This window comes from Pempheris klunzingeri, chromosome 14 (genome assembly GCF_042242105.1).
Source record: "Pempheris klunzingeri isolate RE-2024b chromosome 14, fPemKlu1.hap1, whole genome shotgun sequence".
NCBI classification, from domain to species: Eukaryota; Metazoa; Chordata; class Actinopteri; order Acropomatiformes; family Pempheridae; genus Pempheris; species Pempheris klunzingeri.
Window position 1 is genome coordinate 21,326,049 of NC_092025.1, and position 114,350 is coordinate 21,440,398.

At 41.0% G+C, this 114,350-nt stretch overlaps 7 protein-coding genes across 7 annotated transcripts; 3 read left to right on the forward strand and 4 right to left on the reverse strand.

Moving 5' to 3' along the window:
* Positions 1–894: 894 nt before the first annotated feature.
* On the reverse strand, positions 895–8,548 carry rabgef1 (RAB guanine nucleotide exchange factor (GEF) 1). The gene is made up of 9 exons (XM_070843297.1): positions 8,489–8,548; positions 6,626–6,817; positions 6,295–6,509; positions 5,849–6,015; positions 5,665–5,746; positions 5,413–5,545; positions 5,039–5,130; positions 3,642–3,898; positions 895–3,052 (listed from the first exon to the last, which is right to left on the reverse strand). Exons 2-9 carry the CDS (start codon positions 6,802–6,804, stop codon positions 2,636–2,638), a joined length of 1,542 nt encoding a protein of 513 aa, XP_070699398.1. The 5' UTR covers positions 6,805–6,817; positions 8,489–8,548; the 3' UTR covers positions 895–2,635.
* A 1,616-nt stretch (positions 8,549–10,164) lies between these two features.
* On the forward strand, positions 10,165–13,097 carry LOC139213410 (uncharacterized). The gene is made up of 3 exons (XM_070844089.1): positions 10,165–10,479; positions 11,372–11,674; positions 12,402–13,097. Exons 1-3 carry the CDS (start codon positions 10,165–10,167, stop codon positions 13,095–13,097), a joined length of 1,314 nt encoding a protein of 437 aa, XP_070700190.1.
* Positions 13,098–14,299: 1,202 nt separating this feature from the next.
* Positions 14,300–44,025, forward strand: ttc3 (tetratricopeptide repeat domain 3). The gene is made up of 46 exons (XM_070844206.1): positions 14,300–14,366; positions 16,093–16,172; positions 16,258–16,309; positions 16,729–16,888; positions 16,980–17,061; positions 17,644–17,697; positions 18,045–18,177; positions 18,399–18,484; positions 18,847–18,941; positions 19,836–19,898; positions 20,408–20,462; positions 21,373–21,535; positions 23,193–23,223; positions 23,335–23,440; positions 24,268–24,298; positions 25,540–25,600; positions 26,526–26,619; positions 26,929–27,081; positions 27,814–27,894; positions 28,241–28,350; positions 28,436–28,562; positions 28,904–29,026; positions 29,137–29,238; positions 29,391–29,483; positions 29,594–29,658; positions 30,148–30,284; positions 30,496–30,816; positions 31,487–31,759; positions 31,850–31,893; positions 32,486–32,536; positions 32,629–32,705; positions 32,801–32,956; positions 33,781–34,399; positions 34,501–34,569; positions 35,763–35,912; positions 35,998–36,137; positions 36,649–36,717; positions 36,802–36,898; positions 37,801–37,904; positions 38,073–38,157; positions 38,707–38,808; positions 38,956–39,146; positions 39,476–39,590; positions 41,151–41,267; positions 42,149–42,241; positions 43,757–44,025. Exons 2-46 carry the CDS (start codon positions 16,104–16,106, stop codon positions 43,865–43,867), a joined length of 5,310 nt encoding a protein of 1,769 aa, XP_070700307.1. The 5' UTR covers positions 14,300–14,366; positions 16,093–16,103; the 3' UTR covers positions 43,868–44,025.
* vps26c (VPS26 endosomal protein sorting factor C) lies at positions 41,971–51,147 on the reverse strand. Its single transcript, XM_070844208.1, has 8 exons — positions 51,028–51,147; positions 49,437–49,580; positions 48,338–48,487; positions 48,066–48,146; positions 47,210–47,284; positions 46,169–46,319; positions 45,928–46,080; positions 41,971–45,439 (listed from the first exon to the last, which is right to left on the reverse strand). Exons 1-8 carry the CDS (start codon positions 51,082–51,084, stop codon positions 45,357–45,359), a joined length of 894 nt encoding a protein of 297 aa, XP_070700309.1. The 5' UTR covers positions 51,085–51,147; the 3' UTR covers positions 41,971–45,356.
* A 1,875-nt stretch (positions 51,148–53,022) lies between these two features.
* Positions 53,023–55,199, reverse strand: kcnj15 (potassium inwardly rectifying channel subfamily J member 15). Its single transcript, XM_070844207.1, has 2 exons — positions 54,953–55,199; positions 53,023–54,357 (listed from the first exon to the last, which is right to left on the reverse strand). The coding sequence occupies exon 2, from the start codon at positions 54,308–54,310 to the stop codon at positions 53,288–53,290; it is 1,023 nt and encodes a 340-aa protein (XP_070700308.1). The 5' UTR covers positions 54,311–54,357; positions 54,953–55,199; the 3' UTR covers positions 53,023–53,287.
* Positions 55,200–58,073: 2,874 nt separating this feature from the next.
* smg8 (SMG8 nonsense mediated mRNA decay factor) lies at positions 58,074–64,874 on the reverse strand. Its single transcript, XM_070843610.1, has 5 exons — positions 64,248–64,874; positions 62,673–63,576; positions 62,124–62,269; positions 60,434–61,318; positions 58,074–58,286 (listed from the first exon to the last, which is right to left on the reverse strand). Exons 1-5 carry the CDS (start codon positions 64,872–64,874, stop codon positions 58,074–58,076), a joined length of 2,775 nt encoding a protein of 924 aa, XP_070699711.1.
* Positions 64,875–67,373: 2,499 nt separating this feature from the next.
* Positions 67,374–103,634, forward strand: ppm1e (protein phosphatase, Mg2+/Mn2+ dependent, 1E). Its single transcript, XM_070844090.1, has 7 exons — positions 67,374–67,555; positions 95,733–95,881; positions 99,134–99,333; positions 100,305–100,493; positions 100,789–100,932; positions 101,776–101,869; positions 102,700–103,634. The coding sequence occupies exons 1-7, from the start codon at positions 67,374–67,376 to the stop codon at positions 103,632–103,634; spliced, it is 1,893 nt and encodes a 630-aa protein (XP_070700191.1).
* Positions 103,635–114,350: the final 10,716 nt, after the last annotated feature.

A 114,350-nucleotide genomic window follows, 5' to 3' on the forward strand; every position in this document is an offset into this window, starting at 1 on the left:
GTATAAACAGTTTATTTATCTTGTATTGTGTACATACTGTATGATGGCAATGTTAGAAGAAACACATACATCTCAATGGATGCAAACTCTAGTTGAAACCAATGATAATTCCTCCCCCTGAATGATAAATGTTTGTTTAAGGTAGAACTACATGTCTACAATATACGTCCTCTAGAAGCCATGACTTGCTGTTTCGCAGTTCTGTGACTTCAGACAATGGCCCTTTAAAACTGCATTTCGTCACTTTTGCACATTGGAGGCCTCTGCTGGAGAAAGACAGTTGAGCTTTGAGTCTCCAGGAATCCCTCACGTCACCTAACAGTATCAAAAATGAATAAACAATAAATTACATAATATGTTTTTGATGAAGCATTTTTTTTCACTCTTCACATAATTATGTTAAATTAGTCGTTGAACGGTGGATGAAGTGCTGAGATCCTTTACTTAAGTAAAAGAACTAATACTACAGTGTAAAAATACTTAATTACAGTAATTTATTTGTCTTTATTTCTGTATTTTGCCACTTGTGACCCACAAAACATCATCACCCTTGGAAACACACTGGTAACACATAATACATGTACATTCTTTCAAATAAGATTTGAAGTTACACTTTTCAAATATTTTTTTCACTGAAAAGACAACCTGCGACATTAGTTTATCCTAATAAAGAGACTTTTTTTTCTCATCTCCCACGTTTTCTTCGTGTTTCCTGTCAATTAACTACTGCGCAGCTGCAGTTTAAAAGAAATTGCTGCAGCATGCTATGCAGCCATGCTAACCAGTCGCCAGTCCAATCATATGATCAATATATAACGATACACAATTCAATTATATGAGAGTTTATCATGGTTTTGACTTTATTATTTCAAAACAGGAACGCAATGGTCTTTCAGATAACGTCATATAGATTAGATCAAAAAATCAATCTAACAACTGACATTAAAGCACCAAATTAGCTAAGAGAATTATCGGGATCATTTTACTCGCTATCATCGTCTTAATCTGGATTAGTTAAAACCACTAAAAACACTGGTTCACTCTGCAGTTAAGTAAATATGGTAAACAAACCAAAAAAAACCCCAAAATACTGAAGCCAATGAATGAACACACACAAAAAGTAAAGTAAAGTAAAATCAGTAGTAGGTCAGCAGTGTTTCAACAGGCAACCAGACAACACCAAGCTGTTTTTACAGCTACTGTTATACAGTACGTCAGAAAAAGACAAAATAAATCATTCTTTAAAATACATTATACATACTACATATAGTATGTAGAGGTGAAGTCGGCCAAAATACAGTGAATTCTAAAAACACAGTACAAACTTAAAGGACCTCTTCAAGTTAGTTTGATGACAGTGTATGTTTGATTCTTGACAATAACGAGAAAACGTGATCTTGTCAGATTACAGCTCCGTAAAAGACACATCAACAGCTTTAGATTAAAAAAACAAATAGTAAACACAGCAAAAACAAATTGATAATTTTGCAAAACAGGAAGACAAACACATCACTTAAATACAGAAGTTCATACCGGTTATTTCTTTGTGCCAAACCTTTGATCACCTTAACGACCCGCTTTGACTAACAGTACCGCAACGTCTGTGCAAAAATATAAGTTAAATATAAAAACACATGAAAGCCACCTGTAAAGTGAAATGTATTAGAAGGCAGTCATAGCTTAATTTTCTGTCTTTTATAAAGACGTTAGCATTTTAACATTAGCAAGGTGTGGAAAAGCTTAATGCTAACATTAAAAGTTAATCAGCTAACATGCTGTTTAAGATTAGCTCATTTCATATGATGATTCTGTGCATGATAATAAAGTCGCCACACTGATTGATCAAACTAACACAAGTAGCACAAATATTAGCTTCTAAAACAGGCTAGCATCACCTGCGCTTCACGTAACGTTTAGCTAGTTGTATTCATGAATCTAATTTAGCAAAATGTTTCAGTCAAATATATCATACTGCAGGAAAGCATAGCTAGCTAGTTTTTATCTGACAATATATACAGTGGGACTTTTCTCACGCTTGTTGGTAAATTATGGTAGCTAGCTAGCGAGTGACATCTAATATGCTAGCAGGCCGGGAACTAGCTGCTATCGTCAGTCACAAAATCTTTCTATTTTCTATTTACTGTGTAACTTTAGCTTGGTCGCTAATGGGACAATAAGTTGACGCAGTTTATCAAAGAAACATATTCGTACCATCGACTCTATAAAGTGTCTAAAACATGACTTTTGTGTGAGTTTAAACTCCAACAGAGAGGTTTTTAATAAAAGTAGTGTAAAACAAACTAATGAGCCAAATTAGCTTCCTCCTCTTTGGACTCTCTGGCTCTACGTTCCCTTAATAGTCAGCATCATTCAGAGCGAATTTGCATGTAAAAGTTCACCAAAGTAAACACTGATATGAGACATTTGTACCAATTTCCCTTGAAACCGTGAACAAATCCACTGATTGCTGCGATTCCATTGAAATTATCTGACTTTGCTGTTTTAAAGACTGGCGTTAAAGGTGCAGAAGAAACTCAGTAAGATGAAGCTCCAAACTATTCAGGAGATTAGAGCATGTGGGATGTTACTGGAGTGCTCTGGCTGTATGTGATACGCTTTTCCTCCCTTTGCAGACTCACCCTGCAAACACCTGAGGCGTGAGGGGTGGGGGCAGGTTGTCATTGTCCATGTTGGCGTCAATGGCAGAAACTGTGCGCGGAAGTATCTCCAGAGGGTATTTCTCCCGGATGTCGTTCACTTCCCGCTGCACGCCCTCTGGCCAGGACTTGAGCTCGGCCTGCAGGCTCTGAGCAGCCTCCATCAGCGTCTCCTGCCGGCTGCTGAGGCCCGACAGCAGCTCCAGGTTGTGATTGAGCTGAGCCAGGACGGGGTTGGTGGCCGGCACGCCGGGTGCCGGGCCAGTTTGGGGCCAGTCGCCCTCTGAGCTGTTGAACCGTGGTGAGGCTTGGCCGGACATGTAGCGCTCAAATTCCTCTGGGGAAAGGTTGAGAGACTGAGCATCCAACTTCTCAATAAAAGCTGCTGCACAGCACTAAAAAAAGAGCAGAAGCACAAATCTGTTAAAATAATTCCTTGAAAACAGGGAAGCTGCCCAAATTCTGCCGACCAGCACCTCCAAAGCTCACTATTTAGCACATTATACCTTATTTGTTTAATCAAACAAAAATCAAGTGTCAAAAAAACAAAGACAATTTTTTTTGGCTGGTAAAAATTAAATAGTAAATTCCTGGACACATTTTCTTATTTCAAATTCCCTGAAAACTCCACATCTTCTTCACTTGAAGTATTTGTCAATAACAAATAATATTCCTGATTAAATAAGCAATAATCACAGATTTAAATAAACATTTTACATATAAACAATCAAAAATTCTGCAGAAGTATGTGATGCCACCTCTCTCATGTGAAATAATCTGACATTAACTGTTTAAACTTTGTCGTAAAATCCCATTACTCATTGTAAGATTATACGTTTTCAGGCTGACGGAGTGAGTGTTTATCACTGTAGGTAAATATTGGTTGATGCATTTAAATATTACAGCTAAAGTTAACCTGTGGAGGGACAACCAAGAAGCCTCAAAGTGGCTCTAAAGTTGGAGAAGATAGAAGAAAAACCAGACCAGGTTGGTGAAGTAGTATCCGTCCTCGCCGGTCATCAGCCTGCTGGGGTTGCAGAAGCGGGTGATGTACTGGATGTTGGACTGAAGTCGTGGAGGATTAGCCTTGAGCACGATGTAAATGAGCGCAGGGAGAAAGTCGTCAGCTGAGGCCGGCTCATTCTTGGTGATCCTAATAGCGCTGAAGATGTGTTTACTGCAGCGTGTGATGCACCCAAGTTTGTCCCGAGGAACCCTCTTCGAGTCCATCTCAATGATATCTGCGACAGACAAACAGTCAGGGGCTGAAAGGACCAACTTATCCCATTATCATCTTTTTTTAAGTGCCAGAAATTCACTTGTTCCAGCAGCTCAAATTTAAATATTTACTGGTTTCCTTTGAAGGCTTTGACAGTAAATTAAATATCTTTGAGTTTCAGACTGTGAGTCAGCAAAACAGGGAATCTGACGATGTTAATTTTGGCTCTCAGAAACTATGACAGTGATTTTTCTCTTACTTTTAATATTTCTACAATATACAGTTAATAGAACTGAAGACCAATTGGTGGATTAATTGGTAATGAAATTACTGGCTTCCCTCTCATGGTATCTAGCCATGCGGATATTTTAGTTTTAGTTTTATCTTGTTATCTGTCTCTGAGATTTCTGCTTCCACCCCAGTAGTGGGGTGTGTGTGAGACATTGTGCTGCACTTTGTTCTGCTCTAAAGTTATTAACAGTCAGTGAAGTCTCCATTTACCATTTACAGATGATCCAGCACTTAAAGAACACTTTATATTCACCGTGCAGCGTCTGTCCTGACCACTTACACACCAGGAAGTGACTCAGTCTCCCCAATTTAAATGTAAGTTTAGTTACCTTTATTTTTTAATTTGTAGGTTTGTTTTTCTCCTTTATTATCAATATATTTGTATCGTTAAAAGGAAGAGAGAAGTGTTTTCATTTCAGCCGACTGGAGGAATGTGTCGATGTCTTGTTTGACTGGCAGCAGCTGGCAGGCTGAGCACCGGCAGGGGAACGAGAGACAAAGGGAACAAACCTTCGCTGTGGCTTTGCTACCCAAGTGACACTTGCAGGTACATTTACATGCAGTTTAATGTGCTCCAGCTAAGCAGATAATTAGCTAGCTGGCCTGCAAACTGATGTTAGCAATGCACTTCCCCCCGGGGAATGATTGTTTGGTGGCTTGTTCAATAAGCTAAGGTGCAGGACAAGACGTGTGTTCATGTTTGTAAGTTAGATAAGCATTAAAAGATAAGATTGCATTGACAGCAATGTGAGTCGTAGTTCAAAGTCCGTGGCTCTTGTGTTCAGTAGTAGTTCGGTAGGAGAATTTAAAAGATTTGCTTTACAGAGCAGATTAGCAGAAAAACACGCTGCAGGTTCAAGCACTCACTGACCTGTTATCGCTTTGACCACATTCTCAGAGACTTCAGGGATTTCTTCATCCATAGACACACAGAGCATCTGGATGGTCACCCAGTGTAAGGCTCTGCAACACATATTATGTAACGTACACTTCTTTTGTTAGTCTCTTTTCCCCACTGGGAGACAAGAACACATCAGCTGTAACTGTGCAGTTATATGTAAAGAAAACACTGGTAAAAAAGTCTATTGTGTAATCACTCACGCTTCCACTAACCACAAAACTACAACCAGCAAACTCCGGTTGTAAACAAAATGTAATTGTATCCAGTCTGAATACATGTATTGTTCCACTTCATATTGTTACTATAGAAGCATCGCTGCCTGTTTTGAATGCAGGGAGGCCCACCTTATCCTCGTCTGTGTGGCCAGGTCCTTCTTCTCATCATCAGTGGTTTCTGGACAGAACACGCTCTTATACAGACGAGTCATTATGTACTTTTCCACCTGGTCCATCACCTGCTCCACCGAGTCTGAAGAGCCTGGCGAGCAAAGATTCATCAGACTATTGTTAGTTAGAGATATATTAATATAGTGACACCTAAAATCCTGCTTGTGCTGCTATGAAGTGGTTTCTACACTCTCAGGATAGTTGTTGAACCTTTAAAGTGGCTCATCAGGCGGTCAGCCATGCCCTGGTAGAAATCCTGAACGCACTCCGTCAGCTCGTCAGCACTCAGGTCCTGGCAAGACGCATCATACCAGAATATTAATCAGGTCATGAAAGCACAACATCTGTCGTTATAAAGACAATTATTATTATACCACTTGATGAAAAATCAGACCTTCTTGCTCGACATGTTCATAATGAAGGCTCGGCACTGCTTGTGGATCTCCCGGCCGGGTTTCTGGAGGTTTTTCAAGAAGTCCACAAAATCCTTGGACACTTGGTCGGTGTCGAAGCTGGCGTGGCGGCTAATGGACGGGCTGGGCGTCTTGCCCTCTGGGGTTTCTGTTGAGGAAGAACCACATTTAGAAAAAGTTATATTTTGGCTCCATCCCTCTGTTTTGTTCTTTAGTTCTTTATTGTCATATACTGTTAAGACTCCAGCAGTTTCATGATTAATTCTGCTTAATGATTGCTATTTGTCCACTTAAAAAGACATATGCTTAATAACTTATCTGCTATTAATCCTCCTGATTTTATTCTTGCTTTGACCAGTTTTATTTTTGTTTTAACAAACATGGATAAAATATTTCAGGCTGCTGTATGTGGCTCTAAACGTCGTACCTTTCTTGGGAGCGGTGCGGGATGAAGGGCTGAAGAACTTCTTAACGGTGGTCACTTTCCGTGTCTTCTCGTTGGTCTTCTTCTCCTCAAACTTGGAGAAGGGCCCTAGCGAGGCGTGTCCCGGGTGTGGTTGTGGTGGAGCTGCGGACTGGGAGTGGGGCTGCGTCTGCGCTCCGTGACTGCTGGCATACGCTGCCTCCTCCTCTCGCTGCAACCTGGAGCCAAAGACATTTGACAGAACACCAGCAATCAGTGGGGAATTATACCGAACGCAGCGGAGAGGTACCCAGGCAGCGAAGGTGTGTGGTGTCTTTGCCGCAGAAGGCCTCACTTTTCTGCCAGCGCCCAGTCGTCCTGGATCTGTTTCTGCCGCACGCGCTGGTACTCCTCCCGCCAGCACTTGGAGCACAGGCCCTGCCATGCTGCGTTGCCATAGTAACCACATCCCTTTTTGCACAGCAGGTCCGATTGGTCCACATGTATACCCCGTCGCTCCGTCCGCTGACTCATGATGCCGGACAACCTGGAAAAATTTATTCATCACTTATGGATTCATTTGTGTATTTGTATGCGCTGCTGTACTCGTCTCCACGCTGCTGCCTGCTACATATCTAAGTTATTACGCTTAATACGCCCTAATGCATGTCGATCAGGTACTAGACACACAGTCCCCATGTGAATTCTCATATATCTGCTGGAGATGAAACTACGGTTTGCAAACACGTTAGTCAGAGAAACTTTATCAGCAGGTAGTTAAAGGGGCACTCGACGTGAGTTTCAGGACATTGTTTCGCTGTCAGGCTGTTACTGTTGGGAATATTTGTCTAATTTCAATGTGTTCTTATCATTTTACATTATTGTTATTGCTGTCGTACGTAGCAATGTGGTAAAAAAGACTGAATAGCATTCCAGGAAGTGTTTTGAAATCAGTTGAGTGCTTAATGTAGTAAAACTATACATTAAAATAGAGCCACGTTTTAGGTTATTACCCAGCAAGTGTGCAAATAATCAACATACATCAAACTTAGGTAATATCACTACTAAACTACTACTACTGTGATGAAGGAAGTATTCAGATCCTTTACTTTAGTAGAAGTACCAATATCACAGTGTAAAAATACTCTGGTATAAGTAAAAAATATGTTATAATCAGTCAAATGTACTCTGCATCAATACACTGATTGTTTGGTTTGTACAAATTCTGTAAATAGTGAGAAATGCCGACCCAGAGCCCAAAATGGCTCCTTCACAACGCTCGTTCTGTCCAACCAACAGTCCAAACCTCTACATTATTAAAAATGCATTCAAATGATGAAATATGTGAAATAAATGCAGAAAATCTGAAACCATGAAATGTTTCATTCAATTTAACAAAGCTTCATAGTCTATAAACTCTTTATAATCGTGTATAATTTCACCTCAGCGTTAATCTGTTCATTTCATGGTCTTTGCTGCACCTTACTGCTCCCCACTTTATACTTATTTTATCATATCTAACTTGTTTAAATGTCCAGTATTTGTACATTTGGTTTTTGCACCTTAATGATAATCTGTACTTTTATATTTTCTTTACATTAGCGGTCTTTCCTACTTTAAACTGCAGCTGCTGCATGTCAGTTCCCCTCAGGCTGACTAAAGTAATATCTTATCTTATCTTGCATGTGTGTTGTGCAAAAGTCTGACTTAATAAAGTAACTACTGCTGTCAGATGAATGCAGAAGGTAAAAGTACCTCAAATGTTGTACTTAAGTGCAGTATTTTAGTAAATGCATTCCTCTGGGGCCTTGATCGGGATGCAGAGCAGGTTACAGGTGTGTTAGGTATGGGTAAGGTGTGATAGCCTCCAGATCAGCTCCTTATAGAGTATCAATGAACCAGATTCTTACTCCTCATGTTGTGCTGTGTTGATGGTGGCGGAGAGCCCTGCTTAGCCTGAATCTCCCTTTCACTTAAGGTGTGGTTGACTGTGAAGGTCATGCGGCATAATTCAAGCACTTTTTACACTTTATGAACCGTGCAGGGAGTCGTCCTGCCCTGTGTGGAGGCATCTGGCCCTCACAAACCATCACTAATTCCGGGTTTTTCCTTTAATCAGGCACACGTCAGTACGTTAGCACATGAAATAGATGCTCAGTCTTCTCCTTTGGGTTTGACTTAAACATCCACATGTCTACGGCGCTGCTTTGGTACTCACCTATTCTTATTTTCACGGATCAGACCTCCTCCTCCTCCTCCTCTTCCTCTTCTTCTCCTTCGGCTGTGCTTTGTGAGAGGACGAGGCGCACAAGGTCCGGACAACAACGTAGTCGTGACGACAACACGGAAGTCCAACGACCGATTGATTACACGGTGGTTACAAAGGTGTGTTTTGATTTATCATCTCAAAGTGGGACTTGGATTGTTGTTCGGATGAATCGATTTAATCGCGTGTGTTTGCTGCTCCAAACCTTCAAATCTACTTACTTCCGCATTGGCGGCTAATTTTCAAGGAGTAGTTCGTGACGTAACGTAGCAATGTGTCACATGACCAAGAACGAAAACTATCAGACATTTTATTTCCTGATAAATTATCTGTAATCTATAATTTATTGATTTGAAGAGTTGCTGCTGCACTTTAAGACATGGTGTTTCGTTGTTAGGCACATTTTGACTGCTTTAGTGCTCATTTATGTTTTGTAATTGATCTAATAAGCCTAAATGTGGTAAAAAAAAAAATGTATTCAAGTATTGCACTGTACTCTTCTCATGCTATTTTGTACTTCACTACTGCAATTACAAGGTTGCTCTGGCAGTGATTTTTGTTTACATTTTCGCCTTTTGTTCTTCTTCTAAGCTGACAAAACATCAGCAAAAAACTCTGAATTATTGATTTTACATGGGACACACACTTCAAATAAGTCCTGCACTTTCAACCTTTGGCAGGAGAGATAAAAAAAAAAAAAAAAAGAGCGGAGTATGACAAAGAAGACATGACCAATAAATTCACGTTTCACGTCTGTGGGTCAACTTGATGAGATTTTAAGCCTGTAACAGCTAAAAGAGGCTGTACATGAATTAAAGGCGGGTCTGCGACTTGTTTCAGGAGCATGTTTTGTTATACTGATTACAATTCTCATTACAGCCCAACAGAAATCAATAAATAGAAACAAAAACAACAAAAATCTGGTGTCTGAGGCTGTCAAAGGGCTGTAATAAACTTATTCAGTCATTTCACTCGGAACAAATGAAATGGTTTGTGATAAGAGCAGCAAACAAACACATGTTAAAGGTCCCACATTCTGCTAATTGTCAAGCTCATACTTGTTTTTGGAGTTTATGTGGTTTAATGTTCACAAATCATTATTTTTCAGAACAATCCCCGAGCTTTGTTCTCGTCTTCAACGTGCATCAGGGAGCTGGTTGGCGTTTGTGAGTAAACAAAAAAAAAACAATGGTGGACAGCGAGGTGGATTCTGGAGGTTTGTAGTGGACGGGGACAGTCGGCCTGCAGAAGCATGGATGGATGAAGAGAACTGGATACAACGTTGGAGGAGGGGCTCCGTTCATTCTTGTGAAAGTAGCTCAGTGGTGCATGAAGCCAAAAAAGTTCCTGGACGTAACTCCACTAACTTGATTGGGGATAAAATGATTAAAAAGTTAATTTTGCATAATATGGGACCTTTAACTTTAGCTGTTATGTGCTTGTGTGTGTGTGTAATCCTTGTTTCATTTGAGTAAATGGGTCACGGGTCTGTCTATGTGCTGTTCATGCTGATAATTTTGTTCTGACTGGGGTAAATAAACACACAGAGGGTCAAAAACACAGATAAGCAGCAGACCTGCTGCACACACACCATCACACACCGCTCAGGCAGAACGACAGCCGAAGCCATGATCCTGATGGGTCGCACTTTGTGTCTTCCTTCTCAGACCACCGTCCAGGAGCTGTTCTCCGTGGCCCGGGACGCCAGCATCGTCCCTGATATCTCCTTGGATCCCGTCCTCACCACCTTCCTGTCGCTGGACTCCTCTGCGGCCCTGCAGCATCAGTACGCCTTCCTCCAGAGGAGCATGAGCAGCGAGCAGCGGGGTGCGTTCAGACTCCACTTGACCGGAGAGCTGGGGGGCAGCAGCAGGGTCACCTGTGGGGGTGTAGGGGTCGTTGCTCTGGCTCTGTCCATGCTTTTTGACCAGGTCGCCCAACAAGTAGGTGAAACATTTGGGTGTGGTCTCCTCCTTTGTCTGTATGGTGTTGTTAAATACTAAATCCTCTGCAGGGTGTTGGCGAATCTCTTGACGATTATTGGATGGATTGCCACGAAATGTGGTCGAGACAATAATGATCCCCAACAGATTGATCAGAGTTTAGTGTTTTTTTTATTAATGTTTATTTTGTTTTTCATGTTTGTTAAATTAAGATTTAAGTTCAGAATTATATAAATAAAATGCTTTTTCACACCTACTTTTAGTTTTTAGGGTTGTTTTAGAGGACTATTGATCACCCTGATTCTTCTAGCGCCACCAGCAGATTAACTTGTGTGGTTGTGAACTCGCTGAACTTGAACTCAGTCGACCGACTGATGCAGACGTTTGTGGTGAACTGCGTTAATCCCTTAACTTTACATCTAGCACCATCATGTCAATGTGTCCAATACTTTTACCAAATACCTGCAAAATTATTGACATTCCCATCAGCCTCGGCTGTTATTTGAGGTAAAACTAAACTTAAACTAAGATGGTAAAGGTGATTAGCATTATAGCTGTTAGCATTTAGCTCTTTAACATCTCTATGTCAAAGTACAGCCTCACGGAGCAGCTAGTTCTTTCTGCTCTTGCTCTTCCTAAAGCACATTTCTCATTATTTCATCTTGATCATCCACCCAGTTATGTAGGACATCTGTTGTACAGGAGACAGACTAACACATTCATTGTACTGGCACAGTTGATGTATAATTTAACACCAAAGCTTGCTGCTAAAATCTCTCACAGGTTTGGTTTCACAGGCTTGACTCTCCAGCCACTGGGTCTTTCTATTCTATAACAGAGCGAGACACTGCAAAAAGAACTGACACACAGAAATGTCCTGTTGTCCCTCCAGGTCCGAGCACAAGGATCAGCAGATGGGGACATGCCGGCTCAAAGATCCCAGGCTAAGAGGATTTTTGGTATCAGCAGCTCTTCCAGAATCGGCTGGATTATCCACAGGTACCTCCGCCTGATCCCGGGCATCGCCAACAACCAGGAGATGATGGCTGAGACGACAGAGCTCTACGACAACCTGCTGAAACTTGAGCTGATTGATCATTATGAGAGGATGACCACGAAGAAGAGGATGAGTACGGTGTCCATGCAGCAGTGGCTGGCAGGAGCCGCAGTTCACCTACACATCAGAATTCACCAGGTCAGGACAGACAAAGAAACCAAACAAAGTGCACGTTTTCATGTCTGCTGCAGTTTAAATATCTGCTCTGTGGAGGCCCTGAGAGGCCAGTGAGAAAAAAATGATCCATTTTCTAGATCTGATCTAAATAGTTTGACTTCAGAACAGGTTGCCAGGACAAGTTTCTGTTTTTGTTTTAGGTATATTTATTAAACGCAGCCAGTCCTATTTAAAATAGAGAATTACAACAACAAATACTCTGAAAAGTGAGCCTAGAAAATGTTTTTTCCTGCAAAAGGGTTAGAATAAATGCACAAAATATTTTTTGTCAGCTTTCATAGATTGAAAAGAGGAAGAGATAATTCAGATCCGTCACAACACACCACAGTCACAACACCAAGACTAACAACCCCCACGTCTGCGAAGTTAGAATGAATGTTTTTGTCAATGGAGTCTGGTGGCTTTTAACTACAAAAAGGAAAATGTCTCTGTAAGAATCCTCTCCATAATGTCATCAGACACTCAAAATAACAATCTGATCCTGACAGCAGCAAAACAGCCCCTTTTAAAATCACTTCAGCTACCCTTTAAGGTTTGGGAAAGACTGGTAGTGAATGAAAGGGCAAATATTAACTGCAGGCATGTGATGGGAGCAAACTCTACACTCATCCACACACACTTCCTGCATTGCTGACACTGGATATAAATCATGAGCTGCTGAATCATCCAATTATTCTTGTTCCACCAGGCTCGTCTGAAGTCTGTGCCGGTAGGATCTATTGAGTCACTGCTTCTGTCTTATAAGTCCGGGTTCAGTCACCTGGTTCGGGGCTACACAGCCTATCTGCACAGACACATTCAGGAGACTGGAGCTCCGGGACCAGGAGAACCCAGAACCAGGACCGCCACTGGACCAGGACAAAATAACACATTTAGAATAACCAACCAGACCTGCTCAAGCAATTGCCTTTTTAATGCAAGCCTGGTTAGTCCGAGTAACTCAACTGATAAGTTTAATGACACTGCAGCACCTAATTCAACTGCTGATATTAGAAGAAGTAAAACAAATGGATCCAGTGAGGACTTTGGACTTAATGTGTCAAAAGAAAGCAATAAATCCACTGTAGGTGTGATTAACAGAGAGTCACTCAGTGATTCTGCTGGATCTGGCAGAGATGAGGAAGACGGCCTTCTGGGTCTGTTGGTTATCGAGCCGTTGAGGAACGTGAGCCACAAGGTGCAGCATCACCCCTGTGAGTCTCCAGCCATACAACAAGCTCTGGTGACTCGTATTATCAACGCTCAGGACCTGGAGCGCAACAGAAACTTCTTCACGTACCCCGAGAAAGCTTTCTACAGCCTGCTGAGGCAGAGGGACGACTTCGCGCTACTGAGGAGAAACTCTGCTGCCCTAATGAGATATAACAGAACTGGTACTCTGTAAATACAGAAAATACCTGATAAACATTCATATATTCATTCAGTTAATTTGCCCTTGCTGTAATATGAGCCTTTTTGTTACGTTAATACAAATAAATCATTTGCAGAGAACATTTATCTTGGATAATAGAAGGATTTCTTTAAAAGACAACTATTCATGTAAACATATCCCTCTTAAAATGTAAAAATATAGTGGTAGAGTCCTCTAGTGGTAAAACACTGTAACAGTCACAGGTACACACACACACACACACACACACACACACACACACACACAGTAGATCAGTTGTCAGGTATGGATCTTCACTATGTCTTAAACATACCAATATTATAGTGTAGAATAGTGTTCTTCAGTAAAATAATAAAAGTATTATCACAATCAGAGTTTGCAGAATGGCCCATTGCATAAAGGTGAAGCTAATTTCAGCTGCTTTAGATGTTTAATACATAATAATACATTATAATTTAATAACACCTTGGACTTATTTTACTATAGTGTTCATTGTCAGGATTTGTTTGTTGTTTTATTTGAATCTGCAAAGTAACGTGTGATCAATGTTGTTAGATAAATGTAATGGAGTAAAAACTACAACACTGGCCTCCAAATGTAGCATCCTTTTCCTCTTGTGTACTGCTGTGGTTGAAAACAAGCGTTCACACAACAGTCCAGCCTTTGAGTTCACTCACATGGTCGTTTCCAGGTTGTGTGAGAACACAAACAATGTTTTCACCATATTAGTATTTGACGATATAGAATAAACATGATATAATATAGAATAAACATACTTCCTAACATAATATTCTGTTTATTATATTAATTTACTCTACATATAGAGCTTTATATACGTTTATGTTATTTCTTTATACATGTATTCTTTTATAACAGTGCTCCCAGCAGAACAATCTTGAATGTTTTGCTACTTTATGCATATTTTGTTATACTTTTGCAGCCCACTTCTACTTAGGCACGATTTAAAGTGCAGGATTTTTACTTATAGACTTGTTTTACTGTGATATCACTACTTCTACTCATGGAAATCACCTGAATGTTTCACCCACCGCTGCTGAAATGAAGATCATGTGAATTTAAGCCAGCAGGTGACTGACTGACCGCGGGGGGCGCTGTCCGCCTGCAGCCTGCCGTATTTTTTTAGTAGAAGAAGAACGATTGTTTGGTGACACGCGGCGCTGCGTGCCTCCGCCTCAGTTTTAACTTCCGCAAACTAACATGAGCAGGACGAGCCAACGCTACTGTTAGGATATTTATCACAAGGTAAGACTTCTCCCACACTAATCCACTTTTCATCTGTTTTCCAGCTGTTAACATTCAGATACGTTGAGCTGCAGGTTTGTTTCACGGTTGGCAGCGTTGCGCTAAAAGTAGGAAGAAAAGTGTCGTAGCGTCAACTAATAGCCATTAAAACACTTCACGTTGTGATAAAACATCTGAAATAACGATAAACTTCCACCACACGACATTTTGGTGTCGTTTTCCACGCATGTAAGCGAACTATTCGTGTGATTTTAATTGCGCTAACATACGTAGCTGGGCTAGCAAAAAGGCTAACAAGCTAACATCCTAGTGAAAAAGGGGCGTTAGCTAAATTCCCCGAGAGATTTTCTCCTCACCAACTCCTCTAAGTACCCAGTTTAATTTCGTTTTGTAGAAGAAACCTCAAACGGGTTTACTCCAACAATAACTCGCGGTGTTGCTGCACTGTTTGCAGTCACGCTTCTTCATAATGTCCTCGACTTTTGGAGAAAATGTAGTTAAATATCATTAGTAACATGTTGGCTAACGTTAGCTCTCTCGATCCTTCCAGGGTGACTGATGCCACTGAGACGCAGCCAAACTAGTTTAGTATCTTTCTCTGTAACCACACCCACATGTAGTAGGACAATAGGTATCGTCAAGTATCAGGAACACCAGACAATTATCCGAATTATTAGGTTAATTGTGCATGTATTTTATTCATTGTTGCTCAAACAGGCATCAGTACATTATAATAGTAGTTAATTACAACATAGCTGAGAGGAAGATTGCCTCAGCTGAGAAAACAACTTAGATTAGGAAGCTAAAAGAAATGACCTACGTGGAGGAAATGCGTGTTATAAAAGTGTAAGAGAGGGGTTTATTGTTTGGAATACATTTCAAGGAAGTGAGGTGTTTTTCTGTTTCCTCTGTAATCATCACCATGTGTTTGGCATCACATTTGCCTATCAAATAAATTCATCCTAGGGAAATCACTTTGTAGGTTACCAGCATTTACCTGAAAACTGGGCAGTAATAAAATATCTTGGTCTTTGTCAGACTTTGTAAAGGTAATTGGAGATGATATAGTTTATTGCACACACATCAATGTAAGATACACTCTCACACACACATGTATTGTTTTCTGCTTTGTCATTATACTGTGTGAGGAAGGTGTGTTCAGACCCGTTTTGATAACACTGCGGCAGATTATGTGTGGATTATGGTGCATGAAAAACAGCCAGATACAGACGGGAATGTGTCGACAAATTAACGGAAAAACCTAAATGAAGTGTCTTAGAGTGGAGTCGGGCCACCACGAGCCTCCAGAACAGCCTCAGTGCTCCTTTCCAAATCTGTGTAACTCCATCTGCTCCATGTCTCCACTGTATATCCCCTCATTATACATTCAACCATTATTTAATAAAGTAGACTCACTGAGAGACCTGAGTGCAGCAGATAGAAATAAAAACATCACTAAATAGTTTTGAAGGTGAAAGGTTATGTTCTATCATTTCGGTCTCATGGAGATGTTGGTGGAGAGTGTTGACTTTTCAAATTAAAGCGCATTAAACCGCTGCATTACAATAACACCGTGACAGTGTTTGCTGAACAGGTTTTAAGTTTCTGCACATCCAGGGTCACAGGAGGACATTTGTTAAAGTCAACAGCCGGCACATTCAAAGCCACTGCGCTACAGCACGTTTTGTAAAATGCATTTGAATAATTTTTGCAAATTTTCTTACAGACTTGGACAAAATGTCGGATTTGGACTCTGATTCTGACTACAGTGTTGACTGGGAGGAAGTCAGATATCGGATGGGTGGTGTGAGTTATTTACCATGAATCAAAATAAGAGCCATGTTTTTTTTATTTCTGCACATCACTGATAAGCTGTTTTTATTTCCCTCAGAGGCTTCTGGCATATCAGGGAAATGACACAATAGTCGCCCTCCGTCCATCAGGTAAGGGACATTTAATACACCAAGAAAATCAGAGAATTGTGTGTGTCTAATTTAAAACAAATAAAACGTGTTTATACACCAAACCAGCATTGATTCATATTAATATTCACGGCTGTTTTATGGAATACAGCAGTAGAATAAAGGGAAATTGTTATCAGACGTGACTAGATCACACATCACTATCCAGTAATATTTGTACCTGTATTTTAATGGTCAAAAATAGATAAATAAATGCTGTGAAATTCAATAATCAAATTTTACTTATTGAAACACAAAAGAGAAAATAATGGGTTTAAAATGGAGCATCTCTAGCTGGCTGTTACTCGCCATTTGGTTGCAATATTTTCAAAACTGTGAGGTTAAATCCTCTGTGCTGCTCTCAGGTGTGTGAATCTAAGAGGATTTCTTTGTGTTTTTAGACGAGGTTTTCGAACGATGGTGTCGTATCTCCATGAACACCAGAAGAGAAGCTGGACAGCGGATGAAAATTTGTGCCTTCTGGCTTCCCATTCTGCTGCAGCGCGAAGACACCAACATCACGGCCAGCTGGGCTTTACAGATAGGTCTGATAGACTCAAGGTAAGTATTTTATGACGGGGATCTGAGCGTCTTTTAATTTCAGTCTTCAGTGTTTAGACCATTAAAGGGTTTTGTTACTCCCTCCTTCTAGTTGCAGCGGCGACATAAGTCTGAAGCAGCTGCACAGGATAGAAACACTGGAAGCAATCCTCAGAGCCTTGGAGAAAGGAACTGTGAGTTGACGTCTTTAGTAGTTCAGTTCAAAAGTGCTTTTAACCATGGAAGGAGGAACTTAAGTAGGACCTTGGGTATTTACAAAATAGCAGCCTTTGTTTGGGTTTCCACTACGTCTGAAACACACGATGACACAAGTCGTCCTGTTTAGTTTTATTCACTGTTGGGCAAAGTATATAACACAATACCACTTTGTTGTAAACGCTGTTACTTACGTTGACTGTAGCTTAATTTAGAAGCCGTAGAGTTTATTTGTGTTCAGAATGTGGCTGACGTTTTGCTCAATAATCAGATAAATCATTTAGGCTATATACGTAAATTTGAACTTTAAAAAATGTTTTTAATGAACCAAATAAAGCAAAGATTTTTTTTTGTTGCTACAATCAGTTAATACAAGGATCAGTAAAGATACTGTAGTTGAAGCAGAATTATCTTTCCTCTCACATAAATAATGTCAGGGTTTTAGGTATAATAATGCACGAAAACACACAGTGAGAGTATGCAGCTTATCTCAGATGTATAACACTCTATTTATTTTTTTTGCTTTTTGATCTAAATGTCCTGTTTGTTCTCTGTTGCAGACGAAAAAGGAACAAACAAAGCATGTTTTCTGGATAAGTAACATGTTTAACTTGGTAAGTGATTGCTAGCTAGCGCGTGTACTGTCTATTATCTAAACAAAACGTATATCTCCTCCTCGGCTGCTCTTATTTTGAAACATTAGACCAGATGAGCCAGTAGTGTCCATCAGTCGATCGATAGTTGTTCCCAAGTGCTTGAAGTATCAGGAGAGAAAACTTCCCTAGAAACTTCCAGTGTTCCTCCATCTATAAAAATGTTAAGTAATTTAAAAAAAGTGAACAAGTGAATCGTTTTTCCAAGCAACAAAACTTCATGAATAAACATCATCATGTCAATGAGTCAGCAGAGTTAGCTGATCACCTGAGTGTGATTATTATTTATTTATTTTCTGTACCTCTAGCGTTCCCCAGAGGTTTTGGAGGATGCCTTACACTGGTTGGAGCGAACAGGAGAACCTGCTATTCGCCATCGCGTCCTGCAGATCGGCCACGTGCACGCGTGCTTCACAGCCCTGCACCTCATCTTCACAGAGTGTAAGATACACTCACACTGCGTTTCACACACACTGCTGACAAGCTACCCTGACTGGCTTGGGTAGTTAGTGTCCATTTTATTTTATAAACTCTCAAATGGCAAAATTTCAAATATATTACAGCACAGAAACACTCGAGCAGTGTTTGATGAGCTGTGCAAACACTGAAGCCTGTTGAACTTGTGTATTGACAGTTAAAACACACTCCTTTTTCTTTTTCAGTTGCTAAGTTTATTCAGGATATGGGCAACAACCTGGAGAGGACTATGAAGTCGCTGATGGCTCAACCATTGGACTATTATATAGAGGTGAGACACAACAACACGATCTACAGGCCGTCTCTGATATGATGTTTGATCAAACAGGCGCTCATGTGATGTTTATCTGTTAAGTGCAGCTCACCAGTCGCCACATTCTCCAACAATAGGTTACTGTAGGATGCATGTAAAGATTATTTTTGTCACTGATTAATCTGACGGCTTTTTCTTGGTTAATCATTTGTTCTATAAAACATTAGGAAGGAGTGAAAAATGTCTATCACAATATCCTGGAGCACAAGGTGGCTTAGTCCAGATAGTAAAGATTATCAAACAAGTGTCCATATTTTGGATAAAAACTGGCAGCCCTTAAGTCTGCTACCCCCTAAATGTTCTTCTTGTTTCCCTTCCAGAAAAGCGAAGAAATGAAGAAGAAAGGCAATGAGAACTTTAAAAAGGAGCAGTATGACGACGCTGTGAAGTTTTATTCCAAAGCCATCAAATATTAGTAAGTCATTTTCTAATGTTATCTTAAATAGTCATGAAACTTTAATCTGAAATGTTCTAAATGTGTTATTTTAACTGTTGTAACTCTGGGTTTAAATTCATTGTAAGGATAAAAAGTTTTGGAATTGGTCCAGTAGATCACCTCAGCTAGCAGCTGCGAAACAGGCTGATTTTTATTCTAAGCGTCTGACAACATTATGGAAAGGATCCCTACAGAGACAGACCTGGAAGATCCTTTTGGTTTAACCACAAACAGCCATTATATTGCACTTTTCAAGGCCACCAGACTCCATTGACAAAAACAGTAATTTAACCTAACAGAACACAGGAGCTGCTGGTATTCTGCTGCCTTGATCGGTTAGTTTGTTTGTCTTATTGTATCACTTAAGTCTTTTAAAGGGTTAGCTGGATCTGACACAATATTTGTGTAACGTGCAACAACATAAACAAACTAAATCATTGAAGCAGCAACCCTATTTTCTGGTAGGTAAAATTTGTGTTTTTGTGAATGGAGTCTGGTGTGTTTACAGAGAGCAATATAACGTCTGGTTAAACAAAAAGGATGTTACAGGTCTAGGGATCCTTTGCATTATGTTGTCAGACACTTTGAATAACAATCTGAGCCTGTCAGCAGCAAAACAATCTTCTGCACCAATCCCAAAACTTTTTGTATCATTTGGACACTAAAATATGTAAAAACAAGGCCCCAGTTTAAAATATAGTAGATCAGTTTATTGAGTTTGCATGTAATAATTTACTGTAATGAAAGTTTGGACATTAACTGCACAAAGACAGAATCCATTGCTGAGTTATTTATATTAGATTGCATCAGTTTATTAATAAATTGATAAATCTCTGTACTTTTGTAACTGAAGTTCATTTCCTCTTCACCCAGCCCTGACAACCACATCATTTATGGAAACAGAGCCCTGTGCTATATCCGATGTAAAAAATTCCTGTAAGTACCACTTATCTCTGATGTGAGTTCAATATTTGTATGTATTGTAATTAGCTGTGACGATTTAAAAAGCATCACCACAGAACTTAAGATACAATAGAGAGAGGAAGAGAGCTAACGTTGACCTTTTTATGCAGCTTCAGTAACCTTTCACTTCTTGGAAATGAATACCAGGAAGTCAGAGTATGAAATTAACCTGTTGGGTGTTGCCTGAAGATAGAGCTGAGTTTGTATTCAGATGAAACACAAAAAGAAACTGAAGCTGATGTGCCTCTGCCCACTATTGTTATAGGAGTATAACTGCAGGAGATAAACAGCTCACACACAATGAAATCAGGCAAATTCAGTGGACGTTACCCTGATTCAACTACATCATGGTTTATTCTCCAAGTCTGTTTTTGTGCGATAGGAGTGTTTTTAGTCACGATTAGCACGAAGGACTGATTCTGAGTCCCACACAAGGTTTAAGAAATGCTCCAAACTATAACATGAACTTTTGGTTTTCACAGAAAAGCAGCCGGTGATGGAAAACGTGCCACTCTGATAAAACCACTCTGGGCAAAGGTAATTATCTCTTTTATGGTACTGCTAGAAGTTGGGGATGTTACAAAGAAAAACCCTGACAAGAAAATCTCCCTTCAAAGTAAATTTGAGCAATTCCACATATGCCAAGTTGATGCATACATGAGTCAGTTACTTTGACTATAGCCCTATTATCAGTTTCCACTATAGACACATGTAAATATCTGAGCCCAATCTACATTAGGAGATATTCAGCATTAAAGTTCTGATTATTTCTTTTTTTGTAGTGGGGTTGTATGAGCGACTTATCCACAGTGGGTATATTTCCTACATTGATGGCGGTCAAGATGCCCCCAGTTTGGAGAAGCAGGCAGGAGTCCCAAGGCAGAAAAACATATTTTAGCCACCTAAAAAAAATCTATTTATTTAAGCGAATGCTGTTTTTAGAACAGTTTCAAGGCTTTATCTTGCCGTCAGACATCCCTTTATGACGGGAAACTGCAGCTCTTACATCCGTCTGTGCTGTCCTCCAAGCCGCCAAACTCCATTGACAAAATTTGTCATTTTACCTCACAGAACATGAGAGTTGCTGCTAGTTTGTTTGCGTTATTGTTTGACTTTGGTGTATTTAAGAGCTTAGTTTGAATCCAGGTCTTTGTCAATGGAGTCTGGTGGCTTTTGCCTGGTGAGCAGCTTCAGTCTCCTAAAAGGACTGTGTGACAGCAAGGTAAAGCGGTGATAATATCCCAAATATATCGTACACTTGAACTAATTTTGATATTTTCTTAGGTTATAGCTTATATTTTCTGATTCATATTTAGCAGTGTGTCTGAGGTCACGTTATAGGGACCTGCACTGCTTGTTACTGCAGTTTATTCCCGCTATGCTTCATTTCAGTCGGTGAAGAAAACAACAGCTATGAGTCACAAGTTACTTCATGGTTTGTTTGCAGGGTCACTACCGCTACTGTGAGGCCTTGTTCTGCTTGGGAGAGGTCAACATGGCTCTTGAGTCTAACAGCTTAGCCCAGAGTCTCTGTAAGGACGACCACGAGGGAATCAAAGACCTGGAACAGCAGCATGTGAAATTTGTCACTGCAGTGAATCCTTTCAGAGGTATTTTTTACTGTATTTCACTTTCACTGTTGCTTTTTTCCCCCCTTTCCTGTTAAAAAAACACACATTTGTGAAAGATGAAAGATTAGTAAGTGCCTCAACCTAATGTTTCACCTTCTACACAGATAGTGCACACATTATATCTTCCGCTTTACACTGCGTTTAGGAGACTGTGGTGTCGGTAAGCAGCCTGTGTACCACAGCACGGCCACATCTCCTCATTTACATACAGCTCGAAGCTCGAAGAAGGAGGAAAAGTAGTGAACAGGCATTACAGCTTTGCAGGTTTTTTTTATTTTTCTGTTTTTAATTGAATACAAGCAGGTGTATGGTTATTTAAAGATCTAATTAAGACCTAATTATTGCACTACTGTACATTGTAGAGTTAAGACGATGTGTTCAGGGGATTGAAGCTGTAAATTCATGAGGAAAAAATGATGCACATCATACATTTGTGAGTTGTTTTGTTCTGTTCTTTATGGAAAGCGTCTTAAGATAACACTGTTGTGATTTGTCACTATATAAATAAAGATCGATTGATTGATTTATATTAGGTCTGCAGTGGATGACCTAATTAAATTATACTTTGCAACTGTGAGAGAAATTTCCTTCTTTGGCCTCGACATGCTGGAGTCTCCCCAGGTCACGCTCAGGAAAAATGTGAAACCTAAAGTTAAGGGAAGCCCTGTTTTAGTCTCTGGAGCACAGTTTCTGGTTTTTTGGGTTTGTTAGTGCCCTTTGGATAATGAGTCACAGGTGATTGCTGTGCTCCAAACATCTAAAGATAGACTGAGAAATGTGCTGACGGTGACCTGGAAGTTCATACATGGTCTGCGGTAAAGTGTGTGGTCAGAGTTCAGAGACTTCAGAGAGCCAATGGACCGCTCACACATATGTGGTATGTGTGGAATGACCACATTTGGACACGGAGGCCTCGCAGGGTCAAAAGACTGACCACAGGAGGCGTCAGACAGCGTTTACACTGTGTGCTGCTGTGTCTCTTCTCCTTCAATCAACCATCAATAACCACTGATCACAGTCAGAGCTAACCACCATCCAAGATTTCCATCTTATTAGCGATGAGGAAATACTCGTGACTTTAACACTAGTTTTCATGTTTTAATAGTGTTTTTCCTTATATATGTGTGACTTGTTGAGTTGCAAAGTTATGACTTTAAAATCTCAGAATATTCAAATTATTTCTCGTAATCTCCTAAATTTGCCAGTTTCAATCTTGGAGAATTTTTTTGTAACTGTGTGACTTTAATCACAGATTTTTAGCAATGAGGAAAAACTAGTTTTTGGGTTTCAATGTTTTTTTTTTTTTTCTTATAAATTTGTGACTTGTTGAGTTATGACTTTAACATCTCAGCATATTCAAGTTTTTTTTTTTTTTTTTTCCAAGTAACTTTTGAATTTCTGTCTCCTAAATTTGCCAAATCAATCTTAGAGAATATTGGATTTTATTTGGAAACATGTGACTTTAATGATTTCTTTTTTCTGATTATTACCCTTCTTTTTTTTTTTTTAACTACAATTATTGTTAACCTTGATTATTTCTCCTCATGCAAGAAAAACTAACCAGTCAATCTGAGTGAAATCATCCTTTATAGTTTTCTGTCTCTCATAACTTAACGTTTATGTGCTTTGTTTTCAGGTGAACAGTTTAAGAAAACAAACAGTAAAAGGTACGTATGTGCTGCCGTGACACACACTGTGTACAATCATGATTTCTACATGCTGGTAAACGTGTGGCTGACATGTTGTCATTGATACTATATATTTGTGATTTCCTGCAGAGCGGACAGCGCGAACAGAGCAGATGCAAGAGAGTCACAACCCCAGCCGGGAAAACCTGTTTCTTTTAGGATTGGTGCAGTAATAAGCACAGCTGCACACAATAAGGTTGGTGCACCTTTGTCCTTTCAACAGAAACAGGACACTTGAGTTAATTTTATTATTTGTCAAATTTTAATTATGGGTGAAATGGAATTAAAAAAGTCTGTTCCACTCAGGAAAATCAGGGAATTTAATGCTTGTTGTAACGATTAAGTGATTAGTTGTCTAATAAATGATCAATTCTTTTGATAATGAATTAATTGATTTGAGTATGTTTTCTGATTCCAGCTTCTTAAATGTGATGATGATGTATTTATTATATGTTTTTCACCATTTTCTGACATTTTATGGACCAAACAACTAATCAATGATTCCACAAAGTTATCGCCAATGAAAATAATGTTTAGTTGCAGAAAATAAAGATAAAAATGTATCACCAAACCAATATTTGTTTGTGATTTTGCTCTCCAGGTTCTTTCAGGTTGCACATGTTGTGGTTACATGAAATTTTAGTGTCCATTTCTCCTCCTCAGCTCCAGCGAGACAATTTCAAGGGTTTTGTTTTACAAAATGATAAATGATAAGAGGAAGAAGGGGGTCGTCCACCAATCAGAGGATCGGTGGTTCGATCTCCGTCTCCTCTAGTCTGCATGTCAAAGTGTCCCAGTCTCCTCCTCTCCAATGAGATTCCTCCTGTGTGAATGAATGTTAAATTAAGCTGTATGAATTGATCGATTATGAAAATAACCCTCAGTTGGTTATAACCGCAGTCTTGTCCAGCTTTTAGACTCTATCTGACATATTAATGGCCCCGGATCATTTGTTTGTGTTGATGTGTCTTCAGCTGAAGTTTAATGTGACTCACTGTAAATAATTAACTCGTGTGTTGACAGATCTCGCAGGTTAAAGTGGACAAACACACAGGTGAGTTTGTTTCAACGCCTGCTGACACACCTGACACTGTTCTGTCCAACCCACTACAGCGTTCAGTAAAAATCACCACAATAACATTTGATAATTATTTATAATACGGTCCGCACAGGTGCTGGAAATCCTTGAATTTTACTGTGGCGTTTTAAATGTATTTTTAATAAAGTGCTGGTAATTCTTGGATTTGGATTAATAAAATGTTTGAAAAGTTCTTGAATTTGATTTTGGAAAAGGTGCATGAAGCCTGTTATAAACCTAAAAATATATTCTTTGTTTTTTGTTATTTCATTTTTCATTCATTTTTGTTATTTTACATAACTGACTTCTGGGAAATGGTGATTTGAGTTGTTCGCTGTTTTTTGGCATCATTTAGAGCAAACGATGATCTGCAGACTAATCCATAATGGGAATAAGTGTTAGTTGCTTTGTTAGATTATTTTATTGCGTCTCATATAATGTGTGTAAAACTTAATTCACCCAGATTATGAATATTTATATTTATTATAATCTACATGTTTTGTGTTTTTACAATAACTCTATCAGGGTGGATACTCAACCCTTTAAAGCCTGAACCATGAAATAATTGCCAGAAAATTCAAATTTTTTGAAACTGGAGTTTTTATTGAACCTTCTGACAAATTACAAAAGAAAAAAAGTAAAAAAAAAAAAAAAAGTTTTAATTTGTATCAATTATGTATAATTTTTGCTACATCCGGCATTTTTGTGCAATTTATTGCTCACAGTTTGTTTAAAAAAAAAAAAAGAAAAACAACCTATAAAATATAATACACAAAGAAATATCACACTGATGATGTAGAGGTGTATGTATGAAATATGATACACTTGGCATTAAAGGGTTAAAAATCTTTGAATTGAACTTCCTGATACTTGTAGACACCATGTGCGCTGTGTCTGTGCAGCTTTGGTGTTTCTTATCTGTGTGAGTATAGATAGTTGTGATGGATCAGTAGGTTACCTCTCGAGGAAAGACATCTGGAATCACTTTTCACCGTCGTCTGCTCCGGACACATAGTGCAGTGTAGCCTCGACACAGGAAGTCGTGTGTCTCCATTTTATAGACGCTCCGTCTTCACTGCCTCGTACTTTCTGTTGTACTTCACTTCCACTCTGAGTTGAACGAACCGGACTTAATTAATAATCGACTCGTGCCCTGATTGATCAGATCATCACATCAATGATGTTTAAAAACATAATGGCTGATCTTTTCTTTTCAGGGAAAAATGAAAGGACTGCAAAGACAGAGGGCAGCACTAAAGACTCTAAACCGCTGAAAAGGTTAGTGGGAGTACCGTCTCTCATGTCAGTGCTTATTTAGACATATTTATGCTCACTAGGACCCTCAATTCTCTGTTGTTTTAAAAAAAAAAAAATGTAGTTATACATGAAAAGTGCACAGATGTCGAGGAAAGAAGATCTGACAAGTTTGTACTTAGGGTTTTTTTCTTAACTTTGCAGAGGGATGAATATGAGAGGATGTAGTAATTTCTACAATTAATGATAGCTTTACTCTTGGGAAAATATTGTAGTATTGTTTTGATGTAAGATTAATTTGTCTTTATTTATTAATTTATTTTAAATTTTTTATTTACATTTTTACTATCTGCTATTTTATGTTACTTATTTTATGTGTTTTCATGTTGTTTTATTGTTTTTGTTTTAAATAGTTTTTACTTAATTTCTGTTACCACTGTTAGTGTCTCTCTATCTGTTTCTCCATGTATGGAGGTATATACTTATGTTTATTTACCTGTCCAGAAGTGGGCATTAGACCTACTGATTCATGTACGACGTGGACATTTTAATAAACAAAATTTGAGAAAGGAAAAATAAAGTATATAGTAATTTCCATAACATTATTTGAAAAAGTATAATCACTTTAACATTTGCCTCTGTTGGCATCTAATTTAAGAGTCTTTCATATTTAGCTTCCTGTTTTCTTTTTATTCACATGTAGTTATGTCTTATGACTTCATGATGTCTTATAAAGATGCAACAAGCTCTAATGGACGATATTATTAAATAACAGCCTGACAACAATAACTGTATTATTATGTCAAACAGACTAAAGTGAGGAGGACCTGTAGTTAGATGAAGGCCAGCAGGTAGCTGTAGGTGTGTGTGAGAACATGCGATTTCCTGCTAAAAGCTTAAACCACACAAAGTAATGACGTGTAGCTGGTTTAAAACTCTGTGCCTCCAGTGAGTTTTCTTCAAAAAATGGCAAAGGAGCGGGCAAAGAGAGTCCAGCACCAAAGAAGAAAACAAAGAACAGAAGTTCCCCGTCTGAAAATGAGGTACTGCTTTGCTTATGTGTCATTTAACTCAACTGCAGGTTTTTCATGCTGCTGTTTATTTCTGTCTGTGGGTGTGTGTGGTGATTTTAACATTAGTTACCTGCCCTGGTCAGTGATTTTAATCCAGGTCTTCTACCCTATTGTGGCTAATGTGGCTGTTATTAGCAGAGTTAAGAGATTACAGAGTGACATAGACACACTGCTAGTGTGGACTAATGTGTTGGTCTCCTCCTATTTAGTGGCATCTTATTAGTCATGTCAGTATTAAATGAGGTGGCTGACCTGCTGTGATGTTTTTCCTCCTTTCAGACCCAGAAAGTGGATAATAGTAAAGTATCCATGTGCACAATGTTGAGATCTATGGTGCAGGATGCTCACACTGCTCTGACTGACCTCCGCAGCCGCAACGCAGAGCAGGCCTTCAGCCAGGCACTGGCCTTACTGGAAACCAGCACACCCACGGTGAGCCTATCGCTGATGTGTAACCCAGTGCCAAAACTGCTGCACAGCTTGTGTTTTTGTGCAAGCAGCTTCGGAGAATGTTTGCAGAGTATTTATGCACAAGACGTGACGTAATGGTTTGTCTACAAATGTAAACTGAGCTTTAACTGTCTGTCTTTCTACACAAGAAATATAAAACGAGAAAGGGAGTAAATATACAGAAAAGATCAGATTTCAGTGAACACTGGTGGAAATGATGCTGTAACACATTTCATCACAAGCAGCAAAGAGTAGAGGTATCACACCACACTGAAAATCCTGCTGGAATTAGAAAAATAACAAAGAACAAGGTAAGAGACATTAAAAAAACAATGGCGGAGACATAGATGTATACAGTTTTTAGCCTTTCTATTATTGTTTTCTAAATATTTCAGTGACTTGTAGTGGTGTTCGTAGTAAAACTATACAAACATGTTGATCTGTTATATTATTTGTTCACTCTGCACCACCTACACAACAATATGACTTTCTGGTGACGACGTATACCAGTTAAATTCAAAATCATTGGTTTATTTCCAGCTAGAGACCTTCTTCTTCTTTTTCTTCTTCTCTTTCTCCCCAAGTTTCCTCTCCACTGTCAACTGTAACTATTTGTTGTGAAACATTTGTGAATAATGGTTCTCTTTGTACGTTCTCATATGATCTGTGGGATTTTCAGAACAGCATCAAGGTTAAGCATTTTTGCTTTCTCAGGAATTTGGACTTTCCACAGTGGATGTGCTGCTGTTGCTGTACGGCCGTGCGTCGTCCCTGACAGAAATCGGCCAGTCTGAGGTAAATCAGCCTGTTTATGACAATCAGGTTTGAGCATTTCGTGACCGTAAATCCTCCCGTCCATGAATTAGCCTCTGCCTTTATCTGGGGCATTTGGGTCACACACATTTCAGTCTTTGCGCTCTATCGTACATGATGACATCTGTGTGAGTGAGAAAAGTGGACACAAACAGTTCTGATAATTTTTCTCAACTTGTAAAAGGTTTTCTTTATTCCAATCAATACATTTTTTATGCACAACATGAAAACAGAGAAGCATTTTGCAAAACCGCAGCAAGTAAACCGTTTAGAACATATAGTGCAAAATATATAAAGTCATTTCAAGTGTGGTTGCTCTGTTGAACAGGAACTTGGAGAAGCACAAAGACTTCTGGAGAAGATCAAATCATATGAGGAGAGGACCTTTCAGTGTCTGGTTTACTATGCTGTCGGCAGGGTCTATATCAGGGAGAACAGGTGCGGGAGCATCTCGTCTTTGCCGGTGATTCCCACCTTTCTGCCGTTTCAAACTGCCCAACATGTGCGTCTCTTCTTCGAACAGGTTTGCAGTCGCTCTGGAGCAGTTTTCAGATTCTCTGCAGATGGTCAAGAATCAAATAACTCCGGGTAAACTCACGTGGCCTTTAACGAAAGAGATTGTTAAAGAAACGCAGCCAGACTATTTCAAGGTATGTTGTCATTGTACATTTGTGATTTTTAAGTATTTTTTGAAAGATTATTTAGAAGCATGTGTGTTTGAATATAGGACCTCAGATAGTGCCTCCCATTACTATCCATGGTTCAGCTTTGTTGTTATTACACAACACATGATTGCCCAGTGAAATGCATGTTTGCTCCCCACTACAAATACTCAAATATTTGAATTAGAATAGAATAAAACACACAAAAGTATCCATAAAGGAAGAAATAAAAAGTAAATTTAAATCATGACACCTAAATCATCCTTGGCTGAGCCAGTTAGAAATTTCTGATCACCTATATGCAATCCTCTTGAATTTAATTTTTTTAGGAAATTCTGGATAGTTCTATAGAGTTGTGCAGATTTCCTCCCACTCCTGATGCCATTTGTCGACATGAGAAATGCCACGGCTTTTTGAAAGCTGAAATCTACTTCACTGACCCAGATTTTAAGGTAAGCGGCAGCCGTGAAACACAGTCGGCCACCAAGGCGGCGCTTCGGAGAGCAAATTTTAAATCACTGATGGACTTTAATCGTGTGTGTGTGTGTGTGTTTTTCTGTAGGGCTTCATTCAGATATGCTGCTGTCAGCGCTGCATCATTGAGTATCACATCATCTGTTGGAAAAGCCTGAAGGCATCATCTTTCTTTGAAATGAATGACAAGGTACGTTTAGATTTCATAACAGCATTCCTTTTCTTGCTGTTCAATCAAATTGTGTCATACAGCAGCAGGTTTTAGAAGAGGTGGGTGTTGTTTTCACGCTGTTTATCCTCCAGTCCTAAGTTGGATCTTTATGCATTATTTTTGTGTTGCAGGATTTCCTCCTAGAGAAATGTCTGACTCCAAACTGTGTTGGTCAAATCTGTTGTATCAAAATCTTTGGTCCAACAGGCCTGATGAAATGTAAGGTAAGGTCATTCTCTGCAGGTAAAGCCAGCTTTTACAGTCACGCAGCTCATGAATCACTGGATTCATGTTTTTGACCCTGAGTTTTTTTTTTTTCTTTTTCTCTCTTCAGTTTGACGTTGCCATCCCCAAACCGGAGATCCCAAAGAAGCCAAAAGTGAATCAGAAATGTACAAGGTGAGGCTGCAGTCACGTGACAATAACTCCATGAAGATTAGGTTAGGCTAAATAATACGCTGCTATGCAATTCAATATTGTCAATATGGAGTTTTATTTTATTTCTTTGGTTCTTCTGAAGCAAACAGCAAATCATAGATTAACTACAAAGTGACACTTTCAGTTCAAATATTTGTTTGGTGGGAAAAAAATGACCTTAATCACAAATTAGCTAATTTGTCTACATTAAAACATATTTGTTTATAGCTGAGACTTTAGGCTTTCACTTGCTGCAAGTGAGAACATTTTAACGCAAATGATGCCAGAGAAATACGGCAGAGTGAACAGTGGACAGATTCCAAACACATGATCCTCTCCAGACTTACATCTGACAGAAATGATAAAAATCAAACAGGTTACATTGGCTGTAATGTAATGCTTTGGGGTAACCTCGCTGGTCAAAGAGGTCAAAGATTTCTAAGTAACTGCATTTCTCTCTTCTCTTTTCAGTCTGAAGAAGTTAAAATCAAAGGAAGAGCGCAAACTCAAGAGGAAGGAGCATAAGCAGTCATTTCAAGAAAACCAGGTGATCAATGATGAGATTCTGCAGCAGAAGGAAGAATCGGCACCCCAGAGTCAACAGAAAGGTACCTCGCCGAACGCCTCAGTATTTCTATTAATTATTATGGTTTATTGACTTAAATACCCTTTTAGCTGAAGATTTTAGAGATATGAAGATTGGTCAAAAAGTAACTAAAAGATAACTTTGCCACTTTTTTGCGGCAGCCTCTTGTTACTCATCAGCAGACACCAAAATATCTGTAAAAATCTTTTTCTGTCACGTTCCTGTGTCGTCAGCCTGGCTGCTGTACAGAGATCGAGTTCTTCTTCAGACCAGCCAGAACATGGAGCTGCTGAGAGAGGAGCAGGGCCTCAATGTGTCGGCCCTGACCGGCAGGCTGAAGCCCTGGCTGGAGCTGGACTTGTCGAGGGGAAACCAGTTGGCCGGCAGGATACTGAACTGGCAGCAGGAGCCGCTGGAGACTGTGGGTCAGGTTGTGGAGCTGCTGCTGGAGAGGAAGAACCGGGTTTGGGCTCGAATCCTTATTGAAGTCCTCAGTAGCTGTCTGGATATAAATCCTAAACTCAACAAGTGGGCGTGCCAACTCAACAATGCAGGTCAGCATTTATCATGTTACTCTTAAAGGGATAGTTCAGATTATTTGAGGAGGGGTACTTATCCTTTTTTTTTTCTAGTTAATTGTTAGAAGGTTTTTCTCATGTAACATGCTGCAGGAACATGTGTCATAGATGGTATATATGTCACCCTCAAGTCAGCACTCTACTCTCCTGACTCCTGACTCGCTTCGTCTGGACAACTGATCGGTCCAAGGAAAGATCAAGTCCATCTGGGGGCATCCCCTCACATACTTGAAACCAGATATTGCTTGCAGAATCCTAAATATGTGGACGCTTTACTCTGTATTCTTTTTCTCATCTATGCCTGTGATGTTGGACTCCGAGCTCGTAAACCTACATGAACTTCTTGAATGTATCTTGGTGTCCTCTCTTCATTAAGCATCCCTACAGTGGCTAAAATATATTTTTCTGATGCCCCCGTCCACAGCAGCACATTGTTTAGCACACTCACTATGGATAAGAGCTCCACAAAAAACAGAACTAGTCCTTTAAATGGGGGAACTTGAGTTTATTTTAGTCAAAATATATCAGAGTTTTACAAATGGGTCACTTTGACTGGTAGGAAAGTGACACAAACTAAGAAAGAAGAACATTTTCATACAGAAGTCAGATAAAAATTGTGCGACTGACTACATGCTCCTTTCTTCAGGTCTGACTTCTGCCAAATCCTTCATCGAGCGCTACGCAGGACAGCTGGAGGAACTGGACTTGGCTTTTTTGCTCAACTTTGGTCCGTTGCAGGAGGTGATTATAGATAAACTCGGCACTAGGCCGGAGTTTTTTTCAAGCATTGGCTTGACAGTGACTGAATACCTAAAACAGGCCCCACCACATGACATGAGACTCTTTATCTGGACTCTGGAGGAGCATAGAGACGAGTATGTCTCCTGCCACTCTATACTGGATGAGTATTTTGATATGGGTACGTATATTTAACTTTACCACAATTTGATTTAAACCCCAGTTTATTTGTTGTTGTTTTTGCTCTGATTTCCAATTCTTTGTTTTTCAGATGGACATTGTTCAGTCATAAAAAAATCTGATGAAAGTCAAAATGTAAGTCTTGTAAACCTGGTCTTTTATGCACCCAGGAGACTAAATACCTATAGGTTTCTAAGGGGATTCACCTTAAGCCCCCTTAATATCATGCTGAGATTATTTTGACAGAAACAGTGATTGTGTTTTGAGTCTTAAAAAAGATTAAAAATTAAAATATGATTTTTGCTTGAATCTATACCTTTTACATCTGGATAATATGATCTATGAATTATTTATACAATTATTTAAAATCACGTTGTGACACATTTTCCCCTTTTTCTTAACAAACTGCACCTCCTGCGATCTGATTATTGGACTTGGCCTTATTGTCATTCTGATAATATTTCAATTAATTGTTCAGCCCCTTGTGAAATTGAATGTAAGGTGAACTAAAAAGGTTTTTCAGAGCATTTAAATTTAATTTTGGTGAACATTATCGTCCAAAGAGCACCTCGTAAGCTCACTGATTAACCACTTAAATCTGCACGAAAACCAAAGAGCTGTTTTATATTTCCCAAAATGTCGAGTTATTCCTTTTGAAGTCTTGCCTGATCCCTCTTTAATATTTAAGATGTCTTTAAACTTGTAGAATTCTCTGTTTTCATGTCAGAATTCACCTATGAAGAGTCGAGGACGGAAAAAGAAACACAAAGAGCCAAGGGTGGGAAGACGTTGGATTGGTTGTTCTTGGTTTTAAAAGAAAATGGCCGTGTAGCATCAGTCTCAAGTGTTTTCCTCTCATCTTCCCCTCAGGGTTTTTATGTTTTCCCTGAGGACAGGGCCGAAACTCCACGAGAATGGGACCAAGACTTTTTTGAGGATGACTCTTTGTAAGTGGCGCCATTGACACAAATGCTCAGTGTTGTATTGCAACGTTTCCTGTTTGTTTATAACCATTTATAACACTGAGGTCTGGTGTCAACAGATCGTTCCTTCAACCCGCTGATCTGTTCAGTGTTCCCAGTCATCTTCGAGAGCAAGTGGCTTATTTTGAGGGCCAGTACAACAGCACCAGACACAGAGGTCACTATAAAAAGATTTTGGACAACAACCCTGACCCGACAAAAGAGAGTTTGTATGAGTGAGTATGGACGATTCCACTGTCGCCATTTTTTTAAATTTGTTGTGTTGTTTAGAAAGAGATCAAGACTTATTTCATGTTTTAATCTCATATACGGAACCACGCTGTCAAAACCAGACGCCAACCCAACTCTAATTTGTGGATTCAGAAATACAGGAGTTTTTCAACAATGGAGAAAGAATATAAACACAATTTAAGGGTTTTACATGAAGACAAATAATTATTCAAACAGATTATTTTAAACGTGCCAGGAATCGATCTTTAATTTGTAGTACCGTATTTACCGGACTATAGAGCGCATCGGAATATAAGCTGCACCCACAAAATTTTAAAAGAAAAAAATATTTTTACATGTATTAGTCGCACCAGACTATAAGATCTATAGATTAGCCGCATCGTTGTATAAGCCGCAGGGTTCAAACCGTGGGAAAAAAGTAGCGGCTTATAGTCCGGTAAATACGGTAATTAAGTCGGATTTCAACAGGTGAGGCAAATTTGTTTCCATTTTGATAAAGTTCAACAAATTTAACATAATAAATCCCAGTATTTAAGCAAATAAATAGTTAAAGATTAAGAGAGGATGCATTTAAAAGACAATAAAAGCATGCAAATAAATAGTTACAGATTAAAAGAGAGTTAAATGAGTGAGAGGGTGAAATGAAACGGGACCACGGCTCTAGAGGCATGTGAGACACTTCAATAATCACTTCAGGTGCTGGTGACACAATCAAATATGAGCGGTTTGAATTGTTGTTCTGTTCTTAGATCAGTCGCCAAAACGCTCCTTGTGACATGAATGTTTGAACGTCTCCCTCCTGCTGCAGCTACTTTGCTCAGATCTTGGAGGAGCACGGTCCCCTGGTGGCTGAGGATCCTCTGCTGGTGGGTGAGCTGGTAAATTTCCCTCTCGTGGCTCGGCAGAAGATCGAAGAGGCGGGCGGCTTCGAGCCCTTCCTCCTGGAGTCCCTTCGCTTCATAAAGATGAGGAGGTGTATCGGCCTGACCAGGCACGCCGTCTCCCTGCAGCAGGCTGGACACGGACCCAGCCTGGATGAGCTGGACATAATAGATGATCCAGACACAAACTCTCCGTCTCCTGATTATCAGGAGAGTCATGATCCTGCTTTCAAATGCTATCTGGACAGTTCATCTGCTCAGACAGAAGTTTGTCCCATCCTCCCGAGTCCTTATGCATTTGGCTGCATCCCTCCTCTGCCGCTCGGCCAGCTGCATGGAGTTACTCTGCCAGGGCCGGACCCCTTTTCTCCTTGGACAAACGGTGACGGTCAACAGCAAGCCACTTATTTTTTGCCTAATGACTACGAGGAGCTGGACCTTGACCTTTACTCCAGTGAGGTTCAAGATGAAGCTGCTCCGTCTTCAGATGGAGCCGCTTCAGTAACACCCGAGGAAGACATTATGAAGAAGCATGCATCCGTACAGGTTATTACCAACCTCCCACCGGCTTTTTAGATCAACGAGAATGAATTGATGTTGAACTGTAAGTCTGAAGTGCTATTTTTTTTTTGTGTGTGTTATGTTAGACATCTCAGGAGATGATGAGGAGCGTAGCGGTGAACACAGAGCTTCTGGAGCGTTTGGAGAGCTGCCCGGTGAGTTTCAAGGATTCAAGGAACTTTATTTGTCATACCAACACACATTTACACATGGGGAGGTACGAAATTATGTTCTCAGGTCCCGGTTTAAGCCACGATAAATATATAGAATAAAATATAAAAAAAAGAAGTACTGTATAAAGAGCAGTATAAAATAAAATGTACACATCTATTAACATAATCGGAACAAAAATTTTTTTAGTTTTTTGAGGCCGACACTGATTTAGATATTTAGGAGCAGCGATGATGTTGTGAGGGTTTTATTATTTCTACCACTGTTATTGATGCTCCTTATCGGTTTGGTTGAACTCACATCAGTTAGGCGACGAGGAGACTGTAACCTTTCTCACATTTAATGCATCAACCAAACATAAAAGCCATGTTTCCAACACATTTTCTTCACAGTTTTCCAACTGTGTGGGGTTTGACTGATGCTCTTTTAATTACGTCATCCTGTCGCATCTTCTTCCTCTGGAGATTTAGTGCCACCAAGTGTTTATATCGATTAATCTATTCCTAATATTTGCATAACTGAAGTGGATGCAAAGATTTTGTTTTGCTGATTCTCAGGAAATTTGTCTAAAATTTGAGATGAATGGACACTTTTGTTTTTGATACATCCAAAAACCTTGTTTGCCATTTCTGTGCTGCAGTTTCTTTTTATTATCGGCCGACATGTAAGGGATAATAACTGACAGTACGTATGCGTTATCAATAATTTATGGACGACAGGGAGGCTCAGAGTCCATTAGTTCCTGATTACGAACACCTCGAAGGGCCTTGTCCAACTTGTACCATTTTCTCTTGGCAAATAACACTCAATGATAATTTGTACGGTTGACCAACAGTGACCATGATGTGACAACTAACTATCCAGCTATATCCACATCAGTCCTTAAATCAATATCTGGTTTTATATCTGATTGACAAATGCCATGTGTAACGCTACTGACAGCCAGTGTGACGTTAGATGAAGATTTCTGTGATTAAATTAAATTACACTTAAAAAACAGAGGCTCTGACTGTGCCCCTGTTGCTATGGTTACTCATTTAATGCAGCCAATCAGAATCGAGCATTCACTGGTATAAATTCACAACATTTCTAGAATAATCTAACATCGGTCGATATATTGTTTAGTTGACTCCTACTGAGTTTCTTGTTTGACCTTTTTGGCCTTGTTTTCCGCCAGGGCGACCTCAACAAAAAGCAAAAGAGCAACGAGAAGCTGCCGCAGGAGATCAAGAAAATGGAGAACGGCTGCGACCAAGTTAACGTAAGGCACAAAGAAGACCTCGCTGACCTTGAGGAAGACCTGCAGAAGATCATTGCCAATATACAAGTAGGTCCATAGGCAGTTATAATTGGAGTGGATTTGTAAGTGATGAGCAGACTCTGAATGTTATTGGCTGTTTCCTCTCGTCAAGGTGACCAATAAGGAGCAGGCGCTGTTCCAGCAGAAGCTGGAAGAGGAGGTGAAGAAGGACCAGAAGGAGAAGAAAGCCAACCAGGAAGTACTGAAGTCCCTGAAGGTGGAGATGGAGGACTTGGTGGAGGAACAGGGGAGGTAAGACCGCAAATCACATGATCACATGGATCAATATTAGATTTATTTTCTCAATGTGTGCATCTGTTTATTCGGATTAGTGGATGTACTTTGATAAGCCTGTATTTTTGATTCTCTCCATTCTAGTTTTGTTTTTATAGTGTTCTCATTGTATTCAGATGTACCTGGCTGCTATGGCAAGTTAATAAAGTCATTTAGCTATCCATCTGTAATATTACATTACAGCCCAGTAATTTCAAAGCCAAAATATCCAAAAAAAAATAGACTATAGCTTTAAAACTACCAGAATTATCCTGTAAATTTCACTTTTGGTTTTACACACAACTTGAAATTGTGTGTTTCGCTCACTTTGTGGACACGTCCCTGTTTTTCTCTAATGACACACAGTCAGCACGAAGTGTGAACACATTACACATTAAATGTGCATAGAAGGGTTAAGTTAAACTTCTATGAAAATAAAATGCATCAAGTGATCTTTGATCTCTAATTACTTTTATTCATGTTGTCACAGTCTTACCCGAGACATCCGACAGAAGACAACCGACTATGATGTAAAGTTGGCTGATTTCCTGGAGCTGAGGTGAGCGAGAGGTGACGGTGAAGCTCAAACCTAAAACGCCTCGCAGACCTTTTTTGCTCACTTCTTTCCTCGTTGTTTCTTCAGCAATCAGTCAGCGGCCGAGAAGATGAGCCTGGAGGATGAGATCAAGCGCTGTAAGGTTTCCTTGACCTCGGCCACCAGGAGGTCTCACACAGCTCAGGTAGGCCCGAATCACACACATTTCATTTAGGGAGAGAAGCGCTGAACATGGATTATTGTGGAAATGGACCAGTTTAATGTTTGGCAGCTTTTTCCAGTAGTGTAAAATAAAAAAAATAATATTTTAGAGGTTCATTATTACGGTTCTGTATTTCTCTGTAATGCAGCACAGTGTTACTCAAAACAGTCTCAATCATTTTCCATTTATTTTAACTAATTACATTAATATAATAAATGCTGAATTAGATTAATACCTACAACTAGTTGACTTTATTTAATGACTAGTTGGGAGCAATAAAATAAACAATAAAATCTCAGTACCCAGTACAGCTGCACCTCGGCAATAACCATTTCATTTGATTTACACCTTTTGTGAGCAAAAAACGGAGCCTTATTATCTGTGTAAGGGCGTCATTCACAGCTGAGTTGTTGTATTGAATTGCAATAGACTGGCTCTAAACTCAGTGATCAATATATTAGGTAAACCCGTACACTGTGAAGGTTTTAACTGGCTTCACAAGAGGCTTTTCCTGCTTGCTTTGTGTTTGCTGTTGCTGAATTAGCCCTAAATGTCTTTGTCAAATAGGCCACGATAAAATTATAAAATCATTTTCACTGTCAAAATGTCCAGTTACTTTTTAGCCTTTCAAGACCTACATTCTCCCTGCAGTCAGAAACAGTTTGCTCTCCTGCTTGCTGCACACGGAGGCACAATTTAACCACATTATCACTCTATTAAAACAGGTTCTGTTTAGGTTGCTGGCTTCATAAAACATGGCGACAGACATTCGGTACATGAAACTGCCTCCTCTTGGTTCCACAGTGGTCTGAGAATTGAGATTTGCTTTTCTGTGTCCAGGTTGTTGAAACCATCACAGTAAATGACTTGTCTTGCTCCTCCAGCTGTCATTGTTGGAGAGCAGTCGTGATCAGAGTCTGTACGGCCTCTACCGAGAGCTGGAGAACGGCAAGGCTTTGCTGACCAAACTGGATGAAGCCATGCACAGGTAAGAGGAGGAAAACACAGCTTTAAAGCTCTAGTTTTCTCTCAGACCACTTGAATTTAACACGCTGAGAAGTTAAATTACACCAAAAATAAACGAGCTACTGGAGCTTTAGTCAGTCCAGTTGGTGTCTGTGTGTATTTATGTGTGATGTTCATCATTTTTTTCTAGATATCCAACCAAAGAGCTGGAAATGACCAGGAACATCTGGAAAGCCAGCGTCCAGGAAGTGGAAAAGAAGATCTCCACTTCTGAGGTAAATTAGTCATCAGTCCATCGTTTCCTTACGGCGAGAAACCAGCCGAGAGCTGGTGAGAGTCGCCGGCTGGAAACAAGCTAATGATGATGATCATTTTTTAACCCTCCTCCTTCCGACTGCAGTTCTCAGGTGTTTTATTCCAATGTTTAATGAATAAATAAAAACAGAGACCGATGATCTGAAGTCATTAGGAACAAAGTGACTGACACAGTGTGTTAAATTCAAAAGCACCTTCACAGTTTTAATAGATGGAACCATTTACTGAGTTGTTATAAAAAGTTATAGGACCAAGAAGTCAAAAGAAAAAGTAAAACGGAATTTGAATATTTGAACAATTTATTCATTTTCCACAACAAATAACTGTGCAAAAGTTAACATGTGTTCACATGTGCAGCCCAATGCTTCAGGTAAAAAACACTGAAAGAATTAAGACTCGATTACACTCAGAAATAGAAATATCGACATTTTTATCACAATCTTTTATTCACTGTTCATTATTCATTGTGTGTGTGTGTGTGAGTTAAAGCAAGAGTTAATGTTTCACAGACGCAGAACCAGGAGCAGATGGATCAGGTGAAGAACGGCAGGAGAGTCGACAAGCTGCTTCCTCTCAGCACCAACAACCAGCCTGAACCTCCAGCTGCACTCGTAAGTCACCTCACCCATTAAAACCTCACCCAGCACAGCCTCATGTTAGAGACGTGCCCAGTAGGTTTTAGCTGTAATGGAGCATTTTTTCATGAGTTGCTGACTGATGAAATGTAAACTCTCTCCTGTCCTCTGCTAACGTTGCAGCTGTCTGCGGTACTCAAAGACTTCGTCCCTCCGTCTTCGGCCCACAGCTCCCCCCCGCTCACCCAGCAGCCTGCGGCCGCTCCGCCTCAGGCGCACCACAAACCTCCGTTCAGGACGCTGGAGCTTCCACCTGCCACTGTGTTCGACAAGGCGATGGAGCGGCTGTCCACCATGTTCCCCGACTACACAAGGTCACTGAGACAGAAAGTCACCGTCACGTACTGTAGTTTATCCCTGAGATCACTGACAAGTAGATTTTTTTCAGGCTACACTTTATACTAAAATACCAATGATACATTTAAAGGAATCTGGCAGATTTCCTCTTGCAGGGAAAATGTGGGCAATGAAGTGTGTGTGTGTGTGTGTGTGTGTGTGTGTGTGTGTGTGTGTGTGTGTGTGTGTGTGTGTGTGTGTGTGTGTGTGTGTGTGTGTGTGTGTGTGTGTGTGTGTGTGTGTGTGTGCGCGTGCGCGTGCGCGTGCGCGTGTGCGTGTGCGTGTGCGTGCGTGTGTGTGTGTTCAGGTCAGACCTGATGAGGTTTGTTCAGGAGTTGCGTTTATCCAGCGGTGGAAGCCTCAGCAGCATGGCGTTGCAGGATATGGTCGGTGGAGTGACCCAGCTGATCCTGGACCATCAGGTAGGTGGTTTTATTTTATTCACAAGGCGATTTACACCCCTCAAATGGGGACATTTCAAAAACTCAATCGTAGCCGGGGCCTCTCACACCCAGTGACACAGACCAGAGACCTCCAACTACACAACAGGACTCATCCAGACCTGAGAAGTGAGACCAGTCCCCCATTTTACACCAGATATCAAAACCTTGAATCTCTTTGAAACATCAGAGCCAAACGTTCAGTCCAGTTGGAGGAGCCTGTGTGTATTCGTCACATATTCACACAGCCGACTGTCACCATGATTATTTTCGCCGGTGATTCTCGGCAGCTTGACAGATGACTCAGTTTGTTTTCGCAGCGAAGGCATCACCTCCGACTAGGGATGTGCAAAAATACTATTTGAAGATGATTCCGATAGATTTTTAAAAAATAATTTAGCAAATATTCGGCCCATCCCTCCCTCCGACTCATGTTCATACACCACATAAACATTCATAAACTCCTTGTAGGTTAAACTGAAACAAGGGAGTCTGTTTTTGGCAGCTGCAAAGTGTGCAAATTAAAGTTTTTAGAGCGCCGACTAAAACTAAAAAAGTGTCAGTAGGAGCTGGTGTTACTCTGATCTTCTCACCAATATGTGCTTAAATACGTACAACCTTAATTGTAATACGACCCCCACTTTTTTAACAAAATAATCCCTAGAATAAAAAAGAAATATATCTTGTTCATGTTAATCTTGTCCCTGCTCAGATAATATAAATTTAACTAATCCCTAATCAGGGAAAGATATAAATTACATAAACACACTATAAATACACTTTATATATACAGATATACCCATAGCTTGTTAAATTGTCAATAGATACAGATTCACATTGCAGATTGTGTGGAGTAAAGTGATCGTAGTGACAGTAGTGATATATTACGTTGAGTTAACCCTTCAGAGTCTGAGGTAAAATGGCGTTTTTTACTACTTTTCATTTTCCCTTTGTGTTTCCCATTCAAACTGCTTAGCTTGCCTTTCTTTGTGTCTTTCTTTTCAGCACAACCTCACCTATGTGATTCTACAAGTATTTATTTATTTTGACATAATATATGGACACACTGTATGTAAAAGTGCAAAAGAAACACAAAATCCGAGTAGGAACTAGTTGGATCTTTGGAGGAGCGGGGGTCTGCGCGGACACCTCCTCTCGTTCGTCTTCACGCGCAGCATCCACTTCATCCTCTGAAAGGAGTCTTCCTCAGAATCAGAACGTTCTTCCCCAGATTCAGCATCTTCTAACTCGTAGAAGAGCTGTAGTGCGCGACTTCGGCTCTACATACATTTAGTGTTAATCGACAAAATCGACAAAATTCAAACACTTGTAAAAAGTTTGGAGTGTCCGCTTTCCAACAGTCTTTGAATTGAGCACCTGCGTGCCTGTGTCACAGCTTTACGTTTTCAAACGTGCAACATGTGACTTTGACGCCGTGTGGCGGTCCTAGACTCCGAAGGGTTAAAGGGTCTTATTGTGGTTTGGTCCTCTCACCTCTCGCCCTGATTATTCTGTTTTGTTTATTTGTTTGTTTCCTCTCAGGAGAAGCTTGACTCAAACGTCCTGGGACGGGGGAGTCCAGCTCAGAGTGCGACGCCCCCTCTTCCCCCCACGGTGTGGCAGAACCTGGGAGCCCAGAGAGCCCCTCACTCCACCGCAGTAAGTCCACAATCAGCAGAGAGCAAAAGTGCTTCCTGTTACCAAATTTAATCTCACTCACGTTTCATCTGTCAAACCTTTTAATTCTATTGTAGTTATGTTGTAAAATTTTATTTTATTTTAAGTCTAATTTTATTATTTATATATATTTTTTTAATTTCTTATTTTTTGTTTTGTTTCATATTTTATTTTCTAGTCTTGCTCTTCCTGAATTTTATTCCTCTTATTTCTATATTTTTATGTTGATGTATTCATCATCACTTTGTTTTGTCTTTTGATTCTTTTTTTAACCCTTTAACCTTCTGCTCAACCATATGGTAGAGCACATTTTGACTCACTATATCTTATTGAAAACATGTTTTACTTACGACATCTCAACCGTTTGGTAGAGGCCAATATTTCAAAAAATGTGGGGTCTGTTCATAAAAAAACATTGATTTTTGTAATTAGTGCCCCAAGGAAATAAAATATATAAAGAATACATTTTTTCATTGCTTTTTTCTTGGTGAGGATGTTAATCCACTTTTTATTTCACTCCTTTATATTTATTTTACTACTATTACTGTAACCACAGCTGTTAAGTCTATTCTATTGCATCGTTTTTACTTTTGGTCTCAAGTTGTCTTCATGTCCACACTTGTCAGACTTCTGAGAAACACTTTGGACTGAATTAACCTGAACAAAAGGTGGCACACAACTAAAGTTTGATTAATATCAGATTTTATTCAGAGAGAATGTAAATCAGACAAAACAAGAGAACCAAGTTAAAAACTGTGTAGAACAGATACCACGAGGAAACAAGAGAACAGAGGTAGAAATCAAACTTGTGACGGTGTAATGAGCTCTGGATCTGACTGTGTGTGTTTGTGTCTCGATGGCAGCTGAACGTCGAGGATCCTTGTATCATCTGTCACGACGACATGAGTCCAGGAGACATCTGCGTGCTGGAGTGCAGACACAGCTTCCACGACGAGGTGAGCAAAGACTGATGTCAGTCAGAGCGTTAAAGGACACAGGATTAAAGGGTAATTCAGGGATTTTTAAACCTGGGTCCTATTTTTTGGGTTTTTGGTTAGAAAAAGTTTTGGAATAAGTCCAGTAGATCATCTCAGGACTACGATGGCTGCAACATAATCCTTTGCAGCAAGTGCCCCCAATCCACGTACGTCCACTAAAAGTGCTGTTTTTTCCCCTGTAGAGACAGATCTGGAAGGTCCTTTTGGTTTAACCAGAAACAGCTGTTATATCACTCTTCAAACCTACCAAACTCCATTGACAAAAACAGTAATTTTACTTCACAGAACATAGGAGTTCCTGGTCTAGTGCTGCCTCGATGGGTTAGTTTGTTTGTGACTCTGGTGTTTTTAAAGGGTTAGTTCAGATCCAACATAATATTTGTGTAACGCAAAATAACAACCGATCGAGGCAGCAGTAGACCAGCAACTCCTGTGTTCTCTAAGGTAAAATTACTGTTTTTGTCAATGGAGTCTGGTGGCTTCAATGAGACGACTAATATGGCTGTTTCTGGTCAAACATTAAGGATCTTACAGGTCTGTCTCTGTCGGGATTAAACAAACTAAAACTGACCAGGGTGATCGACAGGATCGTGCTCTTCAAACCCACCAGACTCCATTAATAAAAACACAAATTTTACCTTGCAGAATGTTAACCAGTAAAACCACCAAAGTGACTTTTTTTTATAAATGATAGATATCTCATTTCTTTAGTTTGAAGTTTTGCCATAGACGGTAATCTTAGATTATTAGATTTAAAAACTGTAAATGGAGGCTGGTGTGACTCACTGCTACAAAGCTCAACATCTCCATAACGACCAAATGTCAGGTTTAGCAAAAACGTTACATTTTGTTTTGTTATTGGTTAAATTTTAATAATTTTTCTGCCACTTATCAGCAACCAGGTTACATTAGTTCATGATCATTATTATGATGATGATGAATGCTACATGCTACGGAAGCCCTGAGAGACAAGTGAGGGAGGAAAAAAATCTGGTTAACCATTTGAGTCGGCTCTAAATAGATTTCTGTCGTTAAAAACCGTAAGATTATCTTGACAAAATCTTTTGTTATCAGTTGTGAAAAACCTGTTTAGTCAAATTTTTCTAAATGTTGTTGTAATACTCATTTTAGCCACCGGAGGGCAGCAGTATCCTGCATTGTTTAGCTTCTGGTCGGTGGTTCAGGCCCCCGAAGTGCAAATATTACATCAATAAACTTAAAAATGAGCCTTAAATATTTGTAGGCTTTAGAAAAAGGACCAGTACATAATTTTTTTTCTCACTTACCTCTCAGGACTTCTGTAATAACCATAAAAATAATTACAGGAGTTTTTGACTATAAACATTTTTTTGTTGCATCGTGTGGATTTAACAAACATGAGCGCATCTTCTTCCTCACAAAACATTTCTAGAGATTTAAATTCATTGTTTTCATCCAAGCTAATAAGTATTTGTCCTCTGTGTGTGTGTTCAGTGTATCAGGTCGTGGCTGAAGGAGAAGAGCACCTGTCCCACCTGCAGAGATCACGCCTTGCTGCCTGATGATTTCCCCGTGCTGCCCGGCAAGAGACGCCATATCCCCTGAAGTCTTCACCCTCCCCCACACGTCGGTTTTTACCTTTTTATTTTTATTTTTTTTTTAAATCACATATGTCATTAATCTCAAATCACATACTCGAGAGTTTTGTGTATCGTTCAGTCAACAGTTTATACTTCGAATAAACAAAAACGTCTTGTGTTGGAGCTCGTCTCTGTCGTACTTTAGTCGGAAAAGTTTGATAAAACGATCCGAACTCGAGGTCTGTTTACAAACGAGCTTCCAGCTGTTTCACATGGTCGACCTGAAGTGTAGCATTATGGACTATAGACTTCTTTAAGGGAGCTATACAGTGTAATAGCTTTATATTTAGGATATATTTTGTACAGAGGACTATATTGTAATTAGGAACACAGCCGCTGTCTGTTAAAAGCTCTGGAAAAAGTTTGTAAATGGACCTTGAGTCGCAACGGTTTTGTCTAATTGCCTGAATGAGAGCAGATATTTACACTTTGATATGTCCATTTTTTAAAATGATGACTAAAGTAAACTTTGATCTATTGGTCTTCAGTAATATACATTTCAAAATTCACTTTCAAATATGTGCATTTATTCAACTGAAATATAACTTTAAAAAAATCACAAAGGAATTATCTCCACTGAAACACTTTTGGTCACATTTATGAAAGAAAATAAAGTTGTTTTTTTTTTAAGGATAAATCTATTTTTAAACTTGGGATCTATGTTTTACATATTCTATGTTTGAACGACTGGTAGCATCAAAAAGTTTTGGAAATTATTCAGAAGATTGTTGTTAAATCTTTTGGTTCAAAGCCACCAGACTCCATTGACAAAAATGCTAATTTTACCTCACAGAACACAGGAGGTGCTGGTTTATTTGGTGTGACTTCAGAGTTTTAACATGTTAGTTCTGATCCGACCGTAAGTGTGGAAAACACCAAAGTCACACTTTAACACAAACAAACTTCGCAGTCAAGGCAGCAGTAGATCAGCAACTCACATGTTCTGTAGCGTAAAATTACTGTCTTTTTTCAATGGAGTCTGGTGGCTTTGAAGAGACTGATGTCACAGCTGTTTCTGATTAAACCAAAAGGATCTTCCAGGTCTCTCTCTGAAGGGATCCTTTCTGTAATGTTGTCAGACACTTAGAATAACAATCGGAGCAGTCAGTGGCAAAAACAAGCACTTTTACTGGGCGTGGTTGCCTTAAAGGATCACATTACAACCATTGTAGCTCGTTCTAGGCTGCTGGCTGAGGTGACCTACTGGACCATTTCCAAAATGTTTTGTATCTACCAGTCATGTAGATGTTAAAAACTAAATTATATATATAGGTCCCAAGTTTAAAATAAGTCAGATACTTCATTAGCAAAGCCACTGTAGGTGAACATTATTTCTTCCTCATGATAAAAGAGTTCAGATCTCTGCGGGGACTCGGTACAGGGGATCGTGTGTTTGTGGTTTCAGTCCTGTGTGTTGCTGTGAACTTATCTCAGCGCCGATGGGACGTCCAGGTTCAGACTCTGCAGAGCTTCAGAGGGAAGTTCTCCGTGATCAGGTGATCATCGTGAAGCACGATGACGATGTTGACTTCAAACTCTGACCGGAGAGAAACAAACACATCGTCACATCACGGGAACAGCAGCGCTTCTCACTGGACATCTCAAATATACCACTGTCACACAAATGGACTGATCTATCAATCAACATATCAATACCCCTGATGCTTACAAGCAAAATAAGATATCACACCTGGTTTTAACCCCGAGCTGTGTTGTCATAGTGATATAAATATATACACATATATATTTGTGACCCATTTTTTTAAAAACATGTAACTAACAGATCAAGTTAATCAATTTAACAGTCGTAGTCCAGCAACTCTGCAAAATAAAATAGCTGGTTTTGTCAATGGGGTCTGGTGGGTTTCTCTGCTAACGTCCACAGCAGTACTTTACTGAGTGTCTGTGTAGGTAAGGCACCAATCTACTGTTGGTAATATGACTGTGGACAAATGACTCACAGTACAATCTCACTTCAAAAAGTCCAAACTATCCCTTTAAGACAGACTGTGAGGCTTCACTGACCGACTTTGAAGTTGGTGGTCTCCAGTGTGGGGCAGGTGAACAGTCTGGGGAACACCATGTAAATAGGAATAGAGAGGCTGTGGCACACGTCGCCTTCAGCTATCTGGATGTTCTGGATCTCCGTGGCGTCTCTGGCGTATCCTTCGGCACAACCTGAAGAAAACACAGCGGCCGTTCAGAAAACCAGCGACTGAAAGCTTAGTCCAGCGTCGCTCTGTCCTCTCTGGCAGCGAGGACTCACCGCAGGTCTCCACGCGCACAAGCTGCAGTTCAATACTCTTAATGGGAACGTCCGAGTTCTCCACCACCACCTCTCCAGTCAGCGGCTGGCTGATCACACAGTTGGTGGCGTCTAGATGGCCCCGGATCAGAAACTTTGGCACTGAACTCCTCTGAAGACAGAAAGAGAGCAAGTTCATCCTCTCAGAACAGACTTAAATGAAACAAAATGAAGCAAGGTTTTGAGGTTTGGGGCTATTTTGCTTTCGTAACATGTTTTCTTTCAGCATAGTGGAAAGAAAACATGCAGAATACATATTTAGGTGTTTATGTTAGCGCACATTTGCTCTAATTTCATGTTTTTAAAAGGGTAAATATCTGGAATTAGTCCAGTAGATCGCCGTCAAAGGACGAGCAAACAATGGCTGTAATGTAATACTTAAAGACAACAAGTTCTATTAAGTAAAATTACTGATTTTGTCAATGGAGTCTGGTGTCTCTGAACTGAGCAATGTTATGGCTGTTTCTGGTTAAACATTAAGGATCTTACAGATCTGTCTCTGTAGAAATTCTTTCCATAATGTTGTCCAACACTAAGAACAACAATCTGAGCCCATCAGTGGTGAAAACAAGAACATTTAGTGGACGTACTTTGAGCGCAAAGGATTACATTACAGCCTATTTCTCAGCTGCCGACTGAGGCGATCTAGTGGAGCAATTCCAAGACTTTTTGTCCCTACCAGTCACCATAAACAAGTTTTTACAGGATGGTTTGTTCACATCCACAGCCTGATTTATAAAACATTTTATTCCTAAAAACATGGTGAAAACTGTGTTGACAGTATTTTCTGATGATATCCAAACTTTCCTTTGTAAAAAATCTTTGGCTCTTATGTCAATAAAATAATTTTGAGTGCATATTTAATTAGATAATGCCTCATTTGTACATTTAAACATTAAATTTTAGAGAACTTGTACTTAAAAAAAATAATTGTTTTACTGTAAGTGATCAGCTGGGAAGTTTCATCTGTACGTTACACGTGTTCGTTGCGGTTTCTCTCACCTCACGGACGTTCTGCAGGGTGTCTGGAGTGATGGTGAAGTTGACTGGAGTGGGGACAACTTTAGCTTTCTGCGGCTGGAAATCAAACAGAGCTACAGATTCAACTCAGTTCAACACGTACTATTACATATTCTATCATTAGATTATTATTCCTCATCATTCCTGTAAAAGCAGGATTTAAAAAAAAAAAGTTGTTCACTGCAGAGATCCAAGTGTGGGGAAACCTTTTTTCATCAGTTTGTAAAAATTCTGAAAATAGTGAGAAATGCCGTCACAACGACCCAGAATGCACCTTCACAATGCGTGTTTGTGTCCAATCAACAATCCAAACCTTAAAGTTACATTAAAAGTACATTAAAATGAGTAAATCATTTAAAAGAACCACTGTTAGATCGCTCTCTTCAAAGCCACCAGACTCCATTGACAAAAACAGTACTTTTATCTCACAGGAGTTGCTGGTTTAGTTGTTGTGACTCTTGTGTTTTAACATGTTATTTCAGATCTGAACTAACACTTTAAAACACCAAAGTCACAGAATCTCACTGATATATTACATAATATAACCAATCGAGGCAGCAGTAGACCAGCAACTCCTGTGTTCTGAGAGATAAAAACACTGTTTCTGTCAATGAAGTCTGGTGGCTTTGAAGAGAGTGATACAACAGCTGCTTCTGGTTAAACCAAAAGGATCTTCCTGGTCTCTCTCTGTAGGGATCCTTTCAATATTGCTGTCAGACTCATTTTAAAAATACTGGACAGTCTACACAATCCTGAAGGCTCATGCAAGACAAACGCCAAGTGGAAACAAAAGCTTTCCTAAAGCTGTAAACGCTCCTGTTTACATGATCAAACCCACCTGACAGTGCACAATGAACTCACAGTTCCTGCTCAGGTCTTTGGCCAGCAGTGAGCGCTTCATGTCACAGCGGAGGGTGTACTGAGGGGAGCAAAAACAGGACTGGAGGTTTAATCAAACGTAATTCAACTTACTGACATAAATATCCAGAATGTGGACTGTGCCATGTCCAAACAATAAATTCAGAAAAGAATGTGAAGCTCAGATAAATTTAAGGACGTTTTCCCAACTAAGCGGTTTGTGAAACGTAGTGACCAGGCAGTAACCCTCACCTGGATGTTGACAAAGACACCGTGGTAGGTCTCGTACAGCATTTTGTTGCTTTTTGCGTTCAGCGGGAACTCAAAGGGGATCTCAGTCTTGCCTCCTGGGACTTTTCCTGCCTTGGCCACCTCGATGGTGCTGCTGATCAGCTGGATGGGCTGCAACATCAGAAAATGATTCATCTGATTAATATTAGCAACACTTTTTTTGACTACAATGTTTAGACTTAATTATCAGTAAGTTGTCAGGTTATTTTCCACCTTTACAGGCTGACAAAGGCACCTGAATGTAGCTTTGTTGGCCAGATTTGTCAAATTCACTCTGCTCAAAAAACACATTAAAGGAAGACGGCTTTGAAAACGGGACAAATGCTTGTAACATGTTCATGTAACATATAATAAACTGTTGAAGAATCACCTCCTTTTGTCGAAAACCTAAATAATTTTGAGGATTTGCATTTTATTGCTACCTACAGATCCTCCACTTTTTTGAAAAGGAAATAAAAACCCCTGATTTAGAATAATGAAAATATTTATCAATGATTCAAAAAGTACCAAAGGTAACATTGACAAACTCTACAAAAGCTTTACTCTACCGAACAGGAATTAGACAGCGCTGAGAAAAAGAAGAAACATAGTAATTTCAGAAGAAATGGACATTTTTTATGTTTTTTAGGAGACAAAACAAAACGATGAATGGAGAGTGTAATTAAATGATTATTATTAATTGATAATGAAAATAATCGTGTATTGCTGCAGTGTATGGTTTATAACATTTATCTCCATAATGGTAAGGATTACTGCCCATTGTTTTCATTAGCAGTTAATATGTTAATGATCTTTCTAGTTAAGTAACTCATTAATTCAGTCTAAAGTCCATCAGTAGTCCCCAGACTCCAGAGTGTTGTCTTAAAATGTCTTGTTTTATCCTAAAAATCCTGAAGTTAATCAGTTTACAATAATATGAAACAGAGAACTTTGGACAATCATCACATCTCCTTCTTCTGTCTTTAGACTGATTTAATCTAATGTCTCTGTGAGGATCAGTGAGGTTTGGTCTGATCCGTAGTAAAGCATCAGTTCAGACTGCTTAAATTATTAAGTTCACCTTAACGGAGTTGTAGAAAGCCTCGAAGACGCCGACGCTCTTGGAGCTCAGCTGCAGGTTCACCAGTCCCTCCATGCTCAGAGAGATGCCGTGGTGCTGCAGCGCCTCCTTACACACCAGCACGACGACACCGGCCACCGATTCCTGCACACAAAACAGCACCGCTGAGGTCCTGACTGCTGTGGAGACGGTCAACAGTCACCATCTTAATATCTTAAACTCTGATGCAGTCACACTATGAGGCGTCATGAACGATCTGCCTTTGCCCCAACAGAGAGGCCAAGTCCCACCCCTTCCAGTGGACGACCATGGGGCCTTATTTCAGGAAAAAAAGCCTTCTGAACTCGGAAAATGAAGATCAGGCGGCAAAAAAAAGTCAGACGGTTTCCAGCAGCCCTCAAAGATTTTACAGGAAGTCACAGAAATATTTACGTCCTGTTAGATTCATCACTTTTAATTTGTTAATCGAAGCCACAGTTCTAGCTGAGAGTCAGTAAATCATATTTTATACAGTAAGTCTAGCCTACCTAGAAAATGAATGGTTTGAGGCCCTAACTAGCATTAACTTAAGCTACCCAGTGCCAATAAAACTACGATGTAGAGGAAGTAGAGGAGTCTGGTTGTTCTTTGGCTTCACGAAGGAAAAAGGACCAGAAGTCACTGGATAAAACATATCAGGTAAGATAACTTTACATTTGTGTGTGGAGCACTGCAGCGTTAACTTGCAGGTGATGTTTATCGTTTGACATGAGAAGACTAAATGGTACTTTATTATCTTTACGACAAACTGCAGCTTTCTTGACTTGCAAAATTATCTTTTAAATTGACAAACATCATATGTGTAATTCATTCCTCTAGCTGTTGACTACTTTACATATTGTTTCAGAAAGAAAGTCCCAAGAGGCCCTACAGATGGGGAAGGACTTTGCCTCTTTATTTGATCACAGCTTCAGTACCAATATTACACTGAAGTCTGTGATCTTCTTGTTATATAAACGTATGAACAAATACCAAAATATCTGCAGTAAACTACAGTGATTTCAGCAGCTAAACCGGCCTGGACCTCTCATCAGTCTAACTCTAGTTACTACAGGTTTGTGTTTCAGTTGCAGAAGCTTTAGTTGCATTAGTAGCAGCATCAAAAGCAGCAGCAGTGTAGATTGTAATAGTACCATTAGTAGCAGTGATAGACATTGTACTGGAAGCAGTAACAGCAGTAGTAGTAGTAGTAGTAACAGCAGTAGTAGTAGTAGTAGTAGTAGTAACAGAGGAAGTATCATTAGTTTGATGCCAATGCTAAAGTTTTACTGTGTATTTTGACAGCTTGTTTAGTCCACAGTGTACAGTCTGTCTGTGACACGGTGACAGATTTTGTCGTAACACCCCCGCTAATAAGCTGCCGGTCACGTGCGGACAGGAAAACGCCTCCTAGCTAGTTAGCTAGCTAATGTTAGCTAGTGAAGGTAAAAAAGACGTAATTCTCTTACTGACAGTTTTCTAACTTTCAGCAGACCAAAGCAGGCAGGTTACCGTTAGCTAAACATGACACAGAAGCAGCTTGTTAGCTAGCTAGCTAACACACTTAACTTACCCCTTCATGGTAAACTTTGTTCGCTCTTTTCAGTCTTATATCCAAAGTGACGCTCATCTCTGACCTTCACACATCAGACAGGCATTTAAAGAGCTGGTTCCCGGTTCTTTGTAGTTCATAAAACAAGAAAATAAAGTGTTTTTTTTAATTTAAATCTAATCTCCAGGTGTGTGTGTCCAGTTGGCTGCAACAACAACAACACCACTTCCGGTTCAAAACCGTCAGCATAAAAGAGGCATTTTGAATCCTTCAAAATAAAAGCATCATTTCATGCAGATAATTTTTGTTTTATGAGATTTTATCCTTCAGCCAAATCCAGTGTGAGTGAGTAGAACATAATTTATAAGAACATAAAAGTATTACTATAAATTGGTGTTTAATAAATTCACAAGATTAGGACTGACATAAGAAAAGATTAAACAAAACAGATAAAATAGGACAGAAGACAATATAGAAACTATTAGAGCAATTAAAGACAAGATTATGATGTAAAAGGACAATGGTGTGATAAATAGCAGCAGAGTCTAGTCAATGTGATCAGCGTACACTTGAAAAACGTATCACGTAAGTGACAAGTCCTTAATTAAAGAGCATAGTCTTGACCTGCTTGATATGTCAGGAGACAACTTTTGTTGTGATTTGGTGCTAAATAAATAAAACTGACTTGACTTTGTGTGTTTTCTGTATCAATTTATACAGTCTGAATACTGGAACTACTTTCTACTTTAAAAAATAGTTCCAATAAAACTTGTTAATGTAATTTGTCAATGCTTTTACCTCTATTGTATTGGGCAGAAGAGAAAATCTCATAAACGATAAAGTGAAAACATCCGAGTGGCTAAATACCATCTGAGGTAAGCAAGAAAACATGTTTATTATTTCGTTCTAGTTTTTTGTATTTGTACATATCTGACCAACATTATATATTAAAATACTCCTGCTAGTCTGTACTATATCCTAAAGGGTTCACTGACAATCATGTGCCATTTGTGCTTTAATGTTTCTTCTCATAGATTCAGTTCTACCATAACACACTGATCTGTATTGGTTTTATATATGGTGTTCTTTCAAGCTTTGGCTGGTTCTTAATAATGTTCCTGTAGAAAACAGTTCCCTCTCTGTATCCGGCAACTAAAGACCAGTTGTGCTTTGGACTGAAATATTGTTTTGACCAGATACAGCTCGAGCTCACTGGCTGCTCCGTCACTGTTGCCACAACAGAAACCGACAGCTGAAGACGAGTGGTGGCCGAACCTGTTGTGTCCTTCAAACGACTCCGTCCATCCATCCATCTCTATATTCATGGTGACTGAGAAAGAAACACCACGGGAATTTAAAGCATAACTTAATAAAGAAACCTTTATTTACAAAACAAAGGAATCATTATTTGTATTAGCCTTTAAATTCTACATTATATCCCTGTTTGTACCACCATAGCCAGTGTATCATTATACCATTAGAAGCTATTTATCTAAGTAAAGCTTACAATTGTTTCCAGGAATCATGTCCATTCTGATTTATTTCATAAAAAATGTGTTGTACAGATTCAGTAACATGTGTTATAGGCATTATTAATTATTATTAAAAAACATTCATACCTCTCATAGCTCTCGTTTAGCTTAGCTTAGCTTAGCTTAGCCCACAGGCTGGACTCAGTAGGAAAATGTTAGTTTTTACATCTGTGAGAATTGAAACATACAACTTTCATACATTCATTCTGATTAACTACATGTATGTTCTTGTTGGTTGTGTTTGTTATTTAAATGTTCAACAACCACTGAGTGAGGTGCTGCTCCGTGCTAAGCTAGGCTAAAAACATCTGGCTCCTCTGATTTCTGGGCACAAAAACATCAAAAAGTTGTTCTTATTAGACTGTTTGTTTTTTTTTTTACTTTAAACAAATAAGATGTTAATTAGTGAGCTTTAGAGGTGCTGGTAATGTCTTGAATTAATTACTATAAACAACTATTTTCATAAGTGATTGATTGATACTTTTTTTTTTAAAGGCCAAAACTAATTCCTGCTTCTTAAACATGAATATTTTTTCCTCCTCTTTGACAGTAATGTGAATTATTTTTGGCTGGTGGACAGAACAACAAATTCGAGGACGTTACCTTGACCTTTGGAAAACACTGTTTTTCTGACACCTTATGGACCAAACAACTTATCAATTAATTGAGAAAATTAGTTGCAGCCCTATACCTGTCCAGGCCTCACTACCATATCACAGTCACACACACATAAAAACACATATTTTCCTCTATTCTTTTTTATAGTCCTCCTCCAGCTTCAGCTTCTCTGTGTTGTTGCTGAGGAAAGCTGCATCGTTGCTCACTTGAACCTTGTCAAAAAAGTTGAAATCTGCCACATAGCGGCCACTCGTGGTGCTGAACAGCACCGGTTTGAACTCGTAGCCCCAGAGGATCTCCTGGGGAACGTAGGAGGTGCGGCTCTGGCACGTGGCCGCCGTCGACTCCATGGTGGCGTTGAGTGTGACGAGCAGCTCAAACTCACGAGTGTGCAGGTTCTCCGCGTTCAGCCCTGTCAGCGGGCTGTGCTCATCCAGAACGTGGTAGAAGGTAAGCGGGAGGATGAGGAACGGGCACTCGCCGCTGGAGTCCATGTAGAAGTCCACCGAGCTCTGGTGGACTTGAGTCTTCTCGCCCTCCTCGGTCACGTTGGAGTGGAGGAGCTTTCCTGTGAGCTGGCACTGGATCAGGAGGCTCTTCCTCATGTTGGCCACCCTCACCATCAGACACAGCTTGCCTTTGCGCCGGCAGATCACCGCCGACTGGCTGAACTTGATGGTCTCTGCTCGCTTCTTGGGCCGGGCCAGCTTGGCGAGAAAGGCGCCGGTGACAAAGATCTCAGCCAGGCCGGTGATGACGAGCTGAACCACCAGAGTGAAGATGGCCAGAGGGCACTCCTCCGAGATGTAACGAAAACCGTAACCAATGGTGGTCTGAGACTCCAGCGAGAACAGGAAGGCCCCGGTGAGGGTCTTCACGTTCTCCACGCAGGCCGTGTGGTTGGCGTCCACGCCGGCCTCAAAGTCTCCGTTGCCCATGCCAATGAAGTAAAAGATGACCCCGAAGATGAACCAAGTCATGACGAAGGTGGAGGCAAACAGAGTGAGTTTGTAGCGCCACTTCATGTCCACCACCGTGGTCCAGATGTCGTGCAGGTACAGCTTGACCATTCCCTCCACGTTGTCAATCCGCACATTGTTGTGGCCGTCTTTGGACACAATCCTTCGCTGGACCTCCGCCCTCCTGCTGGCCATGTTGATCTGTTTCAATAAAAACTGACTTCTGAGGGTTCAGTCTGGTTCTGCCAATGAAAGAGCGGACAAAAAAAACCAAAGAAATATGTGATCAAACTGTAATTTAAAGTTAGATTTTTAACGTGTGAGGCGTCTGAACTTAAAGAGTCCTGAAAGCTTTTATATAATCTAGATATTAGTCTGCGTCCACACCCTGATTCTCTTTTTTTCAACCCCTCAGTCATAATGTTATTTAACCGATGCCTTACCTGTAAAGATCTAGTTATTTATAATATTATTGCATTTCTAATTCATTAGGCTGACTCTTGAATAATAATTCACAGGGTTTGAAGTGTCCCAGTTGGCTAGTAGCACTGGGGGAAGTGTGGTTTTGGCTCCTGTGTTTAATGTTTCTTCCTTTTTTCTTGTATATAGTAAAGTAGAGCTCTTAAACTATTTACAATAGTATCATAATTAAAAATAAGTCCCACTTTACCAGTTTTCACCCTGTTACTTTCCACTGCTCCTTCTGGTGGTTAACACAGACACAGAGTTGAAAGTTAACCTTGTAGTAAACCATTGCAGGAAGTCCCAAGAACACTTTCTGTATCTTTAAATAATCATTGATTCCTTGATAAACCTGACAGTGTGTTTCATACTCACATCCTGCCGCCGTGCTGAAAAGTCTCAGGTGTTTGCCTTCGCTCGTCTCACACAATCTGTAAGATGAAGCTGCTGGAGAACATCTAGTTCAGTGTCTTCTTTCTCCCATTGTCCCGAGCTGTGAGCACTGAACTTTGGCACAGTCGTATTCAGGGAAGAACAGAAAACAGAGACAAAAGCCGAGCCGTCAGCTCTGATCTGCGTGTGGGTTGGCTTTTACTCCCCCGCCTCCTCTACCTGTCGACAGGTGGGAAACTTTGAGCAACAAGTTTGTTTCTGCTGCTTTTATGGTTGTTGTTGCTTTACACACACACACACACACGCCCTGATTTACTGCCATCAGTGCGATACTGTGGCTCTCTGAAGGACATTATGACTTCTTGGGACACTCTTGGTGTCAGTACAAACAAATGGGGGCGTGATTCAATTCTGGTCTGACACCATAAAAAAAAACTAGGACAGAAGAAGAAAACATCTGGTGAGTAAATGAGTGTGAGAGCAGCGTCGGGGACGAGGAAACATATACATTCAAAGAAGATTAAGGGCGAACATACGATATAGAAATGAATGCTCCTAAACTACAGACGACCGAAACAACCATAATAAATAAATAAGTCAATCAGTGACTCAATAGATTAATTAATATGCCATTAAAAGCACTACGAAACATAATGAAAATTAATATAGGCCTTAATTAATAAACAAATGTGATATATTTCTGTTTTAATATGCTTTTGTATTCATTTACTTTCCTTTTTAAAATAAATTAATTTCTAAATTTATCTAGTCATTATTTTCCCCATTGCACTCCCTCAATTCATTTACCCAGTTTCCCATCAATCAATGTGTTATCAATATATTTTTGCAATGTGAAAACATAAAACAAAATCTATTTTTATATTCCTGGTCTTAGATTAAGATTTATTTAGCAGTTGAAGTATCACATGAAGCATAAGAGACACTTTTAAACTGTAGAGAACATCAGTGTGTTCAAGCACTGAAGGAAGTTGAAGTGTTACTTTATATTTTGTGGAATGTTTCTTTAAATGTCGACCAGTGGTTGTTCAACGTTATGACCTTGAGTCACCCTCCTTAGCTTTGTTATTAACCTCATTATTACCCCCATGGCTGGATGTGTGTGTGTGTGTGTGTGTGTGTGTGTGTGTGTGTGTGAGACTAAGGTATGAGCTAACAAATGGATATAAGAAACACTAGACCTCCATCTAGTGGACACAAAATATAAAGCATTTTCTCTTTTAGGCTGCAGTTAATTTTAGTTTGAGAGGTAAACATGAATAAAATAGTCGAACACAGAACGACCATCAGATATTTATTTACAGTGCTCAGTGTATTAGGTACACATAATATAACATTTTCCTGTATGTCCCCCTGCTTGGCATTTATTAGCAGCATTTAAGGAAATTATAACATAGTTGTACGCAGATATTCGGTTATTTTCATGAGTTTATTAATGTAGAGTATTTGTAAACTATTGTAACTTCTCCTGTGAAAACATATTTTAAATTATTACAACTTAATTTCACGATATTGTCATTCATTATCTGTTAGTACAGCAGCCTCCACTTGTGGGTGCCCACAGGAGGAGTTACAGTTCTGTAGTAATCTGTTTAAAATGACATTATAGTGTGTTACAGGGCATTTGTTAATGTTTATATGCTGTTTATAAACACTAAAGAGGGGAACTCAAAGAATAACTCCAGTATTTTTAAACTATGGCCCTATTTATATATAATTTGGGTTAGAAATGACAAAAGGTACAAAAAGTTTTGGCACTGGTCCAGTAGATCAGCTGAGCCATCAGCCGAGAACAGACTTTAATGTAATAATTTGGGGCAACTTTATCCAATCAAAGTACGTCCACTAAAAGTTCTTGTTTTTGTCACCGACAGGCTCAGATTTTTATTCTGTTGTCTGATAACATTATAGGAAGGATCCCTACAGAGACAGACCAGTAAGATCCTTCCTGTTTAACCAGAAACAGCCGTTATATCGCTTGTTTCAAAGCCACCAGGTTCCATTGACAAAAACAGTAATTTTACCTCACAGAACACGGGATTTGCTAATCTATTACTTTTACTTTTTACTCTGTTACACTTTAGTTTAGATCTGAACTAATTATCTAAAACAACAAAGTCACACAATAACACAAACCAACCAACCAATCAAGGCAGCGCTTGACCAGAAACTCCTGTGTTCTGTGAGGTAAAATTACTGTTTTTGTCAATGGAGTCTGGTAGCTTTGAACCAAGCGATATAAATGTCGTTTCTAGTTAAACAAAAAGGATCTTACAGGTCTCTCTCCATAGGGATCCTTTCTGTAATGTTGTCAGACACTTTGAATAACAATCTGAGCCGGTCAGTGGCAAAAACAAACACTTTTAGTGGACCTACTTTGCCCAGGTTTAAAAATACTGTTAGAGTTATCCTCTAAAAGTAAAGTGGTGCCAAATATGCATAAGTCTGCTTCAGCCTCTGTTTTAATGGCTGCTTTAGCTCACTGCTGACCTTTATTGTTCACTACACTTCGTCCACATTAAGGCGGATGACATTTTTCTTCTCCTCTTCATTTCAGCCCTCCATCCAGACAGAAAGTGATTCGTGTGTGCACATGAAAAGGATGAAAAGTGGCTGCTAGTTGCATCAAGAGTGGAAGAGAGAAGTTCACATCCTGCTTGCTGTCTCGCCTCCGCACAGCTGGCCAATCACGGCGTGAAGTGGGTGTGAATGCCGGATTGTTTGTTTCTGAAAGTGACAGAAATTGTTGGACACAGCCCCCGTCTAATCAGACACGGGAACTGTGAGGAGGGAGGGGGTTTACAGAGCTAGTCAACCATCCGACGAGCACTTAAAGCCCTGCTGACAGCTGCAGGAAGCTACAATGTCCAGTTCTCCCTTCAATACCCCCAAAATGTCACGTTTAGAGTTTGGATGGCACTGCAGAAAGGGTTATTCCTCCAGGGAACATGTACGTTTTCAATAAATTTGTCTGAATTATGTTCTAAAATAAAAATCTAAATCAAAGGGAGTGTTGATGTCCCACAGGCCTCTATGAGGAGATGTAAATAAATAAGAGGGTGACGTCATTCATGCCGTCACAGGTCTACTGTGGTGGAGGGGTCGCAGTGGTGGCCTTCAGGATGCCTCGCAGCACCTTGTAGTTGTTGAGTGGCTGGTTCTCTTTGGGGGGGTAACAGGGGCCGCGATCTGTTGCGAAGGAATAAGGGAACCGCAGCACCCAAACACCGTCAGGCGGCAACACCAAGTCTGTCTGCTCTGGATGAAAAACTGGGCAGGGAGGAGGGCCGGGCTGCACCTGAGAACACACGAAGACAGTGCTGTGAGGGTTAATGTGACGTTTTTATTAAAAATACATTCGTTCATACATTTCTGACATCCGTGCCTCCCCAACCCAGGAAGTATTCTGCTGCGATGGAGCCAGTGAGTCAGCTGTTAGCTACAACTTGAAGCCCATTCATTTAGCTAATACTTACACAGACTACAACCTCTCCTGACTCTGCTCCTGCTTTTTATTTAAGTAAAACATCCTTGGGTTTCTTGCAAGGCGCTATATAAATCCAAGCTATTATTATAATTATAAACTGACACCACTAAAAGTCTGTCGAATTCACCGTGAGCAGCTCCTTATTGTAATGTACCCATGGATGTACAGAAATACTGATCTCTTTAAATCTTGGCCTTATTATTTTTTTTATACATATTTTGGGTTCAAAATGACAGCAGCAAGCGTGCTGCAAAGGCTGTGATGTAATCCTTTGGGCCTTTGTGTAACCCACAATAACACAAACAGACAGCGGTAGACCAGCCACTCCAATCTTACAGGTTTATCTCTGCAGGGATCCTTTCCATAATGCTGTCAGACACTTAGAATAACTGTCTGAGCCTGTCGGTGGCAAAACAAGCTGTTTTAGTGGACGTGCTTTGCTCGAACACTGTTGCCCCAAAGGATTACATCACAGCCATTGTGGCCCGCTTTGTAGAGGTGATCCTCTGGACCAACGTTTTGCACCTACGAGTCATTTACACTCCAAAATATGTTAAATTATGGACCAGGGTTTCTTTTAAAATCATGATAATCCTCAGGGAAATTGTGGAGTTATGAAAAAGGTGTTTTTTCTGATTTCTGTAGGGGACTTATGCAGCTCTCCTCTCTCTAGATAGATAGATAGATAGATAGATAGAACTTTATTGATCCCAGACTGGGAAATTAGTTGACATGAAATTGATGCTTACTAGTGTCACTGAGTGTCTGGTAGTTATTATCCTAAGTTCCTAAGAATAACACTGAGTCACAGGAGTGATGTGTGGCTGCAGTTTGTGTCTCATAAATAAAAGACGGAGGCATGCAGCATGAGCAGCGAGCATCATGCTGCCTACAGAGATAAAACGTCTAAATTATGTTCTATTAGAAAAAGATGCTCAGTCAAAAATGTAAAAATCAAAATACAGAATGAAGAAATAGAGGTCAGTCTTAATGACCTTTTTAATATCACACATAATACAATTTAATATGTTTAGTTTCATATCTAAATGATGGAAAACTCTTATCATATTACAATATTCATGCTCTTTCAAGTAGTAAATAACTAGGAATAATTAGGACTTACTTCTAATGATATAATTCATTAGACTGATGCCAGCTGGATCCAAATAAGGGGCATAAATCAGACGGATGGATTAACCAGCTACTGTAGTGAGCGGTGGTGACAGTGTTTCATGGTGCTGAACGAAGCTCCACAAAAAAAAGGCAAAAATCGATTAACAGCCTCCTACGACACGATGCGCTGTCTAAACAACACCGTCTGCTTCCCGAGAGGAAATATATAACTGAAATATATGACTTCTGTAAATGAAACTCAACAGTTTTTATTCCCCTCTTTTAATAAAACAACTTTCAATTTTAAGACCTGAAATCAGAGGCTCATATTTAACTTTTCGATTTGACTGGTTTTAAGATAAAACTCCAGATCTCTGAGCCTCTTCACTATTACTTTTTACTGACAGGCAACACTTGTAAAAGAGGGCATCTATTTCTCAGTGTAAATAAAGGTTATATACAGGAAATACTTGCAACTGTTGTAGTTTAGTTTACAGAACCCTGGACACGGATGATGTGAATGTCTGTGAGCCAGTAAAAATGACCAATACAACAAATGCTTTTGCATAAGAAAAGCACACAACACAGGAAGTCAGCAGGGAAATGGTCGTGCCCTCTATCGCCTCTTAATTTAACTCATGTGTTCTTTAACACTTTGCTTTTGCTGTTTTATGTTGTTTGTGCACTTTGTATAAGCACTATAAGGAATATAATATTTTTTAAACTGTTTGACTGATGGTACTAATTGGCCAAAATCCATATTGTCAGTTAACAGTTAAGTATTAAAATCCCCAGTCTTGAACAAAGAAGAAACAGAAGAAGAGGAGGCAGATTCGCCTGCTTACCTGAGGGTTGAGGGTGACCTCCAGCGGGGAGTCAGGCACCACAATGTAAAGGCGAGTCAGCTGGGCGTAGTGAGGCTTCAGGCTGCGGCCCTGGGAAGGTGACGGGATGTAGAGCGGCATGTCAGTGTTTAACACCCTGGTGGCGGGATCTTTGGCGCCCCCTGGCCCCAGCACCTTCACTATTTTATCAGGGCCGCAGCTAATGAAGCGCCGTCCTCTGCTGTCTTCATACTCAAACCCCACAAAGACCCGAGCCATGTCATCCCTCCTGCGACTCCTGCCGAGCCCTCCGGTGCTCCCTCGCTTCCCCACCAGGGTCTTGTTGGGGACCGGCCATGAGGAGGTGCCTCCGTCCAGAGGCTCCGTGAGTCCAGTGTCCTCCTCCGAACGAGAGCGAATCACCAAGTCCCACGGCAAGAGGAAGGAGGAGCCCGGTAGGAAGCCTGGCTGTTCCAGACCGGTGTGGCAGTTGTACGACTTGGCTGGGCCCAGTTTGACCAGAGACCAGCTGGAGAACTTGGGCAGCAGGCCTTTGGGGCAGCCGGAGTGCATCATTCCCGGGAGGTACTCCACAGTGGAGGGCTGGCGGTCGACAAGGCTCGGCCTCTTCTGCTGAACTTGGGTTTCAGTTCCATCCCCGTCCCCGTAGGGCCCCAGGCTGTCGGTGGACTGGCCCAGACTGAGGGCCAGGCTGAGGCTGGTGTCTCCGGGTGTATGGCTCTGGGCTGTGCTGGGCTCCTTCAGCCTCTCCGCCTCTCCAGACCCCGAGGCCTCAGACGGGAGCCGCTGAGCTTGGTTGCAGGCTGGAGCCGGGTCAGGAGTGCTGGGCTGGAACACCGGAAACTCGATCTTCTCCAGCTTCCCGCAGCATTTCTCCTCCAGCATCTATTCAGGAAGAACATGTTACAGATCAGGTGCAGCAAAGACATGAAAACTCATTTTTGAGGTACAGTTGGGCAAAATGTTGATATAACTGTGTTTCACATTTTATTTAGTTTATTTAGGTTTCAGATCATTTTTCAGCTCTCTTTGCTGCTCTCACTCTCACGGCCCTTTTTGGTCGCAGCAGAAAACCAATGTCAGAGAAAAAGCTCTAAAAACCAACTGTACACGACCCACTCAGCAGTAAACAGCAGTCAGACCCAGTCAGAGACCAGCTGGTGAACACGGGGGAGCATTCAGCTGCTAAAGAGTCAGACACTTCTCTCAGAAATAGCTGGAGACCAAGAGCAGAATTTAAAGACAGTGAATATCGAACTTCAGTTCATCAAAAGTTGCATTTACAGTTTTTTCGCTTATACCCACAGCAATCAATGTATGGCTTTTTTATTTTCCTGTGTACACACAATGTCACGCAAGAGATCACTGGACCACTCTGTATAAATAAGGGTTGAATGAATGAATACACATTGAGAAGAAAGAAATTTGTCAGCCGACAGAGATTTTTCTATTCTGGTTATAACGTGGTAAAGGTTCCTCTTAAGGCCAGTGTAGACTAAATCAAACAGCAGGACTTGTGTTTAAAGGATTTCTGCATCAATGGAATGAAGTATGAAATCAATATTCTTTGGCCCTCTGAAGACAAAGAAAAGGGCGCCATGTCCGCTCAGGCTCCAGGAGGTGCAGTGAAATGACAGATAAGAGCGTAGCACCAAGGGAGGATGTGTGGGAGTGCAGTGTGAGGCCTGACCTGGTAGAAGTCATAGTTGGCCGCCTGGACGTCGAATGGATCCTCACGAGGAGCCTGTTTCCTGCCACAGTTACAGGAGCTGGTGGAGCGCCCCCTGCTGTTGTGGTTGAGGATGGGCGGGTTGCGATCCATGTCTGGCTTCTCCCCTAAAGACATGAATGTCAGATATCATACGTCTGTGTTGTTGGTTTCATCTTAACTCCTTATATTTCACCCATACATGTACATTAAAGGTGATTGTATGAGGGTGTTTATCCACAGTCAGTGTATTCCCTTCAGGAGATGGTGGTCAGCACACCCCCGGTTTGGAGAGGCAGGCAGGACGCTAAGAAATGTTCGCAGTTTTTGTTTAACATTACTGTCAAATACAGACGTGCTGACCGCCACCTACTGTAGGTAACACACACCCACACTTCAAATCCGAACCGTGGCTTTAAAAACATTCAGAACTTTCTGCTTACGAGTGTTAAACTCTCAGTTTTGTCTCCCTCTACTAATGAACACGTTTGCCTGATGCAGCAGGTAAATAAAGCAGTAGAAAGTGTTCACCTGGCTGAGGCAGCAGGTGGAACTTGTGAACACAGTGTTGGTCAGTCAGGCTCCGCTCCTCACACAGCTGGTGGCCGTTGCTCCAGAACTTGTAGCAGTCCTCGTGGAGCTGCAGGGCGTAGCGTTGGAAAGCCACGCCTCGGGCATGCTGGCTGTACACCCGCAGGGCCTGCGCCAGCTGGTTTTTGTGCACCGTAGTGGTGTAGTTATGGGGCAGGTTGGACTGGTAAGCGCTGTGAGCCAGTGGCAGCGCTTTCTGGCACCTGTTCTCAGAGAACTTTGTGTCAGCATCAAGAAAGCCCTCCAGAACCTTCAGCTGGCCTTGCACTTTTGCAGCTAGCTCTGCTATTTCTTCATCTGCGTTGCTAATTAGGACTTGGTGGAGTCTGGAGGCGACCTGGACCCATTTGGAGTAGGTCGGCAGCTCAAAGTGTGAAGGCTGTGGGTTGCGGCCGACGCTGTCGTCAAAGCCTTTCTTGGTCAGCACGAGCTCCACGTGCTGCCAGAGGAATTCCTTCAAGCTGCAGTCCACCAGCTGACCGCCCATCGACATGCCAACCAGGTCTCCGCCGAAGCCGGACTGCCGCGCCGAACGCCGCATCTGCTGATAACGCCTCGGCCCCGACACGGACGTGGTGGAGTCCTGCTCGCACAAGATGCAGTTGGACCGTAGCTGGCCGAGCAGGGCGCCCACAGGGTCCTCGTCTGCTGCTGGTATCACGTAGACGAACGCTTGGTTGGCGGGCACAGTGAACAAGCAGTTGCTGCTTTGGTTCGTCAGGACTCTGCTCTTGCGGAAGATGCGATAGATTTGGTCCTCCAGGGCGTGCTGCAGCCTCCTCCGGGGAGAGTGCTTCTTGGGCTTGTCGGGGTTTCCTCCAGACTCTGAGCCGTTTGCAGACACCTTTGGAACACCAGACAGAGAAGGTGTCATGTTATTATTACTCATATGTTCATTATTGTCATATTGATCATTATTAGTCATATTCCTATTATCAGTACAACAGATAATATTATTATTACTATGCTTGTTGCTTGCTACACGGACCCCTCGCCATTGTGGCCTGATGCTCGCTCATGTGGAGATTCAATCATCCTTAATTTTGGATTCTTGAGTCGTTGGTCTTGACTTTTGATATGAACTGGCACAATATAAATAAAGATTATTTGATTGAATGAGCTCTTTTGCACCAGATTTTGCCTTCTTCCAGTGCTGGTTCTCAGTAATCCTATTTCCTGACTCCCAGACAGAACCACAGAAAGACTTTTGGCCTGTTGCTGGAGGTTTTTTCTCAACAGGTGTTTGATGCTGTTGGACAGCTACTGATCAATCACTGTTATTAACTTTTCTGCATGTCGTTCTAACATATTTGTCATATTTTTGGAGTGTATTTTATGTGTGTAAATTAATTGTTTTGCTTATGTTTGCATGCCTGCTGTCTCAAATTGCCCTTTGAGGTATTTTGGAAGCATCTAGGGGGCTTATAGGGGGCAGATGCCTGCTCTGCCACAGCCTTAAATGCCCCAGCAGAAGACATGGTGAATATAAAAGTAGGGTGACATCAATAACCAGACCTTCAGAGTGCCGTTCATCTGGAAGACGAAGAGCAGGCGCGGAGGGCAGGGCCGACAGTTCACCTTCCACTCTTTGGACACCGGGCAGTCTTTGATGGCGGCCCGGATCAGGGGCAGCACCTTCTGTCGCAGGGCGTCCAGGGCTCTGAAGAGCCGGTCGTAGGTCACGTCGAAGGTCTGGTTCGGGTGGACGAGCAGGAGGACGTGGCACACGGAGAACATGTAGAGCAGGTGGAGGCAGTGCTGTCGGTCCAGGCCTTTCCAGAAGTCGTGGGCGTCGGAGTGGCCGGTGCCGGCGCTCAGAGACCGGCAGGCGCGCAGCAGCTGCCGGCTGTCGCACACGGAGGAGAGCAGCAGGTACAGGACCCGGTTCTCCTGGTTGTAGAAAGCCTGGATGTGGCTGTCCGCGGTGCCGCCGCCGTCCTCCGCCTCGCCGAACAGCGAGAAGACGTGTTTGTCGGCCAGAGTGTTGATGAGGGACTCCTTCAGCGGCCCCGGCTGCATGGTGCTTTTACCGAAGATACCGACCACACACAGGCCGTCGTCCCGGTAAGCAGCGTCCTCCAGGAGCCCCGCCTGAAGCAGGGCCCCCATGCTCAAAGGGGAGGCCATGTTTGCTTCCTTCATGGTGAAAATCGGGGGAATAAAAACAACGACGCACTCACTTCCGGGTTTGCAAACTAAAATGTCCGTGTAGATACAAGGGCTGCTTTACTGTGGAGGTCCAGTTCCGCCAATGTAACGATAAAAGAAACCTTCAAGTATTACAAAGAAAAACTCAATAATAATAATGACTTAGTGTCTTAAAATATTTTGCAATAATGATTTTGTATTTCAAAATGATGATAAACTTTCCCAAAATAATGAAGCAATATCTCAAACTCTCTATTAAGTCCTGCATTAAGTAAAGTAACATGATGTTGACTTAATGAATGAAAACACAGAAAGGTTTTTTTTCTATATAACACACAGTTTGTAATTTAAGATGAAACTTTCAAAAGAACAAACAACAAAACAATATAGGTTATTAAGTTTACACTTAAAAACCTCTGAATGAAAAAATCAAGTAAACAAATCAGACATACCATTTCCCATAGTCTTGACTATTGATGAGTTCAATCAAGACAAATAAGGTAGAACCAATTATTTGTACAATGCCATGGTTTTATATATTCATATTTTGTCTGTATATTCATTTGTAGGATCTATTTATGATTCATATCATACTGTCTGGATTATTTATTCATCTCTGTACACTTTGGTTCTCCAAGCGTCCTTATACAAAGCATAAAAGATACAGTCCCTGAATTGTAGTTTAGTTTTTGCCAGCATGAAACAAAACGAGGTTAGACAAGAAAAACTGTGGGAATTAGGGCAGAGTCACCTCTAAAAGCTCCACATTCAACTTGAAGAAAGAACACAGACATTATATAGATCTCTTCTGGGCACACACACCCGGCAGACTGTCATCACAAAATAATATTTAGTTAAAGATCCCATTCAGAAATGTTTTAAGACTTATAAAAAACAATCTCTGTATGGAATCTTCACTGAAGACTAGTACCAAGTACCAAGACAACAAAATGCAGTTTACCACCAGACCAGAAGTCCAGAGTAGACTAATGCACAAGAATATGGTGGTAAGATATAAAACACAGTGAACATATGAATATGAATACAAGATATATACATTATATATATACAGTGCAGGTTTAAGTGCGTGTAATGGAAATAGTGAGACATTATGTACAGAAAAATGTCTTAAACTCATGTTTACGGTGGATGTAAAAGGAGCCTTCAACTGTTGAATTCTACATGTCAAGGCTGCAACTAATGAATATTTTCATTTTCAATAAATCTATTGATTTTCTTTTCCTTTCATGAAATGTTTATAAAATGTCAGGAGAGTCCAAGGTGACGCGTTCAAGCGTCTTCTTTTGTCTCACCAACAGTCTAAAACGCAAAGATATTCAGTTTACAGTGAAACAAATCAGAGAAAAGCAGCAAATTCTCACATTTGAGAAGTGGCACTGAAGCATTTTTGGCATTTTTGAATTAAACGATGAATTGATCAAATTTGTTGCCAAATTATTTTCAGTCTGTCAGTTGACTAATTGATTTATTGTGTCGGCATTACTGCACAAACATCATTCTGCACAGATAATTGTGGAAAATAGTAAAAGATACAGCAGACCACTGTGTCTGCATTTATTTGATGACACATTTTAAGCCATTGTATAAATGGAATTTAAATTTCAGAGCTGCGGATACCTCTAATTAGATTCCCCATATAACTCAATGGTTTATTCTTAATGATAGATTATAATTATAGTTATCTTGAATGGAAGCCTTGATTGGTCGTAATGCATTAGAGATATCTTTAATATAAATATAAATGTCAGGCAAACTCCACTTTTTGGTCCTTATGAAGAACATTCAATGAAATAATAATGAATAAAGTAGAGGACAGTGATACAAACAGGAGGAGATATGAAAATATACATGAACAATGTAAACAAGAGGAAGTATAAAATAAGGACACAGGGGAGAATATAACAAAGGGGAGAATATAAAAAGTATTCCTACAATAGATGTTTTTCAAGTGAGTATGATATTTGTTTAGTCGTGATAAAAATACATTTATGATATAACAGTTTTTATCACCATAAAAAAAAACCAGTCATCCGTCATAAGGTCCACAAAGGGGTCTCAGACGTCAGCAATACGTGCGCGGTCACGTCCTCCGTGTAAACCGCTACGTCCTCTGTGACGTCACCGCCCTCTGATGAGCCGAAATCCCTGATAACGCGGCGGTGCGCGCTCCCGCTCAGCTCTGAATGGGGGCTCAGTCAGTCCAGCTCCTGACACCGAGTCCACTGGTGTAACCGCACACGGCCACGGTCCCGCTCCTCCAGCCCGGCCCGCGGCTCTCTCACACCCCGGCAGTCATCGGCTCTGCTCCCCCCCGGTTCTCCACATTCACTCAGGTAGCCCGGTCCTGCACCGACAGCCCAAACTACTTCGCCTTGGTGTCCTGACTCTTCTCCTCTCAGCCCGGCAAGTTTAGTGTAGCCTACCTACTACTGACGGGCGGAGCTGTCTCTGTCTGTCCAGGAATGAGAAATGATGGCCGGCTCTGCAGCAGAGGAGAAAACCTTCCGACGGTTCCTGGAGCTCTTTCTCCGGGAGATGAGAATGCCTCTGCAGGAGAGCGACCCGGTGCCGATGCGCCCCTTGTCGGACCTGGTGACTGAGGACGAGGTGGAGGGGGAAAGCCTCGACCTGTGCCTCCAACACCTCTACAAATAGTTAAGTGTGCACTTTCTCTCACTGCATCTTATTGTTTGTGCGCGTTTGATGCCAGAATATGACCTTAACCCACTGTGGCAGCTGAAACACCGTGTTTTATTATTTCTAGTAATATTATAGGGGGCGGGGGGGGCGGCACATCAAATAAGGATCCCCGCTACCTGCTTCATGCTGGGTGTGTCCAACAACAAGTTTAGACACTTTAAAGAAATTATAAGGAAATTAAAGCTTGAGCACATGTTAAAAAATGACAGATGACGCGCTGCATATATATAGATATATATAGGGTGTATGCATATTTATCATGTGTAATATAGATATGTATCACAGGAGGAAATACAGATATAGATACATATATCTATATCTGTATCTCCGTCTTTTTTAATGCCATAATCGTGCGCAAGTGGTGACAGGGCTGCAGGTCTACAAAGAGGTGAACCCCTGGATTTGCGTAACAGGAGGACGTCATTGTGGTGTAGGAGGGGGAGGAAGCCATCGCCATCACTGCTGAGCGCATCTTCATGCAGGCTAAAAATATCCTCACCGGTCACGTTATTAGCCCCAATCGTTGGACTGGTTGCAACACTTAAAAATCCCAAACTGGGGGGGAAAAAAAACCAATATATATATATATGTTTTATAATAATGCTGCTTTCTGGACATGTCAGTCAAACCTGCTCATGGCATTCTGCACAGCGTTGTTTTGCTCATGAAGGAGGGAAGGAAAGGAGAGCGTGCATCATTTTAAGCGTGACAGCCACTGAATCTGAAGTGTTTAAGGCAAAGTTTGGCAGGAAGAGTAAAACTGAGGGAGCTCTGGCCTCGGCGCTGCTGCCTGGCCTGGTTTCGAATCCAAAATAGGTGCAGAAACTGTGCTGGGAAGAGCAGGACGGAAGGAGGACTCATCTAGGGCACTAAATGGCAAGGGTGGGGGAGTGTGTGTGTGTGTGTGTGTGTGTGTGTTGGGGGGGCTGGCTGCTGCTTGCACTTGTGTCCAAAAGCGACTTTAACTGGGAGGATTTGATCCAATCCCCCCCCACCCACCCTTTAGGCACACATGTACAGAGGTACAGATGGGGAGCATGTGTTGGTGGCAGGACGAGCACATGCAGCCCGTCAGGTGGAGAGCTGGATCTGATCTGTTGGAGCAGATCAGGATCAGTTCACCACACATTCATATCAGAGAATTAATCATTCTGTTTTCTATTCTGAGGTCCGGCTAGAACACGTTTGTGCGGTTTGAACATTATTGTTCTCGTACCAGCTGTTTCCAGCTTCTGTCCATTAGAAATGTTCTTCGTTCTCACCTTCAACGTCTTCATGTTACCTGGAGCTGGTGAAACAACAGTGGCAGACAGCGATGGGGGACTCATGAGGGTTTCAGTGGGCGGGGACAGTCGGCCTGCTGAGGGGCTGGAGGAGGTCACATGATCAAAAGATCCCCTTATGACGTCATAAAGGGAGCCAAATCTAAACGGCGTGTTTTCACACATATTTACTGAAAGTCTGAGCAGGAGAAAAAGAGAGAGGACAGGCTTTTGTGATAGTTTGGCGGTCTGTAGACACATTTCCCATTGTTGTCCGTCTGGTAGTACGTCTGTCGGGAGCAGTAGTGCCGAGAAGAAGCCGGTTCAGTTTTTAGTTGGGGGGGGGGTATATCTGAAGAATGTTCGAATAGTATTTTTGCTTGAAATGCAGCACCAGAATGCTTAATCTATAACGCTTTGTTACACGTCTTTGGTGAATACATGACTCTGATTGGTCAATTATGGCATTTTACAGTATTTCTGTATAGCAGACTGTTGCTATGGTAACAGTTCTGATAGCTGATAAGCAATAAAATGATTTTTGAATCAATTAAATCGCGTTTAGGTCGGCATTTTGTGTCAAATGTCTGTAGTGTGAAGCCGTGTAATAAGCAGGATGACGTTCAGCGAGTGGTGTAGTCGTTGCTATTCGAACCCCCCGATGGTCATTTGGCAATAACGACCGTCGCTTGGTGAACGTCATCCATGACGCTGTGCCACATTTTATGGATATAGCGCTTGGCTGTAGAGCAATTTTGATCATATTTTGTTTAATTGTTCGGTGCTATTGCACAGCTTACCACACACTCACACACTCACACACATACACGCCTATTTACCGTAGATAACAAATCAGTGCTCACATTTTATCAGCAGGTGCAACTTTTAACTTAAAGGAGTAGTTCAGTGTGAGAGGAGAGGCTGGATGTCACTTCTGTGTGTCTGTGCTCAGTGAGCAGAAGGTTGTGCTTAGCTTAGCTTAGCATAAAGACGAGGGGTAAACCTTTAAAATTCACTCATTTACACGTTGCATTGTGTTTATCACCATGAAACTTCTCCAGCAGATTATTTGAATTACACGTTTCTGAGATTTTATGTTTGAATATGCAAATGAGATGCTGTCTAATTAAATATGTGCTAATTTGCACACATTTCCGGAACAGAAATCTGCCCGCTGGATGATGCCAGGTTCAACATTTGTGTTTCATTTTGTTCACATATTACAGCCAAAAGTTTTGATATCTTTCTTTAAATATCTCCCAAAATTAGAAAATACCATCATCTTCATCATCGTCTTTTAAAAAAAAATATTTTAACATATTTTTAAATAAAATGCTACGTAAAAAAGGCTGAGAATTGGAAAGAAGTGGAGATTTCTGGCTCATAGTGTTGAGAAAATGGCCTTTAAAGATGTGAATTCAGGAGAAATCTACAGACAAAATGTAGTAAAATAGACACCTAAATGTGGATTTTGGACATTTTCTTTCCAGTAGTCAGAAAGAAGATTTCTTTCTAAGATTTATTTTATGAAAATAACACAATATCTTGTGTAAAATTATCTGCCTGTAATGTCAGCGCAGCGTGGCACAGTAGTACCGAACTGAGCTGTAACAGTCTCACTGTTTCCCCGTAAAATAATGAAGTGTGAAATCACTCAGACTTGTGAAAATTTGTCAAACTGTCATCTGTTTGACTGCGAGGGACCCCTCCGCCATCACCTCCCTCACCCCCTCACCATCTGGGGTCTCTCACTGTGAATGACTTCAGGAAAACAGACCCCCCCCCGGAGCCACCCCACACTGTACGTTAGGGTGCAGAAATATGACGATACACACCACGAGATGACACAGATTTGTTACAGTATTTGCATATTTTTGGTTGTAGTGGCGAAAACAGACTTTCCCCGGTGGATATTTTGTCTATTTTGTATAGAAATTCATGTGAAACTAACTAACTAAACATTTACTCATGTTTAAATACAAGTTATACATACTTGTACTTGAGTATTTCCATTTTTTGGCAACTTTACACTCCTCCTGCACCACATCTAAGAGGAAAATGTTTTTTTTTTACGTCACTACAATTACCTGAAAGTAAAGCATGTAAAACATTAGTTACTTATAAGACGACTAACCAATTTATTAAATATGTTAGAGATGAAGTATTTAAAGTTCCACCTCAACCAGCTACTACGATAAAATGTTACTATCCTGTTAAAGCACCAACAATAATAAAACATCCTCTAATGTAATATAGATAATAATGCCATAAAAGGAGGAATCTAGCATTATATATGATTACGTACAGGACTTTTACCTGTAATTAAGTATATTTTACAATGTGGAATTTCTGCTTTTGCTTAATTAAAGGATCTGAGTGCCTCTTTCACTAGTGGAGAATACAAAAATAGGTTTTTTTAACAACTCTCTGGGCTCCCTGACAACTACAAGGCTTTTGATGCTGAACAAAGCTGAAACAAGGCAGAAACATGTGATTACACAACGACTGAGTGTTGTAATTTGTTAGTGGACAGCTCTCCAAAGCACGAGTGTGTGATTCTGAGTGTCGGTGCCGCTCCTGACCGGGTTTGGCTGAAGGCTGAAGTCGCCACAGTCATTTAAAGGGAGTCTGTCCAATCTGGAGTTGTAAAATGGTTGTTAGCCAAAATAACTGCAGCTCTCTGGTTGGTAAAACATCCCTGTGTCTCTTTTCTAACATCTAATACACTAATACACTACATTTGGCTGCTCTGAGTTTATGGATCCCTCTTTGGCCTCTCTCCATGGAGCTGTTTACCTTAAAGGGATAGTTTGGATTTTCTTAAGTGGGGTTGGATGAAGTACTTCCATAGTCAGTGTATTACCTACAGATGGTGGTCGGCACACCCCCAGTTTGGAGAAGCAGGCAGCAGCACCCGCACAGATGCCAAGCAATTCACTGCTGCGGATGGGGGCAGCAGAACAACACCTCTCAGTCACCTAAAAAAAAGATCAATATCAGTTTAAGTGCATGCTATATTTAGAATATTTTTGCTGCTCTATATTGGCGTCAGCTTGCAGAACACAGATCGCCTGCTGCTGTGATAAACAACATGTTAATTTAAATCAGAGCTAACCATTTAAACTACAAAGACACACAACAACACAAGCAAACAAACGGATTGAGGCAGCAGTAGACTTGCAACTTGGTAAAATTACTGTTTTTGTCAATGGAGTCTGGTGACTTTGAATAGAGTGAAGAGAAGTAGTCTCCAATTTAAAGCAGTGAAAATATTCTAAATATACTATACATGTAAAGTGACGTTGACCTTTTTACGTGGTACTTTTTTAGGTGGCTAAAATATGAATTTCTGCTGACCCTATCCACATTGGTCATCATCCCTGTCATGAGTCCTGTCTGCATCTCCAAACTGTGGGCATGCTGACTGCCATCTGACGTAATACACTGACAATGGGTGACTACCCCATACAACCTCACTTTGAAAAATCCATACTATCCCTTTAAGAGACCTTACCATGAGCTAGATGTTCAGCTGCTAACAAAGTCAACAGGGACACTCATTTTTTATCTGCTTTGTGTACACAGCTGAGTTTTGATGTGATGCTACAGGAAAGTCACAGGTTCACTAAAATCATGAGGAATCATCTTCTGAGGAACAAGAATATCCCACACTGAAAAACAAGAGCACCAGTCATTCCAGCAAATGGCCAAAAATGACATAAGTGAGAAAGTATGACTCTTGTCCGTCGAGAGTGAAGGGAGGAAGTAGTGTGACATTATTATAGAGCCACAGAGTCTGCAGAGGGTTGGATGTGTGAAGAGGTCGAGGTCAAGGGCGAAATCATTGAGGACGTGTGTGGGGAATGAGTAGACTGTATGTGAGTGTGTTAACAGAGACAGGTGATAACCAGCTTTATAATACCAGTTAACCAGTTAACCAGCATCACCAGTCTTAGTTCTAGTGAAGACGGTAACCTAAAGAGAGACAGAGACCTCAGGACAACAACTAGCGATATGCAGGTTGGCAGCTAGCTAGTTTTCTCGCCCTGGACGAACTCTGAAATTATGACTTCAATACAACGTGACGTGCAACATGTGTTATGTGAGTGTTTTTTGATGTATTAAAATGTTTTGGTACATCAGTAACCAAATTCTGGAGGTTGATTGTGCTCATTTAAGTTGGAGGAATATTAACGAAACATTTAATGTCAGTCAGGCCAGTTAATGGAGTTGTCTTAACATCGGACCTTTTCAGATCTTATGCAGCCGACTGATTGCAGTGCTGTCTGGTTTAAAGTGTTTTAACAAGTAAAATGAGCCGCTGCGGTGTTTGTTTGGAGTCAAACCTGTAAACTCCTTTCCTCGCTACAGGACTTACAGGGAACGCAGATCATGTATCAACTCTCATTCAGAGCTGACACACGATCTAATGTATCACTTATGCTCCCCATTAACGGCGCCTGCTGCCAGCTTAAGCTCTGTTCTTTGTGCGTTTTGTCTCACAAGTCCACAGGGAAAATGTACATGTGACAGCGTCTGATGTGCGCGCTCGTTTGACACTTCTTTGCATCATATACGTCAGTCGTCATGGTAACAACCCAGGCGTCCTTGTACAGAGTAATAATGATGTTTTAGTCAGTCTGAGTGCAGGAGGGAGCAGGCTAACTGGCAGTTTGATAACAGTGCTGCAGACAACAGTACATCAGTTTCTTTGTGTTATTTTGCTGCTTAGTTATGCTTTCATTATGCTAATATACTGTGGTAACCACCCCATTAATGTGTGTGGTTGGCTTAATGAGTGTGGGCAATGTTGCAAATCATCGAGAAGGACTTGTGCCAAACACTAAGCTGCATATTATTAGAAATATTTTGAAATGAGTGCAGATGTGATACCCGAGCTTCAGTACAGATACTTTTTTGATTTTACCTCATAGAACATAAGCATTGCTGCTCTACTGCTGTCTCGATCTGTTAGTTTGTGTTATTATGTGGCGTTTTAAAGAGTGAGTTCAGATCAAAACTAACATGTTAAAACACCAAAGTCACAGCAAACAGAGCAGCAACTCCTGTGCTCTGCGAGGTAAAATTACTGTTTTTGTCAATAGAGTCTGGTGGTTTTGAACCAAGTCCTTTAACGGCTGTTTGTGGTTAAACCAAAAGGATCTTACAGGTTTATCTCGGCCTCGGTGGTTCATGCATGAGAACTTTTCCTGCAGCCCTTGAGGCAGACTGATGGCATGAGTGTGTGTATGTATTTGTGTGGTGGCCAGCATCCTACATGGCCGTCTACTGTAGCTGTGCTGCGAGTGTAATGATAGTTGGAGGCAGCAGCTCTGGTGATTCATCCCAACATGTCATTAGTTTGTCTCTGGGTTGAACAGCTAATAATAGACTTCTGCAAGAAGAGAGATCCCCTCTGTGTGAGAGTGTGTGTTAATATGGGGTGGGTGAAGCACTTGGTGTGCTAGAACGAGTTTGGGGGTGTGGACACAGCTTGTGTGTGTCTCTGTGTGTGTGTGTTAAAATGACGCCAGTTAGGTTTTAATCCGTTTTCCTCCAGGCAGCTGGGAGAGTCGCATCTGAACACAGTGTGGTTTGGTGTGTGTGTGTGTGTGTGTGTGTGTGTGTGTGTGTGTGTGTGTGTGTGTGTGTGTGTGTGTGTGTGTGTGTGTGTGTGTGTGTGTGTGTGTGTGGAGGGTTTACTCACAAGTATGACTTAAATCATGATGCCGTGTGAATAAAACAAGCAGACATATATAGAAGAATCCAGGTTGTAGGCAGAAGTCGACGAGCTGCCAACACTGCGGTGACACCTCATATTGAGACCCTATAACACAAAAGGAGTCAGATCCTGGAGAGTGGCTGTATGATGACATAAAGACATCAAACACGACTAAAATAAAGATTATAACCTATAAACCTTTCAGTTAAATGTCTCCTCTTCGCTTTGCTGTTATCAGCTGCTCCAACAAAAATCTTGAGATGTTGGGATAATCTGAAAGCTTCTGCTCCATGAAATCAATTTTACTTTCCTAAATTGCCATCATAATTAAATCGTCATGACCTGATCGCTTTCTGAGCAGCTTTCCAACAAAAGGTCAACCAGAGGTCATGTGTATCTCTTGCTAGCATGGTGCTACATTGCCAATTTTTGTGAAATTGTGCGTTTTTCTCATTACATAACGAGGTAATTATGATAATTCAAATCATATCAAGGACGTCACTGTGGATGGATACTGGTGTTATTTTTTTCCCTAAAGCCTGTCTCACACAGTTTCAGACTAGTCCTCAATGCCATGTGAAACAGAACAGACAGGCAGGACATAATGTTGGCGGGAATTTGATTTGAACGCTGAAAAGCGTGTTGGGGCACACATGAAGACACATGAAGCCCATTTAATGCTAAAGCAGTCCACTGTAAAATGCCTTGTGGATAATCAGGAGCTGTTATGGATACCAAAGAGTCATTTCTAGCCAGCGGGCTCATAACCACGGCATTTTGATGTGGCGAACACCTGAAGACACACTGATGCAGCACGCTGTCGCTAGCTAGCTAACAAATGAATCTTAGCTCTGAGCCGCTAACAGTTTAAGACTGATTGGGTGGATGTCATGATATTATTGGCTGAAACTGGTTGGCTCAAACCTACATAAGCACACATCAGGAAGAAAACATGATTGGATTTTGATATAAGAATACAAAGAAATATTTTTTTTGGCATATATTGTTAAATAGATGCACAATATGTGATCTAAAAAGTTTTTTTTTTTTATATTTCATCTCCTCTTTAAAGCTTCACTTTCATCCTTTCAGATTTCATTAACACCTCTGAAAGGCACCGAGGACAATTAGAAGAAATAGTTCTTTTTTAGATGGCAAACCCATTAAAGGCCTTGTGGGGGTTTTATTGTTCATGAGCCTTAAGCAGGGAGACATTAACACAACAATGGATCAGATTCTATTAGATGGGATTAAGGAAAGAATTTGGGTTGCTTAAAAAAAAATACTTAACATTACATAACGTGCTAAAAAATGATAAGAAACCTTATATTATCCATGGCCTCTGTCCAGTTATGCTGCAGACCAGCTAATCTCCTGTCAGGGAGTTTTTTAGTCCAGTTAAAAGCATTTTGTGGCCCAATGGAGGGTGTTTTGTTTGTATCACGTATGAGGTTGTGGGTTCATAGAGTGACAATTGGTGACAGGAACCATAGAAGCAAACATAGGAACACTGCATGATTTAAAATAAGTGTTTTATGGAGAAGTAAGTGCACTTTTGCACACCTGTTAGACCTCAAGGACGCTCACAATGTGTTTTGGCTGAGAAAAACATGTCAGTTTTGTTTGTTTACATCTCCACAGGATACCTTTAAGTTTAACAGCAGGTTTTCAGAGTACCTAGTTTGAGTCGCAGTGGGGACCTACACGCCATCCGCCATTTCTCTCCTCATTTCCTCTCACCTCTTATAGTCTAATTAAAGGAAATGAGTATATTGGTGATCAGTGTTGCCCCCAAAATGCTGCTGCATTTGTGTTCATCCAGAATAAAGAAAATTCTCAGGATAGACTGACGTCGCTTCCTGTTTGTACTGACTGGTGCGGATTTAAGTGACCCTCGACACACACAGACACACAGACACACAGACAGACACACACACACACACACACAGACAGACAGGCGCACACACACACACACAGACACAAAGAGTTGATAGATAGTAATTGATGGGAGAGCCTTTCTAGACCTCATTAAACAGAAATGTCTCCCACAGCTGTAAAGACCTAGGGGGTAGATCCGGCTTCCTCCGGCACACATGACACACTCACGTATGCACACACACACACACACACACACACACACACACACACACACACACACACACACACACATACACACACAATTAGAAGAGTAGGCTGTGTTAGAGGAGCTGCTGGTGACAGATTTATTAAAGGATAAACCACAGACTGTAAAACCATGCACAGGATGACATCATGGCTACCATTTTAGCACAAATCACCTGTATTTTATCACATGCAGTTTTGTTCTTGTCCTCCATTGTTTTTCCTCTTCTTCTTTTAAAATGACTGACTGATAGTTTTACCCATGAAAAAAAACACACTCTGCCTGCTGATTTGTCACACTAAATTAAATGGAAACTTTAGAGTGGACGACTTTAGAGCTGAAATATTCAGTTGTTTTATTCGATCAATAGAAAATGAATTGGCAGCTATTTTGACCATCAATTAATTGTTTCAGTTAAGCAAAAATGCAAGTGATTTCTGATTTTAGCGGAAACTATAATCTAGGCTTGGCCTAGTCTCAGTGTTCAGTTCAGCACCACGGACAGCAGCCGTTCAATCACCGCCATGTTCACGGTCATGTTGAGTCTGTGCGAAATATGAGCTTTCAACTGGAAGAAACAGTCTTACTGGTAAAAACAAGCAAACACAGCAGCTAATTTAGTAACATGATTAAGGTATTAGGTATTAAAATCAACATTTATCACACACACACAACATCAAACAATATCTGCTGAAGTTTATTTAATTCTTAATTTAAAACTAACTGAAGTTAGTTCGCTCAACCACTTACTGATCTGAAAACTCACCAGGACCTTTTCCTCCCATCTATCTCCTGTCTTATTGCCTCAGTACGTCAATCAATCTTTACTCATACAGCGTCAATTCACAACAGTGTAATCTCAAGACGCTTTCCATAAAGAGCAGGTCTAGACCAAACTCTTTAATTAGGAGAGAGACTCAACGATTCAGGAATTCAAAATTAAGGATTCAAGAATGTACAGTTACAGGATGATTATTTACTTAAGCTGAAACACCTTCGTCACGCATAGGGTTTGCCTGCTCCTACTTATTGACGAGCGCTGACACGTCTTGTGTTGCAGCTTGGCTTGTTGAACAAGCTTCCAAACAAGCATCTGCTGCTAACATCACATAGTGAATTAGCTGGTTAGCTGCAGCTTGTTGAGCAGCGTAAAAATATACTTCAATACCAACAACTTTATCGATCCCATTGGGGGCAGTTTGTTTCACACAGGATCATACAAACAAACATGATACAGGACAGCTAAATATGGAAAAATATAATATTGATAAATACACTTAACAAAATAAAAAGATCCAACTAAAAAGTTATGGGAAAAAGTCAACATTGGTTTGTTTAGATGCTAACTGATGTCTTTATTCCTCAATAACCACTGCTAACAAACATCTGTCTGTCCTCGGCTTGTAAGCAAACCACGTTTGATACAGATGTTTGACTGCAAGACGATCAACCGCGTCAACATTCAGCGGCTATTGAACTATTATTAGTCGTGGTCTAGTTCAAGGTCGAGTCTGCTTTGTCTGGAACAAGCAAACCCCTCAAGGGCTTTATTAATGAGGACTTCCCTCAGGCCATCCTGCAGAAGTAGGATGCTGCACAGGAGAGAGGAAATACTGCCAATACAGGAGCGTGTAGCAGCATTAATGTCCACCTGCCCACACACTCTTATCACTCCTACACTCCAGTGGCTGTGTTCACACATAGCTGCTGAATCTCAAAATTAAGGACCATTTCATCTGTAGTAACATAGAGCAACAGTACAGAACAAAGACCATTTAATTAATGAGCAATAAATACACTTTGAGTGGTAAAATAACATTAAATCTGATGACAAATGAAAGCAGTCTGTACAAAGCTGATGCTGATTAATGATGAAATACATAATAATGAATAGCAAACTAATTAAATAGGAGCAAGAGATGTATTTCTTAATGGGAGGTTTCAAAGGTCCTATATTACGCTCATTATAAAGTTAATACTTGTAATTGGAGGTCCTACTAGAACAGGTTTTACAAACCACATTATTTTTCTCAGCCCAGACGTGGCTGCTGTAGATGTTTTCAGCCTCTGAACGCTCTGTTTTACAACAACAGAACAGTCGTTTTCAGTGGGCGGAGGACAGTCGGCCTGCTGAAGGCGTGGAGGAGGTCACATGATCAACAGATCCTCCGATGACATCACAAGGGTAGCCAAATCTTAATGCTGTGTTTTCACACATTTTTCCAGCATAGTCTCACAGTTTTAGCATCTCCAGACACACTAGGGACACACATTTATGTTGAAAAGACATTAAGTAAGTACCTTTTGCATAATATGGGACCTTTAATATTGTGTGATTGTAATCATCCCCTTGACCTCGTGCCCCATAATCGCAGCCTCCAAATAACTACTGTTGTTGTGTTTTTAGCACACTTGTTGTTTTTGTTCTGGAATAATTAAGTTCATGTCTAGACAGGCAGCTTTTGCTTTAAGAGGCATCTCAGTGTTTGCATGTGCCCTACTTTGTTTCCTGTGAATTTACTCTGCCCACAATTTGACTTCTCTATCAAAGAAAATACTCATGCAGTCCTGCATTTGCTTTTATGAGTAGTAGTCTGGAGACTGTGGTGTCTCTTATGAATCTGTTGTAATTTGAAACTGGTTAATATGTCTTAGTTACAGAGGAGCATGTTTTATCACTCACACGATCCCCCTGGAATAATAACTGTGTCCGATGTCCCATTTGTGCTCCAGTTTGTCATTTTTTATGATTCTGTTTTGACCACAAAGGTTCTCGTGTGGGAGGACACTGTTGGAAAGTCACAAATCATGTTGTCCCTCAAGACATTTGCTAATAGGGAGACTGCTGGAGGTGTGAGGAGGGAGACTTGTAGTAAGCTTCCTAAGCAGAGAACAGAGAAAATGGCTGCAGTGGAGTAAAGCCACTCAAATTCTGAGCAAAGCCCAGATTATAGTTTCCGCATCCATGGCAGCGAGGGTCAGTGTGACGTCAATTTTGTCCATGGAAACCTAAATTAGTTTACATGCTGACTCTGTAGAAAACAACGTCGTACATGAAGGAGACTCCTCCACATGGGCCTCCAGGTAACTGTGCAGCACTCAGAGCGTAAGAGGTTGTTCAGAGCTGACAGACAGCACGGCTACGACTATGTACTGACACACCACTACAGACACACACAGGGGGAGCCTCTCGGAGAGATGCTTGCAGAGCTACAACACAGATGCCCACACAGGGACTCTCTCAAAGGGCCATTAATGCACTTCTAGTGACTGTCAAAGCTCCAGCAGACTCCTTGCCATTCCAGCAGAGAAAAGGAGAGCCTGACAGCAGCTTTTCATGGCTGGTTCACTCTGACTACCTGCTCTACGTCGCTCCACACCTCCTACAGTCATTGCATTTATTAATATATGCTGTCAGGGACAATTCTAGCTTGGTTTGAGGGTGTAGTTACCCTCAAAGTACCAGGAAAGTGCTACAGATGGTTGTGCCTGGTCTTGTTGAGCTTCGTGCAACCATTTATTAGAAATGTCAGGTGGGAAAGTGGCGAGGGGTTCTCATTCTGTTCGCCTGCACAGAGAAGGGTGGTGTGAACCTGGAAGGTGGTATTTCCTTGAAGCTTGATGTACGTTTTGGGACATTTTATGCTTGGATTAGGGAGTCAATAGTAGAAACATGACAGGAAGTGGGGGAGAGACAGAGTGAATCACAAGCAAAAAATGTCTCACATTGTGCTTAATAGTAGCCCCAAGCTTTTCATTTCATAAAAGAGGGCCATTAGCCTTCAACCACCAGAATGAAGCTGTATTTACGAGGCAGGGTCCATGGCAATATTTTCCCCTTTCTGGTTTGATTTAGACATCTAAAGTCAGGGCTAGACCAGACCCAGCAGATGCTTTAATAACAAGGTACCGAGAGGAATTAGGAGTAGACGAATGTGCTGTGTGTATGACCGTAGCAACGGTCCAGAAAAAAGCTGCAGTCCAGATCTGAAAATGGATTTTATCTGCAGTGAGCAAATGTTAGACGATTTTGTCACCTTACACCAGACGAATCAGACCATCCTCTGACGTCCCACATGTACCATCTCAGAATGAAGTGACCTCCTTTTTGGTGCTGAACTAGTTTCAAAGACAATGGATACAGCTCTCATCACATTCAGGGTATATAAAACAGCATCAGACACATCCGCCACTTGTGTGATAGCTGCCTCTCTCTCCTCATCACAGGGCTTTGCTGCCAAGCTTTAAATGAAAGTCAACACACTCTCCGGCACAGAAAGTGTGTTTGCATGGAATTTTTGAAAGTCCTAGTTTTTCATGCCACCATCTGTCTGTCCACTGGCTTTTCACTGTTTAATCAGAGCAATATGAAGCCAGGAGATTTGGTCCCCCTAGAGATATACATCCTCTGAGGCTTCTGGGAAGTAACTGTACGGCTTTCTAGAGCACCTCTGAAAATTGGAGCCGTTTGAGTCCATTCGTCAGCCTCTGCTCTCCTTTAAGGGGCTTTTCTGTGACTTTGAGGTATCCTGTCTTAGAAAAACACCGGCCTGGTAATGCGTACAAAACAAACTTGCATTGTGAGGGATCAGTGATCAGTGTTTATCCTCAACATGTTTTCAGTGTTTTAACTACATCCATGCTCATGCTTGGTTTGCCAGTTTTTTCTCAGTACAGTCATCCAAACAACCTCCTCTCCTCTTTGCCTCCTGGCTCTGGTCCGGGCTATCCCAGCCTTTGAAATTAGTTGCAGAAGTAATCCCTTAATCAGAGTGTCTCGCTGGGATTACCACAGAGGGCATCACTTACTGCCCTGCACCACCACTGGCAGTTGTTTAGCCTGCAGCATTTGATTTACACACCATCCTCCAGCGAGTGCAGCCACGAAACAATTATGTTAAACAACATGTATTAACGGGACTTTTTCCTACTGCAAAGAACACTTTGTTTTGTGCCGTGAAGCCATTAGAACAGAAGTAGTTTCCTTGTCTATTATTACTGCTAGCAGTCCAGTTGCATTGTGGGTAACTCCACTGCCAACAGTGCCAGGTTTTAAAAAGGAAGAAGAACACGTGGAGTAAATAGATGATGTCTCTGCTTCTGCTGCATTGATTTTGATCCATTTTTGCCAATTTAAATCTGAAAATATTATAGGAACATGGTGCTAAAGCTGAAGTAGTCTCATAATGCTCCATTATTCAGTCTGACTTTGCCTGTTTGTTGGTTTTCTGTCTCTGTTTTGGTCAAAAGAAATGTTTTTCCATAACTAATCATGTCTGACTTCTTAGCTTCGACCAACTAAATGATGTCGTGATGTTTTTAGCCACACTAGCGGCTAGAGACTTCAATGTGTTAGATGATCAACACAATTGATGGTGGAATTGATCGGATTACTGAAATGTTGTGCAAACATTCATTCATAAGCGCAACCAAGAGGTTTACGTCCTTTACGTCCTTCTCAGGATTAATTTAAATAACTTCATGTCATCTTTCAACGTTTAATTTAACGCCATCATCTGGTCAGAATTTTAATTTGTTGTCTACAACCAAATACCTGCAAAACTAATGACATTCCCATCAGCCTCCGCTGTACTTTTTGTTTAATGCTAATGAACAAATGTTAGCAAGCTAACAAACCCAAGTTAGCATTGTCATTAGCAGCTGATCTATGTGCACCATGTTTGGTCAACTGTTTACATGGGAGGAGATTTTAATCACAACAACTGAGTGACATGCGCAAAATGATGAATACATCATGCATTTGTTTATCGAATGTTTGCTTGTTCATTCGTTGTACATTTTTTTCTAAGAATTTGTTTGAACAGGTTGTTATTTCTAATTTTTCTACCATCATATCGTCCAATAATAGTCAGTTCTCAAGAGTTTGTATTAAAAACTAACTCTCCGCAGAGGTGAAATGGAGAAATGTACATCCCCACGTATTAACGTCAAGATGGAGGCTATTCATTAAAAAAAAAAAACGCAGCCAGAAAGTAACCAAGTGAAATCATACACGTGGTACATAGCTGTGGATTCTTAGTCTTTGTAAAACACAACAATATGATTTGGGACGTCAGGGTTGTTAAAATCAGTTACGCTGATACTTCTGCTCTGTGTGGATGTACAGTCAGGTGTTCAATTATTTGTCTCTTTTAACTTGAGAGTCAAGACTGTCCCAGCATGCACTGTGGAAAAGACAGGGACACGTCCAGTCCATCACAGAGCTGAGAAACACTCACAGTCATGAACATTTTAGAGTCTCCTGTTCACCAGAGCTGCGGGAGGAAAGCAGGGAACCCAGAGGCAAACGATGCAAATATGGAGAGAACATGCAAACTCGACCGGAACTAAAAACTAGAGCCCTCTTGTCATGTGCAACAAGCCATTATGCTGCTTCAATAAGACACACAAGCTTCAGTGAACAAATCTTACTTCTTAAAAGGGACACTTCACTGATTTTACATTAAGTTCAGCCATGATATCATCTGGGTTGGCTCTTTTTGGGAGTGGAGACTACAGATATTTAGTTAAGAGAGCCAAAGTCATGACGGCTATGCTTTCTGGCAGTCCGTTTACAGTTCATGGTTTATAACTCGGTTACACTGGACTGTAAAAGATGGAGAATCACCGATCTTTCCAGCAGTGGCTCACACTGATGTCTCTAAAACAGGCGCCTTAATTAATTTCAGCTCTGGAGAGGCCCCATTTTTGGAAGTGCAATGACCTTCAAAAAATGTTGCACTGTCCTCCTTTCTCTCTTGAAGCGTTATGGAAAGACACTTTTGCAGAAGCCTTTCCAGCCTGCTGCTGCTGCTGCCGCTGCTCCGGAGCGCTGGGTGTCTTTGTTCACACAAGGTGCCTATAATTCAGATGATGAGTCATATGTTTGTGGCAGATGAACTGAATGCAAAGCAGTTCAGCTCACACTATAGACCCTGTCTGACCTTGAGAAATGTATTTGAAAGCTGCTGAAGAGGCGAGAGAGGGGCAAGTTCAGTGTAAAGCAGCCATACAAGTACGACACACCAAGGGCATAAAGTGTGATTATATTGTCGGATTTGATCATGGTTAAGACTTTAGGATTATCTAACTAGAATTAAATGCATTGTGGGCTTTATTCTGCATTCATGGAAGGCTGTTTAAGGAGCAATAAGTGGCTCATAAATTCCATAATTAAAGTGGGAAAGTTCCATGTAGTTGTTTTTAGAAATGTTTTTCTTTGTGTCGACTAATTGATTAATTGCTCATCAGACTTCCGTTATAGTGCAAATTATTTTCTGTAAAGATGACATTTCAAAAGAGTGGAGTATTAATATGCTCTGGACATTTAATAGTCGTCTGTTTGATATTCATTTTGTTTTAGTGGACGTTTTGACCTGATGACGCCAAAGAAAATGTCACCAAATACATGAGGATTCACCTTGGACTGGGATATCCACAGCTAATTTCATGGTTATAGGGTTATATTTATGGTTATTAAGTGTTAGTGCTGGACTAAAGGTCACATCATCACGTTTTAATGTTGTAAAATTGCTTGTTTTTTTTATCTTAATTAGTACATTTGGTTATTTCAGTCGGCACACGCGCAGGATGGGCGGTGGTGAAAGTTAAAACATGGAATCAGCTGCAGCCACAGAAAAGAAAAGAAAGAAATGAGAAAGAAAATTGTTCACAACTGAAAACTAAATCTAACAATAATGAAATAAACTCACGTGTCAAAAGCAACACCAATCAAATGCTAGGACATAAAATACAGGCTGTTTCAGTGCTGGTCAGGAAAAACATTTAAACTTCTCCGAAATGCCTCTCTAAAATAGAGATTACATAAGAAATGAGCTGCTTAAAATTGTCCATGATCTTAATTACAACGTAAGGATTTTACATTGCATTCAAGTTTAAGTATTATGGCCTTGAGGGTGCTTTTATTTAGGAGGTTTAACAACAGCTGTTTCCTGAGCCATGGGTGCCACGCCAGTGTGCAGGGAGCGGTTCACAATCACCAGCATTTCATCCTCTAGAGCAGTTTAATACTCTGTTAAAACAGATGGCGAGGGTAGGATCAAGTCGGCACGTTGGGGCTTGAAGTGATATTTCCCTTTTGACAGCCTTGAAGGAAATCTTGTGCTCTGGGCGATGCCAGAGAATATCGAGGTATGATAAATGATGAATGAGTCAATCACAGGTGTTTTTCCTCAACGTGGCTGCAGCAGAGACGTTGAACAGAGCAGGGGAGAGAACAAATAAATCTTTAAAGGATAAAGCTGCACATATATTCTATAATTCATTACTGTCAACAAATCCTCAGAGAAGACCAAAACCATCAATGAATTTATCTGAATAACACGTTTTTCCTGATGAAAAGGGCTTTTTTCCTTGGCAGTGTTGTGCCTCCGTTCTATCGTGATAAACACACCAAATCTGCAGCTGAAAATAGTACCCAACAAAAACACTACTTACTCCTGTTTAGTGGTGCTTTTGCACCTTTCAGCTCACAGAGTTGCAAAGTCGGGGGAGCTATTTAGTTTTTCCGATAGATAATGTTACGTGACTCCGTAGACTGTATAAGAGAAGTGGATGTAGCCACCATGACATCACCCACTGGTTTGTGGGCCGCTGTTTTGAAGCTTTGAGTTTGGCTTTACGGGCGTCACCATCTTGGTTTTTCGGAGCCAGAAGTGACGTAAATTCGAAGAAGTCCACCTCTTATTGGTTAGTCACAGCATAGTCCTGCCCTAAATCCTCTTTATTGTCTTATATTGTATGCATTATTGTCTATTTTCCTCTAAATGGGTCCATAATTGACTAAATGGACATCATGCTGTGACTTGATTTTACTGACTAAGACCATAAACTCAGTATGAAAACGTTTACTGAGGTAATAAATACAAAATACATCAGGTGACATGACCTGATTAGCACAATGGGACAGACTGTATATAAGAAGTAGACGTAGCCACTGTGACTTCACATCGTTTTGAGGCCTCGAGTTTGGCATTTTCAAAATCACCATCTTGGTTTTGAATCCAGAAGTGACATTCATTCCCTCACCAAACCTCTTCTTATTAGTTAATCACAGGGCAGCATACACTGCTTTGTCATCTATTTTATTCTAAATGGCACCATAATTTACTAAATGAACATCATGCTGGGTTGAAGAAGACTTGAAACTAGCGACTGAGACCATAAACTCATTAGGAAAGTGTTTACTGAGGTGATAAATCAAACGAGAAGTAGGTTTATTCTCCTGTAGACTTCCATACAATCTGGCTTCTGTTTGGAGCCAGTGGAGTCGCCCCCTGCTGTCCATTTAGTCACTTCAGCATTAGCTTAGGGACAGAAAAGAAAAGAGAACAAAGAAAGGGAGAAAACAGCTGTAGTTTGGCTAGTTTGTGTGAGGGAGTTGTTGTTGTTGTTGGTAAATCAGTCACGACACTTATTCTGCTCAAGATGTGGCCTCACAAACGCTTCACTGCTCGCATTAGTTACACAGACAACACCATCGTTTATGTGGAATCAGCTCAATTAACGGAGCTTCCAGAGATAGTTCAGGTCTGGTCATGATGTGGCTCCCCTATAGGCTCTCACCAATCCACCAATGATCCAGCTGGTGCATTACATAATACTGCCTCAAGGCTTTGTGCAGAGCAGCACTGGGCCTGCTCAAAAAAACCTCAGAAGGAATTTCATACAAGTTCCCCAGTCTATCCGTGGAGGCTACGCTGAGACTGAAAGCTTATCTGGAAATTGACGACACTTAGCTACAACGGATACGCGACCGTTTCAAGCGCATGACACATGCAGAGCTTTACGCCTCATTTTTCCTGCAGTGTGTCACCTCTTAAGTCTCCACTTACTGTCATGTCTTATGGAAATATGGAAATAGTAGCACCGCTGCCTACACAACAGCCCCAGATGTAGTGAAGGTTGTTAAAGGAGCTCTGTGGCCGTGGAGGTCTTTCTAATTTTATGACACATTAGACACGCCTCTCTGCAGCCAACATTGTGCACTTCATCGTAAGTGGAACACGGCATTACAAATGCATACGGCAGCACTCTGTGACGTCTGCAGTCACAGTTGCTCCATCATTTCCACACCGAAGTGCACAGCGTTACGTCAGCAGAGCTCCGGAAAAACATCTAGAGGTGTACTTAGGTTGCAAGGTGGAAGTGCTGAGAGGCAAAAACACCACACACCTGTTCCTGACATTGCTTGTTTTTCTTCAGCTGTAGAAGGGTTTTTTCTTGTAATGTGTTCAGAGAGACAACATATGTGTACAGAGCCACTTTCGTTCCACAGTCATGCACCAGAAGTCGTCACGTTTATGGCTTATTTCATGCTCAAGTGCAGTGTTGTAGTGTTTACGCTCATTCTGTTAGCGTCAACAACTGCAGCTCCACTGAGTCAACAATAAATAAAACATCTTGTGATGATCTGTATCTTGTTTTTACTGTCGACAAATCAGATGGAAAGAGCGAAACCAACAATGAATTGATGCCACTAACAAGTGCAGTCTGTGTCGCCAAAGTCTGATTCCTGTGAGCCACAAAGCTCCATTGTTGTCCAAAAAACAGATCAGATCAATGAACCACATTGTTGCCCTGGTCAACTTGTTCCTTCATGACCATGAAGACACACACACTGTAGTTTATTTCAGTTCAATACATCGTCCTGTCTATACGACAGAAATACACACGGGAACTCTTTCCTCGACAGCTTTATAAAACTCCCAAAAATCCCATTTTAGAAGATGGGAAATTAGATAAATGACTTAAATGTACTACATGTATTTTTTAACTGGTTATAAAACAGATAGAGTTTAATGCAGATGCCTCTATACGACCTACTCAAGCTAACAAGACCAGCAGCAAGAAGACTGGCGAAACTGTTTTTATTTTATGATAATTATTGTGGTTCAGTTCCATGTTTCTCACTAATTGTAAAAGTGGCTGCACAAGTTAAGATGGTCCTTAAAATACGAGTTAAGGTTAAAATGTTCACTTACATATTTAAGATTCAAAATTCAAAACTCCTTTATTGTCATTGACATATATACGTTCTGTATGTATGTACATGAGCGTACATGTATGTATGGAAAACGTGAGGATGAGCGGCGCACTTCTTTATCGTCGCTGTCAGCACCCACATCAGGATCCCAGCGAGTTTTATGTCTTTTATTGGATTCCACCAGAAGTTTAATCTTTTTCTCCCTGAACAATTTGTATTTTTATGTCTTCTTTTCTTCCATTTTTTGTGAACTTTGGTCCAACTTTGCGAGACGATAAAAGGTGAGGTGATCACAAACAAATGGTCTCCATGGAAACTGTCCAGTTTTACTGCTGTAAAATCTTTCAATGCAGTGAACTTTTTTTGAACTAAGGAAACCTTTTAAGGGATTCTATGCAACACCCTTAAACTGAGGAGAAGCTTTAATAATCATACATAAGGTGTTTTGTGCACCCTGCCCCTGGTTTCCTTTATCACATTTAGTCATAAATGTAGACGCGGCCTTCATCTCCTCCATAGAAATGTCTTCATCTGCTCCACCACTCTCTACACTCTCGTCCTCAGAAAAACACAACAATGTGTTAATATTAAAAAAAATAACAGTTGAAAATGAGCCAATTTCAATGCATTTGTATCCACAGCTTTTCATATTATTGTATAAAAAGCCTTAAAAGAAACCCTAAAGATGTAAAAAAAAGACGTACTTCTTGATTTTCAGCAGTTAAGATGCAGCTTCAGTGGATTCCTGCCACACATTAGAAGACAGAAAGACTAAAGCAACAGACTTAAGCGCCACATGGTGTGTGTGTGGACTGAGGAGACAAATGAATTCATCAAAGTCATTTGAAAGCCATCTTAAGGGAGAAGCAGCAGTAAAATGCTGTGATTTAAGGGTTTCTGGCGCTCTCTTTGTGTTATGTAATCCTGTTATGCCCTCTTGAGAATACTGTGTTCACATAACAGTAGTTCAGATTTTCTTTGGACCACATTTTGGAAAATTGGATGAAAAAAAAAAAGTGAGAATGAAAATAACCAGTGGATTTTCTCTCCCTGTTGGTAGTAAAGGCTCTGCTCTATCCCTGGTTTGATATGAGGAATGCCTGGTATAAGGGGCCGGCGCCCAAAACAACATATCAACAGAGCCGTGTGAGTTCCAGTGGATCCGCACTCTCACCTCCACTTGGCACAGAAAAGCTTCAATATTTAGAATAATGAAGTGGGAGCTCGTTCTGTGGGTTTGGCAACAGGACGACTGACACCATTGACTGTCAGTCACTCGCTTTTGCGTTGCTATGGAAACAACCTTGTTGCTCCACTCGGGGGCTAATTCTGCAGAAACGAACAAGCTTGTAGAAGAAAAAAAAATAAATAAATAAATGAGAAAAAAAAAAAAAAAACATGGCTGCATGCATGAGTCATCTGCTAACACATACACTCTCCAGTTTTATCAGCCTGTCAGAGCTCCCTTCACCATTGTAGCTAAACACAGCCGCCGCAGAGACCGAACGAGAGAACAAAAGCAGCACCAGACTACGGTTAAGGCCACAGTAATCACCCCTGACTAAAGCATACCGCTATATCCAACCGGGGGAGGGGGGCTATGTGGTGAGAATTCAAGGGAAAACATCACAAGCAGAGATAGCTGATTAATTTAAAGAATTAATCAGAATTAATTTAAAGAATTAATCAGCTATTCTAAAAATCTAATTCCATTTTTTCCCCACAATATTTTTATTCAACCATTAAAGCTCCACCTGCCTGTCGGTGTTGTGAGTTGGGGCTAATTTTAGGGAGTGCATTTTGGCCTTACAGTCCATCTGTATTAAGGTTTAGGGTCAGAAAAAAAAGCCCAAGCTCAACCCTGGAGGTTAATTTTTCAACACAGTGTGAGCTTTCTGCTTTTCTCTGTCATATCATTGTAAACTAGATATAATATAATCAGTCAGTATTGAAAAAAATGAATGGTGTATTTTCTTAAGCTTTTGGTGATAAGACGTGTGTTTGCCGTACTTCTAATTTGGTAAAAGTTTAACTTACATTCAGTGCTACATCACACGTTTTCTTGCTCTGATCGGTTGGAGGTCTTTCCAATTGTGTCCAGAGGCATTTTGGTTCTTTGCTCATTGACAGCAGCCCCTTGGGAGTTGAACATGAAGTGAGAAGCTCTAGGTGTGGTGACTTCAGGCTACTCAAACCAAAACTATCCAAACAGAAAACTGCAGTTAACATGCACAATAATTCCAACTGCAGAAGCTGTTTCTGCTTTAGCCTGTTGCTATAATATACTTAAATACCAGCCTGTTCACATTCCCAGGGTGTCAAATACCACTGCTTTTTCACCCTGTTTGGCCTCTGACGCACAAGTCACCCATTAGTGTCTGCATGAAGCGCTAAAGGACGGTGTAGTGTTTTCCAGCAGTAGAAGTCCACATGTGGAGGTGGAGTTGGAGTAGGATGGCTCGAACACCAGACTATCACCTTCTCCTAAATCCCACCAAGTAGTTTTAGTGTCTAAACTGAACCAAACTGCTATAATTTCAGAAAGCCAACCACCAGTGTTTTTTACTTTTTCCATGTCGACAAAAGTCCGTTATGACTGCAGTGACATTAGATGGTCGGGGCGTCGATATCACGTCTGATATCACGGCAGCACCCAGAGGGGTTGACAAACCGTCGATATTTGACACCTTGGGAATAAGAACAGATTTAAACCAGCAAACCAGTCATGTGCAGCACACATGGGATGGACACAATAACAGGAACACCCGTACTATCCAATCCAGAGCAGTGGTGTTGTGATAAACATCACCTCAGTACAGCTATTATTGCCGTGGTTTTGTTGAGACTGACATAGCGGCGTTGGTTCTCTGAAATGTTCCTGTGGTTTTGTTGAACTGGATTATTTGAGCCATGTCTCTATATACGTTATTTTCAGATATTCACCCTGAAACGTGTCGCGCATTTAATTAGAATTAAGAGATAAACAGAAGAGCGCATTGTGAAATAGAGTACAGCAGCAGCTACAGTGAGATGGTGGTTTTGTGAAAAAAGCCTCTATTTTACATCACTATTTATTTTTTTGATGAACCAGTCGAACCATCGCTGGTCGATTCTCTGACGGTCATGTTGTTGCAGTGTGATGGTGTGAACTGAGATTAAGCTTCCCTTTAATCCTCCTCCGCTCCACATGACCTCACTGTGATGCACAAGCCACAGGGAGCTGTCATTGGTGCGCCATGCGTTCTCCTGTGTGACCTGCAGCCAATCAGAGCGCCTCAGCTCAGCATCCACCCCCACGGGGCAGCCAGTGGTGGAACGAGTGAGGAGAGAGAGAGAGAGAGAGAGAGAGAGGAAAATGTTTCTATGAATGGAAACATGGAGGAGAGGACACTTGTGATGAAGAAACCCAAATACTGACAGAGAGACCCTCCCCACCCCTCATCTCTTCATCCCTATCGTCTTGTCTTTCATCGTTTACACACTCTCACGCCTCATACATGTCTGCTCATTATTATAGCATGTAATGTAATGTAGCACTGGACTACCTGGGTAACAGAAATACCATAAGACAATATGATATTTTATATAATCCAATTTAAAGGATAGGCTCACATTTTTCAAGTCTGGGTTTTAAAGATATGCTCACGTTGATCAGGTCCTTTCCTAATTAATGATTTCTGATGTGACGAGGGATGAAATCCACTTCGTTCAGGGAAAAAGAATACTAAAGTAAAGGATTTTCAGATAATCAGCAGAAGAAAATGCAAATTTATGCACGTTTCCATGCATGCGGCTATTAGGAGTCAGTTCAGCGAGATGAGAAGAAGGTAGAAAGCTGATTCTCCAGCCAGGTGCCATCACACTATAGATGTTTAAAGAGAACTGGATACAGCGTTAGAGACGTTTATTCCCTGGAAAACTGCTCAGTGGTACATGAAGCCAACAAGCCACTTTCTGCTTTAAAGAAATTACCAACGTACTGTGTGTGGTCTATGGGCCTCATAGAGGTAGCAGGCTAACATCCGGTTTAGTCCACCGCTAACTAGAATACGAATAAAATGGCATAATCGTGTCTAAATGTTATCGGACCAAATGAATCAAATCTGATGGTAGAATGAGTCGTTTTGCGGGGGGGCTGTGGCACTCAAACATTATCCACCGCTTTCACAGTGTAATTCTGTGGAGGATTTATTCACATGACGGGTGCCATTGTTGTAACTGCACTGTTTGGCCGCCATGTCAGAGTGGCTCCAAAGCCTGGTGCACTTCCTGGGGGCTTGGATTATATAATTGCAGAAGGAGACGGTGAAATGAGATGATGTAGTTAAAAGTGCACCAGTCAAACGTCAAATGGTAGAGAAAAAAAGACATTTGTTTCATGTGCTAATCTGATGAAGGTTACAGTCTTATCGCTCCACACATATCTGATGTTGGCTGACATTCTTTGTATCTCCATTGGATTTTAACATCACAAGCTTCATGTACGTTATAATATATTCAATGAATGTGTTTTCTTTTTATCGATACACTAACTTTTTTGCAGTACTTAGTTTTTGATTTTTCCTTTCTCCACTGTATAAAAACAGTTATAATCTCTTCAGGCTCTTTTTAAGCGTACGAGTATTTATTATTATATTGTGTGTCCTTTTCAGTTTTGTTACACACACTAAAGGTACATTTGTGATTGTTTTAAGGTCAAACCCCCAACATAAAAAAGTAAAATGAAATAAAACTGACACAGGGTTAAAGAAACCTCTTGTTAATGTGTAAATGTAACCCAGTGATGCGGTTTTTAACCCTGCAGTCTTGTTTAGGAGAATCGTCTGACCTGATGGTGGCACCAGACCAAGACGTCTGCAAAGTGTTGATTTAATTCATGCAGTGACTTTGGAAAGAACTGTTCTACTCCTTGATCCACCCTTAAAGAAGGAGAACAACATATTTCACAAACACAGCTGCCACATTTTCAAGGAGAGGTTTACCCAGGAGGTTACTATGGTTACTGCTTCACGGAGGCATGCTTTAACTACTTTGCTCCTGATGTTTCTAGCCCTTGACCCAGTTTGAGGGCAAAATTAAGGACCCGATAAAAAAGAAGTTTCTAAGGGAGGGGAGGAATTACAAGACTGGATACACATATCTCTGGTCCAGATAACCTTATTTCTGATGAAAACAGGCTGGATTTCAAGCAATTACATCTAAGAAAGACACTTTTAACTTAAAGGAGATTTCCAGGATATTTAAACCTGGGCTCTATTTTGGTTTATGAATTAGTAATACATAAAACCTCTGGAATTGGTCCAGTTGATCACCTCAGTCTGCATCTGCAAAACAGGTTACAATGGCTGTAATGAAATCCTTTGCCGCAACTTGACCCAATCAAAGAACGTCCACTAAAAGTGTTTTTTTTTTGCCACTGACAGGATCAGATTGTTATTGTAAGTGTGCTCTCTTCAAAACTGCCAAACTTCATTGAAAAAAACACTAATTTTACACACAATAACACACAGTCTCGTGCTTTGCGAGGTAAAATTACTGTTTTTTTCAGTGGAGGCTGGTGGTGATGTTTCTGGTTAAACAAAAAGGACCTTACAGGTCTATCTCTGTATGAATCATTTCCATAATGTTGTCAAACACTTAACCGTCTGAGTCTGTCAGTGGCAAAAACCAACACGTATTTAGATCAGGCGCACTTGCCCAAAAGGATTACATTACAGCCATTGTACCTCATTTAAAAAAATATATATAAAAATAGGGTCCAGTCTTAAAGATACTGGAGTTCTCCTTTAACTCAGTCAGCCACGCCACAGGCGCACCTATCAATACCTCCACAACCTCCACCTCGCTACGTGAAGGTCACTCGACTTGCTGCATCGACACATTGGCTGTTGTAAATCATGAGGTGTGGAAACCGGGCTATCCAGATTGCATGTTAATTCCAGGAGAGAACTGGTTTTACTGTCCCTGAGTCTTTATTGTTGAATTATTCATGTGGGAAATGAGGCCTGCCACAATGTCGGGGGGGAAAAAAGTGACAAATTCGATATATTTGGACACAACGTTAGGATTAAAATGAGCAACTGCCTTTTTAATACGTTTAACTATTTCTGTAACATGATCATCAGTGAAGTTATTTGTAGTTTCTTAGGTTTCCATGGAGAGAGGAATATTCCCTGTTGTGTTTCAACGTAACATTTTACCCTTTTCCAACACGACAGCATAGACTGAGCAGTAATGAAGAAAGGAGGGAAACTGTCACCACAAACATGCAAAAATTTCAGTGCTAATTAGCAAGTGTTAGCATGCTAACACGCTAAATATGGTAACAATTAAGCCTGTTAAATGTCAGCAAAATAACACTGTTAGCATACAGACATTAACATTAAGCTGGAGACGTACACCAGTTAATAACCATGATTACCTCTATTTTCTTTTAGTTTTGGGGAAGTATTTTCTGAATGAGACTCATTATCTTCCACCTGTTGATTAACCAATCAAGACACACCCTCAAATGAAAGTCCCCTGAAGGTCAGAATCAGGTTTTCTCCCCTGAAACCAAAACACACTCTCAATCAAAACTTCACATTACTCCTTCCTGAAGTATTTGTACTTATTGTACTTTGCACTGAAGTATTTGTATCACAGTTGTCCAGAACAGCCGTGAATTAATGATAATTTGAAGCGAGTTTAATGACGAACTCCTTCATGAAGAAACTAACGCCAGCTCGGGTTTATTCTCAACTTAATTTGAATGTGAGTGAGAGCATCCAGAAGTTGGGTTACCATGGTTACCTGCATCTGGAGGTGACCTAGTTATGTTGGTGACTCACATACAAAAAGCCTTCAGTCCTTCAAACGACCCCCTCTTCCTCCTCCTCCTCCTCCTCCTCCTCCCCCTCCTGTTAACCTTAAGACAGACACACCTCCTCCAGCACAGATCCAACACACGCAGCTCTGGCCAGATGTAGTCGATCTGCGCTCAGACAGAGCTGTTATATCATTTCAACATTATTCAGAGCTAAATACTGGCACCAGCTCGCTCCAGCCACAGGAAGTCCTGAATCAAGGCTGTTAAAAAGCTTGTTTTAATTGTTCTATCATTATGTCGATACTGAATATTACTTATATTTAAAATGTCAACTTTTCTTGAGCTGTGTGACAATTAATTTTCCAGATAATCAAGTGGGATTTGTCCTTTCTTATGCCAACACAAGATATTATATAATCTATCTGCAGACATTCACTTTTTTTCCCACTTTGGTCCACATTTAAATGGCTTGACAACTATTGGATGGATATTCATGGTCCCCAGATGATACAGCCTGCTGATTGGGGATCCTCTGATTCTGAATTTAGCGCTACCATGAGGTTTACGTTTAATGTTTAACGTTAGCATTTAGCATATTCAAGTCCAGCACACGTACAGCCTAACACAGCGGTCTTAGTCTAGCTTTAACATGAACATTTCTGATAAGGACGCAATAAATTAGTTTTTTAAAGAACTGCAATCAGGATATTTAGTACATTTAACAACTTAGAGTTAAGAAAATAAACGTGTCAGCGCTCTGGATTGGATAAACAACTGTATATCACAGAGACTCTGTTTTTGAGGACATTTCTGTGCTGCAGTTTTTTGTTTCTTGGTGTAATTTCTAACAGCTCCCTCAATAAATATATACATGAATAAAGAAATACATACATTTTGACTTGACTTTGACTTGATTCCTTACCAGCAGACATATACGCTGATACAAATGTCTGTGATAAGCTAAAATAAGCTGATAATATGTGACATGATGATGTCTCAGTCTGTTCTGTACTGGAAAGGAAAAGCACACATCTGTTAAGGCTCAAGAGAAGCAAAACCATCAGGATGTTTGTTCCATCCAGCACGTTCATACCGTGGACCCACTGTGTGTCTATACATACTGTACTTTATGGTCACCGTTGATCTCCACAGAGGATTACTGTGATTACCTCTCTGATCCATTCATAACTGTGCCGTCTCTCCTCCCTACAGTAACTGTCCATGCTCCCTGGCTGCAGCCCTCGCCCGAGCCACAGCAGACAGCCTCCTGCAGACTGACCTCTCCATCCACCACCTCAATAAGACTGTAGAAGATGGAGCTGACCCGTTACCACGTGAGTCCCCCGGGAGCCCACGAGACCGCTGTCTCCCTCTCTCACTCACATATATAGATGCACAGACAAATTAGGTCTCTCACTCACTTCATCCCACACACATACACAGGCATAAAACCACCAGGGCTTTGTCCCAGTTCTCCCCCGCAAAGCTGCGTTAAGTGGTATTTGACCGCTAGAGGGCAGAAAGTTGACTCCAAAACATACTCCGCTATGAGTCGGGGTAGTCTACATCCACCGTAGATCTAACGGATGCTTCTTCTGATCATATTTCCACTATAGTGGTAGTTATGTGTGTATTATAATCATCAGCTGCACTAAACATTACATTTAGTTCGACTGATATTGACTGAACACTTCAATTTGCAACTTCTATTACAGGAAATATGGCAAGCAAACATATCAAAATTAATTATATTCTGTCTGCTAATCCTGCACTAATCAGCATTTTTACATAAGCATGATTATGTGTGTTCCTATTGATTAACTATAGTTTGCTGTACACAGTCCTGCTGGAAATACCCACAAGAGCACCTAATGTGTGTTAATCCTCTGCTGAAAATAGTTCCCAACAAATGCACTATTTACGCCTGTTTGAGTAACGTTAGTGCCCAGCTGTTTTAGGACATTACATTTCTATTTGTGACCTGTTTTTGTGAAGATTCATGTCTTCATCAGGAGCCAGTGGGCAGACAGGACGGGGAAGTCAGGAAGTATTGAGAGGCCGACTAGCACATCATTGGTTTTTGGTCTTGGGATTTGTTTCCAATGATGAAAACAGAATATTTACTGGTAGTTCGATAACGGTACCCAACAGTACCTTTTTTACAGCACTTTACTCTCTCTGTAGTTGTAATTTCAGCTGTAAAAAGGTAATCCAAACTCCTCGATTTGGACATTTTATACACATCACACAGACTAAAATCCCTCCCTGCAGCGAGTGTTGTCTCCATCAGGTTTTGAAAAGTGTAACAACACTTGCGCCCACTTTCGGCTCGTGATTGCTGTGACCATGTTGGACTCAAACAAGCTGTGGGGGCGACGTAGTCTCGCCCTCACTGTCTCTCTCTAACCTACTCAGGCCTGCTCTCTCACTCAGAGGAGCTCTCAAGTGCTAAAAGTTGTCACAGATTGATTTAAGGTGACTTGGCACTTTGTAGTACAGATGTAATTCATTCGATAGTCTTGAAACTGCAGCTTTCAGCACCTGAACTGAATTTCCAGCCTTGAATTTTAAGATGTCAAATGTTAGGGAGAAATATCCTCACAGAAATTAATAAATTCTGCTGTAACTTGTACATATCATCGTAAACTGAAAGCTTAATGACAGACGCAGAATTTGTGGTGAGCCACCTTTGTCGCCACACTTTATGCACCAAACATTTTTGGTTATCTGGGCTTAATGTGCATTGCCAAAAACACTCGGTGAATAAAGCATGATGCACTGGAGAAGACTTGTGTGACCTGTTTTAATTTTGATGGATGTGCATGGGAGCTCAAACTGTTGTGCACCTCGCTGCGTGTGCTTTCTCAGAGTAAGACCGCCTTGTGTTGCATAACAGCCGATCACATCCTGTTTGATGTTGCTTCACTGGACTCGACTGTGTTATTTTCTTCCTTCAGCTATTTGCAAGGTGTTATGGGAGGCTTTTGATGCCAGACGCACTGCTTGAAACATCTTCCTTCAGGAGAAAGACGGGGTAGAGGCTGAACAGTCAGCTCACAAAGTATAGTTTAGTATTGGGGTTTGACGTGTGCATGCTTTTTTTAGGAGGTGGAGGGGCGATGGTGAGGGGAGGGGAGGAAATGGGACACAGTGTAGCCTGGTCTCTCTCTCTGTCTCAGTGATGCCATATTTGGGAGAGCAGAGTGAAAGAGAGGACAACGGCAAAGACAGGATAGACTATTACACCTGCAGCTAACATTAGTAGGTCAAGCCCATGTGTTGGTTATTACAGACAGCTGATGCCACTTCCGGGCTTGCCTCTGTTTCACTAACTTCTGTAACTCAGTGCAACCTCTCAATGACAGTTTCTGCTATCTGCCTTTCTAAACTTAAACCTATTAGTTAAAAAATACACTTTTTAATGTGATTTCCACAGAAATATCTGGCCCCTGTGTGTCTAGAGACCCTCAAGCTATGAGGAAAGACCATCCTCTCTCTCTTCTCCTCCTGTTCCATTGCAGGAGCCTAAATGCAGTTTACTGATGTTTAACTGGCTCACATTTAATATTTTAAGTTCATATGTGAAATAACAGTTACAGTGGCACATTAATAGTTTGTGGATAATTCAAAATGCATAAAATCTTTTTGGAATAAGTTACTGCTGCTTTATCTGCACACCTTTTAATTGCTTTATGATACTCGTGCGATAACTTGTCTGAGTTTGGGAGCCATACTGTTTTTTGATCGCTTTGAAAATGGATAATTTTTCTGTCTAAGTGAAGAGTTGAAAGTAATGTGTTTTTGAACCTTATAGCATGTAGAAGTATTCTAGAAGGACCCCAAAATAAAAGCATGAACCTGAATATGTCTCATTTAAAGCAACATAATGCAACTATATTACTTCAGCCGTGAGTCCGGTGGGACGTCACAGATATGAGGAGGTGAATTAGCTGAGGTTGACTGTACAGCAGAAGAGGTTGACAAAGTTTCTATGGACATTTTGATTATTATGACTTTTTATGCCTCAGGTTGTCCGTTTGTCTGTCCGTCTGTTTGTCCCATTCTCGTCAACACGATATCTCAGGAACGCCACGAACGTCTGAGTGATTAGATTTTGCTGCTCAAAGGTCAAGATCACTGCAATAACTCTAGAATTCATACGCTAATTATGACATTTCACACAAACGTCTAATAGGATAAAATGAGGCGGTGATGACATTTTATATCCCTGACGTTAAAAGGTCAAAGGTCAGCTTAACTGTAACGTTTTTATGTGGAACAAAAACACTTTTCTGTCCGTTATTCACTCAGAAACAGACGAGTCAGTTGTGACCATGTTTCACATTTGGTTGGATTCTGAGCCAGTGACACTAATCTGTCTGGACAGACATGGATGTGAACTTCAACTTGACTGGTTGGAGCAGACAAACAACCGCATGGCGGTGATTCTGGTTTCCCCAGGTCACTGTGGGAATCCATAGTAACCGATGTGAATTCAAACAGGCGGCAGCTTCAAGCTACAAAGAGCTATGATGTAGTTACCTTGTGGATGATAAAGAAGCTCTTTGACTGATTCTGTGTGTGTGTGTGTGTGTGTGTGTGTGTGTGTGTAGAGATTGAGTCTGTGAAGCTGGCCCGCCTGGTGTTTAATAGACTGTTTGAGATGTGCTGCATCTGGCTGAAGGAGCTGCCCTTCCGCCGCCGCCCACAGCCGTACTACGAAACCTCCATCCACGCCATCAAGAACATGAGGCGCAAGATGGAGGACAAACACGTCATCATCCCCGACTTCAACACGCTCTTCAACGTACAGGTAAACACACCTTTCCTATGCACAAACTGGCTGTTATAGCACCGTTATCTGGCCTGTTGATGTAAAAGCCTTTTAAAAGACTTTATGGTGCCAATACCACAGTGTAGAAATATTACTGTGGTAAAAGTACAAAACACCAGCACAAAATTATACTGCAAACTGTAAGTATGTTCAGTGTTCATGATTGAACATCATAAACTCTGCTGTAAAGAATTTTTAAATAAAAAAGTAATCACTTAAGTCTAAATTGATCTAAAGTAAGGCAATAAAGTAAGTTATTTGCCCTTTCCACAAAACTGAATCAGCTGGTGCCAAAAATCCTCCCACTCACCAATAAATTGCACAAATGAGTTACAGGTTTAGATTTTTCAGGGCGACAAAAACACTTGTCAAGTTTGACTGCCAACAATTACGTTTCAGAAGAAGAAGAAGAAGAAGAAGAAAAGGAAGAAAGATTATTTGTGTAGCACTTATCAAAACCAACATAACTAAGTGCTTTACTACGAACACACAACATTAAGTAAGGGATCATGTACAGCGGGCGGCGTCTTCTTACTAACACTCAGAGGAGGATGTGCAGAAAAGGGACATTACGTGCAATATCATGGATACAATCATAGAACAGTAGATTTGATATTGTACATAAATCACTACATGTGACCTTACTGTTAACCTTGTTTGTATTTCTGGCATTTTATGTATTTAGTTGTTTATGGATATCTATTTCAAAATTCTTCTTATTCTTATTATATTCTTCTTATCTAATCTGAGGTAGCCTTCCTTATATTTAGTCAGCAGTATTTGCAGGTGTTTTTTTGTCTTTCATTTTCCTTTTTGTCAGACTGTTAATGCATTTAAGTTACTGTTTAGTCTTAATGTAAGGAGCTGTCAAATATTTTGAGTCATGACGTTTAATACGAACTGCAGAGCTGTAGCGTTAACGGGTGTCTGTGACTGCTCCTGTCTGTCAGGATCAAGAAGAACAGGCTTACTTTGCTGTGTTTGACGGTCACGGCGGCGTGGATGCTGCCATTTATGCTGCCAACCACCTCCATGTCAACTTGGCTCACCAGGAATCCATCAGCCAGGACCCGAGCGATGCGCTCTGCAGAGCCTTCAAAGTCACAGACGAACGCTTTGTGAAGAAGGCCTCACGGGAGGTAAACACACCTGCAAGCAACCAAAGCCCATTCATAATTATTAATATTTTACGCTGATCAGTACAGAGAACTGACCTGTGTAAACCTGAGGGTTTTCACACATTTACAGCCTAAAGTTGGAAGTCTATCATACGTGTAATCATATTTGTGCATTTATTTTCCTCCCAATCACAAATATATGTTGATGTTTTCACCACATTAGCTACCCCACAGTGTTTCCATGCACCTCTGGGTATACACACAGTACATACCCCTCCTGCATGACATAGTAGTGACGTGCGTCTGTGCTTGGCAGACCCTGCGTTGCGGCACAACAGGCGTGGTGACGTTCCTGCGGGGTCGGACGTTGTATGTGGCCTGGCTGGGAGACTCCCAGGTTATCCTGGTTAGGAAGGGACAGGTTGTGGAGCTGATGAAACCCCACAAACCAGACAGAGAGGTAACACACACTTCCTCACTCGCTACAATCATTTACATATTTAAAAAAATCACTATATGCATTTGTAAAGAGGTTTATGCTGCATTTTAACTCATAACCTGGGCTTTACATGAAACAATGGCTCATTTATATGTAAATAACAAACTACTCCACAAACACCTGTACTATAAATTAAAATACAAGTAATTCTACCATACCTGATAAGGCTGAAGCTACAGCTAGCTAGCGTAGCTTAGCATAAAGACTTGAAACAGGGGGAAACAGCTAGCCTGGCTCTGTGCGAAGGTAACAAAATTAATTTATCAGCACTTTTGACCACTTAATATGTAGTTTTTGTAATTTGTACAAAAAAGTAAGTGTAAAAATGACAGTTTAGCATTTTTTTCTGAGGATACATACCAAACTGCTTCTGGGCTCTGAGCAGTTGCCAAGCAACCAGCAGGGCAACCAGGAAGTTACTGGTCAAGAAACTGTCTTTACTTCTCATTTAATTAGATAAATTAAATAGAACCTGTTTATTTGTGAGCTTTAGAGATGGGTTTTGTTACTGTTTGACAGGCTAGTGTTTTTCCTTCTGTGTCCTGTCTTCATGCTAAGCTAAGCTAACTAGCTGCTGTCTTTTCCAAAATGTTGAACTATTCCTTTAAAGTGTACAGACATTAATATCCATTATATTCAACATACCCCCTTCAAAAAACACTATTAACAACAAATTAGTTATTCTTACTGTGTTCTTGTAAAATCTGCATTATAAGAATTACTTTAAGTTTCAGTTATTTCAAGTTATTCAGTGTCAGGATTGTTTTGTACTGTGTGACAGCTATGCTTCATGTGTGTCTGCAGGATGAGAAGCAGAGGATCGAGGCTCTGGGAGGCTGTGTGATCTGGTTTGGCACATGGAGGGTTAACGGCAGTCTGTCTGTATCCAGAGCAATAGGTAAAGTGTTCAGCTCAGTCCGATACTCGGTACACCTCATGTTGTTTATAGTCATACACTTTTTCTGATTACCTTCAGTAGACGGCAGTCTGCATGTCCCCAGTTTGGAGAAGCAGGCAGAAGTCCATTAAGCAATGTACTGCTATGGACGTGGGCAGCAGCAAAATGTATTTTAGCCACCTAAAAAAAAACCAAACATCACTTAAAGTGTACACTATATTTAGAATATTTTCATCGCTTTACATTGCCATCAGCCTGCCCTGTGATGTGAAGCTGTGTTCTCTCTCTTTGGTCTCTTGATAGCTGCTGCCAGACTCCACTGATAAAAATAATAATTTTACCTTGCATAACATTTACTGTCTACCGAGTTACTAGTCTACTGCTGCCTCAATCGCAGAACTAACATCTTAGTTTGGATTCAAATTGACCATTTAAACCACAAAAGTCACACAAAAACAGACAAAAACAAACAAGACGTTCAAGCAGCAGTAGACCAAACTCCCATTTTCTGTAATGTAAAATTAGTGTTTTTTTCAATGCAGTCTGGTGGCTTTGAAGCGAACAAAGAGGGAGAGAGAGAAAGCGCCTTCAGTTTGGAAAGAGCTGTCAGATGGCAATTTAAAGCAGTGAAAATATTTTGAATAAATCATACACTTAAACTGATTCTTAGTGGCTAGAATACATTTCTCCTGCCTGCTCCTCCAAACTGGACAACAACTGTCAAAGTACCTCATACAACCCCACTTAAGAAAATCCAAACTGTCCCCTTAAAGTCAACACAAAAGCACAGATGTGCTGCTAACAGAATAACTTGTTACCTGTGTTGGCAGGCGACTCGGAGCACAAGCCCTACATCTGTGGGGACGCAGACCATAGTGTCTTCCCATTGGACGGTTCAGAAGACTACCTGATTCTGGCCTGTGATGGCTTCTGGGACACAGTGAGTCCAGATGAGGCGGTGCGGGTGGTCAGCGACCACCTCCAGGAGAACACCGGAGACACCACCATGGTGGCCCACAAGCTGGTGGCCTCAGCCCGTGATGCAGGCTCTAGTGATAATATCACCGTCATAGTGGTCTTCTTGCGGGACCCACGCTCCCCGCCACCCACCAGCACAGACGAGGAGGAGGAGGGCGTGGTGGAGGGAGACGTCGAGGCGGAGGAGGTAGCAGAGGTGGAGGAGGAGGAACAGGAAGAGGAGGAGGAGGAAGATGAAGCAGTCAGGGTAGGGCGCGATGGCGGTGAGGGAGGCAGCACTGCGGACATCGGGGGGAAGGGTCGCGGAGGCTGGCCCCTGCAGCAGTGCTCTGCTCCCGCTGACCTCGGCTATGAAGACCGAACGGACTCGTTCACGGACAGAACTAGCCTCAGCCTGCTGGGGCCGTCGCTGGAGGGCCGCATCTCCTTGACCCATGGCTCACAGCAACCCTGCTCCGACTTTAGCCCCGACCTCTTCACAGCCTCCCACATCTACCGAGAAGAACGCCCTCTGAGGCGCAGGTCCTGTATCCCCTTTCAGGAGCAGAGCATCTCTAGCTTCACGGACCCACTGTGGCCCCAGACAGCCATGCTGTTAGGCCAGACAGTGAGGCGAAGCTGCAGGCTCGGTTATGGTAGTCGCCGGTGGGGCCGGAGGAGGCCAGGCACATCCAAGGAGCTGCTAGGCCTGTTGCCATCTGGCCACCTGCTGCCACACACGCAGCGCTACTCCAACCGGAGGCCTGGGGTGGCAGTGCCTCAGCTGCCCCATGATGCCACCATCTGAAGAGGTGACCCAAACCAAACCATTTCCTTCATTCATTCAGTCCTGCTCCCTGCCCCTCAGCCCGCCCGCCCACCTCTGCCTTCAACAACACATCTTTCTTTGATAGTAGGTAGTTGAGGCTCCTGCAGTCGTTGTGTGATTATTGAATCTCTGTCGGAGGAGTGGTGCTCTCTGTCCTGTTTCCAAACGTAACCTGGCCCACAAAACATAAGTCCTGCTCCTTAGTGCTGTAGTTAAAGCCAAAAGTGCATCCTCTCCATTGTGACCACTCATCAGTCAACATGAAGCCAGAGCTGGAAGTGCAAGTTAATGAGATGTGTTCAGACTGAGCGTGAAGTGAATCTTAGAGGCTGTGTGACTTCCTGAATGAGGATAAGGAAGGCGGTTTAGAGGGAAATAACATCAACATAAACCAGGTCTATTTCATAATTAGTTGTCTTGACCCTGACACATAACGCACTTTTCAGTGGGTGCTGTTAGCTAGCTGGGGCTTCAGTCTGTACTGGACCACTCGCTGATAAGGGACCCAAAATATCTCTTACATTCAGTCTGAATGCACGTTTATGTTTAATTTATATGCTTGGTTGCTCCACGCTCTCTGCAGTGTTGTCGTAGGACAAATTTGTGGCTCTCAGGTACATACAAAAACAAAACTTATTTAGCTTGCACAAAAAACAAAAATACTTAGCCAAAACTATACACCTGAACGTTACACCCATATGAGATGGATGAAAATGTCGTTCCAAAACCATGAGCGTATTATTACAACAGCCTGCATTCTTCTTTGAAGGCTTTCCTCGAGATTTTGGCTGCAGTGATTCTCTTTTAGCCACAACAGCATCAGCGAGGTCGAAGGTGGTACCCGTAGCAATATATCCTCCAATTATTGCTTTTAAATATAAACTCAAAAATGTACTTTAAACTTGTAACACAGTGTAAGTAAAAGTAAAAAAAAAGATAAGTGTTCCTTAAATTACAACAAAGGCAGATTTTACAAAGTTTCCAACGACCTCAAACATTTAGTCGCCAGTCTGTACTGTAATTTCTTGCTACTTACCGGATGATAATTACGCCACTACACAGGCATGCTTGTTAAGCTGATATCAGCTGAAAATACTGGCCATGCAGATTAATTGGTCGAGCTGTATGTGAAAAGAGAACGAGACCTCCTCAAACTCTTCCCACAAAGCTTGAAAAATACTCTAAAAGATCATTATAGCTGTAGAATAGCACTATGAGTCTCCTTTATTGGAGTTACGGGGGCCCTGAAATCTTTGAAAAGCAGGCCTAGACAAAAAGTACACCAAATACTTTAATGTATTATCACCTAATGAACATTTTTCTGTGTCCAAGAGAAGTGACGGCCCTGTAGCAGCGCCAGCAAAGAGAAAGAAGTTTGACCGTGAGCTCACTCAGCTTCATCTTTTCTCTTTGCTTCCACTAAAGGTGGAGGTGACACCCATCATCTTTTGCCGTCTTGCTGTGGAGAAAGTCGAGCGGCCGATCCATTAAATTAAGCTCTAATGGCCCAGCTTGCCTTTTTGTCCACTTTAGCAATCCTTTGGTGGCAGATGAGTTCATAGAGGAGACCCGGAACAATTGTCGCTCTGGGTTTCAAGGACTGGTGGCACATGCTGTTCTTCCCCTTCTCCCGTAGGGTCGATGACCCCGCCATTATCCAACCACAATTTGTCTACAGATAAAAGCACTTAACACCGGATTACAAAAGATTAGCAGTCACTTACCTGAATAAATGCTTCATGTAACGGCCCAGTATTCCAGATGGGGATATACTCTCGGATGTTTTTTTGTTTTTGGAGGGGTATTTAGAAATATATTTTTGTTATAGCTGTTGTTTGGCCACATTATATTAGTTTTTGCAAGTATTCCAAATGTATTTACTTTTACCCAAAACTCGTTGAACAGAAGTATTTTCCAGCAGGCTTGATAAGCGCACAAAGCATTTAATGTCGGGCCAGATTAGAGCTGCAGAACACGTGCCTTCCATATGTGTTACTAAAGCCACCTTCCTTTACACACATATTCACTAATTACTAAATTCATGCATTAATATCACCGTTGAGGACAAGTCTGGCTTCATTAGGTTGATACCACTCGTGAATATAAAGCCAACAGTTGATTAGCTTAGCTTAGCATAAAGACAGAGAGCTGGTGGGAACAGCTAGCTTCATATTTAGCGTACGGACAAGAGGGTGGTATCGAACTTCTCATCAAGAAAGTGAATTCGTATATTTCCCCAAAATGTCCTTTAAGATTCATAATGACATGAAGAGAATCTGCACATGTGTGTTCCTCAGTAGCCTGAGGTATCAGAGCAGAGTTTCCTATCTGTAAATACGATTGTGGCGTTAACAGGCCCTCCCCGACAACACTGCACAGCAAACATCCCGGTCATCTCCAACAGTAAGACAGCTCCAGCTGTCAGAGCAGTCCACTGAGGCCGGCCACGGCCCCACAGCGCCTTTATAATTGGATCTTTCTCTGATCTGATCTAGTTTCTTCAATGGAGTGCCCCCCTCTCTGCTGACAGTGCTGCACATCAGTTATGTTCGCAAGTCATAATGTTCACCAACACCTGGCTAACACATAAAAGCCAGTTTTCCATCGACATCCCTGCCAAGTATGGTCGGGAGTCCATTCTAAAGACTTGATGCTAATTCATAATCACAATTAACAAACAAATATGTAATCACCAAATAATAATCCTACTTATTTATATTATAAAATATAATAGTACCCAGTGAACTTGGTGAGACTCATCTGTGGACGAGTTTTGCTTTAAATGTGTAACTTTCTGTCAAACACACACACAATAGCATTACTGTGTCTAACCGTACTTGATGACTATAAGTTAACCACACAGTTGCTCTGAAAATTGTGAAATCAGAGGTGAAACCTGACCCACATTCCCCCAAAGTCAGTCACTTTGAAACCACTAAAAATACCCCCGTGCCCATTAAAATGCTTAAAACCCTTCGGTTGCCTCATACTGCCATGTATTTAATATTAAACTGACTGTTCTCTAAGCCCCAGCCCTTCGTTTAGTTGTTACGCCTGTCTTGCTTTTCGTTCTTATTCAACACGTGTCGTTTGCATTGAAAACAGCGTTTTCCAATTCGAAGTGATCCCACTAAATCCGACGCACTGCACCTTTAAAGTCATTATTAAGGTTACAAGAGAAAAGACTTTGCGAGGAGATAAACATCCACAAATCAGAGCTCTGAGATTAAGCTAGTAGCATCCAGTCCACAGTAGACGGCCCAGTTCTGAAGGGGGCCTTTACCTGTAACCCCCCAGTTAATGATATCCTGCTTGGCTACTGTAGGTAGTAGGTCAACGTCTGCAGTAACATTGGAGCTGATAAACATGGCTTAATCCACTTTTTACACTTTTGTTGTGGAAAAAAACAAAAACAAAACATGTCCCTTTAAATTTTGGTTGCCAAGCTAGGATCAGACATTTGCTGTTTGGGTGTGTCATTTACCAAAAGGTCATTTGGACACGTTAATTACTCCCCATTCTTTGGTTGATGCAGTGAATTTCCAGTTGTCCGGATGTTAGACGTGACCACGTTCTGTAAACCTTTCCTGGCCCAGTCACTGGCGGATGAATCCCCCCCAAAGGTGGGATACCTAAAACCTGGTTCTGGTTTGTCATCCTCGACACAAAGGGCCATCATCTCCCCCTTTTTTCGGCCTTGCTGTTAGATGGGGACTCACCCTGTTTCATTTCACTCTCCTGTGACCGTCCTGTGGACTGACTGGCGAAGAGCATCAGACTGTCAGTGGAGCAGAATGTACCTCACGTCCCAGAGCGTCCTCAGAGACTCGGTGAAGTGGGTCGACACGAGGTGGTGTTTCTTTGGGAGATTCTTCTTTCCGGGGGCATCTTATCTACGAGGAATGTACTGTTGAGACACTCAACAAACTAAAGCCACTGGATCCCTCTGTGGGAGTATCACCAGAAGTGTTAGTTGATACGCGAAGACGATGGATGAAGCATCAGAAAACAACCGAAATCACAGTCATTTGAAATATTCACTTAGACACGGATGTGTATGTATATTATGAGTACTAATTGTGAGTTGAGTGAGTGCTGGAGGAGTGTACATATAATAATTCTGTCTTGTAAATCAGTGATTTTAAACCATGCTCCACGCGGCCCCTCTGTCGGGTCAGATGTTGACTTTAAAACGGTCAGATGCTGGACTGCCCCGATTCTCCCGCTACCAGACTGAGGTGGAAGTTAGGATGCGATGTGACGTCCGTCTATAAACCTGCCTTCAAGAGCTGCTAACGTATAAAAAGGTGTTGAACCAGTCTGGCTGTCACTGGAGAGTTGTAGTGTCCCATTGTGGCCAAGCTGCTCTTTCACCCTGCTTTCTTACCCTGACATGGATAAAAAAAATAATAAAAAAATCCAGGGAAAACATTCATAAAGATGTTAATTATCGGCTTAAAATACTGTAACTCCAATCTGCAGCTTCGATTTAAAATGTTTTATCAGTACCAGCCTTAAGAGAAACATCTTGCCAATCAAATTATATCAGTAGTTTGTAGGTTTTCGTTCTCACTCTGCAGGTGTTAGATGATTAGCACGGCGCTGATTAGAGGAACACGTGAGTGAGCTGAGCTGCTGTGGTGTTTGGGTGAAATTGGAGTTTGGAGCCACTAGTCTTTAGATAGCAGATTAGACCTTTTGCACAGATGTCTCAGGGCGCTAAACTCTGGGGACGCTAAGGAAGAGAGTATTAGGGCCAGAAATAAGGGAAAAAATATTTTGGTTTGAGAATAAAAGTTGAAATTTCAAGAATAAAGTCGAACTTTCAGGCCGTGGCAGGCAAAGAAAAAAATTATATCATTTTTTGCATTTTGAGAAAATTGTTGAGAGTAAACGAAACATTTTAAGATTAAAGTCCGTCTGTTGAGAATAAATCAAACTACCAGCGTTGGTACATATAAGTTTGACTTTAATCTTGAAATGTCATCTTTATTCTCAACATTTCGACTTTATTATTAAAGACTTCTTTCTCTGATGTATTTTTCCTTTTAACTGGCACTAATACTGAAAGTTCAACTCTATTTTCAACATGCAAAACAAAAAAAATCCTCCTCCTCTCACTTATTTTTTTCCTCATGCGCGGCCCAAACGCTCTTCAGTGAGAAGCAGACCTGCCACAGAGAAAGACATTTCTCAGGATCTTGTTATAATGACAAAGTTTATTTAAAAAAATCATTCTGTGTGGGTTTAAGCTGTCATCCAGTAGTCAAATGTCAAAGATGGAGCGTGTTCTCAGTCAGCAGCTCTGAAGCTGTGAGGACCGTGAGATGATTAAAGATGCTGACAATCACTTATTTCTGTAGTGCAGTGGTAAAAACACTACTTTTACTTTTTCTCTTTATAATTTATTGAAAAACAAGACGCAAACAAGATTAAACTAGTGGCACAGCGGTGCTAACACGCTCACAACCAGCTGATGTTTAGCAGCTATGATGCTAACCACAGTCACCGTGGCAACAGGTGACGCTGAGGCTGATGGGAATGCCAATGGCTTTGACCTGATTGGTGGCACTAGAGGCATCGCCTGAGTTATAAACAGTTCAGCCTCAGGGGAAGATGAATGTTTGGACCAAATTTCATGGCAATCCATAGAAAAGTTCTCGAAGAATTTCACTCAAAACCACAAATGTCGACTTCATGGTGGCGCGAGAGGGAAAAAAAAATCAGGTGACCACCAAAGTCTTTCAGGGTAATCTCAGTCAGGACCTAATGGGACCAATTAATCCCCAGAGAATAAGAATATAATATTTTTGGGGACTTTGTAGAAAACTTCTCTCATTTTAAGACGGTTTTAGTTCTTCCAGTGAGGTTTTTTTTTTTTCATCACAACAACATACCTGGTCTTTTGTCATTATAACAAGATGTGTCTGGTCGTGTTTTCTGTGATCGGTGGCAGCAGGAAAACTGCTCTGTTCAGCATGTTCAGCATCTGTGCGGTGCAGCGGTAGTTTTCTGTGCACCGTGATTCACTGTTGATTTTCCTCACACCACTGATGTTGTTTCACAGCAGGTGTCTCAGCGTTGACGTGAAGCTCGGCGCTGCGCTCTCCGCCTCTCTGGAGGGCAGAGACGCACCACAACAGCTCTCAGTGACAAGGATCCGTGGGTTGCTTTCACCAAAACCTTCACCAGAACCCTGTGAATTAGTTATACAGTGTTACTCATCGTACTGCAAACCGCCAGAAGCCGTCACTGTATGAGCAATAAAAATGTTTACCACCATTCCTCTACCTAAGCTCGAGAAACCCACATTTCCTCCCTCACTCACGCTCTGCTTGCACTAAAGGTTCCTCTGAGAGGGATGTTTCCCTCCCCTGGTGATGAAAGCAAGCAGAAGTTCAGCTCTGCTCTCCCATAATCACTGTCTAACTATAGGGCCCTCCATGAATCTGCACTGTGTGTCTATGTACACAAAAAAGCTTTTTCTTTTTCTCTGTAAGCAATAATGACGTTGCATTAAAAGGCTCTCTGAGGGTTTGTCTTCTGCTGAAGGACGCAGCTAAATGTAGTCCTGTCAGCCATACTTGAAAGGTCACAAAGCATAAATGCTGAGTTCCTGAAGTCAGTTTCCCGTTCATTTTCTCCATAGAGAATAGGATTACGAGCCTTAATCTGCTGCCTGTGTTAAGGTCCACCTAACACACTCCTACACGTCTGCGGCCGGCTCGTTTTCTAGTTCAAACTGACGTAAATGATCCACGGAAAAATGAACGTGAAGCTTTCTTCTGTAAAGAGCAGATGAGATAAAGGAGGCAGGACATTTCAGTTGTGTCAGCGCTCCTCAGCGGCTTGTGTACAGTCGACAGCCTGGAGTTTGGACTGCTCTCACCTGTGCACTCTGTTCAGATGTGTGTGTATGTGGTGCGGGGGGGGGTCACTGAGGGCTGTGATTGGTCCAGGTTAGCAGCCCTCTCCTTCTTATGGTCCAGGCTTGAAGACAAACCCCATGATTGGCTCTTCTTCAACATGCAGGTTAGATTAAAAAACAAAAAAAAACAGTAAAACACACATGAGTACCTGTATTATCTGTGTTCCTGTAGTATATAAATATGTGTACTGTAACTGGTGACTAAATATCATGTATATAAAGATTAGAACAAGTCTTTGGCTGGCGGCTTTTCTTTCCCAAAGAGTTTTTCCTCTCATGTGCAGAAGCTTTTTATCTGCTCTGACATCACTACAAACTCCATTTAATTACCCAGAATCCTTTTAGTCGACTGTGTGTGGACAACATGGCTGATTTCACACATCAAAATACAACGAAAGCCATCTGTACTGAGGTCATTATAGTTAACTAAAACTTAACTAAAGAGGTGGTGTGAATAGAAGAGAATAGTAGAATAAAAACAAAATACAGGTAATGTCTTAAGTTTTAGTCTTTGTCAGTTTGTCAGTTCAGAACTGGTATTATAATGCAGATATCCCCCATATTATAATAAAAGCTAATCTGAAGCAAGCAGACCTAACCTGAAACTGAACTGAAAAAACAAAACAAGATTTTAAAATAAAAACTACTGAAAAATTCAAAACTATAACAACTGTAGTAAATTAGATGACTGACTGACTCTTATAGGAATATTTTCATTTTGCTTATTCTCTTTCTTCTCGAGTGTCAAAAACATGGCCAGTGGTGCAAAAGTACAATTTTGAGGTACAATACTTCTTTACTCCAGTATTTCCACTCCACCACATTTCAGAGGGAAATATTGCACCTTTTACTCCACTGCATTTATCTGACAGCTGAATTTCCCTTTTAAATTAAAGGGATTGTACATTAAAAAAATGTGATTTGCTCATAAAAAACAAAACAAAGCAGTGTCCACTTTCTCTCAGCATTCAGATGTTTGAGTTGATCTCACTGATCCAAACTAACTTGTCAGATAGTTCTAAACCACAAGTGTTATTATGAATTATTATTATTAATTATTAATAATAATGTACCCCAAACTCTTCCGTTACCAATTATATTTCAGTAAAACTAAACTAAAAAGTAGCTGTGAAAAAACATTTTAGTAAACTGAAATAAAATAAAAACATTATATAGAAAACAATAATAATTTTTTATTAAGACTTTAAAGAGGTTAAATGGTCTAATATTTTATAAAAAGCAAAGATTAGAGGACGATTTATGATCTACCAGCTCCCCACATGTGTCTCCTCCTCTGAGGTGACGACAGACGGGATATTTTTCTGGCTCCAGGTATCGACTTTAGATACTGACAAGCAGCAGCATCCCTCCAGACAGCTGTGTCTGATGTTAGTCTAAAGAGCCATCTGTGTGAAAGTGAAATATAAAGAAAGGTTAGCATGCCAACCCTTTAATTCGGTTTGGTCAAACAGGCTCCGGCATTATGAAAATCACACAGAAGAGGGGTCAGCAGGAAGTCATTTGTCGTCTGTTGAGTCTCAGCAGTGAATAATAGGGAACCTGAACAAGCTGTTTTCATGTAGCGGAGTGAAATGCCAGAAGCCACACAGAGTGAGGAGCGCTGTGATGCTGTAACAGGGCTTTCATGTGGAACAGTGCTGTCTGCTGTTACATAAACAGCTTTACAAAAGTGAGCAGTCCTCCACATTCTCTCTATAAAAAGACTCATCACTTCACCCCACTCGTAATCTGGCTTTATTCTCTCCATCCCAGCAGTTTGAGGGGAACAGGGCGATGAAATCCACAGAGGAGGAGAGAGCAGGAGGGTTCTTCCTCCAGAGTGGAAACAAGGAGGCTGGATCCACTGTGGGGGAGTGTGTTATATTTACTGTGTGTTCTTCAGGTAGCCTCAGGTAGAGACGCATTCACAGTCTCACCACTAATCAGACGTTGTGTGCGTGCGTGAGAAGCGAGGCCGAGGCATCACAGAGCTCACAGCTACAGGATCAATGTCCCTGAATGTCATCAGCAGGTTAAAGTGTGCTCTCTCCTGCCAGCGGAATTAGGAAGACGCTAACTAGCTTAACTTAATCCAGAAACTAGCAGTAGACGGTAAACTGACTCGTTCAGCTGCAGTCAGTGATGTGGAGGACAGGTGGGTTCAAACAAAGGATCGTCTGATCTGAGAAATAAGCTGTTAATGAAGTTTCCATGCGACTGCGGAGTATTACTTTGTTTCAGCTCAATGTAAAGTCACATAGAGCCACATTTCTGTCAGAAATAATAAGTTTATGATCACATTGATCACGACTTTAACTGCTGAGATCTGGTGATGCAGCATCATCACTATAAATCAACCTGATGGGAAAGAGAGAGGAGCCCTCAGACGACCACACGGGTTGGAAACAAACCCTCAGGTAGAAGAAGCATTCAGATCCGTTACTGAAGTAAAAGTACTAATATGACACTGAAAGTACTCCAATACAAGTAGTGCTGCAGTAGAATTATCCCAGTTAGTGTTTTCCTGTTATATTTTATTTTTATATATAAGTATAAAGTTGGATAAATGGAAATACTCTTGTAAAAATAAAAATTAGACGCATCAGCTGAGAACAGAAAACAGACTGTGGTGACTTATGATCTTAAAACATTTTATTTATTACACAATAAAGGAAATGTGCACATCAAATAAGCACAAGTGCATTCTGGGAACATCCAAAATAAAAGCAGCTTTTGACACAACAAACACAAATAGGAGAAAATGCTAATAAATGGCTGCCGCTGGTTTCGACGCCTCCATCATGTGCAGGAACGTATGCAGCAGCAGCAGCAGCAGCAGCAGCGACTGAGGAAGAGTCATAAAGCACATGATCGAGTGGCCTGGAGCTGCAGAGGCGAGTCCATTTCCAACATCACTTCACCCAAGTGGATGATTTCAGTTTGACTCGACATGTCTTGGTGCAAAAAAGGGACGTCCTCTGCCTCCGTCAGTCCAGCCAGTTAAGCCATGCACGGTCAGGCACATGTACAGCAAGCTCCAGTTCTGTATACACTAAGAGATTTACAACGTAAACTAATGCCTGTGTTCAATAATATGATCTCACTGACCCAAACATTAGATATGGCTCAGTGATGAGGGAAGAGTTCACTTCAGAGTCAACCAACAGTCTTACAAAGTGCAGAAAAGTCTCTGTGAGCACGATTTCTCCCAGCGATGTGCACCGTTCGCCAGCGGCCTTCAACATGTGTTTGCAATGTTCGTACTGAGGTGAAGAATTGTAGGTCCTTGTAGGAAAGCCAGTAAAAGCCATCAGTGCAGTAAAAACGCTAATTCTTAAACCTTTGCCGTCAACATCTTTAAGAGTAAAGAGGACCTTCAGTGCACTACTTTCAGCTAAATGACCAAAAACACTTTCTCTCTCTTACTGCTTGTTTAACTGCTTTACTTGTCCAGGTTTGGAGACGTTTCTCTCTGCTTCCTCGCCAACACTCTAAAGCTAAATGGAATTTGTGGCACTCACTGCATGGAAAAATGGCTGATGAAAAATTAATCAGAAACATCTCTTTCTAGAAACAATGTCGCTGTTGCTGTGGGTGATCCACAAAACACAGTGAGCAGCTTTCAGTGGAAATACTTTGTAGTGAAGGAAGAGGCCCCGCAGACAGCATGTGTGTGTGTGTGTGTGTGTGTGTGTGTGTATACACTCTACAGTAACAGGACATCGTTAATGGAGACATGCTGCTGTTGATCTTCTCAAATCATTTTT

Bases quoted from the DNA above. Each gene is read 5' to 3' on its own strand.
- kcnj15 (XM_070844207.1), bottom strand. From the start codon at position 54,310: ATGGCCAGCAGGAGGGCGGAGGTCCAGCGAAGGATTGTGTCCAAAGAC.
- ppm1e (XM_070844090.1), top strand. From the start codon at position 67,374: ATGGCCGGCTCTGCAGCAGAGGAGAAAACCTTCCGACGGTTCCTGGAG. The intron at 95,882-99,133 runs GCTGTCTCCCTC...GTGTGTGTGTAG, and splicing joins CCCCGGGAGCCCACGAGACC to AGATTGAGTCTGTGAAGCTG. The intron at 99,334-100,304 runs GTAAACACACCT...CCTGTCTGTCAG, and splicing joins ACACGCTCTTCAACGTACAG to GATCAAGAAGAACAGGCTTA.
- LOC139213410 (XM_070844089.1), top strand. From the start codon at position 10,165: ATGATCCTGATGGGTCGCACTTTGTGTCTTCCTTCTCAGACCACCGTC. The intron at 10,480-11,371 runs GTAGGTGAAACA...TTGTCCCTCCAG, and splicing joins TTGACCAGGTCGCCCAACAA to GTCCGAGCACAAGGATCAGC. The intron at 11,675-12,401 runs GTCAGGACAGAC...TTGTTCCACCAG, and splicing joins TACACATCAGAATTCACCAG to GCTCGTCTGAAGTCTGTGCC.
- vps26c (XM_070844208.1), bottom strand. From the start codon at position 51,084: ATGAGCGTCACTTTGGATATAAGACTGAAAAGAGCGAACAAAGTTTAC. The intron at 48,488-49,436 runs GTGAACTTAATA...CTGATGTTGCAG, and splicing joins CTTTCTACAACTCCGTTAAG to CCCATCCAGCTGATCAGCAG. The intron at 46,081-46,168 runs GTGAGTCCTCGC...TGTTTTCTTCAG, and splicing joins TGTGCGCGTGGAGACCTGCG to GTTGTGCCGAAGGATACGCC.
- rabgef1 (XM_070843297.1), bottom strand. From the start codon at position 6,804: ATGAGTCAGCGGACGGAGCGACGGGGTATACATGTGGACCAATCGGAC. The intron at 5,747-5,848 runs GTCTGATTTTTC...GCGTCTTGCCAG, and splicing joins TGAACATGTCGAGCAAGAAG to GACCTGAGTGCTGACGAGCT. The intron at 5,546-5,664 runs GTTCAACAACTA...TTTGCTCGCCAG, and splicing joins CCTGATGAGCCACTTTAAAG to GCTCTTCAGACTCGGTGGAG.
- ttc3 (XM_070844206.1), top strand. From the start codon at position 16,104: ATGTCGGATTTGGACTCTGATTCTGACTACAGTGTTGACTGGGAGGAA. The intron at 20,463-21,372 runs GTAATTATCTCT...GTTTGTTTGCAG, and splicing joins TAAAACCACTCTGGGCAAAG to GGTCACTACCGCTACTGTGA. The intron at 31,894-32,485 runs GTAAGTCTTGTA...TTTTCATGTCAG, and splicing joins AATCTGATGAAAGTCAAAAT to AATTCACCTATGAAGAGTCG.
- smg8 (XM_070843610.1), bottom strand. From the start codon at position 64,874: ATGAAGGAAGCAAACATGGCCTCCCCTTTGAGCATGGGGGCCCTGCTT. The intron at 62,270-62,672 runs GTGAACACTTTC...TCATGTCTTTAG, and splicing joins CCACCTGCTGCCTCAGCCAG to GGGAGAAGCCAGACATGGAT. The intron at 61,319-62,123 runs GTCAGGCCTCAC...CTTCCTGAATAG, and splicing joins CCAACTATGACTTCTACCAG to ATGCTGGAGGAGAAATGCTG.